General features: G+C 38.4%; 4 protein-coding genes and 2 long non-coding RNA genes across 10 annotated transcripts; 3 read left to right on the top strand and 3 right to left on the bottom strand.

Annotated features, from left to right (window-relative positions):
• Window positions 1–372: 372 nt before the first annotated feature.
• On the bottom strand, window positions 373–3575 carry LOC118969904 (uncharacterized). Its single transcript, XR_012128297.1, has 2 exons — window positions 2478–3575; window positions 373–1961 (listed from the first exon to the last, which is right to left on the bottom strand). It is a non-coding gene; the product is annotated as an uncharacterized lncRNA (long non-coding RNA).
• Window positions 2014–30538, top strand: E2F5 (E2F transcription factor 5). Of its 2 annotated transcripts, none has more exons than XM_036998104.2 (8): window positions 2014–2535; window positions 21735–21844; window positions 22706–22867; window positions 24143–24186; window positions 25416–25480; window positions 26531–26795; window positions 28736–28783; window positions 29771–30538. In XM_036998104.2, exons 1-8 carry the CDS (start codon window positions 2299–2301, stop codon window positions 29878–29880), a joined length of 1041 nt encoding a protein of 346 aa, XP_036853999.1. In that variant the 5' UTR covers window positions 2014–2298; the 3' UTR covers window positions 29881–30538. The 2 variants fall into 2 exon arrangements, with proteins under 2 accessions (XP_036853999.1, XP_036854000.1); XM_036998105.2 differs by having other exon boundaries at window positions 2015–2535; window positions 28739–28783.
• Window positions 27993–35646, bottom strand: RBIS (ribosomal biogenesis factor). Of its 3 annotated transcripts, none has more exons than XM_036998108.2 (4): window positions 35537–35646; window positions 33192–33308; window positions 30935–31051; window positions 27993–30650 (listed from the first exon to the last, which is right to left on the bottom strand). In XM_036998108.2, the coding sequence occupies exons 2-4, from the start codon at window positions 33303–33305 to the stop codon at window positions 30579–30581; spliced, it is 303 nt and encodes a 100-aa protein (XP_036854003.1). In that variant the 5' UTR covers window positions 33306–33308; window positions 35537–35646; the 3' UTR covers window positions 27993–30578. The 3 variants fall into 3 exon arrangements, with proteins under 3 accessions (XP_036854003.1, XP_036854001.1, XP_036854004.1); XM_036998106.2 differs by having other exon boundaries at window positions 35532–35646; XM_036998109.2 differs by having other exon boundaries at window positions 35468–35569.
• A 12819-nt stretch (window positions 35647–48465) lies between these two features.
• Window positions 48466–76649, top strand: LOC108401868 (carbonic anhydrase 13). Of its 2 annotated transcripts, XM_036998225.2 has the most exons (7): window positions 48466–48871; window positions 52262–52459; window positions 57738–57856; window positions 63297–63392; window positions 64630–64692; window positions 65213–65368; window positions 73384–76643. In XM_036998225.2, exons 1-7 carry the CDS (start codon window positions 48835–48837, stop codon window positions 73501–73503), a joined length of 789 nt encoding a protein of 262 aa, XP_036854120.1. In that variant the 5' UTR covers window positions 48466–48834; the 3' UTR covers window positions 73504–76643. The 2 variants fall into 2 exon arrangements, with proteins under 2 accessions (XP_036854120.1, XP_073085881.1); XM_073229780.1 differs by lacking the exons at window positions 48466–48871; window positions 57738–57856 and having other exon boundaries at window positions 52343–52459; window positions 73384–76649.
• A 10705-nt stretch (window positions 76650–87354) lies between these two features.
• On the top strand, window positions 87355–100576 carry LOC140845363 (uncharacterized). The gene is made up of 3 exons (XR_012124159.1): window positions 87355–87681; window positions 97092–97190; window positions 97910–100576. It is a non-coding gene; the product is annotated as an uncharacterized lncRNA (long non-coding RNA).
• A 2202-nt stretch (window positions 100577–102778) lies between these two features.
• On the bottom strand, window positions 102779–110026 carry LOC108401865 (carbonic anhydrase 1-like). The gene is given in 6 exon segments (XM_017668064.2): window positions 102779–102895; window positions 105215–105310; window positions 107667–107746; window positions 107749–107784; window positions 109131–109328; window positions 109846–110026. Coding segments are annotated over 6 exon segments (708 nt in total).
• Window positions 110027–144179: the final 34153 nt, after the last annotated feature.

Consider the following 144179-nt stretch of genomic DNA (forward strand, 5'->3'; position numbering starts at 1 on the left):
CTGAAAAAAACAGATTCCCAAGTCAAATTCTCACATCAACTGCTGATTTGATCTCCGAGGCTTTGGACCAAAGAATCTGCATTTTTAACAAACAGCAGAGATGATTTTTCTCATTAAAATTTGGCGACCACAGATGTGACTTTTAGATTCTCCAACAGACGTAAGATTTTGAAGATTAACTTGAAATACCTGCTAATTGGATTTCTAGTTTTACCTCAGCTAATTTTTTTAAAATGAAAAATGTATTGTGAAAAACATAACAGTGCAAAATAAATTTCAAGTGCCCTATTAACATCTTTAATAATGTAGTAGTTGCATTTTAGAAAACCTTTAAAAACTAAAATAAAAAAAAGATTTTCATAACTACCAAAATAATTTTTACCAAGTATATTATGGAATGAATTGTGTTTCTCCCAAATTCTCATGTTAAAGGCTTACACCACACACAGTGTGATGGTATTTAGAGATGGAGGCTTGCGAGGTTTTAGGTTTAGATGAGGTCTTGAGAGTGGGACCTCGGAATGGAATTAGTGTGCTTGAAGAAGAGACACCAGAGAGCTTCCTTGCTCTCTCTCCACCCTGTGCGGACAGAGAGAAAGCAGCCACCTGCAAGCCAGGCACAGGGCTTGCAGAGAACCCGACCAATGCTGGCAGCCTGACGCTGGAATTCCCAGCCTCCACAACTGTGAGAAATCCATTTCTGTTGTTGAAGCCACCCAATCTATGATGTTTTTGTTACGGCAGCCCTAGCTGACTAAGACACAATATAAATGTAAGTTTAAAAAAGATAACATTAATTTTATCAATCCTGTTCCTTCGCCTATAGTAGAATGTTCCCTCTTCAAATTAAAACCATTTTAAGAAATCATCATTGTTTATTAATTTTATTAATTTGTCAATAAAATTCATTAGCAAAATTTTCCTAATGCCAAATCACATAGGAAAAAACATTTCCAGCTAAATTGAGTGGTTTTATTAACTGAAATGTTCATGTTTTACCTCAGATTTTTAATTCCAAGTTTTGTTTATAGAGTCCTTTGATTAAAATAAAGTCTATCTGGCTATTAATAAAGTTCTGTGCCTATGAATAAGAAATAAATTTGTTGCTATAAATGGTGTGTACAGTTTTACTAGTTAATGCTGTATTTCACAATGACCTTTTCTTGCTAGTTTAATATTTTAAAGTAAGCAAAATCTTTCATGAAACTTGAATTACTGTCTTATGGAATTTCCACTCACTTAATACTTATTGAGCATCTACTATATTCAGAGTGTTTTGTGTGACACCAACTCATTTAAAATCTAGCCTGATTGTTAAGCGTGTGTAATGGAATGAGAAAAACCTTTCTCAGATCTGTGTGCGATCCCATTTACCACAAATGGCTGGGGGTATTACTGAAGCGCAAACAACTGTGAGTGCCTACTATTCCAGATAATATGATTTGTTTCCAGAACGGTATTAAGAGCACTGTTCTAAATGCAGAACCTCTGGAGTCTAGCGACGAGTCCTTGGGCAATTCCTCACCTCTCCCTCAACACCTCATTTTCTCTATCTACAAAATAAAGGGTGAGAATGACTGCTTATGTGGACAGAACCCTAAATCCCCATGATTCTGCTTTTCCTGTATTCCGGATCCAAAAGGATGACCCACGGAATAAAATCCTGCACTCGGTCCAAGCCGCTGAAATGTTTGCAAAGGATTCTGAAGCTCGAGTAGGGCAGACAGCAGAAACCGACCAAGGACCAGTGACCGGAGGCTACTGCCCCTCTGCGACCGAAGGGCCCAACCAGCTTCTCAGGAACTGACAGCCACTGGAGATAGTGAGTTTCGGCCCCAGAGAAGTCCTTTCTCCTCCGCGCGTAGCTGCAGGGCTCGCCCTTCCCGCGGGCAGCTGGCCAACAGCAGGGCGTCCCCGCGACCCGCACAGGCTCCGCGCACGCCTCCTCCCGGCTCCTCCTCCTACAGAAAAATGCGTTTCCCGGCAACGCGGGCCGCGGCGTCACTTCCTGCCATTTAAACTCGGGTCCCCACCCCTCGCTGCCCCTTCTCCTCGCTTCCACTCCCCCTCCCCTCGGTCGTGGGCTGCATTCACGCTTCCCCGGGCTCGGGGAGGGGGCGGAGGCCCGCGCGCCCGGCGGCCGCGAGTCCGGTGCGCTCCCGCACCTGTTGTTTGCAGGAGCTCGGGACCCTTGGTCGCGCCTCGGCCGGCGGCGGGGCGGCCGCGGCGGAGCCGACCCGGCAGGTGGCCGCGGGCGGGGGCGGCGGGCGCGGGGCCGACCGCGCGCGTGGGGTCGCGATGGCGGCGGCGGAGCCCGCGAGCTCGGCCCAGCCGGCGCCGCAGGGGCAGGGGCAGGGGCAGCGGCCGCCGGCGCAGCCGCCCCAGGCGCAGCCCCCGCAGCAGCCGCCGCCGCCGCCGCAGTTCGGGGTCGGTGGGGGCGGCAGCAGCAGGCACGAGAAGAGCCTCGGGCTGCTCACCACCAAGTTCGTGTCGCTGCTGCAAGAGGCCAAGGACGGCGTCCTGGATCTCAAAGCGGTGAGCGCGAGAGGCGACCATGGGGGTGGCTTGGAGAAGCCCACCGGGCGCCGCGTGGGTCGGGCAGCGTGGCTACCCGGGAGCTGGGGCCATGTGGCCGGCGCCCGGGCCCTGGACGGCGGGCTGGGGGAGGGACGAGGGACGGGATGGCCCCGACAGGCCGCGTAACCAATGGGGCCCGGCGCTGCGCGGGGCTCTCGACAAAGAGCCCGGGACTGGAGCGCGCCCGCGTGGCCTCCGTGTTCGGACCCGAGGGCGGCCAAGGGCCCTTGCTGCCCCGCACCTGTGGCAGAGGCGTCGGGGCCCCCCCGGCGCTTTGCTCGGAGACACCTGGGGATTGATTTTACTGTTGGGGATTGATGGTTTTAATGGACAATTCAAGTTGAGACTTTGTTACTGTTGGCGAAAATGAACAAAACCTGATTTTGCCACGTCTAGCAAATCAAGGAAAAAAGTGACTCTCTACATCTCTTCCCGATAAAATAATAATTGTAATTTAAAAAACCTCTCCCTCTACACTTATTTTCATTATCCTGAGGGTTAGGAGGGGACCTTTGATTTCTGATTTAATTTGGCATCTGAGATTTCTAAAAGTAAGATTTGCCATTAGTCGAAAAGGAAAATAAATGTCTTACAACTTTCACCCAAAGGGGTGGAAGTGCTCAGTAAACTGTTTCATGAGAATGTGTGCTTCGTCTTTTACTACGGTTCAGATTTTTCGAACAACAACGTGCATCAAAAACTTTTCTGTTAAAGTGTTTAAACCGTCCAAACAGGATTTGGAAGGATTCCACAGCGCTGAGGAAAAAGAGAATTGTGATCGCTTAAATTAAAATTCAACCAGTGCACCAAGTTTAAGAACCAAAGCTTTGAAAATAAACAAAAATTACCAATGAGTCAGTAATCACTGCAGACCCCTCCTAGGCATTACCCTAAATCTGGTCTTATGCTAAGGAATGGTCCCTGCACCCAGGGGACCACCTACCCAGCTTGAGGAGGTGACTGAGATACCGTGGCTGAGTCTGGAGCCAGGCAAGCAGCCTCTCAGCCGCAGAGCATCCCAGTACTCTCTGAAAGTAGGGACAGAAGACTCGGGGGATAAACATGTCTTTTGCTAGGGGCCCTTCTGCCAGTAGAGCCCAGGGGCTGAGGTATGTCTTCGGATCCCCTCTCCTGACCCTGGGTGTAGTAAGTATTCAGTAAGTGGTTGTTGAATTGAATTATCTGGATTATTCTACTTTATACAAATGAAGCATGATGCACGTATTTTACATTTGGGGAATTATTTTCTACTAGCTTCTTTTTGAAGTGGTATTCCTGGAATTTTCCCTGACCTTTGAAAATACCTGTTGTCTTTTTTCCCCTGCAGTCCCTCCTCCTCCTCTCCCTCAAAGTACTTTATGGCATGTATAGTAGTTAAATTATGAACTAAATGGATTCAGTTTGAATAATTTATAGGAAGTTGTCAAATCATAAGCAAAATTCAGGAATGTTACAAAACATAGCTCACAAACTGCTATTCAGAAACCAGAAATTCAGGGAATCAGGGAAGTTTGGGGGTTTCCAGGTAACACTGAAGTCTGAGGGCTGTATTTTCAGGTCTTTTCTCTCACTTTGCCTCCAAATACTGCCTTGCTTGCCTTTAAATTCTTTGACTTCCTCCTATTTCATCTGTGGCCATACAATTGCTCTCCAGAAGTCACAGAGGCAGTGAGTAGGAAGTGGAGTTTAGTATTTCATAACATTGTTTCATTTATCCTGGAACTTTCTTTAAAGTTCAAAGGTTTCTGCAGTAATGTTATATCTCACTATGTTAAGGACTTTTTAATTCTAGAGGACAGTTCGAGTATCTTTTTCACATACATATGAAGAAAACATACATATTTCATTTATTTACCTATATTTTTTCATTAATTTATATATATGTATAAAATCTCATGTAAAATTTTACATTGAAATCTTTCCAATGATGTTTCTTTTTATGCATTGTATAGTAAAAAATAGTAAGACATTCTGATAATACCTTTTGAAGATGGACTGACACTGACAATTATATATTACCTCCAATTTGAAAGTTTAAAATCACATTTTTTCTTATATTCTTACATTGTGGGCTTGTATTCAGCATGCGTAAGTTACTGATACTTTTGAATTATACACTTATATTTTTAAGAATCAGTTAATAAAACATCTTTTTTTGTGAATATCATGAATAAAACAATTTTAGCAACCTTCCCATCCAAATATCTTGGATCTCCATAAAATACCCAAAATGACATAGATGCTATTTCTTTTTTAACTGATGACATATACTACTGAAGAATAAGAACATAATGCTGTGTCTGAGTGATGCATTTCTTCTCTATAATATAGCTAATTGAAGACATAGCTTAACAAAGCAAATAAATTCTAATAAAGCTTTCTAGTATAATTTAACAGGAGGGAATGGAAGCAACTTGGAAGTGTTTTGAGAAACTTTTACTCAATATCCCCCACCCACACTCCCACCATATAGCCTCATTAACAACACTAGTGGTAGTGGTTATTACTTTTTGTTCCAGTGAGGTGACAAGTTATATCACAGTCCTTCAAGCTATGTGGTTTGCTAATTTATGCTGCTAATAGCTAACATTTATTTAGAGTGTACTATGGAACAGGCGTTTTACATATATTAACTAATTTTATCCTCTTATCAACAGTGGATATTTGGGCCTAACATCCCCATTTCACAGATGAGAAACATTTGAAACTAGACTATTTTTTCTTGTTCTTTATGCTATACTGTCTTTCAGTATTATTAAAAAAAAGTAAACCACACATAAAAAAACAAGGTTTTCATGAGTGTAAAGGCATGGAATCTTCTAAAGAAAAATGATTATTTTTACCCCTCAACTGATAGAAGAGAGAGGTATTGAGCTCCTGCTTTGAAATTGAGGGTTTTGATGGCAAATCCAGATTATTTCATAAATTAAATTAGGGTTCCGTTTTGCCAGAACTAAGAATTTAAAGAACTGTTAGGATAGTCATGACGGTCTATATGTTGTTTTGAAAATGTCTGTTAAATATAATTTCAAACTGAGTTTCTATATTTTATTTGACATATTGGTGCCACCTTGAATTTTTTAACGTGTGATCAAGATTGCTTATCTCTCATTGTAATTGTTTAAGTTACAGATTGCTGGAATGATACCTGGCTTAATATAAAGTATTTATGGTGTTTCTTATCACACAGGTCCCTGATTCATACCCACTTATGACTAACCAATTAATACCCTGGAAGAAATACTTAATCTAAAGCTGTAGTTTGTGACATCAAGCAAAGATTTGGTATCACAGAATAAAGGAAGAATTAGCCTAAAGAAAGATATATGGATAGGACAGCTCAAACTTTAGTGCATAGTTAAAAATTCTCAGAACAGTTTCATTTTCTGAGTATATATCCCCCAAAATTGAAAATAGGGTCTTGAACAGACATTTGTATACCCATGTTCATAGCAGTGTTATTCACAGTAGTCAAAAAATGGAAGCAGTACAACTGTCCATCAACAGATGAATGGATAAGCAAAATGTGGTATGTTCATACAATGGAAGATTATTCCACCTAAAAAGGAAGGAAATTTGTCTCACATACTACAACATAGATGGCCTTTAAAGACATGCTAGTCACAAACAAACCCTATTTGATTCTACTTACATGAATTAACTCAAGTAGGAGAAACAGAAACAAGAGTGACTGCCAGGGGTTGGCACAGGGAGAGAATGGAAAGTTGCTGTTTTAATGGGTGTTATGGGCTGAATTGTGTCCCCTCAGAATTCCTGTGTTGAAGCCCTTACCCCCCAGTAACTCAGAAGGTGACTGTTTGGAGATGGAGCTTTTAGGGAGGTCACTAAGTTAAAATGAAATCATAAGGGTAGGCACTAATCCAATCTGACTGGTGTCCTTATAAGAAGGGAAATTTAGACACACGGTCACCAGGGATGCAGGTGCACAGCGGAAAGCCCCTGTGAGGACACAGTGAGAGGGTGGCCGTCTGCAAGCCAAGGAGAGGGGCTTCAAAGAAACCAAACTCGCTGACACCTTGATCTTCCAGCCTCCAAAACCATGAGCAAATAACTTTTTGTTGCTTAAGCCACCCACGTTGTGGTATTTTGTTATGGCAGGCCTAGGAAACGAATGCTATAGAGTTTCAGTTTGCAATATGAGAAGCATTCTGGAGCTTACTTATACAGTAGTGTGAATGTACTTAAAACTACTGAACTGTAAGTTTAAAAATGGTTAAGATGGAACATTTTAAGTTAGTGCATTTTAGCACAATTTAAAAAATGTATAAAACAACAGTGTTGATTGCACTGCATACCTATTAGAATGGCAAAAATCCAAAAAACTACCAACTCCTAATGCTGGTAAGAATGTGGAGCAACAGGAACTCTCATTCACTGCCTGTGGGAATGCAAAATGGTGCAGGCACTTTAGAAGATAGTTTGGCAGTTTCTGTAAAACTAACCCTATCTTTACCATATGATCCAGCTATCACACGACTTGGTATTTACCTAAATGAGCTGAAAACTTATGTCCACACAAAATCCTGCACACACATGCTTATTGGCAGCTTTACTTATAATTGCCAAAACTTAGAAGCAACCAAGGTATCCTTTAGTAGGTGAATGGATAAATAAACCCTGGTGTAGCCAGACTATGGAATACTATTCAGCGTTAAAAGAAGAGAGCTATCAAGCTATGAAAAATCATGAAGGAGCTTTAAATAGAGAAACTAATCTGAAAAGGCTACATACTGTGTAATTCCAACTGTGTAACATTCTGGAAAGGTAAAACTACGGAGACCTGGAGTGGGAGGGTGGAGGGAAAGATAAACAGGCAGAGCATAAAGGATTAAAAATAACTTTTATAAAGGATTATAAAAAGTTTATATTATTTTTAATGCAATAAAATTATTCTGTGTAATACTGTAATGATGGTTACATTTGTCATTATACATTTGTTAAAACCCATAGAATGTGCACCACCACGAGTGAACCCAATTGTAAGCTATGGACTTTGAGTAATAATTACATGTCTATATAAGTTCATCCATTTTAACAAGTGTACCACTCCGCTGAGGAATATCGATAGTGGCGGAGGCTATGCATGTGTGGAGGCAAGGAACTCTGTACTTTTTGCTCAATTTGTTGTGAACCTAAAACTGCTTTTAAAAATAAAATCTATTAAAAATGCATACATAAACCTGATCTGGATACATCCATTCCAGGGTCCAATGATTAAACATCTATTAACTACAAGATGCGTGGCTAAATGGAAAAAGAAAATTTCCAGGAGACTAAAGCTCTACAACACTAATACAAATCATTACCAATAGCTAAGACTAAATGAGTGGCAAAATCCCAGAAGCTTTATAACAAAACTATAAAGGAGATACTATATCTCCATTTTGCTGATTAGGAAATTGAGACATAACAAGGCTAAGTGACAGCCAATATCCACTGTAAATGAGTTATGAACCCAAGTAGCCTGATGCCAGAATTGGTGCCCTGAATCACCAGGCTGAGCAAAAGGTACCTGTCTTCAAGATTTTGGTATAATTTGAGAAACAACTTTATTATAGAACAACAAGTCAGACATAACATTTTACCTGTGTGCACAGTATAAACAGGCTCATACTTAAGACAGTAGCTATGAGTTCTTGGTTCTCATTCTGCCACTTCCTGGCAGTATCCTTGAGCAAGCCTCACATCCTGTGTATCTCACCATTACCATGGGATGTGCAAATTTAATATAAGGAGGAAGAAGGGATGAGCCACTCAAACTGGTAGCAGTGCTTTGTGAACTGACAAGTGCCAGGCAAGTTTTATTTTTGTGTTAAGCTGTACAGTCCTTTCACCCTCAGGTTTCAAGAAAGGTAGTGGCCTGAAAGGTATTATAACAATATTTCTCAGTGTGTAGACCAAAGATCAAATGCACCAGAACCTCCCAGATCTTAATGAAAACACAAATTCTGATGTCAGACCTCAGAACTCTGGTTCTGTAGACTAGGGAAGGTGCCTAGGAATTTGCATTTTTAAACAGATACTCCAGATAATTGTGATGCCTGCTGAACATAATGGAATTTTGAGAACCATGGAATGAGTTTGGCCTTTTCTTTTCCAGTCTTAATATTCATGAATCAGAAATAACTTCTGGTAGTAGAAGGAGTTGATATCAAGCAGAGTTGACTGAGCTGCTCCAGGAAAATACTGGAGGTTAGGGATCGAATAAATCTCCCTTTTATATGCTCTGGAATCATCTCTGCACATGTCTTTGAAATGCAGCTTATTACAGCTTTTAAATTCTACATTACTAAGTAAGGGACCTAATTTTGAGTGAAAATGAATCAGCTTTGAGAGTTGTCTCTGTAACGGAAAAAATTAAAATTCACTTTCATAGTAAAAGTCTATTTTATTCTACTTCTGGGGAGAGTAGAAAAATCACAAAATTTTGAAAGTTCAGATTTAATTATTAAAAAGAGCAAAATCAGTGCAAGTTTTGCTGAGCCTTCAACATGTTTGTGTTCCAGGGGACAGAGCAGTGAATGAGATGTTGCTCAAAATGATGTTAAGAGCCTCAGTCATTGGGGAAAAGTTCTTTCCTTAAATAAGGGTTTACATAGGCAGGAATGTAGATATTTCAGGAAGATTCTCAGCACAGGGATAAGGAGTTTCTAGTTAAAATCCTCAGTTAACTGAGAGTTTATATAAGCGGGGTGTCCAGGTATTTTGGTTAAGCTCTTGTTGATTTTATACATCATTTTATTTTTATAAATAATCTTTTTATAAATAATTAAATTTTTATAAAAAATTAAAACTTTAGTAATAATAGGGTGTTAACACCCTAGAGATACACTTTGCATTGCTATCTCACTTAAAGGGGAAAAATTGCACAGAAAGTTTAACAAATCCATAAAATGGAATAAAAGGTAGCAACATGAAAGCATAATACACTGAAAACATCAAATAAGTAATTACTGAAACTTGTTATTTCACATGAATACAGTCCATGTGAATCTATTCAGTTCTTCATTAGTAAAGTTATTTCAGTGAAAAAGTATTCAGTCATCTGTTTACAAGAAACACCCAACGAAAGAAAGGACTCAAAAAGTTTAAATTAATATATACTAGGTGAAGGGAAAGAGCAGAAATCAGGAGTAGTACTTAAACTCAGATCAAGTCTACCTTAACATCAGGGCACTAAATGGTATTAGCTGAAGTTTTTAAGAAAAAAATAATCCAAGGATGAATTATAAAAGTCAAATGCTTTTGTTAGCTGATCAAAACAATGAAATGTTTGAATATGGGTCCCTGTCAATGTGGACCACATGTATATTTGCCTGGAGATGTGTATCATACTGTGACATTTCTTTACTAGGGTAAGTATTGGTATGGTGAAAATTCTTACATTGTTTTTCAGATTTTCCCCATTAAAACTGACTTTACCTAATTATCAGTCCATGAGTCTCCTTTTGTGTCTCAAATTTAATATGTTCATGAAAGGGAGGATTTTTTTTCTAATTTACCTTTTTAAACTTAAAACAGAATTGTTGAAGTAACATATAAATAATAGCTTGGAAAAGATTTAGTCTAGAATAAAAATTACCCAGTCTGCCACCACCCAAAAAGGACCAGTGTTTCCTATTTTCAATATTCCTTGAATTTGTTACACCTTTTCCTAGTTGAGGTCAAACTTGTATTTTCTAAAATCATAAACATCATTTGTGATGGCCTCACAATTCAGATCAGTCATATTGATCATTCTTGTAGGTAAGTACAAGTTTCTAGGCTTTTTTCCACTTCATTCAACAGAGATGAGCTAACCACTGTGTGCCCTAGTCCTTTCCTTCAGTGGGAGAACATCAGGGAAATTGGAAATTACACACTTTTTGCACCATAAGGGGATATATGGAAGCACCTACTTAACCTCAGGGATTGGTGATGTGAGAGCCGTTGAAGGCTTCAGGGAGCAGGTAGGAGCTGAGCTGGGAATTTAGGGACTCAGTCAGATGACGCTGATACGGTAAAATCCAAGAATTACAGTCATGTTGCTCCTCTGCTTAGAACAACAGCTGAACACTTCGTCTGGCTCTCCCTCCTCCTCTACCTTTTCTAAAGGCCTTGCCCCTTACCTGTCCTGTGCCACTGGCCTCCAGTACCCTCACATGCCCTCCCCTCCATCTGAGGGTGCTGCTCAGGCCTGTCCTGCCTGGAGCACATCTCTACATACAGTCATTTGGCCGTTTATCTACCCTCCGGTCTCAGGTTAAATGTTTCCTCTTAGATGCTGAGGTAGGTGGAATAACGATCTCCCACCTGCAAGATGTCCACATCCTAATGTTCAGGACTGTGAGTGTGGCAGAGATGTTCGTGGATTATCCAGATTAGTCCATTGTACTACAAAGTTCCTTAAAAGTGGAAGAGAAGCAAAAGACAGAACCAGAGAGACGGCAGCAGCATGAAAAGGCCTCGGCTAGACTGTTGCTCAAGGAAGGGAGCCACTAGCCAAGGAGTGCAGCCAACTGGAAGCTAGAAAAGACAAATAGATTCTTCCCTAGAGCCTCCAGGAGGGACACAGCCTTACCAATACCTTGATTTTAGCTCAGCGAGACCTAATTTGAGCTGCTGAGTTACAGACAATAAGATAATAAATGTGTGTTGTTTTAAGCCACCACATTTGTGGTAATTTGCGACAGCAGCAATAGAAAACATACAGGTGCATTTCCTGACTTCCCCTTAATCTTACGGGGCGAAAGTTGGTTCCATTTTATTCTCTTTATCAGCAACCTCTTCTTTTCCTTAATACCCTGTATCACTGTGGGTTTCTTTTTCTTTGTTCATTTGTTTGTCCGTGTTTCCCTCTAGACCAAGTGCTGTGTGCAGTGAGAGACTCTGTCTTGTGTTAGCAGTGCTGACCCAGCCGGTCTGTCACCAGCGTTCAACAAGTAGTTGAGTGAATGGATTTCACTTAGGTGACAGGGCATTTGCAGCAAGGCAGCGTGTGCCAGAGCTGGGAGGCCAGGGAAAGGGGCACATTTGAGAAGCTATAAATCAGATGACTGTTAGAGTAAGAGAATATGGTTGAATTGCAGGCAGGAGTTCAGGCCGGACTAGGGTAGAGGCAGTGGAAGTGTAAATAAGTGGAGAGATTCAGATGATGTTTATACTGCAGCGCTTGGAAGCTGACTGTAGGAACAGGAATAATCCTGGATGAAATGCCAAGTCACTGGCTCAGTCAATTAAATGGATCGTGGTGATTTTCATTTAGAAGTTCTAAAGAAGGAGATTTGGGGAAAGGTAAGTTCAGTTCTGGACAGGTGTGAGATACCCATAGGTCATCCTTGAGTAGACTGATTGGTAGCTTGTGGGAATTTTGAATCTGGTGACAAGGAAAAAAACCTGGGCATACAGTTTAAACCTTCTCCAGGCAGTAGGATGGGCCTGTGCAGCATGAAATGGTTCAGAATGGAAAGAAGACCAAGAATGGGACTCAGGCAACACTAATGGTTCAGGAGCAGCAGAAAAAAAGGAAGCTGAGGAAGAACAACAGACACTTAGAAAAACTCTGGGGGGTCATGGTGGCATCAAGGCCAGGCCAGTGTTGTGGGATGGAGGGAATAACCAACCAGTGTCAAGTGCTGCAGAAGATACAAGACTTTGTGGTATCCATTGGATTCAGCAACCAAGGTCTAGAAAACATTTTTGGTACTTAGACATTTTGAATTATTTCTATTTATAATAATCTATGCTAAAGGATTACTAGATCAAAGGATGATAAACATTTTTAGGGCTAATTGCTTTACACAAGATGCTATTAATATACACTCCACAAACAGCATTGATCATGACCAACCACCTCATTACATCAGAAGTAGCGTAGTATAGTGGTTTAAAGCATGCACCCTGGATTTATGACCTGATTTTACTACATTCAGTGGTGTTGGGCAAGTTATGGAGCCTCAGTTGACCCTTTTGCAAACATGGCAGCAATAATAGTATCTATCTCATATGGTTATTATAGGAATTGCTAAAGTGAGTTTTTACCAGTTACACAGTGCCTGGCACACAGTAAGGGCTGTTCCCAAGTGTCTGTTATATAAATGGTAGATAGATATGTAGATAGGAAGAATCAATATTAGGTATTTGGATGCTTTCATATTTTACAAATTTGAAAAGTGGTGAATGATAGTATCAGTGTTTTATAGTTGACTTTATACAGGCATAATTTGCACACACTAACACGCTCCCATTTTAAGCACATAGTTCAATGGTTCCAACAAGTGCTTATATCCATAACCGCCACAACTAGATGGAAATCATCACCCAGAGCAGTTCTTTCGTCTCCTCCCAGCCAATTCCCTGCCTCACCCTCAGTCCCAAGCAGCCATCGTTCTATTCTCTTTCCCATGAATTAAAATGACCTTTTCTAGAGTTTCATGCCAATGCACTGGTACAGTATGTACTCTCTTTTTAACTTCTCTCACTCCGCATGATGATCCACCTATGTTGTTGCATATACCAGTAGTTTATTCCTTATATCCAAGCGGTATTTTATTTTACGAGTACCTTGGACTTTCCTTATCCATTCATTTGGGGCTGTTACAATTATTTAGGTACAAGCCTTTGTGTAGACAAAGATTTTGATGGCATTAATTTGCATTCTTTTAGTGATTATTCCTTTCTCACCTCATTAAAAGTTTGAAAACTTTTCAAGAACATTAGCAATTTTTTTGGTGTGAATTCCATCTTTTGTCAACATTTTAATTTATGGTCTTCAGGCTTTTTTTTATATGAGTTTTAAATGTTGAGATAATGGAATCTTTATCTTTTCATTTTTATTTCTCTTACAGATTCAACATTTAGAACTTCCTAGTGAAGAATACTTTTGATATTTTGATGTACATACATGTGTGCAAGTGTGTGTGTATTTGAGGAAGAGATGCCCCAGTAATTTGGAGGGATTTTAATCAGTTTTCAGGATAGACTGTTGGCCACAGTTATGAAGGAGACTATCAGGAAAGTTGAGTTTAACTAGGTTAGTCATAGTTCATACTCACCATAATCTCTTTGAGATCTTTAGATTTATTTGAAAATCCATACCAGACTAGTATATTCTTCTTGAATATGACAAGTCCAGGTATCTTGAAACCATTGTTTATCCTTTAGATAATGAGCTTTTGTCCATAGCTGAGTTTTCTGATTATGTCAGTAACATTATTTCTTATTAAAAACATTTATTGTTTTGGCTGAAAATTTTCCAAAATGTGTTACACATATCTGTCTTCTTAAAACTGCAAAAGACAGTAAGTTTTTGGTAATTCAAGATAGTCACAGTGAATATTGTTGTTTGTATTCTTTGGAGATGATACCCTTAAAGCTTTTCTAAGAACACTGGACTGCTGCCATGTCCAATGGCCTCAGTTTTGTCTGCATGGTGAGTTTTTTTCCCTTCCATGGTTTCTTTCTTGTCCTTTGACTGCTGCTGGGATGCCTCCCTAGGGACCCAGATGGTACTTCCAGTTCTGTGGACATAGTAATTAAATAGCCAACTATTATGAATCATATAAAAGGAGGGCTAAGCAGGATTCAAATGAGGTAAACTCTTAATGCAGCAAAATACAGCTTTTTCTACATTTTCCCTTTTCAGAAGCCCTTTTCCCTTCTTCATTGTGCTTGACTGTGTTCTAAAGTGTTAACGTGAGTTATACCAGATACATAGGCATATTCTATTGTGTTTCATGGTAAACCTTTCAAAGAACAGTATTTCCTTATTACTTTAGGTGAGAAATTGAATCAATAATAGTAATCATAGCTAACACAAATGTAATGCATATCATGTGCCAGACACTCTTAAGTGTTTCAAATATACAAATTTAATCCATAAAAATGTCTTACCAATCGTCTTACAGATGAGGCAGAAAGAAGCTAAGTAACTTCCCCAGGACCCTAGAGCTAGGACGTGGAGCCTATCCCACAAGCCATGGAGCTCACTTCTATGCCTGTCACCAACAGGATGACACAGAATGTGCAGATGCACATCCCAGTGGTAGAATAGTAGATGTATGCTTAATTTTTCTCCTCTGGTAAGAAGGTGATACTTATGAGAAGAAAATTTCCAAATGCAGTGCGGTTGAAGACTTAGGCAGTCTCTAGAGTTTGCAATTTATAGATTTCAGAGTTTCAGCCAGCTTTTCCTACTTAAATAGATACTTTATCAAATACCTTCTTTTTTCTTTTGAGTAATGTTCAGTAACTTGAGCAAGACAATAAAAATAAAGTTTCTTTTTAAAAGCTTATGCAGCGTTTATTAGAAGGTACAAATTTCCAATTATAAAATAAGTAAGATATGGGGGTACCATGTATGTACAACTTCCACTTACAAAATAAATAAGACATGGGGAGGATACAGTGCATAGCATAGAGAAATAGTCAATAATATGTAACAATTTTGTATGGTGACAGATGGTAGCTAGATTTACTGTGGGTCACTTCATGATGAAATATTGAATCACAGAGTTATACACCCAAAACTAATGTAATGTATGTAAACTACATTTCAATTTAAAATATTAGAACAAATTTAAAGCTTAAGCATTTCTCTCTATATATGCACATATATATAGCTTCAATATATAAATGTATTACATATAAAATATATTACATATATATATAATATACACTAAATTACATATATTGCATATACTAAATTACATATAATAGTATTATGTATAATATATACCAAATATGTATAGTATGTTATATTAGTATATATATTTATTAACTTTAAAATAGGAGCAAATACTGCCCTTGTCTAGCTTGGATTAATACTTAGTCCATAGGCACACACCTGATCATCTACATTTGCCCTCTTACAGCACTAAACTATGTTTTCTACCTTTATCTTGCATCTACCTACCACTTCAGCATTTTATTAAAAATAAAAATAATAATAATAATAAAGGGAGAAATGTGGGATCAACATATAAATCAAGTATAAAAATCAAATGAATATTCATATTTGACCTGATTGTTTATAGTTCATAATGCGGGTTCAAAACCGAAAGTTTCTGTGATGAATGCCCTTGTACTGTTTACCATGTAAGAATTTATTCACTATGTAAAAATTTGTTCACCATGTAAGAACTTGTTCGTTATGCTTCAGAAGATTGGAGACTGACGAGAATTAGGCTTGAGATGGATTAATGATTGTGCATTGAGCATTGACCCCCCCTATACAGAATTTTATTGTTAACAACCATTTGATCAATAAATGTGAGAGATGCCCTCTCAAAAAAAAAATAGGATCAAATATATACATAGCAAATATAGCAGTTAGTTTGGGGTAGCAAAAACACTGGAGTTTTTTTTAGGAGATACCCCTTTCAGGCATGGTGCTGACTGGGAATTGAAACACGTGCTTAGTGCTGTGTCTGGAGGGAGCCCTTTGTATTGTTCAAGTAAGTTATTTTTTAATATTTAATTTCCTTCTTGATTTAATGTTCCCTACAGACCCATTGAAAGCACACAGCTACCTCCTCCAGGAACTTCCTTTTTTGCCCCCACCTTAAGTAATCTCTCTTTTTTCAATCTCTTAATAACACTTCATCACTACTTTACTTTATCTCTATGTTTTTTAAGCCTCATTCTCTAACACAGGATGTTAGCCATAATCCCAAAGCCTTAGATATATACACAGTTTTGTTACTATTTACTATTTTTGAATAAATAAATAAGTGAAAATGAAGGTCTTACTGTTTTTTTGGATTATTTTATACGCTCTAGAGGAAACCACCTATAACCCTGTGGTGCTTGAATCACTTATTCAGTGCCATGGCATAGCTTGGAAATTTTGATGGTGTACCACATTTGTTACTGTCTTTTGAAAGACAGAAGCCCATTTGAAAATGTTTTGTCATGAATTCATGCCAGATTTCACCTGATTATTCATTAGCTTTCTTTTTTCTATGAAATGGGCAGAATGATACCTACTTTATAAAGAAGCAACTGTGAGCATTAATTTAGATAACATCTGAGAAAGATCCCATTACAAATTACCCCACCACTGGCTCACAAATGGTTCTTTGCTGTGGGTTGAAATTAAACAGTCTACATGTTAATTATCTTTAACAGTGTTTGAAATTAGCTGATCATCCAAAAGATCAGAAAATACTACGTGGCACAGCTCAACCTGAGTTCAGTTTTTTTAAAGTTTTCATTAAAATATTTTATTGGTGCCTCACTGAGGTTCCTTCCACCTTATTTCCAGCATCCCACTCTTGTGCGTGTGTATATAACGAATTGATTTTATGTAGTGTTTCCATCACACTTTTTTTTCATTATTGGATTCTGGTCCTCACTGCCATGTCGTTTCTGAAGCACAGTGGCTAAGACATTGAGTGCACACCTACCCGCATCTGTGGTCCCGGAAGAGAGTTAAATTACCCGCTTTGCAGATGGAGAACCTGAAAGACGGGCTGTTTACCGTAGTTATTTTTTTCATGTTAGCCCTTTTGAATGCAACATCATGCTTCATCAGGAGAACATCCCTGGACAAATGAGCCGCAACTAACCTTAACTCAAATAAAGCTACCACATAATCTCTCTCCCTCCCAAAGTTAACCCTGGGTCTTAGTGGACTCATTTGTTAAAGTGAAAGGGTGGAGCCAGGAAATTTTTAAAGCCCTTTTTAGCACCTGTATGTGATCTCTCAACTCCTGGTTTACTTGTCTCGCTCACCCCTTGAAAGCATCAAAAGCTTTAATTTTGTTGTTTATAGACATAACTTTGTTCACCACTGGTCATTTTTAGGAAAGGATTTCCCATCTGAGGGAGATCTGATTCTTTCAGAGGGTTATGTTTGTTTATTTTTCCCGAAAAATTAGTGTAGTACAATTAGATGATTCCTCTGTGGCTTTATAGGTCAAGTCTTACAATAGCAAATGTAACGTTTGAGTAAATTTGATGCATGCACACGTGCATTTATGCAGCAGCTATAGTGACAGCATGGGGTGAGGCTGAAGCCACTTTGCCATCTGCCTGCCCCTTATTGGTGCCCAGGCTATTTTCCAGGGCTGGGGAAAAATGCAAAATGGTGCTGACGGTGCTCACTTTAAACTCATGACCACTAACTTCAAAAGAACGAATAATGGGGTCCAGCATTCCTTCTGCTCTGCTTACCCTCTTGCTCTCCTAGATCCGTATTTCACCCTTTGTTCTATCCAAAAGTTAACGGCCTCTTCCTCCCTTGATTCCCCTCACCACCACCACCACTGATGAGAAAATAAAAAGCAATTGGAAGGAAATCCTCCTGCCTTGTCCACTGTCGTACCTCCATCTGCACCTGGGCACCCTGCTGGCCTTCCGTCATTAATATGCTCTGTTATTATCTGAGACCAAACCCTCGGCTCGTCTGATTCACACTCCCCTGGGCCTATGTACATCTATTTATTTAGCGGTTGTCCCTCGTCTCCCCTGCCTCGTTAATTATCCCTCTTCCTCTATTACCAGACTATTCTTATTATGTTGAATTATTTCCCATCTTTAAATGGAGGGAGGAAGAAAAAAACTTCCCGGAGAGACCCCATGCTTCCGTACAGCTACTGCCCCATTTCTCTTCCTCTTTGCAGCAAAATTCTTCAAAAGAGTTGTCCACTCTAGCTTTCCACTCTCTTGAAACCGCTCCATTGAGGCTTTTGATTCCATTACTCTGCCAAACAGCTCTGACCAAGATCACCAGGGATCTTCACCAAGTCAGAGGCGCTGCTCAGGCCTCAGTGCCCGTCTCACTCATCCTGATGGCAGCACTCGACGTGGTCACTTGTTCTCAGGCTCTTCCTTGGCTTCCAAGACCCCCCTCTCGCTACTTCTTTGGCCCCAGTGGCAGGTTGCACCTCGTTTTGCAGACTTTAAGCACTAGAGTACCCCAAGATCACTCTTGAGTATGCTCGCCTTGTAGGTGAATCCAGTGGGTCCTAAAACGCATGTTTACAATGAATACCAAATTTGTATATCTAACGTGGACCTCCCAGCCCACACATTCTCATGTCCATGGTCTCCCGGATTTCTCTCTTGGATGTCAGGATGTCCAAAGCCACGTTCCTGGTTTCCAGTGCCCCACGCCTGTTCCCCCTGCAGTCTTACTCTCTCCAGTTGCTCATATCAAAACTTGGGACACCCTTGACTCCTCTTTCAGGGTCTGCTGCTGGCTGTACCTTCAAAATACATCTTGAATCTCAGCATTTTTCACAACCTCCACGGTACCCCTTCATCCAAGCCACTACCATCTCTCGAATTATAATCATTGCCATTGCCTTTCTTCTGCCCAGAGCAGCCAAAGAGAAACTTTTAAAATGTGGAGTCAAATCACCATGTACTAAAAGCCTTGCAGTGATTTTCCATTTCACTGAGAGTAAAAGCTGAAGTCTTTACAACGGCCTGCAACCCTCAGGGATGGGGCCTCTGCTATCTTTCTTGAGGACATTATCATCTTTGTCTCCCTGTCTGTCTGCCTCTTCCCCTCCATGTCTGGCTTCTCCCCTCATTCCATCCCTCCCTATCCTCCCCCTGTCCTCAGTCTCCCTATTCCGGCCGCTTTGCTTGCCTGCCTTTCTTTGAAAGAGCTGAGCATGTCCCACTTCAGGGCCTTTGCACTTGGCTGCTTCTACCAGATAGATGTTCACAGTGGTCACTTCTTCCATTCATTTCAAATGTCACCTCATCAAAGAGCTCTTCTTTGAAAACCGTATTAAATATAGCACCTCCCTACATGCATTCCTCTTAACATGATTTGTGCTATTGGATATTATTAACTCTTCTCCCCTCTTTGCAAGCAGGGACTTTGCTCTGTCGCTACTGTATCCTTAAGACTCAGAGTAAGCTTGGCACATTGTTGGTGCTGAATGAATGGTGATAGTGATTCATTGTATGATTCTAGTAAGTATGAATGCCTTAAATTACTTAATAAAACTTTTGAAGAATTGAAAATGTATTTTTTCAAAACATAACAAAATATGATAAGTTCATGTACACACATCTCTAAATCTTATAATCTGTTTCAACTTGTGTGTGATAATAAGGCTTTTACTTACCAATGTTTAAGTATTACTTTTGCAGCAGGCATTCTGTTAAGATTATCCAGTTTAACTCCCACAGTTCATCATATGGTATTCCATTTTACAAAAAAAATGGTAATGAGGCTTATTAAGTTTGATACCAGCTGAAGATAGGAAGTGGCCAGGCTGGGATTCGATCTCCAGGTGCCTAACTCCAGAAGCTAACATCCAAAGCAGGATGTGACTGCCAAAATAAAAGCCTCCTGGAGAATCCTTTTTAAATGATATGCTGCTCTGTACATGCTCGTCATGTCTATGTTTATAGACTTGAATAGAAATGTATTTAAGAGCTAATGTTCAGTTTTGGAAGTCAAAGATTAATATTTGTAATTGTTTAACTAATAAGTATAAAGTAGATAATTTTTAAAACTTTAAGCTGAAAGCGAGCTCTCCTGGGCTTCTGTGGTCTGGTTCATACAAACATATTCTGAGGTCCTGACCGGTGAGCTGTTGCTATGGTTGTGAATGCTTTTGTGCGTGAGTACATAGATACGGGCAACACAGAGCCAGCTTGGAGGGCTCTGGGCTCCTTCTCAAGCGGGCCTCTCCAGAGGGAAGTGTGTGCTGAACCCACAACTTCAGATTTTTAGTTAACTTTGTAGTAGAGTATTGCTCTTTAGCAAATCAGCCATAAACTGAAGAACAGAAACTTTATGAAGGGGTTGCTAAGTGCAAGGGAAGAGAATATCAGTGAAACCATGGCTAGTCCCACTTTAATTTTGTGGTTCTCTAGAAGAGATGGAGCTGGGGGACTCAAAGAGCCTCACTTTCTGGTTCTTCCTTCTCTCTGCTGCATCCTACTTCTCTCCTGGTCCCCTGTCTGAGGTGTGACCCCTTTCCTGAAGACCCGAGTGACTGGACAATAGTGACCTACATTTTTGGCAGCAGAGCAAGTGGATTGATAGAATGGACATTTTGCTCAAGGGTTTAGCTGCCCGTGAAATGAGCAGTAGCTGTCAGTCACATTGCTCTCCGTGGAAGGAAGGTCCAGGTAGCAAAAAATATGCTTTCCTGGAGTTTTGTAGGAGCTACTTTTTTTTTTTAATAGAATTAAGAAAGTAATGATGCTCTGGGAGAGCTGGCAACCAGTTATAGGAAGCTACATCCTGTTCATTAATTAGGTAATGTGCTGAATATTGTAAGACAGAAGTGTGTTTTTCATTATTACCATTAATCTTATCATATGACTCCATATTCAAGACAGGCTATTGTTGAATTCACTCTGAAAAAGCTGTCATTTTTCTTTGAGGTTCTGTTTGTTCTATTGGGGAACAGATGTCAGAAACTTGAGTGCGAATCAACCAGAGGACTAACTGTACAGCAATCCTGAGTTCATTTATAACATGATAGCATGAAGTATTTTTGTTGCTCTTACCTAATGTGAGTGAAATTAACAAACTTTTGTATATTTGCTGGTACCACGACTTTTTGCTGAAAACTTTGATTTCTTATTGATTTTTACACTTTGGGTTGGGATGGCATGATTCATTCCTCCATTTTCACTTGAGTTTTAAAAATGCAGGTAATGTAGTTCGAGTTATTACAAGTGTGTGTATGTAATTTAGGATTCTTTCCCCCCCCCCCACCGCCATGTGTCTTAATTAAAAATTGCTAAGATATAATTTTTCAATCTTTCAATATATAATTAAGGCTGTTTTTAGATGAGATTGTTTATGAACAGAGAAATAAGATAGGAAGTGACATGGGTAGACAATTAATAGCTCCTCCTCAGGATTAGTCCATAAGGTGACACAAAGTATTCTCATTGTGTTCTTCTATTTTTGTGGGCTTTGTGTCATGACCTCTCCATTTTTTTCTCCATTCCAACATCTGCTGGCTTGTAAGTGAAATAGTTTCTGTGGTATTTGAAATGTTTTAGAGATGCTTTAAACATACCCAGCTATTGTTCCCAAGCAACTGACCAGGTCATATTTGGAATTGGGCTCTCATACTGTGAACTTAATAATTAACGCTTTTTGGCTTTAAAATATGAATTGTCCTTAATTTTATTGTTCTTTGTCCCTCCCCCCTTCCCCCTTTTTTAAACAGGCTGCAGATACTTTGGCTGTGAGGCAAAAAAGAAGAATTTATGATATCACCAATGTCTTGGAAGGAATCGACCTGATTGAAAAAAAGTCAAAAAACAGTATCCAGTGGAAGTAAGTTACAAGCCAGTACCCTCGGAACCCTCTTCTAAACCCTTTTCTTCCTAATGCTCTGTAAAATCTGACCTTCCTACCATCTGTCTCTCAAATTCTCTACTTCAGCCTTCCACTCTTGTCACACCAGGCCCTTCATTTTTCCCTGGTCACTCCTGTGTTGGTATGGTCCCTTGCTCTTGCTGTTGTTTTATTTATAGTCTTAACATTCTAATCTTTTTCTCCCTAAAGTTACTCATTTGGCACACACTGTATTGCTTTGTATTATTAATCTGTCTTTGCCTGAGTGTTTATCTGCTCAATTAATATAATCTCCATGAGAACAGGAACTATGTCTTCTACATAGGAATATAAACCTTATAAATAATAGTTGATTGAAATGCATGTTATCATTTGTTAACTGTTGTATAGTTAGTTGTATGTTTGAATGTGAAAAATACTTTGTTCTGCATATATGTCCCCTTTGGCTTTAGTTTTCTGTTTTGTTTGGTTTTTAAGGCAAAATCCCACCAAAATACTAAAAGGTTGCAACCTATTTTACCAGTATCTGTCTGTTGTGAGGCTTCCAGCTGTGACCGTGAGGTTCTGACATCCTTCTGTCTCCTCAGTCACCAGCCTGGCTTTTAGAGGACATTCTAGAATATATTGAAAATTTTCATAATTTGATTGTTCTTGGCAATAAATTTTCTAAGCAAAAATGTTCAGAGGTATGCTGTTTAAATTTTGTAAGGACTTTAATGCCTGATTTTCAGGAAAGTGTAAAGATTTTTGTCTTGAATATATTACTAATTAAGTCAGCTTTATTACTACAGAAATTAACCTGGGCCTGATTCTGGGGCTATTAATTCTCATGTTTTTAAGAGGTGTAGGTGCTGGCTGCAATACTAAAGAAGTCATAGATAGATTAAGGTATCTTAAGGCTGAAATTGAAGATCTAGAACTGAAGGAAAGAGAACTTGATCAGCAGAAGTTGTGGCTACAGCAGAGCATCAAAAATGTGATGGACGACTCCATTAATAATAGATATCCTTTTAATGCCTTATACATACAGCTGTGGAATATGTATTCATGCAGTACGTTCTTCCAGTCTGAAGATCAGTTACTTTATTCTAATGTTGTAGAGTTCAGTTTTGTAAGTGAATGTTTTAATTTTATAATAGTTTTCTAATAATTTTTACTAATATTTATTTTTTTTACATTTTAAACTTACATAGTACATCTATTAACTATTCCTGTGTTGCATGAAGAAAAAGTATTCATCTACTTTTGGTCTACTCGTTGACGGAATGTAATGTGCCAACTAAAGTGTGCTTAGGGGGTCTTTGAATATTAGAAATCATTGTTAAGTGCATAGATGTATTTAAATAATTATGTTCACTGTTCTGAAGTGGTGAAAACTCAGCAACTCTCAAAGTTGCAAAAAATAAATTTTGGTTTGAAAATGAAATATCATGGGCCTTCACTCAGTCCAGGATACTTTCTGCCTAATATTTACCCAAAGACAGTACCTACTGGAGAAGGTACTGGAGACAGTACCTATCGTATTATGTTGGAGGAAAAATTAGTGATAGACTTCATGTTTCTTAAAAATCATTGTTCTCTTAGATTCCTGTGATTCTATTGATTTGTGAACTTACCTGTACTTGTATAAAACTTTTCAACTACATTTCTCTTCTACCAATCTCTCATAAATTTTTGATGAACATAGTTTATTTTTTATGTTGCGTTTGTTGAAAAAGTCAATGATCTCATTTTTTATTTCCTTTCTGTGGATTAAAGCTCTTTAAAAGTTTGATAACAATGGGTTTTTTCAAGATGTGCTTTGTGGAGTCCCCAGATTAAAAAACCATTGAACTAGTTGATCTTGGACTTTGCTGCACTGCTTTGCAAGATTCTGGCCACTCCTAATTCCCCAAACCATGATACAAAAAGATTCTTGATGTAGAGGCTTTTATGGTCACTTTCTACTCCCACCAATAGCATCCTTATCCCCATGGATATCTTCCCCCAGAAGCCCTGTCTCCGTGAGGAATATGCACTGTTTTTCATCTTTCCCGCAAAGGTCCTCAGATGTCATGAATCAAAAGTGGCTTCTTCCCAGAGCAGAAGATGGGCAGTCCTCTTATGGATGATTCATTGTCTCTGCCCTTTCAGACTTCAGACTTTTTTATGTGGTCTTGTTTGGCTGCACCTTCACCCATTTGGTCATTTTGTTTATTTTGGCCTTCAGACATATTATCTTAATTTAAATGCTTAGACCTTGATATAAATGTTGCTCCTTAACTCTTATGACAGTACATTTTCCTATGTAACTCATGAAGACATCTGTAATTGCTTTAATGGTAAGTGCTATTAATAAATTTGTTCCTTGCCCTTTTTTTCTGATCAACCTATTTAGTGCAGAGTAACTCAAAATTACCCACACACCACCCTAAGTCATTATTTTTAGCAGCTGTGGACATTTTGACTCACTGTACAGTGCTGTATATTGACAGGCTGCTTTCATCCTGTTACCATGACAATAACTGTTTTTCACGTTTTCACTTCATTGCCTGCACTGGTAGGTATAAACTGTGTGTGGAGGGGCAGCCAAGTCAAAGAGGGAATAAGCAACAGTCTCCATGTCACAGAATCAGAGTCAGTAACCAAACTTGAACTAGAACACAGTTCTCATTGGCACTGTTTATGAAACCATATGCAGCAAATGCACTGTTCACAAATGAACCCAAAGAAAGTATGAGGACAGAGGTAGGTGAATCCGTTTTATAAACAGAAAAATGATTCCTAACCCAGTTCCATCTCCTGCCTCCATGTATTCCCCTTGAAATGCCAATATAATGTATTGGTAACTAAAATGGGTGAGGGAAACATGTATTCCCGTAATTATAACACAAGTATAATGAAATTTTGTGTACATTTTATAATTAATTATGCATGGCCTATTAAAAAGGACAGTCTTGTGTATTATGCACGTACAAAAAACAAATCTGCCAAGCACCTTTCCGATGGAATCTGACTTTCCATCAAAGACTGTTGGAAATATGCATGGCCTTATTGCTCTACTTTGCCATGTCTTATCAGCTTTCTAAGAAAGCTTGGGGAAAGTATTTTTAATCTTCAACTCAACAGAGTTTGCTGTAGAGTTTGGCTTTAAAAGTTTACTTTAACTAAAAATGTCACTAAATCATACCCAATCTCTACTGTCCCATCATTTCAGTTTAAAAATCTCAATTGAACTGTGTTATTTAATTGAGGCTAAAGGTTTCAAGAATCTTGGATTTTACATGAGACTCAATGGAAACAAAATTAAGAAGCTGAATTTGTGAATGAGAATAGAGCTAACACTGAGTATTTACCCTATACTAAGATCTAATACATTACCTCATTTAATTCTCAAAGCAAACCTATGTAGTAAGTTACATTTTCCCCATCTTACAGAATTAGGAACCAAAGCCCAGTCGCCTAGCTTGAATTCAGACCTTAGCATTCTGACCCCAGAGCCAGCACACCTTCACTGTATTCCAGAATGAATAGTATTTTCTAAAATTTAAAAATATTTATTTTTGATCAGGTGATACACTTTTGGCCATTCAAGCACCTTCTGGTACACAGCTAGAAGTTCCTATTCCAGAAATGGTACGTAGAATAACTTGTTAAGATGGATCCAGTGTCTCAAGAGGGATGAATGTATTTTCTTTATCTGAACATGAGTTAATTGTGTGTTAACATTTTCAAGTTACTGCTTTCAAGTTTTCTATTTTAAAGTATAAATATCTGAATTTGGATGTCTTCAGTACTTAGTAAAATTACAGAAGTGACTGAATCATTTAACATTTTGATTTTCTTTTAACTTGATTTTGAACTAGAAGATATCAAATGACTAGTGATGGTCAATAATCTACAAAATCAGTTTAAATGATTATAAGTGATATGACAATCCTGAGAAAAAAATTCAATATCAACAATAACACTGCTTTAAGTTAGGTCTTTTAAAAAATGTTTTCTAGCTTATTGAGTAAAAGACATTGACTATACTATATATGTTTCATGATGCTAGTTTTTAGATTCAGATTACCTAAATCAAACTGACTTAACAGCCATTAACAAGTAAAAGAGGGAGTAGAGAAAAAGACTACTATTAGTATCCGTCCTCTCCTCCTAGCTATTGTAGAACTTTGTAATTAAGCATTTTTATTACTGGATTATGGAGCCTCATGATTCAAATTACCTTTTTGAAATGGAGGAACTTTACATTTATATCTGTGTAGGAAAACCAATTGTCTTTGTGCTTGCTGTATGGAAAAACATTTTGTGAAACAGTTGCTGTTTAAGACAGCATGTTGGGATGACATCTGTGGTGGATGCCAGGGGATGGAGTCCACAGTACAGAGAATGAATGCACTGTGGAGCTCCAACATGATAGTTACAGTAAAAGTGCCTGTTGCCAAAATTCTACAGCTGAGAGTTTTTGATTTGAGAAAAGCTTCCTTTCAGGGAAAAGTAAACTAGTTTAGAGCCCTCAATATCTTGTTACACTCTTGGTCTCTACTATTGTGCTTTGACTTAATGACTTTTTATTTTGTTGTGTGGATTTAGTTAGTCCTTAATAACTTTACCCTATTAATATTCCAAGGTAGCTAGAAATGTTAACATTTATTCATTTGTTTATATCCAATGACTTCAAAGGGTCAGAATGGACAGAAGAAATACCAGATCAATTTAAAGAGTCACTCAGGACCTATCCACGTGCTGCTCATAAATAAAGAGTCCAGTTCATCTAAGCCTGTGGTTTTTCCTGTTCCCCCACCTGATGACCTCACACAGCCCTCCTCCCAGCCCTCCACTCCAGTGATGCCACAGAAATCCAACACAGCAACTCAGAATCTGCCTGAGCAACATGTTTCTGAAAGAAGCCAGAATCTTCAGACACCAGCCACAGATCTATCTTCAGGTGGGTCCAGAGCCTTTGTTTTACGAAGCAGAGAAAGGAAAATATATGACTACTACATTAAACAAGTTGGGAGAACTTTTCTGAATGTGTCAGTTATGATGTTACTCTGTTAGCAAATATAGGTGGCAAAATAATATTAATTTAATTAATAAGTATTAATTTAGTAGCTCCTGTGTGCCCAGCACTAGGGTAGGTGGTATGAGGAAAATTTTTAAACTGATTCTATCTTGAATCATATCACTACAGATTTGTTTCTTAGGAGATACTGACATACAGATGGACTGTATATTCAGAAACATACAATTAGGTACGATATAATGTAAGATTGCATATAAAATGAATACTGAGCAAGGGAAAGATATTAGCCTAAGTGTGTTTTCCTTAGGATTCCATTTTAAGAATCAAGCCAAATTTGTTCCTTTTCCTCCTTTTACCATTTACATTCATCAGCTTTTAATCAGAGGTTTACTTTGCAAGGTTCATCTCTTAATAACTCTAGGATAAATTGCTGAACTGTGTTCTAACCACCTTTAAGAAAAATCAAACTAGTGTAGAATATAGTGTCTTATGCCTCCTTCTCCGTATCCTTTATTGTTATACTTTTTATTTGGAAAGCTCATTATAGAGTTAGTAAATGGTCTCCACTCCAATTTAGGAAATCTTGCCTTCCTAAATTGTTCATCCACGAAATGAAACTAGCTAAAACTCTTAAAAAAACTGGTCATTAGGAATAGGGACCACATCTCCCAAAGGTGTGAAAATTTCCTTGGCACCCAGTCTTTTTCCCTGGTTACTTGGCTGGGTATTTAGCAGCCCCTTACTGATTCCAAATAAAGGGCCCCTGGTAATTATTCTCTCACTGGTTGATGAACGGACTGTCATGCCAAACTAGGTGTAGTATCGCAGATCATTAAAAACTATATTGTACACAACCCAATTTGTTTGCTTTAACCTTTGGGGTGTGTATCATTGGAATGTGGCATGAACCTACTGCTCTGGGAGTTCACAGTAAGTAGAGTAAGGCTATAAAGGTCTAACAGACATGGAGTATTTTTTAGCTTCCTGTTGCAAATAATCTTACCTTCTTTCCTTTCCGTGTATTTCTATATTATAGGCCAGGGGGATGCACAACAGAAAATGCTGTCCTTAAAAAGCTTAAAATCTAATTATAATCTACTGGGGGATGAATAAAGCAGGCAAGTTTTATATGGTTTTACTTAGACACAATTAGTACATCACATTCCACAAAGCATTAAACATTGTTGAGCAGTTACTTTCCATAATGGTTTTATATTTGGAAATAATAAGTAAAGTAATTGGGGGCCAGGTTAGAGGGGGCCTTGAATATCAGACTGAGTTAGGACCTCAGGCGATAAGCCAGTGATGTGTGGCCAGAGAAGTGTTATATTTGGAACTATACACTGGTGAGCACAAGAGTAATGTCATTAGGAAAGAAGAGGCTTTCAGTCTGGGAAGCAGATTAGAGGCAGTAGAGACTGAAGATTTAGAAGTTTGCAGTTATGCAATTGTAGGAGAATATTAAGGCTAAAACAGGGTGATGACAATGGGATAGGAAAGAGAATAGACTGGGAAATATTGTTTAGGCAAAATAACAGTAGGTCTGTGAGATCTGGAGATAAAGTTAACAGGGGGGATGGAAAGTGGTGTTGAAGTTTTAAGGTTGGATGACTGGGAGAATTATACTTTTGTGTGTGTAAAACCAAGAAATCAGTATTGAGCGAATGACAGTCTTTTTGTCTACATCTTGAGTCTGGAAGTTCAAAGAAGTAGAGTAGGTGCTCATGAAAATGATCTCTTTCCATAAAGTTCTAATATTTTAACTTTGTACTGTTAATCGCTACTGTTTAAATATAACTGCCTTTTACTGTTAAAATGTATAAAAAGAAATGTAATAGAACTTTTATCAAATTTGTTTCCAGCAGGATCTATTAGTGGAGATATCATTGATGAGTTAATGTCTTCTGATGGTAAGTAGTTTAAAATTTTACTACCTACCTTATACATCATTACTTTTCTAGAGTTTATGAGTAGCATGTGACTGAAAAGAAATGAAGAACTTGTATTTGTTAACTGACTGCTTAATGTACTATAATGATTAATGAAAATTCTCCATTAAAAAGACTTTCTAGTAAATCATAGGCATCTTTCAGAATTTGTTTCCCTCTAATTTGAGAGAGAAAATTAATGAGGGGATACTTATCACCTTCACTGAATAAACTTCTAAACTGCTGGCACACTAGCCATTTTCACTCCTGAAAATTTGGCCAAGAGTAAGATAATTTATCTAAGTCAGCAGGTCATCTGAAATCCCAGTTTTGTGAATAATGCCACCATGGCGAATTTCAAGCTGCCAATGTGCAGTTATGGAACGATTGCTAACATTAGCCATGTTACCATCTGAAATAATTCCTAAAAATTCTTTGGTTGCAATGCTATAATTAATTTAATAGTTCTCTTGGCTTTACCTTTCTATAAGTTCTTGGATTCAAAGTACTGTTTCCTAACAAATACAGCTGAGACCTAGGAAGCGGCAGCTGTTATATTAGCAATGGTACCACTTAAGAGATTTATTAAACATTTCTGTAGGAGCAGAGAATATCAGCAAATTTATTAAGTCTAGTTCTTGTTTTCAAACAGCTTATTTAACAGATTAAATACTTTGACCAGTGTTTGAATCCAATTTTAGCATCAAATTCAACAAATGAAAATTTTCACCTCTATTTCTCAAGCTAATCTACAATCAATGCATAAACTATCTTTAAACAAGAATCTTTCAAAAGATACAGTAGATACAAATCATTAATTTGATCCTTTTCCTGTTACATACTTTAAAATTCTTGTATAACATAGGAAACAATTTAGTTTGGGTTGATATATTTAGGAGTATTTTATGTTAAACATCATGACTTATGTAAAAACAATCTTTTAACACTGAATTTGTGTTTTGCTTGCAGTGTTTCCTCTCTTACGGCTTTCTCCTACCCCAGCCGATGACTACAACTTTAATTTAGATGATAATGAAGGAGTTTGTGATCTGTTTGATGTCCAGATACTAAATTATTAGAGTCCACAGAAACTTGGGACTGTTATCTACCTCTAACTTTGTAACATTTTAGACTTCTTAACCTAAGTATTTAAAATAATGAATGTAACACCTTTTTAGTTCACTGATTCTTAAGTGTTCTTCCCTAATACTTTCTTTTTTTACTTCACAAAACTTCAACTATAAAACAAAGGGCTCTGTTTCAAGGGAAAAAGTGATTTAATATCCACCAACCCCACCCACCTTGAATAATTACATTCTGAATTTTAAACTTTCTTCCATTCTGAATCCTTCTGGTTTTTCCTCTTACAGGAGGGAAGTTAAAGTAGACTTAAGGTCATCAAAAACAAAAATGTTGCCCAAGGGCTTATCATTTGTTTGTCTTGTATTTTTACTGCCACAAAACTGTCCATATTTCTGTGTGTCCTCCAATCCAAATGGACATTCACTGCCACTTATAAAGTGAAGGATGTAAACTAGGATATATTACTGTTTCAGTGAACAGATTTTGTGAAGTGCCTTCTGTTTTAGCACTTTAAGTTTATCACATTTTGTTGACTTCTGACATTCCACTTTCCTAGATTATAGGAAAGATCTGTTTATGTAGTTTGTTTTTTAAATGTGCCAATGCCTGTACATTAACAAGATTTTTAAAAATAAAACTGTATAAAACATTTAATTTGTTGGTCTTTTTGGGGAATTTGATGCATCACCGTGTATTATAACTGAGCCATTAATCTTGTAGCTTCATCAACATTAACTGGTTCATTTTCTGGACACTGCTGAGAAATCTGAAGGGAGAAAAATATTTTATTTAAAAATGTAGATAACAATTGTGAACAAAAATGCCATATATACTCTATTATCCAATTTAGTTTCTTCTATAGTTATACATTTGGAGTAGAACAAAAGGTAAAATTCTTATATTCAGACTCAATGTTTCAGAGTCTGAATGACTGAATATGCTATATACACTACAGAGTCAAGCACTAAAAAGTGAATTCAACTTACCAGCTTTGAAAATCTGGAGTTTAACTTACTAGCTATATAGCAAAGGGAAATTATTTCTACTTACCACCTGCTTCTGCACAGGTTCAAGAGAAAGGCCTTTTGAGAAATGTGCGAGTTCCTTTTGTATGTCTATAAAAGCTTTATTCATTCTGTGAACTTTTTCAGCATTCACAATGTTTATCTTTGAAAAAGAAAAAGAGCATTAATCTATAATTTTATAACCATTAAAGATAAAATATATCCAACCTTAATTTAATCTTGTTAAACCTAAAAATCTAAACTCTTATCAACCTTACCAATTTGTGGGGAAAATGCACATGAAAGTTTTTATAGTATTATTGGACATTTTAGATAAAAGGTTCTTGTTTTTTAAAAGAAAGAATTATGTGGGTATACCTCATACCTAGACTTTGTTGGTATAAGCAGGCCAAAATATATGACCACAATCTTTCTAGGCAATTATCTCTTCATCTGTAAAATGAGGAGCTGGGATCACATACTCTTGGCATCTTTCGACAGTAGTGTCTGAATCCTTCCTCAACCTTCTTGCCTTAGTGGAAGTCCCCCGCAGTCTCCTGAGGACAGCTTTCCCTGAAGCTCTCTCCTTTTGAATCCAACAGGTTGGGGAGAGCAGGTGGTATTCTTGCTCTTCACTACTACTCTCAAACTAGGTCACTTTCAAAACTCTCAGCTCCTTTGCACCTTACCTTCAGGACATTCTGACACTACTTTCCTCATTACTGTCAGCTACTAACACCACAAATACTCCTTCATAAAAGACCTCAAGCCTTGACTCACTGACCTCTCTCTTGCCTGGCATTGCTGTTGAGTGGCTTCAACAAAATTCTTCTTCTGTGGCTTCTTAATCTCTTCAGGTCCTCATCTCCAGGGATCTTTTCCACTGCCTACCTCAGCCACCCACTCCTGTGGATTACCTTCAGCTGTACTGTTAACCTGTAACTGTACTGCCTCCTGTCCTTCTGGTTTATTAACAATTCTTAAATATTACTGAGACCTTTCCCACCAATTTAGTTATTTTTCACACTTTCATATCCTCAGATTTTCCTTTAGCCAGCACTGATTCCATGATCATATTTAATCAATCACTTTACACACTCTTTAACTTTCCTTCTTGTCTCTTCCTTAATCAAACTTGATTGGCAACCTAGTTAAATTCAACTAAGTCTTTTTCCAAGCCTAAAATTGAAGCTGTAGAAAATTATGACTGACTGGCTGGTTTCACTTTTAATTCATGACCACAAACTTCAACTTACCATTTATATAGTGCCTGGCAATCTTAAGACCTGCCACTAGTTAGTTAGGCCACTTTCTTCAAAAACTATTTGATACTTTTTCCAACCAAGCTACCTACCCACAGCTGTCCCTCCCTTAGATCTTTTCTATTAGCATATATATAATTTAAAGCTTCTAGTACTTCCTATTCAGACGAAATGATCTTCCTCAAATATCCCAAGCTTATCCCTAGCTTGGGGCCACTGTACTTGCTATTCTCTCTGCCTAGAATATGCCGCTCCCAACACTTCCCAGAGCTTTCCATACTTCTGCTTATCATTTGGGTCTTGGCTTCAATATCAGCTTTGAAGACAATCCTGTGTAAAACTGTCACCTTCCTACCCATCATAAAACCCAGCTTTCAGTTCCTTTATAGCATTTACAAAGTCAGAAAACTCAATCAAAAAGCTCAACTCAGGTAGCTCATGAAAGTGTTATATTTCTACGGATTATTATGACAATTACTGACCTGGATAGCTGACTCCACCTACTACTTAAACTTGAAAACATTTTCTTGAAGTTTTCTCAAAGAATCTACTTACTTTTGATTAAGAAATTCCCCACATACTTTGAAATAAAAGCAAAGATGATAAACTTTTTTCTCAAATTTTGCATTTTAAAAGAGAAAGTATTTTATTTTCATTTTACAGGTTTTTGAGTTCTAGGTATTGTCAGAAATAAGAACTACTGACGAAAAAAAATACGGGTGCTAACATTCCATGTCCTGGCTCTGTTAAAAGGTTCTTGAATATATCTGAGTTCAGAAATAAGAACCTTGGTTTTTAGTAATTTCTACACTGTCATAAAGCTATTAAGCTGTTATTTGGATCCTCATGCATATGTAAATGTCTCTCGTCATCTGGAGTCAAGAAAGGGAGGTAATTTTTCTTAATTTTTTGAAAAACATGTTTAAATTGTGCCTTTGTGGGAAAGGCTAAGAATCTATTTTAAATAACAGCATTCAGCTATTTCAGTAGCTTTACAACTATGCTTTCCTTATAAACAAGGAGTGCTTAACTAATACTCACCTTCTTAAGATTAGTGGTAACTGGTTTTGCTTTGTTTTTAGTCTTAAAGGTTTTCTGGCTGGCTATGTGAAATACATTCCTTGACTTCTGACCTCTTAGTTTGCTCCTGGCCATTGTCTAGGAAAGAAAAAAAAAGGAGTTTAATTAAGCTGCTCACATTTATGAACTAGAAATCAATTTAAAGTAAAGGTACCAATTAAGTCTCATCTTAATCCTGATTATTTTAAAAGTCACTGCATGTATGAAACTATTTCCATCTTTTGCCCTGACTAGATTTTCTGCTGTTTGAGTGCAGGGTGTGTATCCAGTTCTTTTCTGCGTATCCAGTAGCTGGCCTATAGGAGGCACCACACTAATTTCGGTTGGTTGGATTCATTAATACTATCAACACAAAACAACTGTTCTTTCAGCTTTCTGTGGCATCCAACAATGTTAATCACCATCCATTCTTCTGGCTGGTTTACATACTATATCATCCTGGTTCCTACTGCACTTCAGGACTGACTGCTGTCTCCTTCCTCCTTTTCCCTTCCTTTTTATTTGCCCAACTTTCTCTCTGTGTGTATTCCTTAAAATCAGTCCTTAATTCTCCACTTCCCACCTCTCCCTCTCCCTTGAATTACTTTAACCTTTCCCATATCACCGCTATGTGAATTGCTTTTGTACTGAAACTTTGTTTGCTTTATAGCCAAACATGCACTAAGCCTGTAAATTCTATCTTAGAATCTGTCTCTAACAGTGCATGTGGGGAACAATTTTATAAACATGAATAGTTAAGATTTATTGAGCTCTTATGATATGTACAAGCCCTATGCTATCATTTTTTAACTGAAATATCATTGATACACAATTTTATATTGGTTTCAAGTATACAACCCAGTGGTTCAACAGTTACCCATGTTATTAAATCCTCACCCCCGTTAGTGCGGTTACTATCTGTCAACATAGGAAGATGTTACAGAATTATTGCCTATATTCTCCAATCTATGTTAACATTTATGTACTTTTAATTTACTCCTCAGAACACTTTGTGGGAGGTACTCATACCACTATTTTATAGATAAAACTGATGACCCTTGTCACACTGCTAGTCATGACAGAATGAAACAATTCAAAGCCAGGCAGACTACCTTGGGAGCTCACATGTGATATGGCCTCTCATGTACAAATAAAAAAGCAACAGAAAAACATGACATAGTACTGCCTAGCTCAGGACATGGTTACTGCTACAGTCCCTTGGTCCATTTGGTTAGACCACGGGCTGACAAACTATGTCCATAAGACCAAATCAGGTTAGGCACCTATTTTCTTAAAGTTTTATTAGAACACTTCTATATGTACTTGGTCACTACTATCTATATGGCTACTTTCCTGCTATGGGTATACGGCCTGCAAAGCCTAAAATATTTACTATCTGACTTTTTATGGAAAGATTGCCACCCCCTGGCTTAAGCCATCTGAATTCAAGTCTATCCTGCAGGGTGCTAGGGGATAAACCTTCCAAATATTAAAAACCTTCCATGGCTCTTCTACAGTGTAAAGGACAACATGCTTTCTCCTGGTACGTTGCTGGCACCCGGAATATAGCATAAAGTTGTCAAACGTAACTCCTACGACCTCACTGTACACACCCGGCCTACTCGCGGCCTACTCTACTAATTGTTCTCTGAAGACACCTTGCACACTCTTCTTTTGTTTCCTTTGCACAAATTTCTCATCTTAAATTTATATCCTTCAATGTCTAGCCTCAGCAAACGGGCAGTAATGCTTTTGAACGCCAATAATACTCATTCTGCTTAAAAAAAAAAGACAGCAGAAAATGCATGATTATTAAGGGAGTAGAAAATACACATAAATCGTCTCCCCTAACAATTTAAATAATCTAAAATCCTTCCAAGAGTAACGAACAGCCAATCACTTATGTGGTATTCATTAATCACTTTAACGCAAGACGTGTGTGGTACGTTGACATACAAATATGTACGCGAAACATACGGACAGACACATCCCAGGGGGTAGTGGGTCGCCAGCATACAGGTGCGGACTCAAGAGGGAGTGGCCCGCTAGCGCTGGGGACCTGGGGTAAGTTCGCGGAAAAAGTAAAACCCTAGTGGGGAGGGCGCGGGAAAATCCTCTGAAACCTCGTGGAAGAAAGGCTGCCAAGGGCTTAAAGGCCCCATAGACACGGGGTAGGCCAGCCGGCCCGCTGCCGTACGGCTGCCAGAAGCAGCGAGCGACGGAACCGAGCCCCCGGGCCCTGGCAGCAGGAGGCCCACCAGTCCTGCCCCAGCCCCCAGAAACGTCACGCCCGTCAGCCGGAACGCTTCATCCGCCTCTCACCAGACCTCCGATACCCTCCAGCGGCTGTTCCAACTTCTGGGGACGCCGCCGGCTCGCAAAGGATTCAGGAAGTTCCGGGGTGAGGAGCCAGTCAAAATTCCTTACAGGTCGTGGTCCCGCCCACCGAACAAAGCCCCGCCCGCAAGACGAAGTCCTATCCGCGGAGTTCGGCCTCAGAGGCAAAGCCCTGCCCACCAACCAGAGTCCCACCCACAGGCGCCGCCCGAGAGCAGAGAGAAGCCCCGCCCACTGAGGGTAGTTCCTCCCCCGAGCAGCATCCTCTGCAAACCCAGCGAACCCCGTGGAAGCCCCGCCCACTGAAGGTAGTTCCTCCCCCGAGCAGCATCCTCTGCAAACCCAGCGAACCCCCACGCGTGGAGCGAAGCTCCATTCACCGTGGAAAGTCCCGCCCCTGGAGCATCCTCTGCTTAAGGTGGGGCTTCGGCCACGTACTCCGCTCGGCGAGCTAGCAGTGCCGGGGACGCCGCCAGTCTGGGCCTCCCGGGATGGGTAGGTGTCAGTCCCAAGTGGTAGGCCCTCCCGTTGACTCCTGGCTGGCTCTCCTCACGCTTCCAGGAGGTGGCGCTGAGCGCGTCGGCCTGACGTCCGGGGCTCGGTAGGCCGTGGGAAGACCCATGTGACTAAAGCGCTCTGGAGCTATTCTCTCCCAAGGGAACACTTCTAATAAGCTAGCAGTTAAGGTGCTTTTCTTCATGGTAATTTCCTTGTTTCGAAAGGGAGTATCCGACAGCTCCATAGAGGCACAAGAGAATATAAAAAGAAAACAAGCATCAGGGAACTTCGAAACACATAGATGAAACATTTTTGCCTTCCGGTTGTGTGTGTATCTGTGTGTACATTTCTCAATTAGGACGTTCTGGATTTTCTGAAAATTGACTCAATTCTCCCAAGAGGATCTTTCCACTAAAGTAACAGTTTTCACGTGTTTCTCTACTTTGTTGAGATCATAAGAAAAGCCAGATTTTAAACAAGTGTGGACGAACTGATATTTATATATCATTTTGTAACTTACAAGAATTTAGTCTTCATTCTGCTCTAAGTATCAAAATAAGGGTCCTAATACCACTCCCCTTTGCAAGTGAGGATACTACTAAGGCTCAGTGTTTAGGCCATTTGCAGGCATCCACAAAACTAGTAATTAACAAAGCCAAACTAAGACAGACTTGGACTGGACCTCAGTCAAGCCCTCTTTCTGCCAAATCAGCCAGTTGCCTGGTTATAGGAAGTTGAGCCACGTTTACAGTAAATTGTCTTATTTTGTTTATGTCCATCACCCAAAAAATAGGGAATATGTTAAAGCAGAATAATTACCTGTCAATGTATGTTTATATAAATTTTGTATTCTTTGTAAAGAGAAACTTTTTGAAAACACTTTAAAATCCTGGTACAAGATGCCCATAATGTGTGGAGGCACAACCAAAACAAAACCAAAGCTACAGAAAACCAACAGATTCTTTTACACGGCCAGAGTTATCCACGAATACTGAAGCAAATGAGGCAGGTATAATTATGGCTCCTTAGATGTGAACTTATTGATGTACTTAAGGAAGGTAAAGAAATAGATGTGATGGAATGATGTGACAGTGTTTATGAAAACTGATGGGCCTAGTTTTTATTCTTTAATGGTGAGCTAGAGATTCATACCAAAGAAATACCGCGGTTATACAGGCAAGAGCAGGTGTATCATATGAGGTATGAGTGAGGAGGCATGGATTTCTGTTTCACCTTTCTCACCAACCAACAGTGTGCTCATGGAAAAGTTCTCTGTGCTTCCTTTCCCATATGTAGATGGTCATTCAGAGAATATACCCACTTTAGAGAGCATTCATTATCTGCTTAGCATCCCTTTCTGGGAAACTGCTCTTCTCCCATTAAGTGGTCCTAGTAGAGCTGATAATTACAGTACTTCTGTAAAGATCTGCCAACCACAGCTGGTGAAGAATGCTAGTGTTGCATTTAGTGTCTTGTGCTGGATGATGTGAACTTTAGGCTGCTGTTATTTCCTTTAGCAATTTGCAGGAAGCCTGTCTGCAATGGGGCAGAATAGGGCAACACACAAAAGAAAACAGCTGAACAGTAAAACATAGGACCCAGATGTTATCATTTGAAACCTTGAATTTGGCCATAGAAGAAAGATCCATTCCTGGACTTCTCACTTACTTGAATGGAAACATTTTTTGGGGGGGAGGGGGGACTAAATTTTCTTGGGTAATTATTTTTTAAATCACTTGCACCTGGAAGAGTTTTAAGTACTGTCCGACCTATTTCACAGGATTATTGTGTAGAGCTAATGAAATACAAAACACGAAAGCATAAGGTATTACTGAGACAAAAGACAGGAGTGTGTTAATTTTCCAAAATCCATTTACCTATGAACCAAATATATAGAAAGAAAGAAAAAAAGCTCAAGTTTTCTAATCATTAAGAACACTTGCAAATATCACATGTTCAGTTTTTCTAGCAACCTTAAGGATGAATAAAATCATAAATGGTAAAAACATTTTTTGGAAACCTTAGGTTTCCTATTGAGAACTCAGTAGTGCAGAGTTATTTATACAGATCTGGTCTTCAAAGAACTGTGTTGGAGGCAATTCAACAAATAAAGATAATGAAGGAGAAGAAGAAAATGATAGCACACATAAATAATTACAAACCACTTATAACAAATCTCATAGCACTTCGCCGGAACAAAGGCTGCCCTGTATAGATGATATTTGATGACAAACTTGTTTCGTCTATTCAACCTTATTCTCTCCAGCACTCAATGTCATTTGATCAAAATAGTTTGAACACCTGGGCTCTGTGGGCACTCAAAGGAAGTATGTGACCATTTCTTTCTCTTAAAGGCGCAGAGTCATCTGGGAGAATCAGATGTATGCACTCAGAATAGTCATTTTTGATAGTATGTGGTAAGGACTATGACAAATGCACAAAAAATGTGCTATTTATGGAAAGAAGTTATTCTGAATTCTGGCAACAATCATGTTAAAGTTCTCATCTGATTGTCTTAAACAGAAATCAGCAACTACAGCTCAAAGGCCAGATCTGGCCCACTACTTATTTTTGAATAGCCCATGAACTAAGAATGGTTTTACATTTTAAAATGGGGAAAAATCAAAATTAGAACAATATGTTGTAACACATGAACATTACATTAAATTCATATTGCAGTGTCCTTAAGTGCATTAAGTTGGAACACAGCCAGTTTGTTTACATATCATCTATGTAACTGCCTTTGTGCTACAATAGGAGAGTTTAATAGTTGCAGCAGAAACCACATAACCTGCAAAGCCGGAAATATTTCTTATCTTGCCCTTTACCACCTTTCTAAAAACCTTTACTAACCCATCTTAGAGCATGGCAGCAGGGTGGTATAATTGACTGAAATATTAGTGTGTTCTACTCAAAGCAATAGAGAGCTTAAAAGAGTGAAAGGCACTTTTCCTCCCAAGCATTCTAAGGTGGCTAAACCTTTACAAAGTGACTTTGAGTTTTCTTGTCTCTAATGATTATCAATGATTTTCATGTTTCTGGACTGAAAGTGGAACTTCCCAGATGTGTTTAAGACATTCCCATCTGGGTCTTTCGGGAATGGAATAGAGAAATGGCTTAATTCTAGGGGAGCTTCCTAAAACTGAAAATGTTTGGGGAGAGGGTGGCTACGGTTTTCCAGTGAGTGCTTGACATTTACGTCCCTATGGCACATAGCACTATGGCCTGATGAGTAGTAGCAGTAGTGTGAGATCCCAAGACCAAAAAGTATAACAGAAGGGATGGGCTTCCTGCTTGCAAATGAAATCTGGTCTTTGATACTGAATGGGGCAGCCATTGTGATGGACTGAAGACTAGAGAAAGTTTCCATTTTCTGGGTACTGGGTAAGCCACTCGCTTCCCATGTATTTGAGATGGAGATAGAATTTTTATACTAAATTAAAGTTTGGAGCCAGGTTTGATTTGATTTAAAAGTTTAAGTTTTATGATGTATATGATATGCTTACACTGAAGCATTTAAGCACTTTGATATTTCTTATACTGAAACTTTTAACCAGGCAAATGGAGCTGTAAGATCTTCTAGGAATAGAGCATAGCTTCTCTCCATTTCTGCTTTATAGAAGTGGGAGCAATTAAATATGGCTGGAGAGGTGGGAATGTGGGAAAGTGAGGTCTGGGTAAGATGAGCTAATGAAGGCCTTGACAACTAGAAAGGTTTTATTTTATTTTTATTTTGAAATTGCTTCAAACCTACAGAAAAAGCACAAAAATAATACAAGCTTTTTGTTCTCTGAACAATTTGAGATTACGTTACCAAACATAATTTACCCTTATGCCTAAATACTTTAGTGTGTATTTCCTATAAAAAAAAGATATTCTCCCATCAAAAATAAGGAAATGAACACTGATACATTACTACTATTTAATCCACAGTCACCACTCAAACTCCATCAATTATGCCTATAATGCCTTTTATAGTCAAAGGATCCTATTCAGGACAAAGTTTTAATTTAGCTGTCATGTCTTTTTGTCAACTCTTACCGGGAACAGCGTCTCAGTCTGGCCTTGGCTTTCCTGGCTTAACACTTTTGAAAATAACAGTCCAGTTATTTTGTAGAATGTTCTGTATTTCTGTTGTTTCCTCATAATTAGACTCAGGATATGTTCTGGTGGAGGGGCAGGCCAAAATGCCACAGGAGTGACGCTGGGAGCCAGTGGTCTGGGAAGTAAGTGATGAGGCCAAATGAGGAGATGGTGAGCCTGGAATGACAGGTTGCCTGGTAAGTCTCCTCTGAGTATCCAGTGCATGCCGAACAGTCAATAAAAATGACATGCATTCTGCACTTCTCTGTAGCTGTTTTGTGGCCCAAATAAGTAGTAAGTTACCCTCCAAGGAAATCTGAATTTCTTGTGAGGAGCCAATTAGAACATGCAGTTTTCCATGATTCATTATGGAAATGAAGAGGCCTTTTTTCCTTTAACCTCTTGGTGACAGATGCATTTTTAGGCTAAGAACAAACACCTATATCATATTCTGTATAATAAAGCAGAGCAGAACAGATAGAACCCTCCACATTTCTTTCTAGGTCAGATTCCTGGAAATAACTAGAGGGTAAAAAGAACCAGTAAATAAAAAGAGATGGTTAACTTTTTGTAGTGGCGGAAAAATGACACACTTCTGCAGGTTATTATAAAACTGCAGGAGGTAAGTCACAGGCCTTAGCTGTTCACTATATATGTTCTATAATTCAAGTATCATATTACTTACATGTCTGCCTGTTTCTCAACTAATTGATGTACTTGTCAGGAGCTGGGACCATTACTCAATCACCTATGCATTCCCATCCAGGATCCTGTATCTCCAGTGCACGGGAGATACAGCATAAATATTTGCTGAATGAAATAAAATTCCCTGAAGTATAAAAAGCAGGCAAGAGATTGTAGCCAATACACTAAAAATGGCTTTAAAGCTTTAACATCACTAGCATGACTAAAAAATATGCATAACACTTCTATCTGCTTGTAGCACTGTGTCTTGGAAGTCATAAGTGCTCAACAAATATGCTTTTGATTTAATCAAGCTGATTTTACCCAGAGTCATCTCCTGGCCAAATGCCTAGAAATCCTGAACCTGAACTAACTGCAGTCACCAAGGAGGATTGCATATGAAATATTTGAAGGTCAAAACAGTCAAATACATATCACAAAAGCAATAAAAACATTCAAAGGGTACATGAAGTTCTGTCACATTTTTTATGATGCTTGGTTAAATGCAAGTAATGGTGAAGAATTACAAGAATTGTGAAATATTCACCAGGTGCATGTTTAAAACTCACAACATTGGCGAAGGCAAGAAAAGGCAGCATACTATTTAAATTACAATTGGATGCTTCCAACTTCAGCAGTGTTTAAAAGCCAAAAGTGAAGTGAAATAAAATGCTGTGCTTTGTAATTATCAAGTTGAATGTAAACACTCAAGCTGTCTGAAGCCCAACAATGATTTTGTTTTTCAGTTGAACTTGTTATTCAGAGGTTACACTAAAGTCAATAGTTTTTGACTCTCTTCTTTGTGTTGTTTTATAGCAACCCTCATGTGCTGAAGCCCTGCTAAGAATTACATGGGCATCTATATCTATGATAAATACAACAAAAAACACCGAGGACTATAAGTCCTCACAAACATTTGACACCTCAAAATTTTTTTCTTCTTGGATTTGAAAAGTCATTGTAGAAATTTGAAAAATTCAGAAAAATATAAAGAAGAAAATGAACAACCAGCAATTATTGCATTCTATGCTAACCCATCACAATCTTTCTTTCATGTAGATTATTATAATACCTTTCTAATTGGTTCTCCTGCTTTAGTCTCTGCCCAGTCGAGCAGCCAGAGGAATTCTGCTAAAGTGTTAATCAGATCATGTTATTTCTCTCTTCAAAACCTCCAATTCCCCATGTCACCCAGAATAAAAGCCTAAGTACTTAAAATGGGGCCTTCCAAGCCCCATGTGAGCTCTTCCCCAGACCTTTGCCCCCACTGATTTCTTGTTCTTTAATCACGCCCCTCTTTCTCCACCCTGTACCTGGAGAACTCTCCCCCTAAATATCTGCAGGGCTTTCCCCTCACCTCTCTCAGGTCCTCTTTCCAATGCCTTCTTTCAGTAAGGGCTTCCATGAGTACCTCTGTAAAACTGCAAGTCCTCCTACATCCCTGAACCCCTTCTTTGTGATCCCATTATCACCATATAGTGTACCATGTATTTATTTCATTTACCACTTGTGTCTTCCTGCTATAATGTAAGCTCTGTAGAGGTTGGAGAAGTTGTGGTTGTAGCCACTAGATGAGAGAGAAGTTCACAGGATAGCCCAGGCCAGAGCTGGTCTACAGTTGCCAAGCAAGCAGGAAACATTCCTCCAGGGTACAATAGGCTAAGTCTGGCATGCAGGTGTGCAGAGGGACTCAGAGCAGTGGAACCCAACTCTCTGGCAGGATGATGCACAGCCTGGTGTACAGTCCATCAGGAGTGCCATGGGAAAGCCCACCTGTGCTGCAGGCTGCCAAGGCTTGTGGGCAGGTGTACAGAGGGAGTTTGGGGCATCTGCTTGCCAGAAGAGTGGCATGAGAGCTGGGGTGTGTGGTGTCTGCTTCAGGAGGTTCAATGAGACGGTCACTGTACTGGGCTGGGGCTGGGGCTATGACCTTGCTGAGGGACTGCACCCTGTTGGTGTGAGGTTGGGCTGGAATGCTCCAGCATGTCCTGTACATGTCCCTGCTGCAGCCCAGCAGGAGCAAGAAAAAAACGAAAAAGTACAGCATATCAGACGCAGGAAACCAAGGGTTAACATTGCACTTGCTGCAAAGAAAATATTCTTAAGACTCCAGAGAACAGGTAATGCACGATGAATTTGTAGTTGAGAAATAAATCCATAACTGACACACTCATTATTTACATCAATTGCTGATGAAATGGTAATATTTTGGATATTTTGAGTTTAAAAGATATTAAAACAAACTTCACTGTCTTTTTACTTGTTTTTAATGTAACTAGTTGACAATCTGAAGTTACATATATGGCTTGCATTTGTCACTCACATTATGTTTCTCTTGGATAGTGCTGACATCGTTGTCTAAGCTAGGTAGATTATGTTCATAGAAACTGATGAAGGAATAGAGTGTAGAGAGAAAAGACATCCTAGTAGGAAGTCTCAAGCTCCCAGAATTTAAAGGTTGGTGTGATAACGTTGTGTCAAATTGACGAGAGGATGCCTAGATATTCAGTCATACATTATCCCGGATATTTCTGTAAGGATGATTTTGAATGCAATTAGCATTTAAATCAGTAGACTGAGTAAAGCAGATTGCCCTCCTCCCAGTGTGGGTGGGCCTCGTTCAAGTTTGTTGAAAGCCTGAACAGAATGAAAAGGCTGACTCTCTCCTGAGTAAGACAGAATTTCTCCTGCCTGGCTGCCTGCAGACTGGGACTCCGGGTTTTTTTCCTGCCCTCAGCCTCAAACTGAAACATTGGCCCTTCCTTGATCTTGAGCCGGCTGGCCTTCAGACTGGCACTACACCACTGCCAACTCATCCTGCCGATCCTGAGACTTGTCAGTTTCCCTAATTGCCTTAGGCAATTCCTTATAATAGATTACGCATACACGCATACATACACTGCATAGTTCTGTTTCTCTGGAGAGCACAGGGATATGGAAACAAGACCCCGAGGAATACCAGAAAGAATGGCTGGGTAGCAAATGGGAGCTTTGTGTATGTTCACAGAGAGATTTTCCCTCTAAAAAGAGGAAATTCTAGAACATGTTAGTATGCTAGTTGCAATGATGAAGAGGGAATGGAGGTAGTGACATAGGTTATAACTAATATAATGGTTTGGTGGGAGTGGGAAGTCTTGCTAGGTGTGCAGGGCAAGTGCACCAGGTCTTCAGTGGTGAAATGGTGGTACCCAGATAGGGAACTTCTTGGAGCGGGTGTATATCTAGACTTGCTTAGAGGTGAGATGATGGAAGAGGAGTAAATAAACCTTAAAAGTGCTGATAACTTAGTGTCTATTAGCAACCTGATTCTGTCATATTTCAGAGTAGACAGCAGTAGAGTAAAACTGGCTTATTCATTCCAAGCCAATGAATAGTTAGTTAAATTCTTTGATAGCTGAATTATTTTGCCCTGAATTATCTGGCTTTTCAAAACTAATCGGTGTCTATACAACTTCATTTCCTTTTAAATAATCTTAGCTCCTTTTCTCTTTCATGCTTTATCTACTTTATTATATGCTCAAGTAAGATATGAAACACTATAAAATAGGGTGTGGATAGATATCTGTTAAAAAGCTACGAGATTAAACAAAAGAATAAAAATGTAGAAGGTAGGGTTTTAGTAATGTAGGTTCTTCTTTGACCATACACAATGAAATGTTTGGCTCTAGTTTCTGGGAGTTATAATCTGATAAGTGATTTAAGAGGTGATTCATTGAAGGTACCCTTTCAGTTCTGGCCTGAGAATTCTCATCCTGGCAGGACACCTAGATGACTTGAGCCAAGTCCCTTAGTCCCCTTCGGCTTTCTCAATGCAATTTCCTTGGGAAACTGGGTTATGCAATCCTAACTTTATAGGATAAATTTAGGAATGGGAAATGAAAGAAACCAAAACCCCATATTGTAGCAGATCCATAAAATCATCACTCTCCACAAGACATCAAATGATAAGGCATTCCTGTGGTTAATAAGTCCCAGCTGAGTAAATCACAGCTTTGATGAGTGAAGGAAATGGGCAGAAACAGAGGAGCTCCTTGGACTTGGGACTCTGCAGACTGGCGCTATGTCCACAGTGGTGTGGTTTTCCTCTCAAGATAACTGAGGAACGTTGGTTGCTCATCTCAGTTTCTGGCTCAGTAAAATATCAGATGATAATAGCACTTGGATTCACACCCAGAGTTTCTAAGAAAAAACCTTGAAAAAATATGCATCTCAGAGAAAATTCTGTGTATATGCTCTAATAAAAAATTAATTCATACTTTGATATTTCCTTTATATATTATTATGCTTAAGTATTTTTGTGACTAGAATTTTTATAACCTGCAAGTGCTGCTAGTAACATACATCTGATTTATTAAAGAGGAGGGCTGGCTTAAGCATACTTTGTTGCAAAGGGAGTTGAACTGGATCTATCCGGCTCAGGAGTGAAGAGGAGATGATGAGCATATCCTCTGTCAGGATTCTCAGGTCAGAGTTAGCCTTCCTTTACTTGTTTATACTTGATGGTTAGGAACCCAGATGGTTATACTTGATGGTTAGGAACCCAGAACAGAGGCTCTTTGTTAAGGAGAGAACCCACACATAGTTATAAAAGGTTATTTAGCAAAGGTTATCAGTGGGTTCATTGATTTGAGGGAATAGATTTTTGTACCCCCCCAATTTTTTTTGAAAATATTAAAAACCTACAATAAAATGGTAAAAATAGTATCATGAGCACCCAAACGTCTTTCAGCTTGATTCATCAATTTTTGCCTGAGACATCTGAGAGTCAGTTACCAACATGAAGGTACTTGACCCCTATGGCTTTAGCATTTATCTCCCAAAGTATTCCCAATACCATCATCACATCTACGAAAAGTAACATCTATACACTGTCCATGTTTACATTTCTGCAATTCAACTATTACACTTCTCCAAAGCATCTATTAGAGCTTTCCCCCCCCAAATCTAGGATCTAATTGAAGATCACACATTACATTTGGTTCTGTATCTTTTGACTCTTGATTCTATACTGTGTGAATATCCTATTCCCCAATGGCAACTATGAAAATGTTTTAGCACCCATTATTGATCTTTTCCTGAACCAAATATAACATTGGCCATGCAAAAATGGTTGTTTAAAAATTCTATCATTTCATCTGAATTTAGTAGCTGCATTCTTCCATGAAGAATTCTTTCTCTCTGTGTCAGTATGGACTCATGTATATTTTGGGGGGAGGAATTATAATCTATCATTATTCATTTTGATGGCCAAATTGTCCCAAATTTGGCAGTGAGACTTCTTACAAGCTAACTCCTGTGTGTGTGGTGTGTGTGTGTATGATATTTTACATGACCCCATTGGATTTTTGTGTTTGCTTATTTATTTTTAAGACTATTTTTAGAATGATTTTAGGTTCACAACAACAAGAAGGTACAGAGAGTTCCCATACAGAGTCAACCCCACAGGCATAACCATTATCAACATCTACCACCAGAGGGTCCATTTGTTACAAATGATGAACCTACCCTGACACATCTTAATCATCCCAAGTCCACAGTTTACCTGAGGTTTCATTCTTAGTGTTTTACATTCTAGGGGTTTGGACAAATGTATAATGACACATATTTATCATTACAGTACCATACAGAGTATTGTAGTTTTATTGCCCTGAAAATCCTGTGTTCTGCCTGTTCAGCTTCCCCTGCCGCCTCACAATCTTATGTCAACTACTGATCTCTTTAATGTCTCCACAGTTTTGCTATTTCCGGAAATGTCATGTAGTTGGAATCATACAATATGTAGTCATTTCAAACTGTCTTCTTTCAGTTACCAATATGCATTTATATTACCACCATATCTTTTCATGGCACGATAGCTCATTTTTATTAATACTAAACGATATTCAGTTGTCTGGATGTGCCGCAGTTTATCCACTCACCTACTGAAGAACATCTTGGTTGCTTACAAGTTTTGGCAGTTATAAATAAAGCTGTTATAAACATCCATGTGCAGATTTTTGTGTGGACATAAGTTTTCAACTCATTTGGGTAAAGTAGTGTGATAGCTAGCTCATATGGTAAGAATATGTTTAGTTTTATAAGAAACTGCCAAACTGTCTTCTAAAGTGGCTGTACCATTTTGCATTCCCACCAGCAATGAAGAGAGTTCTATTGCTCCACAGCCTTTGTTGTTTATTGGTCTGGAATTTTGCCAATTCTAATAGTTGTGTAGTGGTTCCTCATTGTTGCTTTAATTTGCATTTCCTGATGACCCATGATGGGGAGCATCTTTTATACGCTTATTTGCAATCTGTATTTCCTCTTTGGTGAGCTTTCTGTTAGGGTCTTTGGTCCATTTTCTAATTAGATTATTTTCTTATTGTTGAGTTTTAAAAATTAAAAAAATATTTTAGATAACAGTCCTTTATTATATGTGTGATATAATATATAAATATAAATATAGACATATGTGTAGCATCTTCCATGATGAAAGTGAATATAGATCAGAACTTATTCTTAAAAATTTGGCCCCTATTATATTGGCAAAAATGAACCCAGTCGTGACAGAGAATACGGAAGAGAAATCCCAGAATTTCCCCTAGATGCAAAAGAAGCATACAATTTTTTGTATTTTATGCTGTATGAAAAGTTTTTTCTTCTCTTGCATTCTAACTTCATTAAGAACTACAGAAGCAGGAGTTTTAGGGTACACTATGGGGTATTTAGGTCATGTCTAAAGATGAATAATTCAAAGTGATCTTTATTTAGCGGTTCCTAAACAAAGGTTACCAAAAGAGATACCTCCTGGAACTTGGAATTACCACATTATGTGCTGCTGTGTGGATACAAGAGAAATGATAGTTCAGCCACCTTTCCATATTTATGGAAGGTTCATACCTATTAAGAACCTCTTGGCATGAGTTTGTCTATAAATAACAACGCACAGTACATTGAAATTTCAAATTGACCCAACTCACACTGTTTCTTTATTTTTCACTAGGAGCCCAGAACACACACTATTCCAGGACAGGAATTCAAGAATCTGCAGTTAGTTCACCTTCCAGTCTTAGGGCAGCAAGCTGATCATGCATTCAGGAAAAGATGGCCCGAAAACTTTCCTCCCTGAGGAGTCAAAAGGTCAGCAAAATTTCAGTACAAAGTACCAATAACCAGGTTTTGTTCCCTCACGCCCCAAGCCACAGCGGGCAGAGGGTTAGAGTCAGAGGAAGGGAACCAGATGAATGGGCAGTGCGCCAGCCCTGCTCTGGGAGCTCGGGTTCCTCTTCAAGAGGGACATCCCAGGGCCCCTATTAGTTGTGTGACCTAAGGCGGGTCACTTAGCTTTTCTTAAGCCTCATTTCCTCTTCTCCCCACTCTGGGGCACTTACACTATCTTCCTCAAAGGAGTGTTGTTTGAGGATCTAATGCAAAAAATACGGGTAAACATTTTAGCTACGATCCTGGCGGATGGTAAGCCCTTAATAAATAGCAGCTAAATTATTTTTATAGCTATTGCCATTATCGTCATTGTTTTGTACCTAAAATCACCACCGTCACTACCATCAACGGCCCCTTCATTTCCACTCGGAGCGCCACCTCCTAGCCTGGCAGCTCCAGGCCGGGTGACTCACTTCTCCCCAGGACAGCCCTCTAGGCAACTTTCCTCCCCGGGGTGACTCCTGCGAAGGCAGGAAATCCCCCTAGGAGCCCCTTTTCTCCTTTCCCGCCTCCCTCCCGGCCTCTCCTTCAAGCCTCATCAGCTTCCCGGGTTCAAACGCGCAGTGCGCAGGACCCGCCGCCCCAGCCCCAGCGCAGCCCCGGTCCGCGACCCGGTCCCCGTCCCACGCGCGGGCGTCCTCCCCGCACGCCGCTGCCGCCTGGCGGACGAGGCCGAGCGCGCCCGGGCCGCGGGGTTCACGGGCTCCCACCTCTGCCCGCTGCGCCCCGCGGTCCCCGCCCTGGGCCACCCGCCGGCGGCCCGCCCCGCTCCCTCCCTCCTCCGGCCGCCCCGCCGCGACCTCTCCTGCCTTGCACCCGAGGGACCATGGCCAGGCGCAGCTGGGGCTACGGCGAGCACAACGGTGAGCGCCTCCGGCTGAGGGGGTGGTGGGGGCTGTGCGCGGGGGGCGGCCCACGCCCCGGAGGCCCCAGACCGCACACTGCTGAAATTTTTCGGTTCCTCTTTAAGATGAGCACTGCTCCCCCGAGCCAAACGCGGGAGGCGAAGGGAAGGCTCAGTCCTGTGTGGTCAGGGACAGCGTCATTTGGAAAGTGTTAAAAGTTGGGGTGAGAGCTGGGGTGTGTTAGCACTGAAAAGATTCCCCAGACCCGGAAATCTTTCTGCGCCCATTCACTTTCCTTTGAAAAGCTGAGGACTTTTCCTAGGAATAACTATTGGCAGTTAAAGGCAAGGAAATTACGAGTACAGACTTTAATGAACTGAAGACAAGTTCACTTCCAGTCTTTTAAGCTCATTATTGACTTAGGGGGAACAAATCACGGAAAATATTTGAAAATATACATACATTTTAATAAGTTGAATTGCAACACTGAGGATTTACGTTAGAACCAAAATACTGCAAATGTCTTAATAGCTGTTGCTATAAAATTCCAAGAGCAATTTTCAGTTGGTTCATTGGTACTGCTGGCTTTCGTAAGACTTTAGGTTCATTTTGGAAAGTGAAGTTATATTTTGGGTTACTTCTTCACTCTTTCTCCCTTTCCTTTCACAGTCATCCTTGCAGAGACTGAGGACTAGCATTTTTTTCTTGTCTTTTCAAACTGAACTGATTATTTCAAATGGTTACTTGAATAATTGCAAAGTGACACTATAAGATAGACTTATAGTGAATCACTGTCAAAATTAGTTCTGTGAATAATAATAGTAGTAGTAATAATAATAATACTTTCTTTGGATTAACATAAATGTTATTGAACAAGGTATAATTTAGGTGGATTTCTCTTTGACTGAGACTATAATTACTATCTCACACTTTGCTAATTTACAATTAATGTCTGGGAAAAAAATTTCTTTTAATTTCCCTCTCTGCTGAAATTTTTTTCATTGTTATCTAATAGTTACTGGGTATCAACAGTATCCGCACTGTCGTTAGGAAGAAGGGTATTTTCAATCAATGAGTGTAGATTACTCCTTAATACGTTAGAAAATACTGGCCCTAAAGAAGCTCATATTCAGAAATTTTAAAAATCCGCCTTTGAAAAGCCACTAATAAGGAGTAATTTAGTATTCCTGCTAAAAATCGTATTCCCTGCCATTGGATCCTGTAGATTTCTGAGGACCTCATCTTTAAGTAGATCAACTTTGGCAAAGTCTTTTGGAAATGTGCTGTGTGCCTGACTGAGCACGTTGTGTTGTCTGTTTTCTCTTTAGACTAGCGAAAGCAGTGAATGAGCAGATAAAAGAAAACTTAAGCTGGGAAGAGTAGCAATGATAATGTGAAACATCAAGAAGGGAGACTCTCGAAGGGGGTACCACCTTCACACAAAAATCTTATGACTTCTTCCATTTACCTTTGATCATTTTATTGGTTTAGTTAGGGAATGTGACAATCACTGAAAAGCACATATCTCTATGGATATTCAAAACTTCCCAAATTAATCGAAGAAACACCATGTATCTCTACTTAAGAGCTGTGTTTAAATGGGTTTAAAGTTTGATGTTTTGGTGAAATTTTGTAAACGGGTCCTCTTTAAGAGGCAGGGAAATGAACCTACCACAATAGTTAATAGACAATATTGAGTAATTGATATAAAATGGTATTCATTTTATTTTATTTTGGTTTGCCTCTGCTTTTAAACGTACTTCTGGTTAAAAGGACTGGAAATAGGAGAGTAAAAGAATTAGGAGGAGAAAGAAACTTTTCCTGTTGGAAAAAAACCAACCACATGTTGTCACACATACATTGCATATTTGAAATCCAGTTGTTATTAGGTTAACTCATACTTGGCTGGCAATGAAATTGAAAACTTTATTCATATAAAAAAGGACAAGATTATATACAGAAAGAGTACTAGAGAGGTAAATGAGAGTATCTAATAAGTAAGGAAATGTAATAAGTTGTAAGCAAGGACTTTTGATGTTCAAGGTGCTTTGAAGTCAGATTCATGAGAAAACAACTTTTTAAGTTATGTGTGTAGTTATGTATTCATCCTATGACTTTTTGTACCTGAAGCATACATGAAGGAAGGAGTTTTTACTTTGCTAAAATGAAGGTTAATAAGGAGCATCAGATTTAGAGATTGAAGCTGTTGATAATTGTGATATATTTGTATTTCTTGAAATTTCTTTCTGAATCTTATCTTTTAAGAACATTTGTTAGTAACAAATGTTTAATTAGTTGTCATGTTGTGTCATTTTAATAAGTACTTGAGTTTTAGAGAAGTCCACATAATTGGTTAAAGAAGTAGAGAAAGGCTTCCTCAGCAGCCCTGTGCTCTGTTGACCTTGTACAGGTAGCTGTGTAAATTGCAGGCATGGTGAAGGAAGTACAAGGACCTCCAATTTATAATGTGACTTAACATCTGTAGAAAGACTTGGAACTTACCTGAAGCTGCAAGCTTACTGTTGATTTTGAGACACAGAACTTGAATCAAGTCTCCCAGAAAAATGAATAGACTAGACCAGAGAATTGCCAGCTTATTGGTTCACATTGTATGATCACATGTGTCTGATTTGGGAACTTGACACAGTTTTGACTTTTTTGAATAAAGGATCAGATTGATGATTGTCCCTGGTGTTAGAATTCAGTGTAGCATTTGCAAAATAGCCACAGCAGGACTTTATGAAATGTAGAAATAGAAATCAACTGTTACCTAATTATTCTGCAGATAACCAACAATATTACATTTCCTGATTGTGGGGCAGCCATTTTATTTGTATTATCCTATTTGAAAATTTTACATATTTCCTTAGTATGCCTGTTGCATATCATAGGTAATTGGGTTGAGGCCTGGGTGGCACCTGAAGATACAGGTGAGTGACAGAAGGAAGAAGTAGGGTTGTATTTTAAAGATCTACACCCTTTTTCTGCTACCCAGTCTTCTTAGCTCCATTAATTCTTTCAGGCCATACGCTTGTTGACCTCTGGACCTACCACAACTCACTTTTGGAGCTGAGGCTGAATCTCATTGTTTTCAATGATGAATTGTGCTGTTGTTTTTGGTTTGATAGGAGGGTACCTTTGGAAAGTACTTTTCAAAACTCCATGCTCTTTTGTCTACAAAGGTTAGTTTAATTCTGAAAATGAATTAAGGAAAACCCAGGGGTTTCCATCCTTGGAATAAAAGCAACTACTCTTATAAAAAAACATAATTAGATGCTGAGAATGAAGATCTTATTTTATCTATCTTTGGTTTTTTCCCAGTCTTAAGCACAGTCCATTGCATTCAACAGATACTTGCTGAATGAAATAACTAATTTAATCCTTTTATTTTGGTCTTATATATTTAAGGTCCTATTCACTGGAATAAATTTTTCCCTATTGCTGATGGGGATCAGCAATCTCCAATTGAGATTAAAACCAAAGAAGTGATACATGACTCTTCCCTACAACCTCTTAGTATCAAGTATGACGCAAGCTCGGCTAAAATCATCAGTAATAGTGGCCATTCCTTCAGCGTTGACTTTGACGACACGGAGGACAAATCAGGTTGGGTTTTTTTTTTTTTTTTGCTTGGGGAGAAGGAGCTTGGATGTTTGGACTGTACTTTCTTATGTTTCATATTTGTAATACTGTGCACTGTATGTTCCTTATTAACACTTTGCTAGAACTTGCAATAAGAGTTTTGTTTGATTAGTTCATGGGATGTTTTTTACACTGTGAATTAATAATGAACCAACAAAATAAAACTTTAGTTTATTTGTTAAGTTAATAACTAAAGGAAGTGGAAAACAGCATTTCCTTAAAATGAACATTTAATCCTTCAAGCATACCTACTGCCTAAAGAATAGATGGTATCATGTTTAAACATAAGATGAGAGAGAAGATAAAGAGAATCATTTTGGAACACTTTTTCAGGTTTCTGACAAATTATTTTTATTTGTAATCTAATAATAGGATGATGCTGTATTTGCTGTATTAATGAAAAATATAGTTAAATTTTTAAAAAGTCCAAAATTGGGAGAATGTTTTCACTTATTCATGAAGCTCAGGTTTAGTTTAATAATAATATTCTGTGTTTATGTAGTACTATATTGTTAGCAAAAATTGTAAGCCACCAGATTTCTTCCTCATATTCTTCAAATTTATAAAAGTGATACATTTTCATCAGAGCATTGTTTAAAAAAATGCATAAAAATTAACACATGATGTTTTCAACTTTTCTGGGGAAAAGGACATTGCTTTTTAAATGTACTCTATGTATTCAATTGTCTTTCCTTCAAGTTCTCAGTTTTGTGAATCTGTATTAATAGGTATGGCTGATGTAATGGGTATATTTAACAGTAATCCAAGACTTCTAAGTATAAAGTTTATACCACCCATAACCATAGTTTGATATTATTATTACCTCAAACATAAAAAAAATGAGGACATATGCTCCTAGTTTTAAATAGGAAATATTTGGATGTACTTCATCTAAAACTTTACATTTTTTCTTTATAAATTTAGGCACCCTTAGTCATAAAACTTTCCTATGTTAATTTGCTCCATGATGACCCAGGTCTGTCTACTCTCCCTCCCGCTCCCCTTACCCCTCCTCCAGTCCCCCTGCCTCTCTCTCTTTTTCTCTTCCTGTCATTTGCATGCTGCCTGTTGATTTTGTTAATCAGTGATGTCAGTTTGTCTGTGTTTCCAGGTTGAACACTGTCTGTGATCAAGTAGTGTGTGCCCTCTCCTATAAGTAGAGGTCTTGTTCCTATGTGGATCACAATGAAATTACCACAATTAATTGAAAATGTCCACAAAACATTTTGTACCCCTCTGAGACAGAAACTACATAAATATGGGTCACCATTCTCATTCTTTCTTCTGAGGGTAAACGAAAAGAGAATGCTTCATGGAAGCACTTTAATTAAAATGAATAAACCACTATAGTTAAACAAAATAAGCTGTTAGTTTTTCTTTTTTTTGGTAAACTATAATAAAAACACTAAAATACTTTCTGTAGCAAACCACTTCAATTCCAATAAAACGGTTGCCACTCTCAACCGAAATTAACAGTGAATCTCCGCAGTCAAGAACCACAGGTATGAACCCTTCCTCCTCGTCCTTGGAGGAGGGCTCCTTTGGCTGGCCAGCTGCATGCCCCAAGGAGCCAACCTTCACGACTGGAATAGTTCTTCAAAAAGGAGCATGTGGATATGATTCTTTAGGAAGAATTCCTTTTGGCTATAGTAGAGGGGAAATTGTAATATGATGAGGAGAGACAAGGGTGTTTTCACTCTAACTACTGGTCTGTTCAGATTCAGGATCTCACCTCTCTGAGAACCTCACCTCGTTAGTCCCACCACGCCTGTAGCATCCCAGGCTAGTCCTAGCACAGAGCTTCCTAAATTGCATGGTAACTGCCAGTTCATTGACTTTCCACTCAGCTATAAAGGCTCCCTGTGGGCAATAGCTATGTGTTACTCATCTACCCAGCATGGTGCCTAGCACACAGTAGATACTCAATAAATGTGTGTTTAAGTTAAAAACATTTTTTTGGGTATGTTTCTTGGAGTATATGGAAAATATCATGATGTGGCATTATGGTACAGAGTGTATTAGCATACACAGGTGAAGTCCCAATAAAATTACAAACCACCAGAAATCAGTTAATATTTACCATATGACACCTAAATAGTTTAAACATTGGTAGATTTTTCATTGTTTGAACAATTAGTTTTTAAAGGCTGTAATACTAATTTTACAATTTTAATAAATGAGAGTTCCTGTCATATAGTAAGTGTTCAATAAATTAATAACTACTAATAATAAAACATAACAAATAATATTCTGGCTCCATAAAGTATTCAGGCCTCAGTGACTGGGAACATCCATGTCTTTGGTCTCTCTCATAGTATAATCCTGGCAAATGTGTACTCAAATAGGCTCCAGCAATTTTCAGGTCACTTCAGCAGCAAACCTACAAACTGAAGTTTATGGAGGAGTGCTTCTACAGGTGAGGTCTCTTTTTTACCTTATATTAGTAATATTTATTGATCCAGGCCCTGCCTGAGGCACTGGGGATACAAGGAACCAAGACAGATTCTGTCTTAAAGGAGTTTGTATCTTAGTGGAATAGACAGTAAACGCATGAACAGGCAAGTCTGTTGATTTTGAGTTAATTTTTTTCTCATTTTGTTGCCACTCTTGCTTATATTCAAGGCACCTGACTATGGTGTAGTTTTGGCAAGTGAGTAGGATTATCAAATTACTAACAATGGTCAAATTCAATAGAGAAACACATACATTTCTAGTTTCACAATGTTGTTGGTCTTTGCAGCATAGGACAAATGATAAGGATCTTTGTATTAAGATACTTAAGTTTTCTCAAGCTTTAATGGCATTCAACTCTCATTTTTTAATCTTCTTAGACCTCTCAGAGGAGTGCTTTATTTGGAACAGATCTTTTAAAAAATTCTGACTAGAAGGATAAATGGACCATATATGAATGCCAACTGTGAATTTGAAGAAATGATTATTACTCCGTTTCAGATGTAAAATGGAAACAGTATTATTTATTTACTCAGCTGGGTTGGAGAGTATGATGAATAATTTGATGCTTGAAAACACTAAGTCATTCTCATTAAAGATAATTTTTGTTGCCATTATTCATTTCATACTATGGCTGTTTTATTACAGACTACCTCAAAGTCAGAGATAAGTAAACCTTGGTATTTTGACTTACTTTCGCCCATCCTGTTTTCAGAAGAGGTCTGTTCCAAGAGAAGGTTGACTTCTCAAGACACTTGCTGATTATAGTCCCAGTTTGGATACTTTAGTTACAACACTCACATGTGGAGTCCAGATATGCAGTCCAGATATGGAGAGTGTAAGGCAATCTTTGATGCTTAACTAAGCAGAGCTATGCTAATCTTGCTCTAAACCCTGGATTCAGAGCAGGCTTTCCAGAGCTGAACCATTATTCTTGGATGTTTCCCTAACAGTGTGTGTTCTTTTGTTATCACTTTCTTTCTCCTGAGCCAGCTTTTTGCATCCTCTCCTGAAGTTAATTCCACATTGATTACTCAAGCTCACTAATGTTCTCTATTTGTGAAGGAATGATGACTTAATGGTTCAGCTCAGGTCTCAGTATGCTACAGCAAGAAAAAAATTGGGCAACAGAGTTATTAACCTCTTTTTGATTTGGAATGCTGTTCCATCCATGCCATATGGAGTCACAGGGAAGTGTGCTTTTTAAGTTAATTTATCTGTGAATCATCTTTGAAACTGTTTAAAGACAAATCAAATATTTTCTTCATTTGTTCATTAAATATTTATCATGCATGTCCTCATAGTTAGGTACTAAGTGCATCTTCCAGTCCAAACTCCTAATTTAAAACAGATAGACAGACAGACAAATATAGCCAAGAAAGCTGGAGCCCATAGTAGCTTAAGTGAGTTTTGAAAGCTCATATAATTTAGTAGCTGAGCTGGGGCCATTCCCAGTCTGTTGATTCCAACCACTATACCAGCTCCTAACCACTGACACCCAGTTTCAGCCGAGTCAGACTGAGTAAGGGAGGGAGAGATGAGGTCATTTGTTCTGGTGATACAGAGGGCAGTCTCTGTCTCTTCTCCCATGGCAGAGCTCGAGGAGGGGTGTGCCATAGGCAAATGTATTATCTTCTGCCTTTTTTTTCCCATTTGTCAAAAACTCCATGTGATACCTCCTAACATCTTTTGCTTCTTATATAAGGTGGATCATTCCTGACAAATTTTGAGACATATATATATATATAGAGAGAGAGAGAGAGACATATATACACGCATGTAAAATCTCTGAAGAGGCGAATAAATTAAATCAAAGTATTGTTAAGGCTGCGCCTCACCAATCTAACACTTAATCCTATTGAATGTTGATGAGAGATGAGTAATATGCATGGTATATTCAACACCCAAAGCTTCCTTATCCTCCCATATCCTTTAAACTTGCCAAATAAAGATTAATTAGGAGACAGTTTAGGACTATGCTTTCTATTAAGAAGCTTTTTTATGTACTTACGATATGATTCTATTGTCAGTTTTAGAGATCATATATGTTGAAGCAAAGTGCTAAAATACACTGCCAAACTGACAAAGATACAATGGATTTTTTTTTAAAGTTAATTTTGTCCCATGTTCCAGGTTTCTCCAAGGAGACAGAATTCAAATACTGAAGAGGTGTGTACTTTGCCAATTTTTGTAGTAATAATAACGACGATAAAATGGTCATAATAGCTAAAGTGCCCAGCATACTGACTGTGTGCTTTGGGTTCACTTTTTCTTCTATTTTCACAACAGCTTTAGGAGGAGGTAACACTGCTGTCTTGTGGTCATAGACGTGATAGCTGACACTTGGAATTTAGAGTTTGTGCAAGATTACACAGGAAAGACAGCATGAGCCTAGGTCTTGGAAATGCTGAAGCCTATTCTCTAACCATCTGCTAGACTGCTCCGCCAAGTTCACAATGGACCTCGCATCCTTACTCGGAGAGGCTGATATCTGTTGAACAGAGCAACTCTTTACCTTTAAAAATTCCCAATTGCTTCTACTTTCTAACCAGTTTGTCTGTTTGTGATTTCTTAGATGTTCCATAAAACCTCTACTGTGGATTCCTCCTAGTATGCTTGTTCTCACTTCTCATATACATGAAAGTTATATTCCTGCCAGCAAACTGAATGACATTTGTAAAACATTCCTGGGAGGATGTGGACATGTTGAATAACTCTGAGTGATGTGGATTGGGGCAGCATGTGTAAATATTTCTTTCTTGCTGACAACTTAAAGTGTATTGGTGTTTAGTTCTGCGTGGAGGTCCTCTCACTGGAAGCTACAGGTTGCGACAGTTTCACCTTCACTGGGGGTCTGCTGATGATGACGGCTCTGAACATGTGGTAGACGGGGTGAGATTTGCAGCAGAGGTAAGCCAGCAGACACAGATTCATGATTCGGTTTTTCCTGTGGGGTGGGATTTAAGGGATACAGAGGACAACTCTTTTGACCCCAAATAGAACCTAAGCCAACTGGGGATCTCAGTGTCTGGTATTGCTTTAGTCTGTCAATAGGAGAGCTACAAATGCAGCCCTGCTGAGCCTTACACCAGCTCTGAGAGTTTAGGATTACTGTGCCCATTTTAGAAATGTGTAAACTTGCAGACTTGGAGAGATTAAGTGATTTATCAGCTAGAAAGCAGTGAAAATGTGTTTAAACACAGGTTGGCCTGATACAAAATTACAAACTCTTTCTACAATATCTGTTGTATTTCCTGAAAGCAGAAGAGAGAGAAGCTTTTGATTTAGACCCAACTATGTATATATTTGGTCCAGACACAGATAGATACTAATGTCATGTAAAGTCCATTTTGGAAGAGGTGATAGTAAAAGGCAAATTTCCTCTTAGGGAAAAAAACAAAGATGTAAACTCTCCTAAACTCTCCGTTGCCTCTCTATGTACAGGTAAAAATGGAATCTCTGTTAATTATTTAGGTCATTGGTAAAGCATAACATAACACAATAAAGCATTCATTGCTTTTTTTTCCCCCATTAAGAAGTTGCTCCTTTTCTTTATAATTATATTCATTAAGAGTACTCTGCTTTTTCTAATCTTCTGGGACAGAGAACAATGTATTTCAAGTTTTAATACTATTAAGTATTGCTCACACCCTACTTACCTCTGAGATGAAAGTAAATTGTTGTCTGACTCAACTAAAGCTATTGAAGTAAGAGTAACTTGGCTTGTGAGTCATCTGAGCAAGACAAAACAGTGTTACCAGGCTAGTGTGGGTTTCTTCATTTTCTTGTGGTTATTACTGAACTGTGGAGTTTAGATGTTCCTTTACAGTCCTGGTGTTCAGAGAAGCCCAGCAAATGGAACTGCCTTCCACTTTATTCTTGCATTAACACGTACACCTGCTCTTTGAACCTATCAACCAAAATAACCCATTTTGCCTATAAAAACACTTTTGTGGAGGCCAAGTGCTTACGGTATGGGAACTACTCTGTCCTCAGGATGGAGGGATAAAATGTGTATCCACAGTGTTCCATGGTGGCAGACAGAAGATGCCAAGAATGTAGAAAGTGGGACTCCTGAATCTGTCTGTTGCTCATGTTTTCATGTTTGCTTTCTAAAGTTTTGTGTTCTAAATTTAGTGTGTTATTTTACATCTCAAAGGCTTTGCGGGGATTGATGTGGCTTCGGGTCACTGCTTTGTAGTTTTTCCTAAGCAACGAAGGGAAATTAGTCATTGCTTCATGCTTATACCTTCTAGCTTCATAAACTTGGAAGTACACTCTCAGAGGTTTTCTCTGGGTCGGCAAGGCATTTGCTGCAAAGGGCCCTCATATCTTGATAATCCCAGAAGCTCAGAGTTCTAGTTGGCAGAGCAAGGGGTATCTTTGTAGACCTTCTTTCTTGAAGTGGAGAAAGCTTTGACTGGCATTTCATGCCTTTCTTTGATGTGTATTTAAAGTTATTTCGTGTTTCATTTGTTCATGCATTCATTCATTCACTCTAAGAATTCACTGAGATCTGACACGTTCCCAGTCCTTGCCCAGATCATCCTGAAGGGAGCACTGGGGAGAAGCAGGGATGGCCAGGGAATGCTTCTCTGTGATGAGGGCTTTACCCCAAGACTGGAGAAAGAGCAGGAATGTGCCAGGCACAGGGAAGCGACAGCAGTGGTCCTGCACGAACCGTGTGTGAAGACACGGGGTGGGGAAAGGGCATTACAAATATGAGAAGCGGAATGTCCAGTGTGGTTAGAGTATGGAGAACAAAGGGGCAAGTTGTCAGAGGTAAAGCTGGAGAGCCTGGGAGGGGCCTAATCTTCCTTTAACTCCTGGTGAGGAGTGTGAACTTTCTTCCAAGTGCAATGGGAAGCCGCTGACTGGCTCTGAATTGGCAAGTGATCGCTTTTACATTTTAAAAATATCATTTAGGGTACAGTTTGAGACTAGATTGGGTTGAAGCAAGAGCTGGTAACAGGAATCAGGAGGCTTTTAGGGAAGTTCCAGGTAATAGAGGATAGTACGGTTGGAGGGTTGGCTGGAAGGGCAACTTCATTGGGATTTGTGGACTGCCTGGGTTTGAGGATGAGGGAAGCGAGGACTCGTTGTTCCTGGTTTGTGATAGGAATGATGATGGAGAATGAAGACATCTGGGTCAGGCCTCAGGGTGGTAGGGTGTTAGACTAGACAATAAACACATAAATAAAATAGAAACCATACCATGGGATCTGGTAGAATGACTGAGTAGTTAGGAAAAGCTTCTGAGATGATATGTGACTTGAGACTGAATGACCAGAGAAAGTCACTATGAGAAAATCTGGAGAGAGCTTCCCAGCAGGTGGAAACACTAAATACAGATGCTCTCAGGCAGGAGTGAGGTTGTCATGTTCAAGAATATAAAGAAAGATGTTGGCTTCTAGCATTGGAATTAACTAGAAAGGAGCAGTTACAGGCCATGTCCTAGAGAGGCAGGCAAGGGACACACCACACCAAGCTTTGTGGGGTATGGTGAGCAGTTAGGAGTTTATCCTTCATGTATTGAGACAAAGACAATGGGAGGTTTTGAGTAGGGGAATGCCATGTTCTGATTTGCATTTTATAAAATATCATTAGCTGCTTTGTGGAGAGGTTGGGCAAACATTGAAACAGGAAGACAAATTAGCAAGTTATGGAAGTAGTTCAAATGAACAATGATGGTAATTTGGGCAAGACGGGTCATGGAGGTGAAGGAGATAGGTCTGTGATGTTTGGGAAGTAAAATCAATGAGACTGGCCAATGAAAAGGACATCAAGACTGAAGGAAGGAAAAAGGAGTCTAGAAACACACCTAAGATTTTGGCTTGAGCAACCATGAGATCCGTTCTGCCACTTACTGAGATGGGGAAGTACAGAGAGGAACAGGTGAAATTAACTTCCTGTTTTAGACATGTTAAGTTCGAGATGCCAATTAGATATTCTAGGCTCATGTTCAAGCAGGTCTTTGGAAACAAACCTGGGCCTCAAAGAAGAGGTCAGGGCTTGACATAGCAGTATTTGGGAATCACTTGAGTTTGGTTTCTGGTTCAAAAGAATCTCTTTTCTTGGCTGTAGAAATGATTCTGAAGTGTTAATTAGTTTTTCCTGCCACTTTTGCACCTTACCTCATGATTATCATCAGTTGTATCCTCTTAAAAAATGAAAAGAAGAAGAAAAGACATGAAAGGGAAAACAAACATTTAAAGCTATAATGTAAAAACTTAATATTGGGCCTAATATGATAATTTGTGACACTACACAGAGAGACTAAAGTGGTTTTCTAAGATTGTCTAAACCATGAACAACTTTATTCCAAGAGTTATGCATCTACAAAAAGTAGGCTAATTGTCCACTCCATAAGTGGAACTTTATCTGATTTCAATTTATGCAGAAGACATAATCACATTAAGTATGTAGTTGATAGTGAAAAACTACGTTTTCAGCATTAATGGTGAGTTTTGGCATTCTGAGCATATTTGCGTATCAATAATCTGCAATTTCAAAATTTTATCTATCAATAATCTGCAATTTAAAAATACTAAAATTGAATTATTTTGAAATTATTTTCCATCAGGGAAGAATCTGATCATTTCCACTTTTTTCAATGGCTACAATGACTTCTTGTTATTCAGCTTAAATCACTGCAGCTGTCATTGTTAGGAAATGTGAGTTTGCTATTTGTTTGAGTTTTAATTCAAATACAAACGCTCATAAAAGTGTTATCAGTTCCTCTGAAGGTATTGCTGCCAGTTAAGCAAAGCATGTGGGAGAGAGAACTTGTTTAAAAAAAAGATTTTTCTTCTCTTGTTTCCATAATATTTCAAATAGTTGTTTTTAACCAGCAGAAGGGCATATAGATTCATCTCTCTTTAGTGACGTATTTGTTTTCTAATCAGTTGTGAATCTGAAGAAGTCATTTCACATCTTTCTATCTCTTTGATATCATCTCTTACTAAGTCAACTAATTCACTGGCATGGAGCCATTGAAAACAACTTGAATGTTCTTTTCAGCCCCTCCCTAATGGTGGGGTATAGTCTCTCCCATGTGAGCCAAAGCTAAATTTGTTTCATCATCCAGTGTTTCCAGGCTCTGTACCTCCCACACCTATCTCACACCAGCTTAGAAGAACATGGCAACCACTTCTGTATTTTCTGTCCGGATATCCCACCATCTTCCGTGGTTGTTTGTGATTGGTGCACTATTTTATAGTTTTACAGTTCACTGTTGGTAATAATTCTTATTTATCCCCAAATCCCTCCATATTAATTACCTGGAAAATGTGAAGTTGTATTTAAAGGATGGGATAAAAACAGGTGTTTGCGTAGTAAATTATCTGTGTAACAGCCGGCTAAAAAGGTGATTTGTGCGTGAAGCCCTTTGTAAGAGTTCCCTCCCTGGCATGCCAAAGGCTTCATTTAAAAGAGATCTTATCTGAAGTCAGTTCCACATATAGTGTTCTTGCATAACATGACCTCATTTGTGTGTCACGTGGCTGTGGCTTCTATCTCAGTCTGTCCTTCCCTTAATCAGTCATGAAGACCCTCCTGGAGTGGTTTTCTGCCTCATTCTACAATCTTTCACTCTGGTTGGTGTGTTTGGGACACTGTAATCATGATGGCAGGCCAATCAGGACGTCTTTGGATCTGGCCGAGGGCCGGGCTTGTGAAGTGGGCGAACCTGTTTGTAAGAGCCCCCTGTCCTCCCATGTCGCCCCTCATTCCTTCTTTCCTTCTTCCCTTCTCAGTAGCACGGCTGCCTCTCATTTTCTGCCTCAGATGACTCTGGTTCCTAGACCCTCGCCTGCTTGTCCCCATTAAAACCTGGTCTCAGCAAAAGATCTGAACATATTTATAGAAGGTCGTAAATGTGCGAATACTGCTTAAAATAGTTACTATAAGGATAATTTGCATTTTCAAGCCGTGAAAAGTCTAAACTACAGTGATGAACATCTGGCTGGACAGTTTCAGGAAGTGGCGACGCCTCCCGCAGAGCCTTTTGCGTAGGTAGGCGGCTGCTCCGCCCACCTGCGAGCCGAAGGTGTTCAGGGGCCTCTGCTGCCCGCTGGGGTCTGCCCGAGGCTGCCCGGTTGAAATCCCGTCTGTGGAAGACGAAGGAGCCCAGGATGCTTGGGAGCAGTGGGTAGAGGTGGGGCCAGAGAGGCTTGGCAGGATTCTAAACGGGGGTGCAGACCTTAATGTAGTACAACACAGACTAGCTAAGCACCCGTGGTCCTTAACTCCCTTCCCTGTACTTTCGTTTGTAGACAAAAGTCAATAGGAGGATTCTGTCTAAAGTCCTTTTGAAGAATACATTATACATGTGAGTGCACTTCCCTTTCAGCTCCATGTTGTTCACTGGAATTCAGACAAATACCCCAGCTTTGTTGAGGCAGCTCATGAGCCAGATGGACTAGCTGTCTTGGGAATATTTTTACAGGTGAGAATCGACTGATTTCATTTTAAATAATTATCAGCCATGTTAGATAAAGAGTTTTGGTCAGGGAAGAAACAGTCTACCGTTTTTTCATAGTAAGGTAATTCTAGGTTTAATATTTTCCTTTTGAAATGAATAAGTTTGTATGTTAGTTTATGATTCATCTAAAAGCCCAGAACTACCCTAGGAATTGTCTTCTGAGTCCTTTATTGCAATAATAATAGCAGAAGTAATGACTGAGATGCTGAGAAGAATCTTTATCCTAGACTCCTCCTAATTACACAATATTTAGAGATACAAGATAAAACTTGAAGTTCCTAATTGTTGAAGCACTAGTTTTACCACAATGCTTTGTTGTCCCAAACACCCTGACCAATTAAAAAAAATCTTTTTGTTGTATTTTCTTTTTTCTGATGGTCATGTGTGGTCAGTCGAGGGTCATTGTTACAATACCCGTGCGTGGGTTAGGCAGCTCTGCTCCCACTGTGACCACATTCCCGCAGGGCATCCACTTTTGTTATGCTGCCAGCTGTATGTGTGAGGTTGTTGCTCACTGGAGCTGGGATGGGTAGAAGCGTGGAGCAGAGTGGGGAATGGCATGATGACAGCGGGCCCTTTCCTTTGGCCACCAAGTCTGGTGGTGGCAGTGGGACCCAAGGAGGGCAGGAGATGATACTTTAATCATGTAGGATTTAAAACCTTTAGGTAGATTCAGGGCACCCCTAATAACTAAAAGAGGTGCATATATTTTTCTGATGAATTCTGTACATGGTAATGTATCACACTACTCTGGGACCTCACATCATTTTAGGCTGAAAGTGGGAGGTATTTCCTTTAATGCTTTGATGTCACACAATAGTAAGTTTGATATAGGGCCTGAAAGTCACACTGGTTTAATAGTGCAGGTATTATGAAAAAGCTTATTCTTAAGCAAGATTTATCTCAAGTTAATCTGTATCTTAAACATATATAAAGCAAAAAAAATATAGGAAGCTACTACTATCAGTTTTAGAATCAGACTTACAGTTCAGCCAAGGAGCCCTGTAATATTATCTTGTTATGATTCTTCTGGCATGATAAAGCCAGCAAGTAAAAGAGAACTTCATTACAGAACAATCACTGTTTGCTCTGGGCTGGCTTAGGTTTTTCAAAAAAAGAATTTAAAAATAGTGATCGAAAAGGAATAATTCAGACCTGATATCCTTCAGTAATCATTTCTTTTAAAATTTCATGTTTTCAGATTGGTGAACGCAATTCCCAGCTGCAAAAGATCACTGATATTTTGGATTCTATTAAAGAAAAGGTAAAATGAATTACTATCTGCTAATGACTAATATATTTCTTGTTTTCTCCTGAATTCTCTTATCTCCTTTTAGGAACTTAGACCTTAGATAGAACATGTGCTATCTGCTTTGAAGTAGGTTTGGAACATACTTGACTAATGGAGCAGAAGCAACCTATTACCACTTATCTTTTGAAAATTATGAAGGGGTCATAAATTATCTAAAATCATCACTAACAAATCTATTTATACATAATTAGTTTCTGGTATTGGAGTTTTGCATAATAAGCTTTTAGTTGCAACACATTTTCAAGACCACATGTTAAAACAAATCTTATGCTTGTTAAATAAATCTAGGTGATGCTCTATTTCATCTATAATTTTTAGACTAAGGCAAATACATTTTTTTTTAATATACAAAAGGCAGATACTAAATAATTCCATGAATTAAATAAACATTATTTCACTGGATGTATGCTATTTTTAGGTCTGTGTAAAGCTCTCCCATTGTAACTTGTGGGAATTCTCTTTTTTCTACCAGGGTAAACAAACTCGATTCACGAATTTTGACCCATTGTCTCTGCTTCCTCCGTCCTGGGACTACTGGACTTACCCTGGTTCCCTTACAGTCCCTCCTCTTCTGGAGAGTGTCACTTGGATTGTTTTAAAACAACCTGTAAATATTAGCTCTCAGCAGGTAAGTCACTTCTTCCATGTTGATCCTGATTTGCTAGAGGAAACTAGGCTGAATCTTTTTTTTTTAAACCTTTGCCTTTTAATTTCTGCTGCATTGTGAAGTCTGTGTTTTCCCGTTGTTAATTAGATGTGTAGTTGGACCAGATGAAATTTATGTCCCTTTCTAATCTGACCTTCAATGATTAGATTATTTCTTTCTCAGTTCTTAGAAATGTAAAGTGCATGCAGGCACTGATGAAAGTGGAGTGCCACTTGGAGGGCTATCCTTGTTTGCTTTTGTTTCCTTTTGTTTGTTCCTGATAGAAACAGGCTGGGGTACAAATGGGAAAATCAGGAGAGAGGCTTCTCTTAAGATGACGTTCTCCTTTTTGACCTCAGCCCCTAGTCTGGCTTCTCCTACAGTGTTCACATGCAGAAACTGAACAGTGAGAACCGCGGGAGGGTGTGTAGCGCCCTGGGAAAAGCATGTGCGTAAGTTTAAGAAGTCTATCTGATCTTTTGGCTTTTGTTGCCAAAACTTTTGTAGGGCTGCCTGAGTGGCTTTAAGCATTTACTAAGATGCTGTCAGGTGCCTGCCTGTGCTGTTTTGTTGACGACATTTCCTCATTGTTTTTCTGATAAATGCTCATTGAGCCCCAACAGTAGCCAAGCAGGGTGTCTTTGATGCCCAGAAACCCAGCTCCAATCTTTGAACCATGTAACTGACCAATCTGATAGGAGGATGCTGTGTGTTCTGGGAGGCTGTGCTTAGTGGGTTCGTTTGCTTTTTTTATTTTCTTTTTTAAATTACTTTCTGCAAAATCTTAGCAAGAACACGGGTTAGTAATTATTGTGCTAAGCACTTCTGCTCCAGGGTAGCCTATCTGGCTAGCTGTTTATTTTTTTCTTCTAATCAAAGGCTAGAGCTGGTTCACCTTTATCAAGGTCCTGTCAGGCAACATTCCCCTTTGAGGTATTGAACGCATCCAATTCCTTTTGACCTTGTCTTTAGTATTAAAGCCAAATAATAATCTGGAACATACCTATTAAGACATTTTATAAAAGTCTGGAGAGAAACTCAGAACTTGACTGGCACAGAAATTCCTGTGAATTTTTTCCATGATAAATAAGGTACATTGTGTCTTGAGAAAAATGACCTGTCACTGATTCCGTGGCCTTATTAATGGAGTTCATTTCTCTCTCCTTCAAGTCCTAAACTGTTTGCTTTTACATTCCATTGTTAAATTTGAACAGGTTAATAGTTAAGAGTCAATAAATTGTAATATCAGTGTAGTAATAATTAGGGGATTATGTTTTTCCTCATATTTCAAGTTTATCTTTTTCCTAAAGCCACTTGGAAACTAACTTTTCAAAAACTCAATGGTGAATTGTAAGAGAATATACCAAAATATATAATTTAGTCCCTTAAAATATATAAAGTTAACTCAATCAAAAGTAAGTCCCTGTAAATTAGAAATTATGACTGCCTAGCTATAGATTCACTACTGTATCTTAATTAAGGCTTAAATTACTATTGTGGTTTTTTACACAGTAGAGTATGTAAAATAATAGCTTGCTTTTTTTTTAGAGCTTTAGTGCGATTGGTAGTTAACTTTGAAGCATTGACTTTAATCTACTGTAGCAGGAACATTTGCACACATTTTCGTTTTTAACCAGATTGAAATAATTATACAAGTAGTGATGCCAGTCACTATAATATAATGTTATGGTGATCTTAAGAGTTAAAAAATGAAGCCAAAGGTATTTTAAAAGCCCAATTCCAATCTAACCATGAGAAAAACATCCGAGAAAGCCCAACTGAGGGACTTCTATAAAATAGCTGATTGGCACTCTTAAAAACTGTCAAGGTCATCAAAAACAAGACAAGTCTGAGAAATTGTCATGATCAAGAAATGGTCAAGGAGACATACATGACTACTAAGTATAATGCCAATTCCTGGTGGGATCCAAGAGCAGACAAAGACATTAAAAAATCTGAATAAAAACAACAGAATTCCAAATAAAGAATGGACTTCAGTTAATGACAACAACATATTAATATTGATTCATTAACTAAGAGAGATGCACCATTCTAATGTAGGATGTTAATATAGGAAACTGAGTGTGGGGTATATGAGAACTATTTTTACTTCTTTCATAATAATTCTGTAGATCCGATGTTTCTGAAATAGAAAATTTATTTTAAAAAATCCAAAGCATGAGAAGGCTGATAAAATTAAGTTGCTTCACTCTTTAATAAAAAGTAAATGGAAAATGTCTTTTGTGTGCACCACTGTTAAGAGTTACTTTCCAAAGACAAGTTTTCATTTCCATTTAAGCAGCTCATTAATTTTGAAGTCACTGGGAAACATTGTTTTTATTTATTTTCCAATTCCATATATAATGTCACTAGCTTTGAAGGTTAAATCCTCCTTTTAGTAAGTTGGTGCCAATTTTTTTCTAAGTTTTCTACTGCTGTTTCTTGCCAAGTCACTGTTTGACTTAAAGGGCAAATCAGATGGTTTTCATTTTCTTTTTCTTGATTCAAGTCCATTTTATCCTCCAGAATCACTTACTGAAATGCTTAGTTTAACTGCCAGGCCAGTAAACAGATATACTGTTTTTTGATACTTTTGGTAACAGATCTGTCATTTTCTGTGGAAAGCTGGCTTTTCTTGCCAAGTCTCTTTCGGTTATCCTAGATTATCTAAATTGGCTTACTCATCTGCTGGATTTGATGTGCAGAACACTTGGCTTTAATTCTGTGATGCGTTTTCAATTTTTTTTTCTCTTTTTCATTGGTTGCAATTTTTGCACACAATGAAATTCATTAATTTTAGTGTGAAGTTGATGATTTTGGTTATTGTATATCACCATGAAACAACCACTACAATCAAGGGTAGAATAGATCCCTTGGCTGAAAAAAGTTTCCTTGTGCCCTTTTGCACCCTGTCCTCTTCCCCACCCATGGCTGCAGGCAACCACTGAGATACTGTCACTAGAATTTTCTTTTCTAGAATTTTCTTTAAACATAATCATACAGTTCCTAAACTTTTTTGTTTGACTTCTTTTCTTAGCATGATGTGCTTGGATTCACTGATTTTATTTTTGTTATTGAATGAAATACTGTAATTTTTTAATTATTGACCAATTGATGTACATTTGTGTTACTTCCAGTTTCAGGCTATTATAAATGATAACTATACATATTTGGATGTTAGGAATAATTAGCATACACAATTTTGTGTGGACACATATTTTCGTGTTTGTGGCAATACTTGGCACTGGATTTACTAGGTCATATGGTAAATTCATATTTAATTTTATAAGGTACTGGCATATGATTTTCTTTTTTTTAATTAATGTATCATTAATATACAATCTTATGAAGGTTTCACATGAGCAACATTGTGGTTACTGCATTCACCCATATTATCAAGTCCCCCCACACCCTATTGCAGTCACTGCCTATCAGCATAGTAAGATGCTATAGAGTCAGTACTTGTCTTCCCTGTGCTATACTGCCTGTCCCATGACCCCCTTACATTATGTGTGTTAATCATAATGGCATATTATTTTCTAATGTTGCTGTTCTGTCTTCCATTCTTACCAGCAATGTATGAGATTTCTAGTTGTTTCACATCCTTGTCAGCCCTTGGTGTTGTCAGTGTTTTTAACTTAAGCCATTCTAGGGGGTAAGTGTGTTTTTAAATTGGCTTTTATCTGATGACTAGTGATACTGAATCTTTTTTCATATGCTTATTGACTGTTTAATCAATCCAGTGAATTTTTTGTTTAAGAAATTTTAGTTCTAAAATTTCTAATTGGTTCTCCTTTATGATTTCTATCCTCTGCTTATACTTCCTATTACTCTGATGAGATTTCTCATGCATTAAAAAGGTACATTAACTTTGTATAACCCTCAGATAGTTAAAGTAGCCACTTTGAAATCTTTGTAAATTCCAAATTTGGTTCATCTTGGGTCTGACTCTGTTGATTTTTCTTTCTTTGAGAATGTGTTCCATTTTTTTTATTCTTTGTATGTTGGATAATTTTTAAAATTATATTCTAGATGTTGTGAATATTAAGTTTCTGGAGATTCTGGATTCTGTTATTTTTCTCTGATAAGCCTTATTTCCTTTGTATTAGCAGGTAATTTTCCTGGCTGGGCTTGAACTGTCGATTTTCTTGTGTAGTAGTTCTGGTTTCCATAAAGCCATGTGTGGTTCTTGGGTATGTGGTTTGGGGATCCTGTCTCTGGCCCTTTCCTTGCAAAACAGGTAGGCCCCATTGCAGCTGTGTGCACCTTGCAGACTCTGCTCAGCTCCAGGTGAAGAACAGTAGCTCACTTGCAGAGCTTCCATCTCTCCCTTAAGTGAGCATGAACTCCCCACCTGAGTCCCTCTGCTTTTGTTCACTCTCTAGTACTTGCAACTAGTTTTCATATTATGTCTGGTTTTAGGGTTGTTTTCTACAGGGAGGTTGTCTGGAGGGTCTTAGTTTAAGAAGCAAAACTAATGTCCTTTTTTAATTGTAATATTTTATATGTTGTAATTAATGATAGTGGTCTAAGGATATTTTCCTTAGGTTCTGCATCTTTAGACTATGTGTGAAATGAAGAAAGAATTCATGTGCTTGAATATTAATTTTGACTTAAGGTATAAAACTCCATATAATTAGCTTTGAAATTAAAGTTCTAAATTGTATGAGATAGTACAAGTCAATTCTAGAATTGTTTAATAATTACTAATTCTTATAAGACATGATGGAAGAGATTCAAAGAAGTGTTAAAAATGGCCCTTTTCCTCAAGAAATTTGCAATCTAACAGGGATAAAATAAATGCATAAAAACCTGTAACACATTGACTGTGGTTTGTACTGTAGGAGAATATAAGGTGTAAGAGAAGTTTAAAGAGAGGAACTCTTTCATTGGAGAGGTCAGGAAATGATTTTGTGAAATTGCTGACATTTGGACACTTAAAAGGTAGCAACTGGTGGGGGCAATAAAAGAAAGTAATTTCAAGAAGGTACAGCCTAAATAAAGGCAAGAAATAGAAGTGCAGAAAATATATGGAGGAAACAATATTGGCTAAGTGTTGATGGTTGTTGAAGCAAAGTGACGGGTTCATGGTGGTTTATTATGCTGCTCTTTCTACCTTGTGTATGTTTGAAAGTTTCTCATAATAAAACATAAATAAAAAGAGATTGGGGGAAGTGGCTAAAAAAAAAGTGGCAAAAAAAAAGAAAGAAAAGTTAGAAATGCAATATAATCCTGTGGTTAGTGCAGGGCTTACTAGCCAGATGGCTTATTTATTGAAACTTCCTAGCTGAGTTCCTCATCTTTAAAATGGGGATAATGGTACATCATGTATAAGGCTGTTGGGGGATTAAATGAGATGATGTAATGCAAAGCACTTAGATCAGTACCTGGCCCATGATGTTGCATAGGAGAGCTTCTTTTTATTATTACTCAACTTGGACAGGCAGTGGAGTGCTATTAAAGACATTTGATCACTAGAGTGACACAATCAAAGCTGTTTATAAAACATTAGAAAACAGTATTTCCTCTCACTGTAGTCACTAAACAAGGTAATGAACATTTCACTGTTAGAGCCAAAGAAAACAACAGAACTGGCCATACCCACCTCGGCCCTCCTCACTGGGGACTCCTGCTGGTCACTGTGTAGAAGCTGAGTCGGCCATAGTGACAGAGGGGCGGAGTGTCTGTTTGAATGAAGCCAGGGGCTCGCTGAAGGGATGAGATTGGGAAGGTCAGCCAGGAGTGTGCATTTTGAGGCCGGTGCTATGGTGGACACCAGAACTAGATAGAGAAGCAAGTTTGAGTGGGGGCTGGCAGAGGCAGGGTCTGCCGAGCTCGGCTAAGTCATTAGGAGGGAGATCCAGAGCCAAAGGGGAAAGGGTGTAGTGGGACAGCAGCACAGGCTTAGGGCGTGCTACCGAAAGGAGCAGGCAGGTCAGGGAAATTCCGCTTCTAGACCCCTGAGGTGAAGGTGTTGCTGAGGTAGGGGGCCATGCCCACCTTGCAGAGGAGGCCAAGGCGGGCAGGAGGGATAAACAAAGCCAAAGTCTTGAGAGCAAGCAGCAGTTTAACGGGGAGGCCTGTTCGCTTGGTGAGGTGGCTGAGTCAGTGCCCTGATACAGCCACCTGGAGCGGCCATGGTAGATCACTGTGATCTGCGGGAGGCTGGTGTCTTCCCCGAGGCTCTGGAGGTTAGACTTTATTAGCCTGTGCTGCTTGGCACCAGAGAATCTCTTAAGTCTCATTTGGCTTTACCTGTAATGATCTGGTGTAATGAAGCATGTGAAATAGCACGTTGAAAATACTTGTCTTATCTTTCCCATATCTATAGCTTTTTAAAAGACACCTCAAAATACCATTTGTGGAAATACTTGGCTGCTTGTATGTTATTCAGGTAACTTTCTGTCTTGCCAGTGGGTTTCAGCCCTGGGCAAGTTCACTATGGATTCAATGTGATCAAAGAAATGACAGTAAAACGTTCTTGGGGTGAAAGGATTATGCCCAACTTTATTTCCACAGTGGCAGGTCAGTCACTAAAATCCCAATCACTCAGAGCAAATCTGCATGCAGCAAGCTGGTCTCTGCCTCTGGGCCTCTCTGCCTGCACAGTTGTCCTCTGGGCCTCTGTCCTTGGCACTGCCACCACTCCAGCCTCTGTTCTGCTCTCCTGCAGCTTTGCAGCCCTGCCACCCTGTCGCCCAGAGCGACTGGGCAGAGCTCTTTATATAGAGTCAATAGCAACATATTGCCCACACGTGTGCAGTGAGCTAGCCAACCAGGGCCAGGTGAGAATCCTGGCCACAGGAACTTTCATTTTATCCACACTTATCCAGTCTTCATTTTACTGCTCTAGACCTATGCTAAATTGTAATAAATAATATTAAGTCACCAGGGAATTATTAAGTAAGTTATAAAACATGCTCATAATAGACAACTTTTCAGCAATTAAAAATAGTGAAATAGATTTATATTTACTGAGATGCAAAAATGTCTAGGACATAAAGTAAAAAAAAATAGGTTTCACTAGAGTGTCTATAGTAGAGCTCATTTTTGTAATAAAACATGTCATGGCACACGTATGTGTGTGTGTGTGTTTATACATTGAAAAACATCTGGAAGGATGTACTCCATAATGCTAATAGTTGTTATGTCTTGTGATGTGATTACTAGTAATTTTGATTTTCTTCTGGATACTTTTGTATTGTATGAGGTTTGTCAGGTAAGTAAACATTGTTCTGTAATAAGAAAAGTTAAGCTCTTTTGGTGAGAAATGTATCTATGCTACTTAAATTGTATTTAAACATCATCAGAGATTGAAGGGGCCTAGGTTTTTTTCATGGGTAGTTGTGTAGAAGGCACAAGTATGGTGAAAGCAAATTATTGTTTAAGGTAAACAGTACTTAAAAGATCAAAATTTTATAGGATGAACACCACAGGGTTCCCATGGAAATAGCGACCCTATTACATTGGAGTGCTTGTAAGTGCTTTAGTGTCATTCCCAGAACTGGAAGACACCTGCTGAGGTGATCTAATCTAATGCTTCCCTTTATAGATGAGGAAATGAAGACCAGAGACGATGAGCAGCTTGCCTGAGGTCACACGGCTGGTTGGTAGAAGAATCAGGACTGGGGCCTTGGTCGAAAAGCCAGCCAAGGGCCCTTTCCACTGTCATCTTCTGCCTTTGTAGATGACATTCTCTAATTTCTAGAAATTTTTAAGTCACATACTAAATGTTGTTGCCTCTTTTATCACTTGATCTTCAAGTAAAGAATGGTTATATACTTAATTTCTGAGCCCTTAGATATTTGTAGGGTCATGAGAATTTCACTGAAGAGTTGCTTTATTATGTATGAGCCATAACTTCGAAAATTTTCATGGCCAAATTTTTAGTTTCTAGTGGAAGAAAAATGATATGTTTCTCAACTTTCTGTGCAGGGCAGTTCATTAACATTGGTGTGACTTGCTATGCTGAAATGCTCTTCCCTTTTCTTCAACAGCTGGCCATATTCCGCACCCTTCTGTGTACAGAGGAGGGCGAAGCAGCGGCTTCTTTGCTGAGCAATCACCGCCCGCCACAGCCTCTGAGGGGCCGCAAAGTGAGAGCTTCTTTCCAGTAGCAGTTGTCCCCAGGGGACCACACTAGCTACAGCTGTGGAGGGAAAACACAACCGAACACAAAAGTACTTCCTAAGAGTTCCTTCCTAGAATTCTCACTTATGGTACTACTTTGCTATCCACTTTAGCACCACAAAGAAAATCAGATCTCTTTAATCAAACTAACTCATCTGTTTCCGATTTGCACTCATGGGTGTTGAAGCAGCAAACATTATTTGAAGCTTGTGTAAATCCATGAGATACATCTGTTCACCTGCATGAAAACCTGGGGGGCATTGCAAACCTCAGAAGGTATGAAAAACTTTCCCTTGCTGTAGAGACTGAATCAGTCACATCTCCCAGTGATATGTGGTGACAAATTTATATTCATTTCCAGAATGATAGGATTGTGATACCTTTTTCTGAATGAGTGATTCTGCTTAATGTCTTGATATCTTTCCAGTTCATGAAAAATAGGTAGTATTTCTTTTGAAGTAGATTTGTCATTATATTGCTGATTCTCATGGCAGGGTGCCTTTAATAAAATGAACAATATGAGACATATGGTTGGTAGGTTATAGCTGCTTATTGCATCTACTCCACAGCTCAAAAATAACCCATACAATTTTTGTGAGAAATTCCTCAGGATATAAACAGCTATTCAGACCTTAATGAGTTATGCCATATATCACAGTCACTCGGTGGTGTTCATGATAAAGTGGCAAAAACTGATCAGATGCAATGCTTGCTAGTTTGTGGCACTGAACATAGTTTGAAACTAGCAGATTACAAGTGCAGGCAGAGCAGCCCAGTGGTTGCCTGTTTTTGTTGTGTTTTGGCAACACAGCAGGGAGCAATCCCATGCAGGCTGCTGATCTGTCCACTGGTGTGGAAAAAATTACTCAACTTTAATATAAATACAGTCAGCCCACAGACCTGTCAACCCGTTTCCACGGCAAAGCTCACCTCCCCTTTACACATGTCCCTCAGTCTCTTAAGGAATCTTATGAATTGGTTCTTAATAACTCATCTTAACCTTTTATCTCTTGTACATTTTTGGTGAACAAGAATGAGGGATGTCCTTTTGCTCTTTTTGGTACAAATGGAGTGACCCTAAGCAATACCTTAACCACATTTAGGCTTGAACACACTACACTTGTTATCTTCTGAGAGCAGTTTAACTGAGTTTCCTTGTTTTTGATGATTTGTTTCAAACACCTCTCTTCCTCTGGAGGTAGATTTTAATAATGGAAATTATTCTGTAATGCTCTTCTTGATAGAATCATTGAGAATCAGTGACTTGTGTAACAATGAGGTATGGCATTGCTGAAGATGAGCTCCTGAAGGCTAGCTGCCGTGGTCCTATTTATTGTCCCTCCTGGTATCTAGCTTGAGGACTTGCAGGACATTGACAGATGATATTGAATGAGTTGAATATTTTAACAATTTTTATTTGACATCTTTGGTAATTATCTTGCTGCTTGTGATCAAATGCACTGTAAGTTAATGTGACAAGTAAATTATAAGTTATCTCATGCAAGTTATTTCTTCTTAAACAAATACTTATAAAATCGACCTGTGTAAACCAGAAGTTCTAATGGTTTGGAAAATACCAATGTTGAAGGGGAAGGCATTTCTTCAGTTTGAAAAGACATATTGCTAAGTATCCTAGTCACAGAAGGAAGTCTGTTTTCTCAGAGTAAATTAAGTTGCTATATCTGGAGGGGCATGTAGGATGAGGATTCTAATTGCTGTGTATGAGGATTACCACTTTGTAATTTATGGTTTGTGCTACAGTATTGCATTTTTTTTTTTTACCACAATTTGGACTTTAGTAGACTAAAAATCTACACAGCACTAATTTCCTTGAAGATAGATCATGTATTTATCTCTTAGAGGCAAAAGGTCTAAGTATGTGTTAAAGTTGTTAACTTCTGATAAGATTAAAGAGTTATAAATAGTGTAAATCTCTTGTTTCCAACATGTATTGGATTTATGTTTGTTAAAACATTGTATTTTATTTTAAATTGGATTCAACCATAATAAAAAAAATGAAACAAACTTTGAACTGTACCAGAGACTTGCATATGCAAGACAAAGAATGAGATTACATTTTTGTACTTTTTATTTGGAAAATAATCTTAAACTCATAGAAAAATTGCAAACAGTGCAAAAGCCGTTTTCCCCCCTGAATTATTTGAGAGTAAGTTGCCAACCTGCTACTGTATCATCAAACATTAGCATGTGTATTTACATATACACAAACTTCTGTGTATATTTCCTATAAGTTAGGGTGTTGTCCTGCATAACCACAATATAGCTAAAACAACCACGAGGTTAACATTGCTTTATCATTACCACCTAATCCATTTAAGAATAACTTGTTCATTTAATTATCATGTTTCTCTCAATTGGGAACAGATTCTCAGTCTTTCCTTGGTTTTCATGATCTTGACACTTTTGAACATTATAGATTAGTTATTTTATAGAATGTTCCTCAGTTTGGGTTGTTTAATTTTCCTAATAATTAGATTCAGATGATGTCTCACTGGCAGGAATGTCACAAAAGCAATGCTGGATGTTGTGTTCTTGTCCTTACATCCTCTTGGGCAACTGACTTTGTTACCTTCTTACAGAGAATATTCACTTTCATCACTTGATTAAAAGATTGTTTGTAGACTCCTCCATTGCAAAGTTGCTCTTTTATCCTTTGCAATTAGCAAATATTAGTGTGGAGATGTGCTTTGAGACCTGTAAGTATCCTGTTTCTCATTAAACCTCTAATTTGTTCATTTATTTCTATTGTGGATTTAACAATTCATATTTTATTCAGGGGGCTATATCTGTTATTATCATTATTGCTGTTATAGCTAATATTGTCTCATGCACAAATTTTTCTTGATTTGGCCAGTAGGAGCACCTTGAAGATAGCTTCTGTGTCCTTCTGACCTGCCATCTCCTCCTTACTGTCTGACCGCAGTGTGATTCCTGCTGCATCGTTTTCCCTTCCTTAGCCCTGGAACCTACCTTTCTCCAAAAACCCTGTTTTCTTTAGTGAAGAATAGTAGTGAGAAAAACCAAGGTCTGGGTACTAGATAACCTCATTTCTATTGCAGGGTGGCTACTCCTAAGTTCATTCCATGGATGAAAGTCAGGTATGCATACACATACATGTGCATACAACATAATGTGTGTACACATATTCAACATCTATATTTCTATATTTATTTCTAATAAAATCCTTATTTCAAATTCATATCTCTACTTCCAATCTATTGCTTCAGGGTTCATTCTAGTTGCCCATTTCCATATTTGTAATTCCCTTCTCCAACAGTGAGAAGCTGGGCTCCCATTATCCTCAACACATTTACTTATTTGGCCGGTTCTTCTGTGTGTAATGAGTAACCCATTACCACCCCGAGCTTCTCATCCCCACATTGAATGGATGCTCTGCGCTGGGCTGCCTTGTTCTGCCAAAGGAAGGGAAGAGAAAGAGCAAGATTACATTTTGAAATACTCATGGGACTATTGATAGGGAAGTCCTTTATTTCTAGTACAAGGTTTTTGAACATGTATGTAGCTCTATACACATTTTATCAGAAATGGCAACTGAGTGGAATATTTGGCAAAAGTCTTTGAGTACCTTCTGGATGGGGCTGCAGAAAATGTAGGCCAGAGAATAGTGGTGTCATTTCGGAGTCTGGGAAGGCATCCTGGTCCTTGGATAACCATCTCAAATTGCTCCTTTCAAATTGTACTGAAAAGGATTACGTTTTTGATGTAAAGGTTTCAATCTCCACTGAAATGCAAACTCCCCTCAGAAGATAATTTTTTAAGTCCCCACCAGTCATTTACACTTTAATATAACTAATCTTTATGTGACAAGTTTTGGTGGGAATAAAGACGATGACAGAAAGAAGGTTATCATGATACCAGAGTCAATGATCTGAGTGCTAGGATAACCAAGGTGAACTTGAACTCCTTCACAGTTTTGCCTACATGCCTCATTCTTACCTGTATGGTAAAACCTTGCACCATGACTGATGTGTATCAAATACTCAGTGTTAGTGAATAGAATGTATCAGTTCATATAAACAGGCATCTCTATGAATTAGAGGGATGAAAACCATGTTCAATTAGTAATGGGGAAACTAGTGACGAAACTTTGTTAGCAAATGCTACAGAAGTCTGCAAGAAGTTTATGGAACATGACCTTGATGAATTAAGATTCAGTGTGATTGCTTTTTGTGCAGCAGAGTTAGTCAATAATGGAAAAAATGTATTATTTGCAGCAAAAATTAAATCTATGTTGCCATACACTAAAAAAAATTGGTATTTCCATTAACTCGATTGATTAGACTTTATATGAACTAAACTTTGGCTTAAAAATAGTTCATTGAGTTTAATTAATCTTGGAGATTTTTCTGGAGTGGCTAGAATTTTCTTCTTGTCTAGAGAGGAATTATAACAAGCAGAGATCCTGCCCCACAATGTCATTGTCATGGGCTGAGAAAAGTCTCTGCCTGAAGCTCTCCAACATGTCCTGCCTCACCACTCCTGCCCATAAAAGTTACCCAGGGGAAGAACGTGGGTACTTCAAAATTCCTTCTTTCACATTGAGTTTGCTTTAAATATAAGTTCCTCTGGTGGAGAGAGTGGTTGGTTTATCTTAGATTTGCTCCAGTAAGAGTTACAGAATCTCTGGATTTTTGTCTCTATGAGAATGTGAATTGTAACTCAGCCTCAAGTTCCTTTTGGAAGGTATGGCCTAGAAAAAAAAAATTATGCAAAACCCTTGTATATTAACAGGAACTTCTGGAAACAACTACTCTTATGGAGGTTATTCTAGATCTAGGGTCAGCTGGTACTAGAGGGAGTTGAGTGTATAAGGGAACCTCTCTGAGGGCCACAGATGCAAACACATAATTAAATGTTACTGGCATTTAAAGAAATATAGCACAGTTATCAATCAGGTTCCAGTGGGAAAACAGAAAGTACTTAGTTTTAAACAGAGGGCATTAAATGCTTAGAATTGATTATGTAAGTGCTGAAAGATGTTGAAAAGCCAAACAGGACAGTGAAGCAACCAAGAGATTAGCAAAAGCAGGAAGTTCTCTCTTCCTTAGGAAGAGGATATATTTCTGGAGCCCAGGAGCCATGGCCACCAGATGAAGCTGAAACTTCGCTAGTAGCACCTGGTTATTTTCAATAACACAGCCTCAACCTGAGACCTGGCTCGAGGCAGAGAGAGTGGGAGAAATACTCTGGGTTCTCCCTTTGTTCAGTTCTTCAAGCTCCCACTGGTACCCATTAATGGAAGAAGATCATATGGACCCATGGGAAGTTAGTTATTCCCTCTGTTATACAGAATGGTTCTGTGGAATGGATCTGAGGAAAAGTGGGCTTAAAACCAGCCAAGGCACCAACGTTCCAGCCAAGGACCTCCCATTAGGGCAGGTCAAGCAAATGACTGTGATGCTGGGCTGGATGTCTCTTCAAATGGGAAGCCACTGCTAACCTTCTCTCTCACTCTGGACATTTACTTTGACCACAGTTTATCAGGCATCCTATATGTGCTAAATGTTGTGTTAGGCCCTAAAGACATGAAGATGATTAAAACATGGTTCCTTCTCTTAAACAGCTCAAAATCTAAGGCGAGTATAAAAACAATTGCACCATACAAAATATTTAATAAAGCATTTTAATTTGAGGTGTCTATAAAATGCTAAGGGAACCTGGAGAAGATGGAGAGAGGAATTCTGGAGAAATTAACCAAGTTATGAAGACTTGCAAGTGTGATATATTTGGAAATTGGGTACTCTGGTTCTCTATGTACTTTTGAACCTGGTTCTTGGGAGTAGGGAGATGTTATCAGTGAGGACTCCCTTGTTTGAGAAGAATAACTCTGACACAAAATGGCTAAAGCAGATAATGGGAGGAACTGATTTACATAATCAAAGAATCCAGTCATAAATAATTAAAGAGAACAGGGGTAAACTTGGCTTTCATCATTGTGAACCCAGGGGCTGAGATCAGGCCTCTCAGTACCCTGAGGTCGTCGACTGCCTCCACCTCTCAGGGCTCCACTGACAGTCAGACTCTCCCCTCACATTGGGAGGATGGAAGCCCTCACCTCTCCACCTAAACTGCCGCCAGGAAGCCCTACCAGTAGTGGAGAGCTTCTTTCTCCAAAATCGTCAAACGGTTTCTGGCTTGCCCTCTTATTTGCCTAGATTGAGCCTCATGCCCACTCTCAATCAAGTCAGCATGGCCAGCGGATAGAACACTGGCTCAGGGAGGCAGGTGGAGTCAGCCCCTTCCAGAACTGCAGAGACCAAGAGTAGAGGAGTGGTGGCAATGGTAAAGGAGAACTGGGGGGTGGTACCTGAAGAAGGGAGAAAGCATTCTGGATGGCAAGAACAACGGCTGTGTACTCGGGACTGAGAGTGGCTGAAGATAGGCCTGAAAAAATAAACTCATGAAATAATTCAGACCTTCCAGGAAATAACCATCACCACCTAAAGAGAATAAGTTTCTGAAGCCAAGTGCAGGATTAACATTTCAGTAAGGACACAAGATTAAAAATTTTTTTTTCTGCTGAGGCTTTGGTAAAGTTATAAATTAATGTTTCCCACAAGAATGAGGAAGGACAGGGATCGTCAGAAAGAGGAACCCACATCTTAAAATCCATTCTTCTTCAGTGACGCAAGGGCCCATAGGTTATTCACCTAAAACCCCAAGCAATCTGGTCCCTAAGGAAATGTTTATCCACTGTGAAATGAATCCTAGATTAATGGGGCAAGTGAAGAGTACTGCATTTTGACCCAGTGGGTCCACCCTCTCCCATCATTTGGACGGCTGGGACATTTTCCACAGCCTGCTCCACGGAGTGGCGTTTCTTAAAGTGTTGGTTCAGACCTCCAGTCCCTGAGACACTTTTCAGGGGATCGTTGAACTCAAAACTATTTTATAATAGTACCAAGCTGTTATTTGCCTTTTCACTGTGTTGACATTTGCACTGAAGGTGCAAAAAAGATGATGGATATGTTTGCGGGATCTTTAGCACAAGTAAAGGCTGTGGGAGTAAGCGGTACTAGAAGTCATTTTTTTCTTCCCCACCATGCAATCATTGTTTTACAATGCCAATTTCTCTTATGAATAATGCCTTACTCTTAAGTAAAAAAACGAATTTAATTCATATTATTAAAATTAATTTGAGATTAATAATCTTAACTCCTGAGCACACAGTATTTTCATATTTGGGGGTGACAAAATGGAAAGTGCATGAAGACCTGCTCTGTATCAAAATATGATAGTTTTCTTTAGGAAAAATACTTACACGGTGGTTTGAATTGCAAGTGAATTAGCCACTTTCTTCATGGAGCATCATTTTGACTTGAAAGATCAACCGACAAACTATGGAAATTCATACTTGGGAAACTGACAAATATTTTCTTTAAAATGAACAAAGTGAACTTGTCACTTCAAGAAAAACAACTAAAAGTATTTATTGACAATGACAGAATTAGAACTTTCAAGATAAAATTAGGATTTTGGAAAACTTGTATCTGCCTCTGTGAGCAGGCCAACTTCTCAATGCTTAAAGACATTTCTGATGAGACCAGTGGTAATTTTACCATTTTTTTTACCAATTTTTTGATATTGTATAATGAATTGTGTCAACATTTTGAAGATATGCATAATTCAGTGAACCATATTTTCAAAACAGTGCATGATGCTGCAAAATCATCCATACATAAAATACCTATTCAAAATGCAAGAGAGACTAATAGATTATAATGAAACAGAGAACAAAAAGTTTATTATATGGTTTATGCATATGCAACTTTTAAGAAACTATCAGTTGTTGAATTTGGGTGTAGTAATGAAGAAGAATATCCACAATTATCTGAAAAGCCTATTAAATAGACTCCTTCATTTTCTGGCCGCATATCTGTGTGAAGCTGGATATCCTTCAAATAATTCGAACAAAAAGAGCCTATCAAAATACAATGGATGCAGAAACAGATATAAGAATCCAGCTGTCTTCTATTTAGCCAGATATTAAAGGGATTTATAAAAATGTAAGTTCTACTTTTCCTATTACATTTTTTTGTTTTATAAAATATTATTTTTATGAAATCTTCTATGTGAATTTATTATTTATTATATGAATCTATTATCTTTAAGTGAATTAAGAAATAAATACTTTAAAATACTTTTCAGTTTTAATTTCTAATATAGTAAATATCAAAGATATAGCCCACATAATCTTCCTGGTCTTCAGTGATTTATAAGAGTGAAAAGGGTCCTGAGACCAGACGGACTAAGAACCAGTCCCACAGACCAGGCCATGATTCAGGTCTCTCTGCTTGTTCTTCTTATCCCTCTCCTCTGCTCTGAAAGAGTTACAACCAGTTCTAGTAAACAGACTGGCTTATGCTGTAATAAAATCATTTACATATGTATATGTACATATTACCCTGATATAAAAAGGTAACTTGTCTTACATAAACATAGTCTCACATTATTTGACATAAGATTAATCACTCTATTCCAGGTACTTCACATTTATTCTATATATCCTGCATCAAGTGTTAAGGCCAAGCAATTTGCATTAATTCCTGTTTAGGTGCTAAAGGACAATACAATTGTCTCTAAGTTTAGGTTAACTCCTTGAATTCAAGTCCAAACTACTTACTATAGTCACTTAGGTCCTGGCATAGCAATTCCCTACATTCTGCCAAAAGATATTGCCCACCCTATTTTTAGTTCCTAGCAAATTACTGCTCCTCTTCAAATGTTCTAAGCACTCAGCTTTGAAAAGTTTCTTCCCAGCCCTTTCTCTTTATCTTACTACGTATTCTAAATGGTTCTGACCATGCTATATCCTTTCCCAATCTTGCCTTTTACATTTATTGACCTTCTCTTTCTCTTCATCCTTTCTCTTCCGCTATTAAGGAATTACCCCTCCAGAGCGCTACCTTCTAGTTGTGTTTCTCTTGGAGAGGGCACTAATCTATCTCTGCTGATTAGTTACAGTTCAGCTTTCTTGCTATGTCATAGCAATGCAAAATATATATGTGGCTAGGTGTAGGTCAGATGGATACCTTCCTAAGAAGTTTCACCAGTTGATATGCCTTGATGAAGTTCTCCAGGTCTAGAGTCAAGCCTTCAGCTCTGTGAGGTCAGAAAACTAATTGTCACTGTAATGAATTCCTTTCACAGGTGCAGACTCACCATAAGTGAGTCCACAAGTCTGATAAATGAAACCAAAAAGTCAAGTTATTAATTTATAAAAAATAGCATGAGTCTTCCATTATCTGAGATACTCAAATCATCACAACCATTCATTCAAGGAGTATTTGTTGAATTGCATTAGGAAGGCCACTATACACATGAAACCAAACCAGAAGTTTTTCTGGTGAGTGTGGAACTCAAAGCAATGAAGATAACAGAAGAAGTAAATGTTTTATACTTCTAGAGCTGGAGTAGTATGAAACATCCAGCTCTCTAAAAGCATGATTTTCAAAGTGAGACCATAACAATAGAATTATGTTGGCTGTATCTCTGAGCTTTATCTCCGAAATACAGATCATTTTGACCAGAAGGGTTAGAATACTTAGTCTGTTGGCAAATGTTTTCTCAACATTAGATCATATTTTGATAAACTCTATTAATATGTACTTCTGTGGTTCTCAGTTTTCTGTATTGTGACAAATCAACTTTTTCCCTAGTTGGCACATTCTCTCTTTGGACCTGTCAACACATTAACTCACACAGCAAAAAAATTTGAAATCTGAAGGCCACTTGGCCCTTTAAGTAAAGTTTTCAGATGTTTGCTCTTACCATAATGCACAGATTACAAAACCCAACTCTTAAAAGCTATTGTGGTGCAGACTTTTAAACTTATTTTTCTTATTCTCAAGTTTTTTTGGGGGTGTCAGTAAAGCTCCCAAGGACTGACAATGGCATTGTCTAAATCTGCTTACTGAATGGATAAAAGAAAAAACAAAATGAAATAGCATGCCTAAAATAATTCAGTATAACCTGTTTTTAAATTTAAAGACATTTATTTTCATGGGAATTTTCTTCCAGGGAAACTTAACTTTTGAGATGGGTAGGAGTGTTTTCTCAGCCAGATGGGATGAGAAGCCAAAGAATAAAATCAAGGATACAGATGGGAGGCATTAAATGTGATAAGTATGAGTCAGACTAATTAAATTCCGTGACTAAGTAGAGGTTTTACAGGTACAAAGACTTCTGAAGACAATATTCAGGGTTATTATATAACAAATATCTGGGATTCATGAAACTCCTGCAACCCTAATCTCATGGGGTCTCCCAAGTATCATTTACCTAATAGTACCCTTTCTCTTGGCATAGGGACTATACTGTGTAGGGTTTCTCCAGCTGTCATTGGAACATCCTGAGATCAAGCAGTGAAACAATTCCTAAACCCACGTCTATTTTCTCCTTTTATTTACTGTGTAGTCAATATACTTTCTGTGTTTTTCCCTTTAGAAATTGGAGCCTATCACCAAGGCATATCAACTGGTGGACAAACACAAGTTTGAAATGCTCTCTCCTTAAACAATGGAAGGTTCTGTTGTGCTTTGTAGCTACCCAGAAGCATGCTTCTGGCTGAGTTTGCTGACTCATCACAAGAGATGGAAGTTTGAGTCTCAATTGTTCTTTTATTTAAGGGATTCTATTAAGAAAAAGCAAAGTCAATATTAAGAGAAGAAGCAGAGGCTCTAGTTATTTTCTTTATTACCAGGATACACTTCATTCCTATCCTAAAACTACTTGTCATATTTAATGAAAATGTATCCTTTTTAAAAATTAGTAAGATTGAAAAGGTTATGAAGATATATTCCATTTTAGTATTTTCATAAAAAATACCTCAGATATGTCTATTAATTGTTAATGTTCAGTTATAGATTATTTCTTGAGTTAGTCCCTATAAAACTGATTAATGTTTATTATAAATGTGTTGCTTTATCGTCAGGTCTTTCAAATGACTTGATAAAAAATAATCACATGTAGTTGTTCTGTAGTAGTTTCATATAGGTAAGCTTATATGTGAATATTCTGCAACTAAGTCATAAACCAAAGCTAAAAATTGGCCATGCTCCTTCTTCCCCAGCTTCTTATTCCCCTTTAGTCTTGGCACAGAATCAGAAAAAAAAAAGCAGTATGGAGGTTCCTCAAAAAACTAAAAATAGAAATTTTATATGACCCCATAATTCCACTTATGGGAATTTACCCAAAGAAAATAAAATCCCTGATTCAAAAAGATACATGCATCCTTATGTTTATCGCCACACTATTTGCAATAGCCATGATATGGAAGCAACCTAAGTGTTCATTAATAGATGAATGGCTAAAGAAGATATGGTACATATACATAATGGAATATTATTCACCCATAAAAAGAAAATAATTCCTCTCAGTTGCAATAACATGGATGCACCTAGAGGGTATTATGCTAAGTGAAATAAGCCAGGTGGAGGAAGACAACTACCATATGATTTCACTCATGTGCGAAATTTAAAAACAAAACCAAACAAAATGAACAAAACAGTAACAGACTCAGACACTGAGAAGTGACTGGTGGTTACCATGAGGGAGGGTGGTTGGGGTGGGTAGTTGAAGAGAGTGAAGGGGATGAAGGCACACAAAAATTCACAGTTCTAATGTAAGTTGGTCACGGGGATGGTAGTCCAGCATGGAGAATATAGACAATAATTCTGTAACATCTTCCTATGTTGACTGATAGTAACTGCACTAGTCAGGGTGAGGATTTAAAAATGTGGGTAACTGTTGAACCACTGTGTTGTGTATTTGATACCAATATAAGATTGTATATCAGCTATATTTGAGTTAAAAAAAAAAGGTAAAAAGTTTATGTGGGCATAATCTCCCTGAAGGTTGAACAAGGAAGCTGTTAGACATCAGGGTGTTGTTCCTCCTAGTAGCCACCAGGTGGGTCTATTGGAAAAGAAACGCTGATTAGCTGTCCGGGAGTGGGCTGGGGAGTGCTAGGGCACACCATGAGCCGGTGACACGTCATGCTTTACGCCTATCTGCTAGCTCTGAATTCCAGTCCCTTCCGAAGGATCCCTCTCCTCCTTTACTTCTAAGTTTTCCTAGGGAGTGTCTATTTGTGCTCATGAGTAAGTCAAGTCTGCTCACATACTTGGTATCCTGCAATTTCTTCTTTTTTTGTTATTACCTCCCCTTCTTATTCCTCAAGGATATAAATTTCCTGGAGTCAAAGCAGTTTTAAGACTGAGTTGCTCTTCACTTGTACTTTTATAAATATGTCATCTTTTCTTACATTTTCTACAGAATGCATAGCATCTCATCTATGAGTATTGTTCTTCTGTGCAAATGGGGTAGACTGTCTCAGAGGTCTTCAAACAATGCGTAGGATCTATCAGCAGACAGCAAAGACTTACTAAAATCTTTCTTAACAGAGACTTACTTGCAAAGCTCTGTGCATTTCATTTATACCACAAAGTTTTCATTTGTACCACCCTGTGCTTCTCTTTGGCATGTTCCATTCTTGTTGAGATTCATGGTGCGGTTAGGAGGCCAGTTAATATTATTTCTTCACTCTTCATTCAACTCCAGTTTTTGTGTTGGGTCAAGAAGAGATCACTGCTTTCAAGGCTCAGACATTTTATTAAGGGCAATATGCTGCTTGATCAGTCTAGTTTTCTTCCCTCTAACCTCCACCCCACAGCCCCTACCTCCATCCACCATACACATACCCCACCCCTCAGAGGCCATTTCTACAATTTGAGAAATAAAAACCAAATTTTGTTCCCCAAAAAGTTCTGGTAGCATGAATAGGATGGATTTTTCTAGCCTTAGGATTCTAGAGGAATCAGGTTACTTGTTTTCTCATATTAGAGAATAGTGATTATTTTCCTTGTCTTTTCTCAAATAAAGGCTTTTTTTGTAGAAGCCTTTGGGGATTCTGGCCCTGCCCTCCTGTGACTGTATCACTCGAGGCCAAATCTGAGCACTTTTTTTCTGCGTACTTTTAGATTTGAAGTTAAGGCCTTTGGCCAGAAAGAAGTACTGATTCTAAACAGGAGGATGAAGGCAATGACTTTGATTAAAAACCTTTCTAGAAGTAAATGCTTCTAAAGGTAAATGTTTCTAAAGGTAAATGTTTCTAGAGGTAAATGCTTTTAAAGGTAAATATTTCTAGAGGTAAATGTTTCTAAAACAAACTTGTAAGACCAACTATGTTTATCTCCCCGCCATCTCTCCAGTCTTCTTGATACACATTTTATACAGTGGTGTGTTGAGGTGCATGAGTTCCCCTCTTCCCGCTGATATCGCTTATGAGCATTGTCTCATAACCATTTCGTTTCTGCGGCTATGCACTTGCTTTCAGTGACAGCAGAACAGTGCTGCAGCAGGCTGCACACTGTGCTCCACGGCGCCCTGAGAATTCCCGCGGGGTGGTTTGAGGCTGCAGCAGGCGGGCCTTGGTTCCCGCCCCTCCCCACTGCCTCCCTGAGAGCAATTGCTCTTTAAAATAAAATATTTTAAATCAAGTCACATATTTAGCCTGTGTATCAAGTTTCATTGAAGACAGGATCCCCTGCCAAAGTTTAAATATCACTAATTATGTCACAATATATAATTCCTTATTGTTGAACATTTAGGTTAGTTCCATATTTTGTTGCTATAATATTGATATCTTAGTACATATACTACATTTTTCCTTTTTATTGTCTCCTTAACTTTAAATTTCCTGGAGCTGATTTAGACCCACAGGGCTTGGACATTTATAAGCCCTTCAGGCAGCCATTGCCAGCTCCCTGTCTAAGGCAATTTACAGTGCCAAGGGCAATGTGAGCATGCTCACTGTTTTGTCTACAGCCCAAAAGTAACAGCTCTGAGAAATAAAACAAACACCCACACAACAAAAAAACAGCCACATAAACTAGTGTATTTAAATCAACTCAATTTAAAAGGCAGGCTGTATACTGTGCCTTAAACCTGAAGTTAACTGTGGCTGAGCCAGATTGGTGGTGTCGGATTTCAGCTCCCTGAGAAGCTGTGGAGGTGGCTGGAAGAGTTGGTGAGAAAACACTGTTATTCTGAATTGGAAGTCTGTGGAAGTAGAAGAATGTCAGAAGCCATTTACAAAGGGCTATTCAAGGACCACAGACAAGGTGAGAGTCCCTGGTGCTCCTGGAATCTTGAGGCACCAAATTAGGGAATCACTGACTTGGGTAACTAGCTACCTGGAAGGTATCTTGCCTCGGAAAGTCACATGGGGCAAAATTTAATTGGAGCTGCTCACTCACAAAGCTCTTGTGGGAAAATGTCATGTGTGTATTGAAGTTTAGTCGATATACAATATATATTAGTTTCAAGTATATAGCACAGTGGATTAGCAGTTACCCATATTAAATGCTCACCCCCACTAGTTCAGTTACTATCTGTCGACATAGGAAGATATTACAGAATTATTGTCTATATTCTCCATGCTGTACTACCATCCCCATGCCCAAATTATATTATGATTGAGAATTTTTATGTGCCTTTATCCCTCTCACCCTCCCCATATACCTACTCCAACCCCTCCCCCATGGTAAACACCAGTCACTTCTCAGTGTCTGAGTCAATTGCTGTTTTGTTCACTTTGTTTTGTTTTGTTTTTAGATTCCATACATAAGTGAAATCATATGGTAGTTGTCTTCCTCCACCTGGCTTATTTCACTTAGTGTAATACCCTCTAGGTCCATTCATGTTGTTGCAACTGTAAGGATTTCTTTTCTTTTCATGGCTGAATGATATTTCATCGTGTATATGTACCATGTCTTCTTTAGCCATTCATCTATTGCTGAACACTTAGGTTGCTTCCATATCATGGCTATTGCAAATAGTGTGGTGATAAACATAAGGATGCATATATCTTTTGAATAAGAGATTTTGTTTTCTTTGGGTAAATTCCTAGAAGTGGAATTACTGGGTCATATGGAATTTCTATTTTTAGTTTTTTGAGGAACCTCCATACTGCTTTCCACAATGCTGCCCCAATTGACATTCCCAACAAGAGTGTAGGAGGGTCCCTTTTCTCCACATCCTTGCAACATTTGTTATATCTTATCTTTTAGATGGTGGCCATTCTGAGTGGTGTGAGGTTTTACTCATTGTGGTTTTGATTTGCATTTCCCTGATGATTAGTGATGTGGAGCATCTTTTCATGTGCCTGTTGGCTATTTGTATTTCTACTTTGGAAAAATGTTCAGATTCTCTGCCCATTTTTTAATTGGGTTATTTTTGGTGTTCATGCATATAAGTTCTTTATGTATTTTGGATGTTAACCCCTTATCTGATAAATCACTTATAAATATAGTCTCCCATACTATAGGTTGCTTTTTTGTTCTGTTGATGGTGTCCTTTGCTCTATAGAAGCTTTTTAGTTTGACCAGTGGATTTAAAATACCACTTAATAAAGACAAGAAGGAAAAAGAAAAGAGGAAAGATACCACTCATATTCTCACTCCCACCCCAAAAACAACTCTGAGCTCTTTGCCTTTTAAGGATTAAAAAAATGAATCTGTAATGCATTGATTGCTCTTATAAAGTTTTGATAATTTATTTTACTTTTTGTAAATTGAATGATGCAGTGGAAAATTGAAGAAATCATATAAACTTAGTGTAACTGTGTGTTGGTAAATCCCAGGTTTGTTGTAAATGACAATATATTGTAAAATATGTAGGGTAAAAGCTTCTGTCTTTCCAAAGCATGAGTTTACTTTCCTCAGTTAAACCCTCAAACTGGCACTTCTGCCTACAAACTCAGCAGAGAGGACAAGGAGCAATTATATCATTTTCTCACCTCCTGACATCAGCCATGGCAGGCTGGTGGCAGATGGTCGAAGAATGTCACACACTGCCCTGAGGTGCTAATCTCTCTTCTCATAAAACAGAGACATTCAGTCTATGGTGTCACACAGATGCTAACATTAAGGTTGGGACAAACAAGGAAAGAATATGTTTTTCTTTACAGTATAGGTGTTCAAACTGATGCTGGGATCTTAACTGTAGAAAGTCCTATGTTTGCCTTTTTACACAGAAAAGTTTACCCTAAGTCTGGCTCTGTGGGAGGCAGTTAGGGACTGGACTAATGAGGCCGCAGGATACCTCTCACATTCACACTCAGATCCGTGAATCTGGGAATTGTGTGTGCAATATGAGGGTCCTTTGGAAGCAGGAACTCTTCCCTGTGCCTATTGCCCTGGTTCAGGCCGTCGCCTACCAGCTCTCTTGACTCCAGTCCAGCTGCCTCACCCGGGTACCAATCATCTCTCTAAGATACAGAGCTGGTGGTCTTCTTCCTGGACACACCTTTGATGAGAGTTAAGCTTCCAACAAAGCAGATTCCAAACACTCAGGAGTTCCTGCCTTCAAGAGCTTGTACTCGTGCTCCGGCCCTGCCATGTTCTGGTCTCTCCAGCCAGCCTTGCTGTGCTCCTGGCAAGCCCTCTTCTTATCTACCTTAGCTCTTGTCCATGATTTCTTCTTTTCCATTGAATTTCCTTTTTCTATTTCTTTGTCCTTTAACAACTAGCGCAAACGTAACCTCTTTTCTGAGTCTTTCTTTGACCTTCTCTTTCCACTGGGCAGAGTTAAGAGCTTTTCTATTCTGCTCTGATGTGTTTTGCTCACAGCACTTACTTTATTACAATAAACTAAGTAAATGAATTGTTTTGGTTTCCCAGTGCATAGAAAAGCTGTTTACACTAAGGCCTGTTAAGTGTGCAATAACTTTATGCTTAAAAAAACCTCAATGTACATACCTTAATTAAAAATAATACTTCATTGCTAAAAATGCAGTTCCTTGTATTCGGCTCTCCCACTCCAGTCAGACTGCAGCTATGTGGGGCTGGCGTGTGTCTAGTCCATGTTTTTATCCCCAGAACTAACACAGCATCTGGTACATGGTAGGTGCTTGTTTAATCTTCTCTAAACAAATTCATTTATTTATAAATAGGTCACTGGTGAATTAATAAAGATTAAGTAATGGTTGTTGTCAATATTTGTTATTTACTTATTCAACCATCATTTACTGAGTCCCTATTATGTGCCAGGCATTGGGATGAGCACTGGTATCATTGAAGAAGACATTGTTCCTGACCTGAAGGGGTCCCCAGTGTTGTGAGGGAGATAGTTACACAAGCATGAATTATATTCACTTATTTTGTAAAATAAAAAACGTTCTTAAATTTGGACATTTTTTCTTCCATGCAATTAGAGTTAGAATGAATACTGGCATTTTAAGAGTGTAAGTAGCAAAAATATATAAATTGCATCTAATCTATTGTGTGGGCTATTCAGAAAAATAACTTTTATAAGTACAGGCATACCTTGGAAATATTGCAACTTTAGTTCCAGACCATTGCAATAACATGAATATTACAATAAAGTAAGTAAATGATTTTTTTTGGTTTCCCAGTGCATAGAAAAGCTGTTTACACTAAGGCCTGTTAAGTGAGCAATAACTTTATGCCTAAAAATAACTCAATGTACATACCTTAATTAAAAATAATATTTCATTGGTAAAAAATGCTAATCATTATCTAAACTTTCAGTGGGTTGTAATCACTGATCACAGATCACCATAAAAATAACATAATGACAAAGTTTGAAATATTGTGAGAATTTCTAACATATGACACAGATGTGAAGTGAGCAAATGCTGTTGGAAAATGGCACCGATTGTCTCGCTCAATACAGGCTTGCTACCAACCCTCAATTGATAAAAAACACAATATCTGTGAAGCATGAAAAAGTGCAGCACGATAAAAGGAGGTATGCCTGTGATTCCTCTTCCCTTTGGCAGCAGGGCACAGTCCTGGGGTTCTGCTGGAGGTACTGGGGATTTAGAGTCTCCCTTTTCCCCCACAGCCACCCCAACAGAGAACTGCACTGCTAGCAAGAAAAGCTAGAAACAGAGAGGCTGCCTCCCTCACTGCCAGAAGTCCAGGGAGACTCTCTGTGTTCCAGGACTCTGGAGTACTAGCAGCATCTCCACAGGGGTACCTCCCCAAACATCCTCAGCCACCTTCTGGTCAAGTGAGAAGACAGAGCACAATTTAACAAGAGAGCTAGAGGAGAGTTGCCTCAGACTTATTTCAGGATAGGCCAGGAGTGAGGGTTTACTATAGCTTTCCTCTAGTCTGGCCAAGAGAGATCGGAGTCCCAGTTATTAATGAATCATGACATATAAAGGGACAACCTGAGACAGTCAACTGGCATTTTGTAAAGGTCAGGGGTTACTACAAAAGGATGTGTGCAGAGGCAACGATCATTGTTCCATTATACCAGGAGGCAAGGCCAGAGGTGTGGGATCATAAGACTACAGGGACATCAAGAGGTGAAAGAGTTCACCCTTGCCTCCAAGCAGGAGGACCTTCAATCATTCAAAAAAACCAAGAGAAAATAGAATGAATCCAATGAGCCAGGTCTGATTTGGGGAGCCAGAGGTTTTCCCAGCAAATGGCTCAATTGACACCTGCATAGTATATGAGCTGATATTCTAGAATAGCTTGGAGCCCTTAAGACCTTTTACAATTTCTTACCTGTATTGTTAGTTTTCTTTGCTCATCTCCTGGGAGCGAGCTTTGTTAAGATCATGAAAGGTTGTACAGTGTTGGCGTTATCATTCCATGATGTACCCTGTAAGGTGTGTGCTCCCAAAGACACTGTAAAACCAAATGTTAGCCCTGCTGAAGGACGGGGCGTGCTGCTTGTCTCCTCTGGGTGTGGGAGCCAGTCCTGGCTCCAGTGGTGGAAAAGCAAAGCTGCTAGACAGCAGGTATCCTGGACAGTCAGAAGAGTTCAGTAAGATTTTTAGCAAAGCAACGATAAGTTCTTCATAGTGTAAGTAATATTATTTATCAATAACCAATGCTTCTGTATCATTTTAAACTATTTTAATGTATTATCTTCTCTCCCTTGTTGGCTTCCTCTGAGTTTAATAGAGCTTCTAAAACAATCTGATACCTTTTGCCGCCATTTTCCAGAGAACAGTAACAGGTATATTGGAAATTTAGTCTGTCAATATGTGATACAGGATATGTAAACATCGACCTGGGTAATGACAGTAAAGGTAAGTTTTGGCTTGATAATGAAAGACTTACTCTAGGGCCTATGTGGGCTAGGCATTGCATTGGAAACTGGAAAGCTATACAGGATGGGTGTAGGGAGAAGCCTAGAGTGGGCATTACGTGGAGATGTTTATCCCCATTTTTATGAAAAATCTTTGAACTGTTAGAAATTGTGGTAGGTAGAATAATGGCCCTTAAGGTGCCCAATACCTAGTCCTCAGAAGCTGTATGTTACTTTACATGGCAACAGGGACTTTACAGATGTGAATAAAGTTATAAATTTTGGGATATGAAATTATCCCCGGTTTATTCAGGTGGGTTCAATCTAATCGCATATATCCTTAAAAGCGGACAATCATTCCTGGCTGTGGTTAGAGAAAGAGAGGTGATAAAAGAAGCTGGGTCAGAGAGATGGTCCATCATGTGCTTAAAGTTTTTAATTAAAATTTCTTTTTTTTACTATTTTCCCCAGCTTTATTGAGGTATGATAGACAAACAAAAATTATATATATTTAAGTTGTACAACATGATGACTTAATATATGTATACATTGTGAAATGATCACCACAATCAAGTTAACTAACACATCCATTACATAGTGTGTATTCTTTGACCAACAGCTCTCCGTTTATCCATCCCTCAGCCCCTAGAAGACACCACTCTACTCTCTGCTTCTGTGAGTTAGACTTTTTTAGATTCTACTATAAGTGAGATCATACAGTATTTGTCTTTCAGTGTACAAATATTTCTGTACGTGTTGTGCAAGATGATCACCATGAAGTTGACTGTTAGAAGTATTGATGTCAGTCAAAAGTCTAATTGTAGGGGTTTTGTGAAATAAGTGATGGCTCACCCATTTACTAAAATACTACTTTGTCATTCAAGATTACCTTGGAGAATGTGTTACTTGACATAGAAAAATATCCATAAATTACTGGCCATTGAAACAAACAAATCACAAAAGAATAAGGTCTCAGTTTGTAGTCTTTCTCTCTCTCTCTAGGTTTATACAGCTGGAAGGGTTTTACATAACAATCCCACATACTCCACTCAACCCATCCTAGAAGCTGCCAGATGGTGGCAACTTCTCAGTTCTGTTCACGAAGGGGGCTACGTCCTGCCCATCTAAGCATCATACCCCCAAACCTCGACCTGTTCACAAGAGTAACATGACATTTTGTGTCTCTTTTTAGAAAAAGTTCTAAATTCTCCTTAAAGAAGAGCCAACCAGCAAGATACAATTCTAGAAGGCAGCACATGCCGACGGGGAGAGAAGGGAAGATGCTTCGGCAATGACGCATCTCCTGGTTTGCTCACAGAAAGGCTGAGTGTTGCCAGTTCCCGGTGTCAGGATGCCTTCTTTTTTTTAGCTCAGGGATTATCAGGGCAGGGTTTCCAAGCCAGGGCATTCTCTGCACTTGCCCACCCAAATTCAGAGCTCAGTGGGATCATTACCAGCTTTTAAAAACTGTGCTAGATAAGAATTTAGCTCTTGCCAACAGAATCCATTCTTATGGATGACTTATTTGTTCAAGAAGTAGGCAAACAATGCTTTAGTGACTTTTATGCACTATGAAGGCATTTGCTCAGGGTTAATTTCAGCAGAGTATAATCTTCCAGTTGCTTTGTTAATAAAACATCCAAATTGTCTTTTCCACACTGACGCTTTACACATTTGGCTCTCAGAGTCTATAGGCGTCATGGAGACTCACAGGACCAGATGATCTAATTACCATTTATGCCGTCCAAAATGAACAACGATAAGGACTGAGCTTAATAGCCCTTCGTTCATCTGAATATTCATTTTTAAGATCTAAATAAAATACTAAAACTGAATTTTCAAAATGTTAAGCCACACAGTGAAATATGAAATTTTATTAATTAAATGATTAATTAAAAATTTAAATTAGCTAGTGCTGAAATTTCTAATTCAACAGTTTTGAAACTGAATTTAGTTGTATTAATTATTTTTATAAAAATAAAATGACTTCCAATTCTAGTAACCAACATCCATGTAGTTGTTAATTGGATTAATGAGTCACATGTTACATCTATTTATACACAGATTTCAGAGAAATGTGAATTGTTTGAACTTGCAAAACGTTCCTCAGCTGCCATGTGCAACTGTTGTGCATACTTGCTAATTTGTGAGTAGCTCTGGAACCATAAATTTAAGCACATGGATAAACAAGAAAATGGGTCCTTAGCTCTACAGGGAATAGCTGCTTGTTTTGCAAGGATCTATTGCACATATGCAGTCTGAAAGGATGATTACTGTGGCCTCTCCCTTGCCTAAGCACAATTACTGCTCCAGTTATTCCCATATTCTGCAGCAAAGTCCATCTCCATCACTGGCAGTGGTGCAACCCACAAGCCTTTGTGCTGTTCAGCCACAGTTACTTTTTGTCTCAGGGAAAGGCTAGAGATGTGGAGTGGTATTTCCTTGGAGCATAAATCATGTTAGTCATGAGAGCAGATGTTTAGGGTTGTCAGTCTGGCTGGGCCAGAGCTGAGTACCAGATCCTAAGAGAAAGAGGTATCCATGTGTTCCTTTATAAACCGATGTTTGTTTGTTTATGATATACCAGCCCTCCAATGGGCAGGGCCTTCCTTGCTTGGGTCTGACGGTGATAACGTGTAACTACTACCTGCAGAACCAAGAGATTTTTTTTTTTTCTTTTAGTATTTTAATTCTTTTTTTTAAGGTATTATAGATGTACACTGTTATGAAGGTTTCACATGAAAAACAATGTGGTTACTAGATTCACACTTATTATCGAGTCCCCCCCTCCCCATTCCCCACTGCAGTCACTTAGGACCAAGGGATTTTTTTAGATGAGGTGGATATTTGGTTTTATTTTGAAGGAAACAGAGCACCATGGGGCATATGCAAAGGAACTAAGGTATTTAGCAGTGTTGCCTGTTCAGGAAACTGCAGACGTGTGTATGGCTAGAACACAGGAGGCTAAAGGGGAGTGGTGGGAGGTGAACCAGGAGAGATAATTTGGGACACATCACAGAGGTCTTAAGAGCCATTTGGAGTTTTTCCTGAAATAAGGAAGAACTTTAAGAAAATAAGGAGGAGGGTTTTTAGCAGAGGAAGAATTGTTTAAATTGAACTCTGATATAGAGCAGAGTTGGAGAGGAGCAATAACAGATGCAGAGGCACTTAATTGGGGTGGCATTTATCTCAGGGAGAAACAATGATGACCTTAACAGAGTTGTAGTGGAAATGGAAATGAGAAGTTGAGGGGTTTGGGATATGGTGAGAGAATGAATCTAGCACATTGTAGTTCTTTAATAACTGTCAGTTGAAGTGAATTGTGCTCCTGTTTCCAGTGCCTCCAGAATTTTCACTACACTATCACATGTTTTTTTTAACCATGAATTAATTTGAATATATTGTTTTAATACTTTGAATTGCAAAGTGGGTACATTCTTACTCAGGAAAGATTGATACCAAAGGGAGTCATACCAAGAAGTTTTCAGTGAAATAGGTCTGACACTGTTACACAATTGAGTTCATTCCCAGCATGAGCAATTTCTTGGCTGCTGTCTCCTTGCATCAAAGAAGTTCATCTGTGGGTCCATCAGGTCATAGAGAATTGGGTTATAATGTATACTGCTCATCAACACATTTCTGTACAGATTACATTGCCCTTCAGTTACCTTTGGTAAGATTTTTTTTTTGTCTACTTTGCTCAGTGGGGAACATTTGGAATCCTTCAGTTTTCTGAATAGACTGTAATTTTACAGAATGCTCCCTTTGTTCTGTGAAGAACTGAATCATTTGTTTCTAAATCAAGTTTAACTTAAAATGTCTTTCTTCTTATTTGGGGGCTTTATTAGACTTGTAATTTTTCAAAACTGACTGGGGTAGATTTATAGCAAAGGTAGTTTGAAAATTTGGAAATTTGACAGTTGGAGGCAATGGGAATCATGCTGTTTATCTCTCTCTCTCTCCTTTAAAGTCTCTTCTTATTCATGCTTGTTACATTGCTTCACATCATAGTTGAGTTAATTGGACCTTGATGCAAATTCAGTCCCACTTGCCTCTAAAATTTATCCTAACCTTAAATCGAGGGATATGAGAAGTCCAGCCTTAACCTGGGACCCCACACCTTGCCAACTCTGCTCCTTCTATTGACCACTTCCATTCCAATAACAGCTGCTTCTGCCCAGACTCTGCAGGTCTAAATCCAGGCATTGATGAATCAGTGTCCCTATGATATGGATAATAATTTGCCTTTACCCATTTTCTTTATTCCACCAGGAATTGAGGACTTGTTCCTCAACCTCAGTGTTGGGACTATGGCTCTTGATTTTGTGATCACATTCTAGATTATCCAACCTGTACTGGATTTCTCCAGGGCATGCCGTTACCTTGTGCTTGATCTCTTGGTATAGGTCCACCACTTTGTTGCATATTTTACTTTTCATGTCAAAATGTCCTTTTTTTCCAGTTCACTGAGTTGAGATGATTTTCCTAGCATATTCCTCCTCCCAGGAGACAAGGCTGACAATCAATTCCAAACCTTCAGATTGTACTCTAACTCATTGAGGTAGGTTGATTGTGTCCCAAAAAATATGCAAATTTGTGGCTCATATACTGGTAGAAAAATCTTGTTGGATAAATAGTAGTAGCAAGTTAAATCATTATTCCTCTGCCTTCCTATAGCATTTGGTTGTATGTATAGTAATTATATATATTTAAGTTTAATTTGACATACAGTTTTTAACATGGATGTCTCCCCCAACAGACTGTAAACTCCTCTGTGACAGGGTCTATTTTATTTATTTCTGTATTTGTTCTGTATACCCAGCAGCATTAGCATAGTGCTTTCCAAGTGGTAAACATATAGTAAGTAGATGAAGAAATAAGAAACATAAAAGTAGAGTTTGTAGGATGCTTATTAATAGGGCTAGAGTTTTATTTATTTCTTTATTGCCCACAACATTAGCATAATGCTATCCACATAGTAAAATACTAGTAAATATTTTTAAAAATAAGGAAGAATAGAGTATCATTTTTCAAGTGTCTGGGTTAATAATTTACTGTTTGAGATTTTTCCTGCACAGAAATCAGAAACTGCTGTCAGATTGGTTGTTTGTGTTTAAATTTCATAGACAATACATTGTTCCTTTTTATGGCCAGAATAACCACATCTATGTTAAGTCAGATATATTAAGACCTCTTTATGTGTTCTTTTTGATTTCTTTGGGAGATACAAAATGAGTGATAAGATGAATCATTACCTTCCTGCTTTTGTTCTTTTTGCAGTGTTTACAGTCTAAAAGAAGAGACAAGTGAAGTGTACAGGAAATGTGAAACAAGACCAAAAAAAAAGAAGTCAGAGAGATGCTTATGGAAAGTTCTGTTGGAGAGGCTTTCATCCAGCTGTGGGAACTTAGGGGGCTTTCTAGAGGGGTGACATTTGAAATCAATCTGAAAGTCTGGGTAGACTTAAACAGCAGAAGTCACTAAACTACTGGAAAAAGGAAGAGCATGAGCACAGGCACGGGAGCGAGGTGTGTCCTGAGACTGTCAAGTTTATCAGACTGAAACGTAATGTACAAAGAGCAAGTAAGAGAGAGCTATGTCTTGTGAGGCCAAGGTAGACTGGGGACATATGAGCTTTAGGAACTTGCAAGTATTTTGGAAGAAAATAGGGAGCCATAATCCAGCCAGCTGGCTTGCTAGCTAGCTAGATACTGCTTCACAACCATTGCATGTGATCATAGTCACTTGGGGGGTCTTGGAGAAAAATATTGAATCACCCCAGATCTATAGTGAGAATATCAGGTGACTTGGAAATTTATACTTGAAAACAAAACAAAACCTCCACAGATGCTTAATATTCTCTAGGTCTGGGAGTCACTTTGTAGATTATAGATTACTGCCCAGGAAGTCTTATTTTCATTTATCAGAAGTCAATTGAGTACTCAATTATCAGACATTGTGCTAATTACTGGAAATGTGGAGAGGAAGCCAACAGACACTGTCACCGATCTCTTAGTTTACAGCCTAGCAAGGTAACCAACACTAGATAAATAATTATGTAAATTGTAACTCTACTGAGTACTGTCAAGAAGTACAGGGTGTCATAAGAGCCTACAATGGGGGGACTGCCAACTCTGGTTAGGGGAGACCACCTTGCAGAAGTGAAATGTTAGCCAAGACCTCAGGGCTTAAGCAGGGGAAAGGTTTGAAAACCATGTCAGTAAATCACTGTAAAATAATTAAAGACCTGAAATAGGGACTAGAGTTCAGGAGGAGATGAATGTGTTTCTGTTTCTGTTTGCTTGCACAGTGAAACAAAGGGAAAAAATACTACAAGAAAAAAAGCATGAGATGTACAGCAAAAAAATGAAGAAACAGAGCCAACTTATTGGTGGAACTATCGCTTTGCCAGATTTTTAATGACAATTGATACCATTGTCTGAGCACTTAAGGCGTGACTTGGCTGTGGTGTTTGGAATTGAGTCCTCACTAACCTCTACTTCAGTGTAGTCCTATTGGAATGAAGAATTTAAAGTTTATACACCATTCTTGCACTTCCAGGTGTACAAAAATACAACAAAAAGAATACATTGTTTTTCCAGTTTTAGAAAGGGGAAAAAGTACTTAAGAGACTCCTGGGTTCTGAAATCTCTCCAGATATCTTTTCTCTCTTTGGCTTTCGTTGAGTCTTGGCATCTAAGAAAGTGATAAATGTCACCAGGGACTTCAATTCCTTTTCCTTTTCCTGTTATTTAAGCTGCAGAACTTTCTGGGTTCCTAATTTCCATGAAACTAATGAAATGTCCCTGTTTAATCAATGTTCCACTTGAGAACTTAGATTTCCCTTTGAATTAGTTTTCTGAAAAGCATAACCACTTAGTTTTTTCTGGACTTGGCTTAATGATTAGCTCTAGTACTTAACAAAATAAAAATCATTTCTTGAGCTGCTATTCAATTCATACCGCGTATAGAAGGAAGTTGTTATTTGTGTTGCCTAATTGATATGTTAGGGTTCTGCCATTACGTATTTTAGGGAATATTCAGATTCAGAGTGGGAGATAATGTTCTCAAACAAGGCCAGTTCTAAACTTTACAGAGATTCACTGACTTTACTACCTGTCCAAATTTTTTGTTCATTTATTCCTCCTGCCTTGAAGAAAATGGTATCTCACTTTGGGGTTTCCTTTTGACTCACAATGACCCTCTGAACTGCATCTGCTCCCAGAGCCAGTCTGTCCCTGAATTAAATGGGATCCCCACCAGTGCCCAGCCAGAGTTCATAGAACCATGGCTGGGCTCCATCCATGCTGGGCAAACTGGAGTCCTTTTTGTAGGAATCTGGAACTGGGACTAGAAAAGCATGTTTCTTTACATGGCAAGTATCACCATTTCTGTAAAAGAAATATGCAGAAAGTAGCTACTAAACGGGAAGTTGAGTTTGGTCTGAGGACACTTTGCTTTTGGTGACAAAGAGGGTTGCAGTAATAATGGGAAGGTTATATTTTAAAAATTAGAACCAAAAGAGTCACATCAAGCTCCGTCATGGCATCAGGCAGACAGGGCCATGTGTTAGCAGCTCCATCCTGCTAGGCAGCCCTTGGCCTACAAGCAGCCTCTCCTGCCTTGGTATCTGTGTGCGTGCTGGGGCTGTGGGAGCCGGGATTGGAAGGGTGTCAAGAGCTGTGCTTTGAATAGTTTGGGATGTTCTTGTAATATCTCAGCAGAGACATTGAACAGGCAATTGGTTGAGGGTTTTCGAAACTTGATCTCAGGTTAAAATATAACTTTGGAGATCATAAATGTAAATAAATAGAATTAAAACAGCTTTTGGAACCGGGGTAATAGATGTTAGTCACATTATAGCAAGTCTAAAATTCTACCACTTAACTCTTCTCTCCAGCCCTGAAACCTATAGTTTTCATTACATGATATTTGATAATAAGACTTGTTCTGGAACACCACTTCTATACTATGTGTGAACAGACTGTGGAACTTTGTGTTTTCTCCAGTAATGTGCTGTGACAGATATTTCTTTTTGTCATTGGCAACACTGTGTATTCTTTTAAAAATATTTACTAATTTAATATGTGAAGGATCTACCCTTGAGCCTATGCAGGGCCCCTTGGTTGGCATTGCCATTCTGCCTGGTTAGAAGCCCAGTAGATTTGTCATAAAGAGGATCAACTGCCAAACATCACGGAAAAACCAGGGAATCCTTGCAGGATGTTCAAATCCTCTACCTAAGTTGGCAAGGGAAGAGAGCACACAGCAGGAGGGCGAATCAAAGAAACATACGAGTTGCATTTGCAGATGATCCACTGCCTTGTCCACGTGTCTTTTCTCAGCAGCTGCTTTTATCGGCTACTTCAGAGAAATGTGGAAAGCACCCATAATGCACCTTGTGAGTTCTGCCAAATAAGTGAAATTCTGGCAGAAGCAATAAGAGGAAACATGCTCCCTAGTTGGCATTCAGCTTAGGGATAAAGGTTGATAGTCATCATATATCTTCTGTCTCTTCTTTGTCCTTTCCATACTAAGACTTATAGACTTATATTTAAGTCCTAGAATCCATTAAACCTTCTTGAGAATATGTGGGTCATCAAGTTAAATATTTTTCTGGTCCTTGCTATAAAATTTAGTTTTTAAATTGCTCAATTTCTTTTCAGAAAATATTTTCAAATATTGAGGGTTCTGAGCATCTTTTGCAGACGTATTTCTCAAATTAAACTCACACCCTTCTTTCTTTGGCTCTCATGATGACCTTTGATAACTTTAGAATTAAAATCCTATCAATGTGACTCATGTGAAATAAGAGGATCATAGAACAGGTGTAACTATTTCAGGCTTTCTCAATATCTGGCAAATATACAGTAATATACACGGATTACTTTTGCAAAGAAAGTATTTTGTATTTATAGAATGCTTATGAGAACAGAGAGCTAAAGTGTTATTTGGGTCCATTAAATTTTAATAAAGAGAATTCCTTAAATTCTGGGCCCCAAATCAAAAATTTCAAAAGAAGTCACTTAGTATGATTTTAGGTACAACACAAACACAGCCTTCATACAAAGGAGCCATGAAGAATCTGCTTGGTCTGTCCTTTTTAACCCCAGTTATTTAGAGGTTTTGGTTGATTCTGTGACATTACACAAGACTAAAACTTTGGAATGGGCGTGGGTTTTGGTCTCTAATACGATTTCTCAGAAAAGAGAACAAAAGTAAATCACAACACTAAACACTAGACACAGATTTGTAGAATTGTGGATGTAGAGATGGCTTTAGAAAGAACTGGCTTCAGAAAGAAGTGACTTCAGGTCAAGTGTACATCTGACTAAAAGGTTATATGATGTTTCTATGTGATTCTAAGTCAAATAACTCTTAAGATATTTTTATAAACCATTCACCGGTGACTTTTGCATCAATTTTGGATTACAGATTCTCCATTTAAACTAACTAGTTACAATAATGGGAAAAGAAAACCCTAACATAAGCTTTGCTTTTGGAAGGAGGAAGTGGAAGCAATAACTGGAGCATCATCCTCCTATATAAAAATATATCATTTTTATCACAGGGAATATATATAATGGCAATATTGGTACAATATAAGACTATTCAATACAGTTGTCATCTACTTGTATATTTGTCTTCAACATAAGCAAATGAATTTCTCAATATTTCATCACAAGCTGCTCTTAGGTTATTACACTTGAGGCAAAATAATATTGCAAATAAGGGATTTAAGATTTTTCAATGTAGGTAGGGGTAGAAACCCAGTGTTCTTTTTAAAAATAGAAGACATAATACAGGCAAGAAGGAAGGGATAAAATTATTTTATTGGTTCAGCTAAACAGAATGACGTAAGAAGAGATTCAAATCACTACGAAATTTATTCAGTGCATTTTAATTGTAATGATAAAAAGTTCCACAAGATAAACTTGAATTTAAGCACAAATTTTGTGAGCTTACAGATGGCTAGTTGGGCTAAGTATGAAGAATGAAAATTAAAGTTTTTTGGTTTCACAGATTACATTTTGCAGGTGTACAATCTTGTTAGTATTGAAATAAATTTGTTTCTTAAAATTTGTTTCTCTGGATTATGTCAGAAGCAGGGCTGTGTTCCTTGGGGGGATAAATTCCTTCCTGAGCCTGTCAGAATGGAGCTGTCACTGTTCTGCCCTTCAGAGGCTGGGGTGATTGGCTGGTGCCCTGAATGGGCACAGCTATATCACCTTCAACATTCGACAGAAGACTGCGGAACTGTGCCAGCTGTGAGGAAGGAGGAAATACTTAAAGAACCAAAGGCTATTCAGATTACACAATTTTATTTCCAGTAAAATTAAGGTACTGATATTTAGAAAAGTATGTTGTGGATTACAATGGTTTCACCAATGGGAAGAGAGAAAGACAAAAATTCCTTCTCATTTCTTTGAACTAGGAATTTGGCTTAAAGGATGGATGGATGACTGGATTAGCATACCAACTTTCTCACTTGCCAACAGGGGTGCTTTGGGTGAGTGACTTTTCTGTTTGGTGCCTCAATTTCCATACAGTATCTACGTCATTGGGAGGTTTTGAAGGTTAAATGGGTGAATACATCTAAAGTTTTTAGAACTATGTTGGCATATAGCATATGCTCAGTTAAGTGTCAGTTACCAGTAGGCTCCATAGTTGGTTCTGTTGGCTCATTGTCAGAATTGGCTGACAAAACATGCAAAGCACCTAATAAAGTAGTTGCTCAATCAATGGTAGTTATTATAATTAGAAACAATAATTAAAGAGATATTTTATTGATTATTTAAGAGCCTAAGTTTCAAAAAAGGACAAAATTCCTTTGTTGACTATCAAGGTATGTTGGCTGAGAGCTCACTTCTCTCCCAGCACCTCCAGGTGTTCACAAAGCCAGAAGCAGGGCTGGATCTGTGCTTCACTGAGTGCTTAGGTGAAGTGGTCACCAGGCAAAAGTTTGCTTTTTTCAGTTTTCTCAAACAGGTTTTTCTCGTTCTTGCTGACTTCTTGAAATGTTGGCAGTTTGGCCCAGTTCAAAGGTTCAGAAAGCAGGACGTGCACGGCAGTTCCTCTGAAATGGTGGCTCAAGTTCCATCTTAAAATGGCTCTACTTATGTCATTTTTCCTGCCACAGATCAAGTGGCAGACAAAAAGTTGGTTTCAATTTAATGTGGGCAAGATGCTCAAACAGATACAAGTCAAACTCCAGGAATTTAGCAAAACCGGATACAAAAAGCAACCTCTGACTTTTGGTCTACTTTACTAGTTATAAATACTACAGTGCATGACATGTTATAAGTGTTCAGTGAAGGTTAACTAGAATTATTATAATTTTAAAAGTTAGCCACCCAAGTGTGACACTGTAATTTACAATAAGAAATATATTATTTGGTCTTCATCCCTGTTTCTGGCACAGAGCTTCTTAGTCCTTGGAATTTCCTATGTGGTGAGAGCAATAAAGGTGTCTTTTGTTATGTTAATGTAGTGACTTTTGGGCCAAATTTCAGGATGAGGCTGGTTGCCAGGAGAGCCAACCATGATTAGAGGCCCCAAACCTCCTGGGAGGGGAGAGGGGCTGGAGTTTGAATCCATTGCCAATAGCCAATTATTTAATCAATCATGCCTGCGTAAGTGAACCTCCATAAAAACCCAAAAAGACTGGATTTGGAGAGTTTTTGGTTTTGTAAACACTTGGAGGTGCTGGGAGAGTAGTGATCCAGGGCGGGGCATGGATCCTTGCCCACTGCCCATGTCTTTCCCTTCTGGCTGTTCCTAAATTATTTTCTTTTATAGTCAAGCAGTGATCTAGTAAAATGGCTCTAGCAATTTATGGAACCCAAGGACAAGGTTGTGGGAACTTCTGATTTATAGTCATTTGATCAGAAGCCCAAGTAATAACCTGGCTTGCAACTGGCATCTGACATTAAGGGGAGGGGACTTGTAATCTTGCAAGACTGACCCCATAACCTGTGGAACATGATGCCGTGTCTGGTAGATAGCGTCAGAATTGAGTTGAATTCCCGGACACCTTGTGAGTGTCTAGAAATTGCTTGTTGGATGTGTTGGGCACCCTGCCCAAAAGAATTTGGTGGGCAGAACACAAAAGACCCAGGTTTACCCAGTGTAATAATGACTTCCCTATAGAACCTTTTAGGGATTCTCCTATAGAGAATTTAAGCAACATCTGTATTTTAAACATCAATTGAACTTTCTTTATGTGATAAAAATCCTGTCACTGTTGTTTTTTTTCCTGATGAAATATTAAATTGATTAATTCCTTAATCTCTGAGGTAGGAAGTTTAGCAGAAAGGGAATTTGGAAAAGCTGGAAAATAGAGATTCCTTCCCTGCTGACACCACCTTCTCATTCCATCCTTCCCTGAAATTTCTTTCTTTCTTCAAAAGGGAAAAGCCAAGAGAAAACAAAGCAAGAAAGTGCTAGAGAATTGTTCATTCACATGTAGCCATTAGTAGAATGGAAATTTCCCAGAAAGAAAGAGGAAAATACCTTTTTACTTGTTTTCATCTTATTTTGAGCTCTGACTGGTGAGAATAGTGGTGGCAGAGCTCTGTAAGTCACCTTCATCAAAACACCAATAATCACCAAACCATCAGGCTGTGAGGCAGCTTTAGTCTGGCTGGAGTACTTTGCAGAATTCCAATGAACTATGTGAAGCTAAAAATGATAATGTGGTTAATCAGTTATTTATACCATTGTGAGGATAGGAAGGAAGTTCTAAGTTAACTTGTTAATATATGAAGATGTGTCTTGCCTTAGACAGATAAAACTGATGCAAACATTTATCCAGTGGGCAAGAAGGGTTATGTTCTCACTCTTAAGGGTTATCTGTTTTGAAAGGGCAAGTTTCAAATCCTGGAACCAGTAAGTAAAATTTCTTGTCCCACATGATTACAACTACTCAACACGATTTCTTTCTTTCCTTTTTTTTTTTAAATCTCTCTTCACTTAGAAAAGATCAGGACTTTTGACTAACTAGTTTTAGGACAAAGACTGAAATAATTTCCATGCATGAGGTACATCTTAGTAACTTTATGAGAAGGGGTTCCTGGAATGTCTGGGAGTCTTGGACAAGGACAGATTCAACTGAGCTCATCTAGGTACCCCTTAAATCATTATCTCCAGCCTAACCACTCTGTGGAACTCTAGTCTTATATATCCAAGTGTATATGTATGTCTTCTTGATATCTTCCACATGGTTGTCTAATAGGTGCCTCAAATTTAACACAGCAAAAATAGAACTCTTGATTTCCTCCTTGCCAAACATGTTTTATTTTCCCTTCTTAAGAAAAGGTATCACCACCCACCTAATTGCTCAATAAAAAAGTACAGCAGTTATCATTAATTTCTTACTTTCCCCCACTTACCAACATTCATTTATCAGCATGTGTTACAGATCATACCTCCTCACTGGGTTTACAACTTTGTTTTGGGTCTTTGCATTGGCTTCTGATTTTCTCTGGAATGTCCTTCTTCCCCATAATCTTTCAGTGGCAGTCTTTTATTTTGAATTAGTGCTGAACTCAAATTTCACTCCTGAATGAATTTTTTTCTGACTACCCAGTGTAAAGCGATCATCTAGTCAATCATGTTACTTCAAGTCAAATTAACACTCTCCATGCTGCTTATCTCATCTCTCCTTCTCCCTTCCTTCCTCTCTCCTTTCCTCTGTCCTATGTTGAACTTTAGGGCTAAATGTCTGTCATCTCTAGCCTGGATTGTTTTTATTTTTCTCAAATTAGATGAGAGGATCACTAATTTAGATTTCTCAGATACAACCAAATATACCTCTAAAAAGATAATAACAATTTGGCCTCATAACCCATTTTCCTTTTGGTTTACCTTCTATTTTATGAAACAGGAAAAAAAAACATTTAATGGATTTCTGCACCATTTAAAGTAATTAGCCAAGCTTTGCAATGTAACATAAAGCAAGTGATATTTTTATACAAGTTTGAAATCCTCTATCAAAGTTAAAGACACATGCTCTTTAACCTAGCTATCCCTCATAAAAATCTGTCCTACATAATTGTTTTCATTAGGGTGTAAAACGCATATAGAGATATATTTGTTGCAGCATTTTTTTGGTAAAAGCAACCAATGAAACAAAAAGCAAAAGTCATTGTAATCATCAGCAGGGGCCAGTTAAATTCTGATACATGCATACATTGAAATACTATAGAGTCATTAAAAGAATAAAGTAGAATTAAATTACTGACTTGGAAAAATGACTATGATAAATTGGTAAGTAGGAAAAAAAACAGATTGCAAAACTATATGCATTACAAATTCATTTTATAGAAGTAAAATAAAAAGTCAAAGTATATAGGTACATATATATTATACATTCATACACATAAAGAGCAAAAGTTCTTCCCTTCCAGTCTCCCAGACCATCTTTCAACAGTTTGATGCATATATTCTCAATTTTTTTCTATGGATATACAGACAAAATCTCTCAAAATGGATCACAAGCTTCCATGTTAGGGCAACTCAAGAGACCAGAGGGTGGTGGGCTGCAGGCCGGCAATGTGAGACCCTCATATAGACGTATGCTGCTCTGTGAGCAGGCTGATTATGATTTGATGTTCACTCTCAGGGGAGTCTTACTGAAGTGCTCCGGCCTGGGCACACCTATGCTGCTGGTATGTCCAGACTTGAACTTTTAAATAAGAAGGAAATGATCCATTTGGGGTCAGAGCTTCGAAGGAGAACAGCACGTCCCCTTGAGGCTAGCCTGATTTCAAGGTAACATTTTTTGAGGCATTCTGAAGAGAAAGATGATTCTTGACTCAAGAGTCCAGCTCCAAGTTCAGCCACCTCTTTCATTTGAAAAATTTCCTTCAGTTATCAAACATGGTCTGTCTGTGTTTGATGTTAATGGAGCCTGGGACTTCCTTATAGGGACCAGAATTCTCATTTCTTTGGAGCCATTCTAATGGTCGTATGCAATAAGGGAGCTGATTCTGGGAGTACTGTCAGAGCAATGATCTCTCTCACTGAGTTATATTACCTCTCCGGAATATTTGACTCCATCCACTGTGTGCTCAGGACCATAGTCATTTGTGCTGCCCCAGTGAAAATGGAACTGACCAAGGCATAGCTTTCAGGGAGAGGACCGCCCTTCAGCACTAGAACAGAAAGGGAACAACTCTTAGCCTTTTGACCATAAGCTCCAGCTTACCTTTGCATTTAATACAAAGCAACACTAAATTGGGTTGAGTAGAAATGAAAACAAATACTAATGCCAGAGTTCCCATTTCAGATTCCCCCACATCCGTGATGATGGCTTTCATACATATGGAGTACCCCTGACTGTGGCATTGGGTCATATACAATTTTCAGCCACAAACTGTAATTTTACCTTGTTCTGCAGCTAAGAAAACATATTGAAAGGCAGAGGAATTGTAAGATTACAGGTCTTTCCTTGAACCTTCTTCAATTTGCAGATTTATTCATTTGTTCTTTCACCAAAGACTGTATAAGGCCTTATGCATCAAGATCTTTAGTAACTTATTCTGAGTAGCAAATTTCTTATCATATACTTTGTAACTGATCAAGACACACAACAGTGTATCTTCACATATTTGTGGAGAATCACTGGCCAGGCACCAAGAGAAAGTGCCAGAGGGGCAGTGGGGTCACTTAAAAATTTTTACATTGAATATCTATGTCATTTTAGAGAATCTACCCAATCACATGATTAAACACACATAATACCAAACCTAATCTAATATCAACAATAGATAGAGCCTAAAGTTGCAGCTCAGAACTTTGTAGGAAAGTGCTAAAGCAAGTTTTGCCTTTCATTAATAAAGCTGTCTTACAGAATTGTCTTTTAATAAATTATTTAATAAACATTTATGATAATCTTACTATGTAGCAGGAATGTGCCAGATTCTGGGGTATGAAGATGATTCAGTCTCTACAGTTTAGTAGGGACAGGTAAGATAGACAAGTGTCCTTATGCACAGAATTATTCCATGTCCAATTTACGCAAGACATGCTTTTACAGGTACCCAAGCACCTCACAATTATTGAACAATTTTCTGGGCACCGAAAATGAACATGTTCTTCAACCTGTTACTCTTCCCTCCTGTGCCCCTTCATCCTCATCCCAATTAGAAAATATTTGCCTTTTCAGTTTTTATATTCACTTTGATGGTTCCTTAGATCTTTTTGGAAAAATACTGTTTATTCAGAGCACGTGAAGCAAGTGTAAAGATACTAGAGACCAAAAGAGGTAAAAATGGTATCACTGAGAAGAAGGACTGAAAAAATAAGAGCTGGGAATTCCAAAAATCATCTTTACCAATGGGGAGTTTTCCAGAAGTCCAAGATGCCTCACCAGATTACAGCAATATTACACATGAGCACAACAGACTGCAGATGGGCATTTGTGTTTCTTAAAGCCCTGCTGTTTTGATTACCCAGTAGAGTCAAATTAAAAAAAAATGAGAAGAGTCTTTTGGCTCACCTGATTAGTTATCATTGTCCTTGAAGATTATATGGAAGGAATGTCCCATGTTGATAATCTCTTTGGCTGTGGCTGGGTTGTGGGTGACACTGATAAGTTTAAGAGAGGTATCATGTTTGGTATTACTGGTTTTAATGTCGATAGGAGATTGGTTATTTCCATCTGCAATGGGGTACAGCTTGTCCCAGTGTTTAGGACCTACCAGGACAAACATAGGCATGCAATCAAAACTTTATTGAATGATTCCAAGATTTAGGAGTATATTCATCTGCTTATTAGATTAGGGTTTATTCTGGTATCTTAAATGATATTCCAACTTAATGGAAATTCAGTGTTTGAGAAAGTCCCTTTTTTATAGTATACTATAAAATTGAATATTAGCATGAGTAATATACTCATAGTCTATGAGATCAGACTATAAATATTTTACTACTAAGACTAGATTCCTAACATATATATGTGTGTGTGTGTGTGTAGAGGGAGAGGTTGAAAGAGAGGATGAATATTTTTTGTAGACAACCATGCTCTGAAATATAATGGCTAAGAATATATGAAAAACTACTATAATTATTCAAGTCAGGCAATTCAAACCATTAACCTACTATTGCACAATTATTTTAAATGCTCATATAGTTATTTTAAGTGCTGAATACCTCTCTTACTGAAAAAGGCAATGACCTATTACTTTGATCTGCACAAACAGAAGAACTCTTACAATATTTGCCATCATGCCCCCAGTCATAACTTGCCAGGATCTTCTGCTTAGTTTTCTTTTTCTGAAAGCAAAAATAATACCTGGAATAGCTGGTTGCAGTTGAGTATGCAGAGGGCAACTGAGGCCACCCCTCGGGTTTTGTAGGAACTTCCCTTCCCTTCATAGGCCACCATTTCACCATCTCTGCCTGTCAGGAAGTATATATATGTAAAAAAAAAGGTATTGTAAAAAAATACCCACAAGGTCAATTCCAAATGTTTTATTGTCATACATTGTAAAAGCAAAGTATCAAATCTTAGCTTTTATAAAACCAAGTCCTGTTTCTCCTATGTTAAGAGAAGATACAGCTGAATATTATCATATATGATTCTTTGGATTTCCTAAATGACCTTGTGCACTTGAGATTTCCAATTTTACTCTTGATGGATACATAAGTGGTACTAGCAACAATAATTTGTTTAGGAGAGTAATTTTCATGCTTACAGGCTGATTGGAACTAGTATCATGATGTTAGTTTAAAATCAGATAATGAAATTACTCATCACTTGTAATACATATAATCTACAAAAACACATTTCATAGACATGCAGGACGAGAACAAATTGCTTCATTTTAGAGCAATAGTGGAATTCATAAATGGAGAATATTTTATTAATATTGGAATTAAATATGGCCCACTATTTAATTTACATGTCCAATACAGATCTATGGGAATGGAAACCTTTCTTTTGTACTGTTCTATACAATTTAAAGAGCAATTTCATACTATTTCATTATATGTAATGTAAGAATTACATTATATATTTCATTATAAAGAATTGTCATTTGTAGTTGAGAGACATTGAGTGACTTCACCACAGCTAGCAAGAAGCCAAGAAGACAAGTCTTCAGCCTTCAAGTCCAGTTGTTTCTTCACAATTTTACCAAATGCCACCCCAGCGAATAATGTGGTGGATGATCCCCCAAATCTCCTCCTGTGTCCACAGCCCTCTTAAGCCCAACTGAAGCCTGGACCAAGGTGAGATTTGCCACCTGTTGGGTGTTGAGAAGATCGACAGAACTTTTCAAGAAGGCAGAGAAAACTAACTAGGATGTCTCAGACCTCGGCCAGGGCTACATTTCCAACGTTCTAACCATGATCAAAGGAAATACAACCGGAAAAACAAGCTTCCACAGCACTGCCTTGTCATGCCTCGGTGGTCATTCCTCCTTGCACGTTCTGGAAGGTCTGAGCTGCTTGGGATCCCTGAACAGAGAGGGAGGTCAGGTGCAATTTTTAGCTGGGCTGACTAGAGACCCATTGTTTGTCCCTCTTTGGCTAATGATGGCCACGGGCCTTGGATGCAGAGCAGACATGGCTTATAGTCAGAGAGGAAGGAGCCCAAGCTTTGATTCCACACTTTAGTAGGCAGAAGGAACTATTTACTTAACAGGGAACATTTTTAAGGTACCATTTATTAAGGGCCCAGTATGTCTCAAATGCTATGCTAAAATCTATATGCATTAATTCTCACAATAACCAAATTAGACATTAAGATCTGTGTTCTGCCTAAGAAATTGAGGCTTCACAAGGTGAAGACACTTCCTCAGGGTTACAAAGCATGGTTACATTCCATAAGCCTAGGTTTTAAACCTAGGTCTCACTCCAAGGCTTAGACCCTTATCAACAAATGCCCACTGACCTCCATTGATTCCATTTTCTGGAGGATTGAATTAGTTTGATCTGGTCTGTCTCAAAATGACCAGTAGTCAGGCTGGATCCCCAGGCCTACTCCATTCCAGACTTAATAGTCTCAGGTTGGCCAGAAGCTCACGGAGTGAGAGTAGCAGATACTTTTTGCCAGATAATTTGTCTCCTAAAATATGATACTTTCTTAAAAAGTAACTTTGAATCAAGCTACTGTATTAACTAACATATTTGAAAAATAAAAAAACAACCCCCTTTCATTACATGAAAACATGATGTTTTATCATTCCTGTGGGAAGGTAGTTCATTTTATGTTTCTAGACACAAAATTACTTTGAACCCTAACTATTATGACCCTTTATTCCATTATATACATTGGGTGTGCTTGTATACTTCCATAAGCAGAAAACTATACAGAGAGAGGATGTAAAATTTATCAGCACCTTTGGTTGTGTCCTAACACCCCACCCATTTACTTTTTCCTTCTTTTTCTGTTTACAAACTTTGCCTCTTTGAGCTTAATATCTATACTAAATCCAAGATGACTCATTTTGTACTCACTTCACTTTGACCTATAGTGTTCACCCCATATACTTTTTCAGGATTGTAATCTTTGGACTACTTTTGCATACCAATGAGTTTTCAATCCATACAGTTTGTTGTTCTAAATAAATAGTTATAAACCAACAGTTCATTTCTTAAGGCCAGAAAATATGTCAGCACATGGAAGAAGGCTTTTTGTTTTTTCTGATAGAATATTCTAAATAAATCCATATATACTTGAAACTGAATCAGGAAAAATGAGGCTGATGGAAAAAAATCTTAATGCAAAAGTACATAAATAATTTTTTTTTAAATTTCAAAAAAATGAAATATTTTATTATTAACATAAAACAGTTCTCGTAGAAGTATAGAAAACTGGAATGTTGCTATGAACATAGCTAAGAAAATTTGATTATAAGCAAGACATTTCTGGCAAAAATAAAAGACACTATTGATAAAAACAAGAATATACATACAACAGTGAGCCACAGACTCTTTGCTTTTTAATTAGCAGAAGCAGGAAATACAGATATTTATCTCATGGTATTTACAAAAGCATTTTGCAGCATTACTGTCTAACTGAAAAGGGAGAACTGAGCTAATTACTATTCTGATTGTTGTAGGAGATTTCAGTGGGCATATTCTACATAGAAAATAGGCCTAAAGAAAGAGTAATAACAAAATACATAAGGATTTCTAGGCCATTTCAAAATAATTACTCTCTTAGTAATTGATGTCCATATAGCTATTATTTTCAGCTCAGAAATTCCAGCAGAACCACTGTCCAATGGAGCCATGGTGGGAATTTTCACTGTAATATTTGTAATTTATTTCTGTTGGACCTGGATATTCAGCCCATTAACTATATGGCTATCTGATATATCAGGTTTCTCCACATTGTGATTCAGTAAACTTCCCTCTTCAGAATTCTTTGATGTGTATTGTTTTTTCAAGTCCTTCTCTGAAATTTTTATATATTGACAAATGGCAGTTTTTAGGATTAAGTTTCAACATTAACCTAAACTAAGGTGTTTAGGAGCTGTACGACATGCTAGAATGTTCACATTACAACGAATGTGGTATTAGAAGCAAATCTAATTTTTTTTTTTTGAGAGGGCATCTCTCATATTTATTGATCAAATGGTTGTTAACAACAATAAAATTCTGTATAGGGGAGTCAGTCCTCAATGCACAATCATTAATCCATCTCAAGCCTAATTCTCGTCAGTCTCCAATCTTCTAAAGCACAACAAACAAGTTCTTACATGGTGAACAAATTCTTACATAGTGAATAAGTTCTTACATGGTGAACAGTACAAGGGCAGTCATCACAGAAACTTTCGGTTTTGATCACGCATTATGAACTATAAACAATCAGGTCAAATCTGAATATTCGTTTGATTTTTATACTTGATTTATATGTGGATCCCACATTTCTCCCTTTATTATTATTATTATTTTTATTTTTAATAAAATGCTGAAGTGGTAGGTAGATGCAAGATAAAGGTAGAAAACATAGTTTAGTGTTGTAAGAGAGCAATTGTAGATGATCAGGTGTGTGCCTGTAGACTATGTGTTAATTCAAGCTAGACATGGGCATTAAAACATCCACGGATGCAGAAGATTTCTCTCAAAACTGGGGGTGAGGTTCTAAGCCTCAACTCTGTTGATCCCCAATTTCTCACCTGATGGCCCCCCTGCAACTGTGCCTGTCTTAGGTTGTTCCTCCTTTGAGGAATCTTACCCGTCTCTGGCTAACCAGTCATCTTCCGGGGCCGTACAGGGAGACGTAAAGTTGGTAAGTGAGAGAGAAGCCATATTGTTTGAAAAGGTTAGCTTTTTACTTCTTTGCAGATTTCTGCCCTGTGGTTTCTATGCCCAGCATTTGTCTTGAGGTATCTTCACCACTTGGAGGAATTATGATACTCAGTAAATTCGATATGAGGCACGAATTCTATTTAAGGTTGTAATTAGGAAGGAAGAAGAAAAGCTATAGAGGTAGCAGACGGAAGAAAACATGGGAGGATTGATTATTTCTTTGACATATCTTCTTGTAGAGTAACAAGCATGTATAGGTTTTAAACTACTAATTAAATTACACATACACATTAACATAATAGGAATACAGTTACATAACCAAAGCAGATCTATAATTACCAGCCATCTCCAGTGAAGCCAAGAAAACCAGTTAGGCACCCTAGGCATTTGTGAAAATTTGTCTATGATATGATGGATATTGTCCAACTGTACTTGAACAGTCTGAGAGAAATCAGACAAATTAAAACAACCCATTCCTGGGAACTGTTCACATCCCATATCTTCTTTTAACAGTAGATAGTCTGTAGTCGTAAGATTTTGGAGCGCTACAACTTGCACTTCTCCTAATTCTTGGTTGAGTTCCAACAGTATAGATCCAGTCAAATTTGTTGTTTTAATGAAAGCACAGGCCAGCTTAGATATCTCCTTCTTCATTCCGATGGCAAGTCCAGGATTCGGTGGGATGGATGCAGCTACAACTGCAGCAACGCCTGGATCTTTGTTGAGGTTTTTTGATGATCATCTTCTGGTATGACTCTTCAGAGAGTGCTGATGTTGGAAGTTCTTCTTCATATCGTATCTTAGTTCATTTACTGGGTAGCCAAATTAGGCTTTGATCCTCTGTATAAACACACACGGACCCTTTGCCCTCACTTTGATATGCCCTTTCTACCATTGTGTAGAACTCATTGGAGGTCAGCACACAGGAACTGCTCTGTTAGTCCATTTTTGGGTTCTGTAATTCCGCTGCTGTTTTGTTCCTTCAGTTTTTCCTTTGTTCTTATACTCCACAGATGAGTGAAATAATTTGGTATTTCTCTTTCTCCACTTGGCTTATTTCACTGAGCATAATACCCTCTAGCACCATCCATGTTGCTGTAAATGGTAGGATTTTCCCTCTTCTTATGGCTGAGTAGTATTCCATTGTGTATATGTACCACATCTTCTTTATCCATTCATCTACAGATGGACATTTAGGTTGCTTCCAATTCCTGGCTATTGTAAATAGTGCTGCGATAAACATAGGGGTGCATTTGTCTTTCTCAAACTTGATTGCTGTGTTCTTAGGGTAAATTCCTAGGAGTGGAATTCCTGGGTCAAATGGTAGGTCTTTTTTGAGCATTTTGATGAACCTCCATACTGCTTTCCACAATGGTTGAACTAATTTACATTCCCACCAGCAGTGTAGGAGGGTTCCCCTTTCTCCACAGCCTTGCCAACATTTGTTGTTGTTTGTCTTTTGGATGGCAGACATCCTTACTGGTGTGAGGTGATATCTCATTGTAGTTTTAATTTGCATTTCTCTGATAATTAGCGATGTGGAGCATCTTTTCATGTGTGTGTTGGCCATCTGTATTTCTTTTTTGGAGAACTGTCTGTTCAGTTCCTCTGCCCATTTTTTAATGGGATTATTTGTTTTTTGTTTGTTGAGGTGTTTGAGCTCTTTATATATTTTGGATGTCAAGCCTTTATCGGATCTGTCATTTTCAAATATATTCTCCCATAATGTAGGGTTCTTTTTTGTTCTATTGCTGATGTCTTTTGCTGTACAGAAGCTTTTCAACTTAATATAGTCCCACTTGTTCATTTTTGCTGTTGTTTTCCTTGCTCGGGGAGATATGTTCAAGAAGAGGTCACTCATGTTTATATTAAGAGGTTTTTGCCTATGTTTTTTCTAAGAGTTTTATGGTTTCATGACTTACATTCAGGTCTTTGATCCATTTAGAATTTACTTTTGTGTATGGGGTTAGGCAATGGTCCAGTTTCATTCTCCTATATATAGCTGTCCAGTTTTGCCAGCACCATCTGTTGAAGAGACTGTCATTTCGCCATTGTATGTCCATGGCTCCTTTATCAAATATTAATTGATCATATATGTTTGGGTTAATTTCTGGAGTCTCTAATCTGTTCCACTAGTCTGTGGCTCTGTTCTTGTGCCAGTACCAAATTGTCTTGATTACTATGGCTTTGTAGTAGAGCTTGAAGTTGGGGAGTGAGATCCCCCCTACTTTATTCTTCTTTTTCAGGATTGCTTTGGCTATTCGGGGTCTTTGGTGTTTCCATATGAATTTTTGAATTATTTGCTCCAGTTCATTGAAGAATGTTGCTGGTAGTTTCATAGGGATTGCATCAAATCTGTATATTGCTTTGGGCAGATGGCCATATTGACTATATTAATTCTTCCTAGCCATGAGCATGGGATGAGTTTCCATTTATTAGTGTCCCCTTTAATTTCTCTTAAGAGTGACTTGTAGTTTTCAGGGTATAGGTCTTTCACTTCTTTGGTTAGGTTTATTCCTAGGTATTTTATTCTTTTTGATGCAATTGTGAGTGGAATGGATTTCCTGATTTCTCTTTCTATTGTTTCATTGTTAGTGTATAGGAAAGCCACAGATTTCTGTGTGTTAATTTTGTATCCTGCAATTTTGCTGTATTCCGATATCAGTTCTAGTAGTTTTGGGGTGGAGTCTTTAGGGTTTTTTATGTACAGTATCATATCATCTGCAAATAGTGACAGTTTAACTTCTTCTTTACCAATCTGGATTCCTTGTATTTCTTTGTTTTGTCTGATTGCTGTGGTTAGAACCTCTAGTACTATGTTAAATAACAATGGGGAGAGTGGGCATCCCTGTCTAGTTCCCGATCTCAGAGGAAATGCTTTCAGCTTCTTGCTGTTCAGTGTGATGTTGGCTGTGGGTTTATCATATATGGCCTTTATTATGTTGAGGTACTTGCCCTCTATTCTCATTTTGCTGAGAGTTTTTATCATGAATGGATGTTGAATTTTGTCAAATGCTTTTTCAGCATCTATGGAGATGATCATGTGGTTTTTGTCTTTCTTTTTGTTGATGTGGTGGATGATGTTGATGGATTTTCAAATGTTGTATCATCCTTGCATCCCTGGGATGAATCCCACTTGGTCATGGTGTATGATCGTTTTGATATACTGTTGAATTCTGTTTGCTAATATTTTATTGAGTATATTTGCATCTACATTCATCAGGGATATTGGTCTGTAATTTTCTTTTTTGGTGGGGTCTTTGCCTGGTTTTGGTATTAGGGTGATATTGGCTTCATAGAATGAGTTTGTGAGTATTCCCTCCTCTTCTATTTTTTGGAACACTTTAAGGAGAATGGGTATTATGTCTTCTCTGTGTGTCTGATAAAATTCCGAGGTAAATCCATCTGACCTGGGGGTTTTGTTCTTGGGTAGTTTTTTCATTACTGTTTCAATTTCTTTGCTCGTAATTGGTTTGTTTAACTTTTGAATTTCTTTCTTGGTCAGTCTTGGGAGGTTGTATTTTTCTAGGAAGTTGTCCATTTCTTCTAGGTTTTCCAGCTTGTTGGCATATAGCTTTTCATAGTAGTCTTTAATAATTCTTTGTATTTCTGTGAAGTCTGTTGTGATTTTTCCATTCTCATTTCTGACTTTGTTGATTTGTGTTGATTCTCTTTTTCTCTTAATAAGTTTGGCTAGAGGCTTATCTATTTTGTTTATTTTTTCAAAGAACCAGCTCTTGGTTTTGTTGATTTTTGCTATTGTTCTATTCTTCTCAATTTTGTTTATTTCTTCTCTGATCTTTATTATGTCCCTCCTTCTGCTGACTTTAGTCCTCATTTGTTCTTCTTTTTCCAGTTTTGATAATTGTGATGTTAGACTATTCATTTGGGATTGTTCTTCTTTCTTCAACTGTGCCTGGATCGCTATATACTTTCCTCTTAAGACTGCTTTCGCTGCGTCCCACAGAAGTTGGGGCTTAGTGTTGTTGTTGTCATTTGTTTCTATGTATTCTTTGATCTCTATTTTGATTTGTTCATTGATCCATTGATTATTTAGTAGCATGTTGTTAAGCCTCCATGTGTTTGTGAGCCTTTTTGTTTTCTTTGTAGAATTTATTTCTAGTTTTATACCTTTGTGGTCTGAAAAATTGGTTGGTAGAATTTCAGTATTTTGGAATTTACTGAGGCTCTTTTTGTGGCCTAGTATGTAGTCTATTCTGGAGAATGTTCCATGTGCACTTGAGAAGAATGTGTATCCTGTTGCTTTTGGATGTAGAGTTCTATAGATGTCTATTATGTCCATCTGTTCTAGTGTGTTGTTCAGTGCCTGTGTGTCCTTACTTATTTTCTGCCAAGTGGATCTATCCTTTGGGGTGAGTGGTGTGTTGAAGTCTCCTAAAATGAATGCATTGCAGTCTATTTCCCCTTTAGTTCTGTTAGTATTTGTTTCACATATGCTGGTGGTCCTGTGTTGGGTACATATATACTTAGAATGCTTATATCCTCTTGTTGGACAGAGCCGTTTATCATTATGTAGTGTCCTTCTTTATCTCTTGTTACTTTCTGTTTTGAAGTCAATTTTGTCTGATATTAGTACTGCAACCCCTGCTTTCTTCTTGCTGTTTTTTGCCTGAAATATGTTTTTCCATCCCTTTGACTTTTAGTCTGTGCATGTCTTTGGGTTTGAGGTGAGTTTCTTGTAAGCAGCATATAGATGGGTCTTGCTTTTTTATCCATTCTATTACTCTGTGTCTTTTGATTGGTGCATTAAGTCCATTTACATTTAGGTTGACTATTGAGAGATATGTACTTATTGTCATTGCAGGCTTCAGATTCGTGGTTACCAAAGGTTCAAGGTTAGCCTCTTTAGTATCTTACTGCCTAACTTAGTTCGCTTATTGAGCTGTTATATACACTGTCTGGAGATTCTTTTCTTCTCTCCCTTCTTATTCTTCCTCCTCCCTTCTTCATATGTTGTGTGTTTTGTTCTGTGCTCTTTTTAGGAATGCTCCCATCTAGAGCAGTCCCTGTAAGATGCCCTGTAGAAGTGGTTTGTGGGAAGCAAATTCCCTCAGCTTTTGCTTGTCTGGGAATTGTTTAATCCTGCCATCATATTTAAATGATAGTCGTGCTGGATACAGTATCCTTGGTTCAAGGCCCTTCTGTTTCATTGCATTAAGTGTATCATGCCATTCTCTTCTGGCCTGTAGGGTTTCTGTCGAGAAGTCTGATGTTAGCCTGATGGGTTTTCCTTTATAGGTGACCTTTTTCTCTCTAGCTGCCTTTAAAACTCTTTCCTTGTCCTTGATCCTTGCCATTTTAATTATTATGTGTCTTGGTGTTCTCTTCCTTGTATCCTTTCTGTTGGGGGTTCTGTGTATTTCCGTTCAATTATTTCCTCCCCCAGTTTGGGGAAGTTTTCAGCAATTATTTCTTCAAAGAGACTTTCTATCCCTTTTCCTCTTTCTTCTTCTTCTGGTAACCCTATAATATGAATATTATTCCTTTTGGATTGGTCACATTGTTTTCTTTGTAGAATTTATTTCTAGTTTTATACCTTTGTGGTCTGAAAAATTGGTTGGTAGAATTTCAGTATTTTGGAATTTACTGAGGCTCTTTTTGTGGCCTAGTGTTGTTTCGTTCCTGGAGATCTTTTTATCTCTCTCGATGTCAGCTTCTATACGTTCCTGTTCTCTGATTTCTATTCCTTCAATGGCCTCTTGCATCTTATCCATTCTGCTTATAAATCCTTCCAGGGTTTGTTTCACTTCTGTGATCTCCTTCCTGACATCTGTGATCTCCCTCCGGACTTCATCCCATTGCTTTTGCATTTTTCTCTGCATCTCATCCCATTGCTCTTGCATTTTTCTCTGCATCTCTGTCAGCATGTTCATGATTTTTATTTTGAATTCTTTTTCAGGAAGACTGGTTAGGTGCGTCTCCTTCTCAGGTGTTGTCTCTGTGATCTTTGTCTGCCTGTAGTTTTGCCTTTTCATGGTGATAGTGATAGTTTGCAGAGTGACAGCTGGAAGAGCTTTCCTTCTTGTTGGTTTGTGGCCTTCCTCTCCTGGGAGAATAGCGACCTCTAGTGGCTTGTGCTGGGCAGCTGTGCGCAGACAGGGCTTCTGCTTCCTGCCTGGCTGTTATGGAGTTTATCTCCTCTGTTGCTGTGGGCGTGGCCTGGCTCCAGCTGCTACTCCAAAATGGTGGAGCCCCATTGGAGGGGGAGCGGCCAGTAGGCTATTTATCTCCATAAGGGGTCTCTGTGCTCCCTGTTGCCCAGGGAGTTAGAGTGCCCAGAGATCCCCAGATTCCCTACCTCTGGACTAAGTGTCCTGCCCTGCCCCTTTAAGACTTCCAAAAAGCACTCTCCAAACCAAAACAACAACAGCAAGAACAAAAGAAAAAAAAAAAAAGAAAAACGCATGATTTTCTTTGTCCTCAGGTGCCGGTCTCAGGCACCCGCTCACTGGTCTTGCTTCCCTGTTTACCTAGTATTAGTGTCCCTGTCCCTTTAAGACTTCCAAAAAACACTCACCAAAAAAAAAAAGGCTACTCCCGTTTCTTTGTTCTCCGGTGTCAGGCACCTGCTCACCGGTCCTGCTACCCTGTTTCCCTAGTATCCAGGACCCCAAGCATGCACTGTGTCTGCGCTCTGGTCTGGATGGCTGGGGCTGGGTGTTCAGCAGTCCTGGGCTTCTTCTCCCTCCCTGCTGACTCCTCTCCACCCACCGGTAGCTGGGGGCAGGGCGCTCAGGTTCCGCCGGGCCGGGGCTTGTATCTTACCCCCTTCATGAGGCGCTGGGTTCTTGCGGGTGTGGATGTGGTCTGGATGTTGTCCTGTGTCCTCTGGTCTCTCTTTTAGGAAGAGTTGTCTTTGTTATATTTTCATAGATAAATGTGATTTTGGGAGGAGATTTCTGCTGCTCTACTCACTCCGCCATCTTGGCTCTGCCTCTCTACATACATAATTTTATGTAACATTAAGATGTACTAAGTTATATGTCAATTATATCTTAATAAGACTGGGAAAAATAAAAATGAAAAAAATGTTAACATTTCAAATAGAGATTTTTAAATGTTGAAAGAATGATGTACAGAAGGTTTAATTTTAATAATTACATTGGTTTAATATGCCAATTTGATGAAAATATCCTAATGGGCTTAAAGGAAAAAAAAGAAAGACTTCTTCTTTTACCTTATGAAATGAATTTCAGAGGCCAATTATTAACAGAACAAGTTTTAAAGATAAAATGTTGATTTTATCCTAAGGAGATCCCCTCTTAAACTATATGACACAATTTTATCTCTTGACCTTCACAATAAGTAAAATTCTTGCAACAAAGAAGCATAAAGAAATATCAAGTGTACTGAAAGATTTACTATTTTTATTGAGGAAAAGTATTTCACAGTACACTTAGGCTAGTGGGTGGTGGAGTAGGCTAGAAAAGACTTGTTTGAATACTTTCCATCTTTTCAGGTTTTTAAAATAATGACCCAATTCAATCCTCACACCAGACCTGGGGCTTAGGGTAGTCTCACTCCACTTTTAAGAAGGAGTAACTAAGGCTCAGAAATTTAAGGAAAAGTGCCAGGATTTGACTCTCTTTTCTGGTTACCCCCAAATCCCATAATTCTCTATTCTACGGCACTACCACCTTTTTTTAAAAAAATTTTTTATTAAGGTACAATTGATATACACTCTTATGAAGGTTTCACATGAAAAAACAATGTGGTTACTACATTTACCCTTATTATCAAGTCCCCACCCATACCGCAATGCAATTACTGTCCATCAGTGCAGCACCATCTTTTAACAGGCTCTTTATAACTTGTTTGCTTTAAAGTTAGTTAATAGTTTATTACATTTATTTATTAACAACAATTAACCTTGCTGAAGATTTTTTAGTGCCTTAAGCTGTTTCTCAAAAAAATAGCAACATTTCCTTGTAAACAAAACTTAAAAACCATCTTTAGCCAATTTTAAATTATATTTAAAAACCTTAGCATTTCCTATTTGAACTTTTTCTTCTGTTTCTTAAATGAATATTTTCCTCTCATTCCTACTTTAATATTTTAAAATTTAAAACATGAACTCTTAGGCAAATAAATTATGAGTTTCAAATTTAAATTTGTAATTAAAAAATAATTCTTTCGTGTAGAAGGCAGTATAAGTGTGAATGAGGGCTGTGCCTACTAATGGTAGAGATCTGTGAAATGACTCTGAAAAGAAATTCCAAAAGGAAACAGTTGTTCTACAATGCTCAGAGTTCCACCAAGAGAAGTGGTTTCTCTGGGATCTGTATTTTTCCTAAAATCAGGAAATAACTTAGTGAAAATCATCATTTTTAACTATTAAATTTGGCCTGACTCTCACACTACTCCCGGATTTCCCCATCCCTCCAGAAGTGGTAGAGTTTGGTATGGCAAGATAAATCTTATTTCTAGTGGAGAAGTGGGTCATGGAAAATGGTGATACTAACTTGGACATTTCTGGGGTAGACAAATGGAAACTCTGATGACCAATTTAAATGGCAGAATATGGCTTATCGGGATTTTGTTGCTATCATTTCCTCAAATTGGTTTTTCTCCTCACTTGTAACAAGATGTCTTAGCAACTTTATTCTTCCCAGTGGCTGTCTTTGTCTTCATCCATACCTACCTTGTTCCCATTTTAGAACTTTTGCTGGCCCCTCTGTCTGGATTACTTTGTATCCAGATCTCTGCATAGGCGCAAATATCACCTCCTCAGAGAAGACTTTCCTGTCCTCTAAATCTAACACATCTCTCTTTCCAGTCACCAATTATATCATTCTAATTTCTTTCATAGCATTTGTTGCATCCTGAAATCATTTGTCTGCATTCTTAAAGTAATCTGTTTAATTTCTGTAACAGTGTCTATAAAGACACCTTCATATGATAGGTCACTTTAATTTTTTAAATCACTGTGGTCAGTTTACTTATAGCATGCCTGGCAAACAGTGGTAATCAATCAATACTTCAGAAAGAGTGATTAAGTGGTCATTTTTAACTTTACTGTATTTATATAAAAGCTTAAAAGTACAGATTGCTCAGCAGGGACTATGAAACAATATCAACAACAGGGGTGTGTGCCACGCTGATGTCTGGGTATGTGAATGAGTTTTGCTGGAGGAGAACTCACTGTCATATTGGGAACTAAGGAAAATAGCTTTTCTTCTCTCAGCTCTGTTGACAGGAGGAATGAATCGACCCGTCTGTGTCTGTCAGTCATAGCTAGAAGAGTGATAACACTGGTCCTTGTAAGTGTCAAATTTTTTGACACTTTATAAGTGTCAAAACTTAACTCTTCAAATGTGGTTTGAACTTTTGGGATATAAATTTCTAAAACTTGTAACATTTAATGGCTTTTATTACTGAAGTTAAAGAAAAATTTTCAACCTTACATTTCCTGTCTTGGAACATTTTGTTTTTGTCTTTGAATGCAATTTATTAATCCACTAATGAATATTTTTTACTAACAACTAACTCAATTCTACATAGGTAACCATTTTAAACCACATGTAGAGGCATTACCGGTTTCTTATAGTTTCATGCTTTTGAAAACATTAAATTTTAAATGTATCTAGTTGACTGTCATGCTTAATGAAATTACTGGCTGGGAAGATATACTGTGTCATGGAGAATAAGGGCTTGCATGCTTTTAATCTAATGTTAGAAATCTCTTCTATGGGTTGAATGGATATTCTGAGAAGGTTAGTTGTACCATTCTTATATTTATTTTTAAAACTGACAAAATATCATTTGTATCTTACCTGCTGTTAACTGTTTGGAGGAATTGATGAGCCCTTGTATAACAGATAACTTTACTAAGCAATTATTTTTCATATAAAAAGAAAGTAAATGCATAGTGCTTTGTAAATCATAAAACACTGAACAAGATGTAAATAATGAACTTCAACCTCAAAAAAAATGTTTGCTATTAACTCTCAGGTAAATACATGATTAAGTAAAATAAAATAGTTCAAATGATAGCATGTGGCCTGGAATTCAAACAATTGCATAACAGAAATCTGCTTGCCACAGATTAAACTAAATCCCATATGTAAATATGAAAGGAGATAACTTCTCATGGGTAAACATTAAGGGAGTTGAAGGTCTGTCATATCAGTTACCTTGTCAGTGCATCTTGCATGCAGCCTTTGTTGGGGTCCATCTACCTAAAAGTTATTCTAAGATTTAAAAAAATTTCTCTACTGACTCCCCTGATAATTTCGTTAGCTCTCAAACTCTTGGCAAAAACTAGATTTATGAAACACATTTGCAACTGAATGCATCATTTCTCAATCCAGTGTTTCTTAATATATAGTCTGTAGAAACAGGCCTCAGACTTACATGTGTGTGAATTAAAATACATGTGTGTGTGTCTTATCAAATCCCTTACTTTTGCGAAGTGACCTAAACTGATTTGGATGACGAATGAAGAGCAAGCTCTTTTGGGCTGTATTGCTAGGCATTTTAGATGTATCTGGGGTTGTATGAATCTACCTCCATAATCTAATGACCAAAAGATATGTTTCAATGAAAGCAGTTCTCTCACCAAACTTCCCAACTGTTCATTCGTTATTAACAAACAGGCACAAAATAGCCATGTCACTGGTGTGTTTCAGGAAGGCCATTGCCAGTGAGGCTCCCCCACGAGCATGCTGCACGAAGGTCTTCCTCCCAGCAGCCCAAGAAGCTATCAAGATAGGTGGGCTCTGTGGTTGGGTCAGGCGCTGCATCCCCTGGGCCACGTGGGGCCCAGGGACTCTACTCATCCACTCACATCTCTTGTTCATGCCAGAGCTATGGACCCTTAGTAACCCACTACTCTTGATTTATAGTATCATAGATAGAAAATTATTTCTAACCTCTTTTATGGTAATTAACAAGTCTTTCAGTGTTGATTTAGCTGCAAATATGCTAAGTAGTTACCTCTGAAGATACTACGTCCTGATTAAAATGCTGTCAAGCATTTCTTATTGAGCAGTAGCTTATATGAACAAATACACTATTTATACTGAAATATACATATAACACCTATTGAATCAAAATTTCTGTGTGTGAGGCTTGGAAAACTTTATTTTTAACAGGTGATTGTTTTAAAACATATTTGGAAAATTTTACAAACATTTTTTAAAAAACCCTGAATGTCATTTTCCTGACGTGCCTTTCTCCTTTAAAAAGAATACTATTAGGAGCCACTTCAAAAAATACTATTTTACTTAATTAGTCATTTCCACTCTCCCTATTTCTTCAATATTTTAATGCTTTACTAGTACCTAACTCCAGGGAAGAAATTCTTGTTTTAATCCATTTTTTTTACACATTTTGTCCATTGGGTCAATATGCAAAATACAGGTGGTGACATGCTTTACAGGGTTTTCTGAATCAAATGCTCAACTGAGATCCACGATTAAATAAAGACAGATGCAATAACCAAATGCCCCTTAGTAGTGTAAATATCCATTGCTGCACACAAGAGTTTGTCATTTTAATTCACCTTAACTTGTCCTTGTCCTAATACGTCTATGCAATAAAAGTGGCAAGAGTGAACCAGTGGTTTGCAGAATGACTGAGTTCAAGGGCAGAGTGCACAGAAGGACAGCACAGAGATCCTTTTTATTGATCACAGTAGCATGAACAAAGACACCTAATGGGGATGAAGTAATGTCTGCAATGCCCTTACAGTCTCTAAAAACTTCCTTTTACTTCACAGCTATTTTCAGGTGTTAGCATTACTGTAAAATAGTCTATGCTGTCTACTCTAATTTCATTGAGTGATACTATTTCTTTATTGTGAACTGGGTTAATAATAATACCTTAATAATTTTTTTTCCTGTGAGGATTAGAGATAAAAACCAGATAGTAGATGCACAGTAAGAGGTAGCCTTTTTTTAACTGAAGTGTCATTGATATACAGTCATATTGGTTTCAAATACACAACACAGTGGTTTCACAGTTAACCATATTACTAAATCTTCACCCTTTCTAGTGTGGTTACTATCTGTTAACATAAGAAGATGTTCCCAAATCACTGACTATATTCACACTGCACTAACCATCCCTGTGACACACATATTATGACTGAGAATTTTTGTGCCCATTTATCCCCCTCACCCTCCATACCCACCCACCTCAAGCCCTCCCCATGAAACCACTGGTCACTTCTCAGTGCCTATAAGTCTATTGCTATTTTGTTCATTCTATTTTGCTTTGTCTTTATATTTCACAAATAGGTGAAATCATATGGTATTTGTCTTTCTCCACCTGGCTTATTTCATTGAGCATAATACCCTCTAGGTCCATCCATGTTATTGCAAATGACAGGATATCTTTCTTTCTTTATGACTGAATAATATTACACTGTATATATGTACTACATCTTCTTTATCCATTCATCTATTGATGGACACTTAGGTTGCTTCCATATCTTGGCTAAATAATGTGGCAATAAACATAGGAGTGCATATATGTTTTTGAATCAGGGATTTTGTTTTCTTTAGGCAAATTCCTAGAAGTGGAATTACTGGGTTGAATAGTATTTCTATTTTTAGTATTTTGAGGAACTTCCATGCAACTTTCCACAGTTACTGCACCAATTTACAAGCCAACCAACAGTGTAGGAGGGTTCTCTTTCCTGTACATCATTTCCAACAGTTATTTCTTGTCTTTTGAATGGTGGCCATTCTGAGGTGATATCTCTCAGCGTGGCTTTGATCTGTATTTCCCTGATGATTAGTGACATGGGACATCTTTTCATGTGCCTATTGGATAGCTTTTTCTTTTCCCCAGAGTTTACTGCTAATAGTGGAAAACTGCATAGGCTGTGGTGAAATAGGGTGGGAGGGTAAAATACTGCTAAAAGTTGAGGACACAGGGTTACCAGAGCTTCCAAGACTTTGGTTGATGAAATATATTGACTAATCAGCCTTGAAACTATGGAACATAATCCTCCTTAGGGTTTTCTCTAGGAAATGGCTAAGGGATAAATGCAATGCTTACAGGTGCTTTTCCAGGAAGAAATTCCTTATAAAATAGCTCCCTAAAAGGGGGGCTTTTAGTCACTGTACTTTTACTTACATGATATGATCTTATTTATATATTCTATGAAGTCTGTGAGCTGAGCAGAGCAAATACCAGTATCCCCATTTGAAAATGAAGAGGGGGCTTTTACACAGGGGAAAGTTAAGCCAGGTCTCTACAGTCAGATGTAAGTGGTTAAAATCAGAACATCAAGTCTTCAAACTCTGTCAAGCATTCTTTCCATTGCAATAAATTATAAAATCAAATGAACAATGGCTTTTCTTCCATCCCTTTTTACTTCATTATTACAAGAGTTCTGTGGCATGGTGAGCTCCGATCACTGCAGTTGTTTTTTATAGACAGGGCTTGGTTTTACCCCAGGAGGTCCAGGGTTTGACACGGTCCATCATCTCTCCTGAATAAATGGATGCTGTGGTTTTTGCTTCTCCACAGTGTCTGGCCCATGGAGCTCTCGCCCACATGCCTCCTCAGGCTCCAGAGCCCAGAGCCCACCTTTCCTACACTTCTGTGGAGAAACCAAGCTACACGATTTAAATTCCCTGGTTCCAGTGTTGCTGGTGAATGCCTATTTCAACATTTCCATAAAAATCTGCTTTATTTCTCCCACTTGTAGGGGATGAAGGATCAGAGCACAGCAGAGGACATAATAGACCCTCCTCCTTTCTATTTTTAGGGCTGGAATTTTGTTAAAAGGTACATTTATATTAGGCTCCCCACAGTAAGATTTCAGAAAAGATTCCTGTCCTTTTAGCTAAAGGTAAAACAGCATGATTTTAATGAAAGTCCTCCCCGATCCTGTCTCCCTTATACCAAAGATCATATGATTGGGCAGTGATTTTGCTGGTAGAGGCCATCTGTCTTATTCTGAGTTTATTTTTCTCCAAAAAGTTTTTTCAAGTTGCTCCAGGCAAGTGAAAGCTGCCTAAATATACAACTGCCACTGAACTGATCTGTGAGATGGGTTTCGCTATAAGGAAATGAAAAAGTTTAAGGACTTTTAAAAATCCTGACCGAGCGCAGCCCCTTCTGCAATGACTCCAACAGGAAGAGTGCCCAGAGCTGTCTCCTATGGCCTCTTAGGGCTCTTGTAACTTCTGGGACCAGAAAAGTCTGGAGAGGCTGTTAGAGCAACGGTTCTCAACTAGGCCTCAAAATCCCAGGGTCATGAGTGGACAGGCATTAGCGGGAGCCCCTGCTTGCATTCCCTCGCACCTAGTTTATCTGGCCTTGTGGTGGAGTTCCTTAATATGCAGTACTTGGACATTGCAGGAATAGTTCTAAATCCTTTAAGACTTTCCGGACTCTGCCTTTCACCAGTTGGTAAAGTTCCACATAATCTTTGTGCAACAGTCTGAGCATTACAAAACAGGAGGATGACATGCTGGCAAGGACCTTAGTTTTCCATCATCACCCAGGAGGCAGCCGGAACCAGCCTGGTGAGAAAGAACTCCAGGAAAAACACCTCCCTAGGTGCATATCGCTAATGCTTTTAAAATGGAGACCCATGGAATCCGAAAGAGTCCTTAAGGGCCCTAGTGTCTCGGGCTCCAGTTAGAATGAGGCTTGTGAATCTGGACTTCCTAGGACAAACAGGGCTGATTTTATGCAGTGATTTGATCTGGGGAAGATGAATTCCTGGCAATGTGGTCAGTTCCTCCTGTTGGTAATTCCGGGGATGCTAGCTAGCCGGTTTACATTTAATATTCTTGCAATGTGGTCTTTTGCTGCTCTTGTTCCAGGCTCCATGAGTTCTCAGAGAACCCCCTGCAGAGCTGGGCAGGATTCTATTGTGTGTTTGCTTCAAGCTGGCACCAGCTGTTGCTACACTTCGCTCTCCTAGTTTTGCTTTTTGATCATGATTGTGTTTCCACTCCCCCTCCACTTGCCTAGCTCTGATATCACACATATAGTGCCAAATTGTTTGCTGGTAAACATGATATTTATTAGTAAAGTGCAGGGGCTTCTTGTAATGGAGCACTGACTATTAACATAAAGTCACTTCTGGGTGTGGGGCTGACTGTGCTATTTATTTTGGTTACTATAATGTTTTTAAAATAATCATTTTAATTTAAATAAGAGGTGGCAAATGAAACTTTGCCTAAGGAATGAAGAAACCATCTTTTAGCAGAAGCTAGACATAAAAAAGTTTGAAGGAAAGAAAAATAGGGTATCTTTTATTAGATCAAATATTAGCAGCAGTGTTCTGGCATGATGAACATACTTTCTGTATGAGATGAGCATGACATCCACTCAAAAAACAGCCCAGAGGGGAGAGAAATGCCAACGATAATAGATATGACCTTTCAGTGCCTTGGCCATTGGCATTGTGTGAGGGTAATCCTAGATCACCCATTTTTCCATTTGGGTGTAGCTGAGATGGACAGGGCAGGTGTCCTGCCTAAACCAACCTGATTTATGATTTGCTTTTAGTCTCCTTCCTACTTGCCTCTTCAAAAGTGAACTTGAAATCCAGTCCTTTTCACTACCTCTGCAGAGAACCTAGAGGTGAGGACCTCATACATGATTTGTTACTTGTAAGTCTGCTGTTCTACCAGTGCAAAGATTGATGATAAATGGATGCAGCTGAGAGAGTTTAGTACTGCTGTTAAATTCAGTAGGACTGAAACGCAGCGACTGACAGAGGACTTGAATTGTAATGTCTAGTGAAGCTAAATCAAGCACAACTTAATCCCTTCCTCATAATATGAACAAGGAACAAAACAAATGGTGCCATGGCAGTTGGGCACCGGTTGTTGAAATTAGCTATGGATTGCTTTGTAACTCAGTTACTCATATGCTGCCATTGATGTCACCAACCTGCCTCATTAAACATCAGGGCTTCCTCCGACATCATTCAACCCAACTCCAGGGATAGATGGGGAAAGTTTGTAGTGATTTCATTGACCTATGACTTCTTAGGGGATAACATTTGAGCCAGAGAGCCTGAATGTTCAGAGAGAATCACATTCAGCCTTACTACATGTTACAAAGTGGCACTCACAGAATCCTGCCTGTCTTTTTTATTTGTCCTTAGCAGGAAAAGTGCTTAAAGCCAATCTAGCAGAATGCCAGAGTGGACATGTGTGAGCCTGTCTTTTCTAAAAGCTGAACTCTGTATCTAGTGCCCACTTGAATGTCACACCTACACCCGTATGTCTGGCTTCAGTTCTGTGTGGGCTCATCCGAGCAGCCCCAGTGCTTCCCACCTGGACTCTGACCTTGCCTGTGACTTGGGGCTGGCCTTCCATCACGGACACTGGCTGCTGCCCTCCTCAGGGCCCATGCTCTGCTCGGCCCGTCCCTGCTCTCAGCTCAGCCCAGCTTCTAGTCCAGGGCCCCCTTATCTACACTGCTCCACGACCTGCTACAGAACATTGGTTGAGGCTCAGATGACTGCTTGGACCACAGGTTGAGAGTTTCGGCTCAGGGAAAAATACTGTCCAGGAGCCCAAGCAAGAGGAGGTGAAGGCTGCTGGAGTGAGCCGGGCACAAAGCCCGCATGTGTCCTCCAGGGGCCCGACGTGTGGGGGGCATCTGGTCTAAATGTGAAAAAAGTGAAAGTCAGAAGAACGTGAGCCATTCATTATGTGCTACGCTAATAACTAACGAGGCTCTGCACTTGGAACTCAGTGGTCTTGGATAGCATTTACATTTTGAGGTTTTCCACATTGTGAAAAACCACTTGTGGGTATTTTTATTTATAAATTTAGTTTTTTGAATAGGTAATATATTTATGTTTTTAAATACAATGTTATAAAAGGGTATAAAGTAAAAATATCTCCTTCCTGTCCTCTGTCCCAGAAAGAACCAAAGTAATCAATGTCTCTCATGTTCTTCTAGAGAGATTTTGATGTATATACATGGAAATAACTGCATATTGTTTTCTCTTTTTAAAAATGTATGATACACACCCTTTTGACCCCTTTTCCTCTTAACATGTTAGAATTTGGCCATCTCACTATATAAAGGGTTTTTTTGGACTTTATAATATTCTATTGTATCGCTTGTCATTGTTTATTTAGTCATTCCCAGTTGATGGACATTTAGATTACTTCTAGTCATTATAAACAATGTTGACATTAATGGCATATTTCATTGGACACTAAGAGAAGCACTACTGGATATAAATGAAAAAGAGTCTGGTATAAACACCTGATAAATGTATAGGTATTTGTTTCTTTTAATGGCCTTTCACATACATTATACAAAGATTCAAGTAAAACCTTAGATGGAGGCAAATGTGACATATACATTTTTTTTGAAGGGGAAAAATGCACATAGGAGAGGTGATGATGGCAGCTTACTTTTTTCTCTTTTTCAAACAATAGAGGTGAGGTTGATATACAATATTATATAGGTTTCAGGTGTACAACATAGTGATTCAACAGTTATGTACATTATGAAATGCTCCCCACAGTAAGTTACACCAGTAAGTGTAACGAAGATGTTACAGTATTATTGAGTATATTCCCTGTGCTGAACTTTTATCCCTGTGACTTGTTTCTTTGGTAACTGGAAGTTTGTACCCACTTATCCCCTTCATCTATTTCATCCATTCCCCCCCATGGCAACCAGTTTGTTCTTTATATTGTTTCTGTTTAGTTAGTTAATTTGTTTTATTTTTTTAGATTCCAGCTTTTTAACGAGGAGATTGTAAACAAGAAAGTTATCTTTCTGATACACCCAGAATAGCACGTTGAAGTGAAGTCCATTCTTAACTTCCACTAAATATGTTGAGACAAAAATCTTGTTGAGACAATCTTCTGTTTTTAGGTCTCTTTTAAAAGTATATGTTTCCTTACATATACACAAAGTAAAAGTTAGCAAATAGCTTATAGGACAAGGCATGCTTGTATGATATCAAATGCAGTGTCCAGCTAGAGTCACCCGTGGGAGTCACTGAGATGACAGAGAGGAGAGATTTTCTAAGGTGGTGAACACCTTCTGACTTGCTGGCAGTGGGGATGGGGGAGAGACAAGAGAACTCTCAGTGCACTGATGAGTAGCTCTCCAAAGCCCCTTTTCTGTTTGACATGGAGAGAGGTTTGCTCTGAGAATAGGTTTGAGAGCAAGAAATGCAACAGATCAGCTAGATAACTGGTTGCTAAATACAGAAAGCTCATAGCTGCAAATGAAGGGTTAGTAGCCTTCATGTCACTCCGGTGCTGTTTTTCTTTAATGTAAGATTAAGGGTAAATATATTTAAATTAAAAAAAACCTTTGAAGTTTAATGAGAAGGTTACCAAATGCATTTACCTTAAGCACTCATTTCTTTTTAAAGGTTGTTTACATTTTTTTAACCTTTAAATATATATGTACATTTTAGTTATTTGATTAGAAAACATAAAACTAAACTTACTGTGGGAGTAAGTCACATTTATATGGTATATGCAGGTCAAATCTTTTTGCCTCTATTATTGGAAGATCAAGGCCCTCTGCACACCATGACTTGCGTGGCTTCCTTCCCTGGCATTGACTCCTTCTGTTAACTGGTGTAATTCCCATGACAACATGTGGACTTCATTTCATAAATAGTTTGTCACTTGCCTGAAGTCATACTCTGAAGTTTGATATTTTATCCTACATCTTGTGCCTCCAGCTAAAGGTGTCTTTCTATCACATTCAGGAGCGTTAAGATTAAAAATACATTGAATTTTATTGTATAATGTTAATAAGAATAGACTATCAGAAAGAATATGTCTTCTACATGACTGACTCCACTGAAGTTTTTCCTTAGGGTATGGTGGCCTCAGAAGACGTTGTTGTGATGTGCCATGGAGGGCCTGGCCCCCCATTTACTCATGCTAACCCTCTGTTTGTACAATTGGAAACAGATATTTTAGCTCATTGAACCTCAATTTCCTTACCTGAAAAATAGAAATAATATTTACATTAGAGTTGTGAGAATCAGCAATGATGTGTATAATAATGAAGTGCCTGATGGAAGAAAAGCCCTCAGTAAATGATAATTCTCTTATAATAATAATTATTATTATATATGAGAACAGGAGATGAATATGGTTTATTAAATGTTAATTGATGTATAAACACAAGACACTCTTATAATTATATTCTTATATTTCCCAATATTTAATCACAATTTTAGAATATACTTTTAGTAGTTGATTCATTTAGTATATTCACTTTAATGTTAAGTTCTTCTAAGCCATTATTTAAAGAAATTAAAACTTAAAAGATATCTGAAAAATATTGATGCTTAAAAGTGTTTTCCTCTTTTGCATTTTATTTAATTTTAAAATTAAATGTCTTTTTGCAAGAACAAATAATCCAAAACTTCTGTTTGGATCAAATATAGTTAATACTGTGAAATCATGGAATGAAGGTGCTTTATAGAAGGTAAGAAAATAAAGCACATTTAAAATAATCCCCTAAATTCCTCTTTGTACTTGAGAGACAAAGAAAAAAATTCCTTGAGCTTTTAAAACGCTTTTGAACTGTAAAGTCATTCACACCTTTAACTTATTACAGATTCCCAGTTGATTATTTCAAACCCCTGGTGCCACATGTGCTTCAGAATTTAGAATTTTTCAGATCTTAAAAGAGCAACACAATGTATAATTATAGAAGTAATATCCTTAGCGGGGCCTGGAGGAGCATCCTGTAATTTAACACATTATTATTTTTTTGTAGCAAAATGTATGAATAGTCATAGTGAGTGGAATAAATAAGGACTGTAAGTCCTTTCAGTCCAGTTCAGGTTAACTACTGCTCACAAATAAGTTCAGGTCATGTTTGTTTTTGCAGAAAAACTTGTGGATTTCAGAAATTTTGGGGTTTCAGGGCTGGAAGAAAGGCAAACTGGACTTGTATTTCCTTCCCATACGTTGAGTGGGTCAACACAATGGCAATGTGGGTGGTAGGAAGACCATCAGATTTAGACTTTGAGAGTCTGAACACCTGCTCTACCATTTACTCCTTGGATGACATCGTGGAAGTTGCTTGTGCCTCTGTAAACCTGTGGTTTTTTTCCTCATCTGAAAAACTGGGAAAGAGTTCCTACCTTGCAAGATTGTAGTGAAGGTTAATGATAGTATGTTTCACATGTCTGGTACCTGATAACTACACTGCAATTGACAGGTGCTATCATTGTTCAAGGGAGGTGCTGTCTAAATGAAATAGAGTTAAATATTTTCTTCTTTCATGAAGAATTTGAAGGTAGTAGGAGAAAGAGGTAGGAATTTTGTTAGAATCCCAAGAGAGTTCTTTAAGGAAAAAGGGGCACACCTCAAACCTTTCTCTCTGGGATTTAAATTTATTGAAACCTGTTCAGTGAGACAGGGCAGAGCTGAACTAAACTCAGAGTCAGGAAAATGCCAATGAGCCTCTGAAAATGAACCCCCAAAAAGAACCTGCACAATGGACTTGCTCCAAATCCAGCCTGGAGAGAGAAAGGCAAAAGCAGCCTGGACCACCAGGAACCGGACACCAGAAGCTTCCCACTTCAGGCATCTTGTGGCCACAGTTTCAGCCTGTGGACTATGTCAATTCATTTATCAATGATTTCCGAATGTTGAGTAATCATACTTCTATGAAAATATTCAAGAAGCCTATAGACATGGTCCTATTTTCATGGGTATTATAATATATTGGGGACTTACAATAAATAAGCAAACAAGTAAATCACTAAGATCTGTAAATTCTAATGGAGTAAACTTGGTGGGGTATGGTAAGGGCAGGCAAACTGGGAAAGCCCACTGAAAGCAGTGATCTGCAAGCTGAGAAGAGTGGGCATAGCCATACGGAGAGGAAATGGCAGGGAGGACACATGGCAGTGTGGCCATGTGTGAGCTGCTGCTTCTCTCTGGAACACTTCTTGCTATAATGCCACATGCCTGGCTCCTTCTCGTCCTTTGGGTTTCAGATCCAGTGCCACCCCCTCAGCAGGTCATCCTGCCCTGCTAAACCTAGCTTCTCCACTTCCTACCCTCTACCCTGATTTATTTCTTCAGACTTCTGATTACCGTCTAAAATTATGTCATTGACTTTTATACCTGCTTATTGTGTGCTTCCTCCCCTTTAGAAGGAAAGCTTCATGTGAGCCCTGAGCATTTTGTCTGATATCTGTGGGTGTCTAAATATTTGTTGAATGAGTAAAGGAATAAACTATGCAAAGACCTTAAGGTAGAAAAGAATGTGGTACATTCCAAGGAATAAAACCAGGCCTTCTGGTCTTGTCACACTAATGGCCCCCAGTGAATTCTGCCTCTTGTATCCACGTCCTTCTGTGGCCACATGACTTTTTTGGCTGATGGGACATCAGAAAACAACACAAGCACAGGCTTGATAAGCATTTGTTTAGAACACAGATGAGTCATGACAGAAAGCTCTGATGGGTCTTGCCTCCTTCAACTGGAAATACCACATGGAGAGCAAAGCCTGGTCATCCCAGCTGAATGTATCTTCCTGCCAACCCTCCAGTTAAATACAGCTGCATTAGTGAATCCAGGCAAAACCAGTAGAACAATCCTCCTATGCCCCACCACACCCGCTCCACTGAACTGTGGGAACTAATAGTTATTTTAAACCATGGAATTTTGGGGTAGTCTGTTAACATGCAAAACGACTAAAACGGAGCTGAAACATAGTGAGCAAGGGTCTGAGATGAGTTTAGAGAAGTAGACAGGAAACAATCATTCAGAGTTTTACATGTATAAAGATATTTTATTAAATGCAATGGGAAACAAGTAACAGGTTTGAAGGAAGGAAACCGTGTATGACTGAAATCAGTTAGGAGTTATCTGAGGCTGCTTTGTCTAGCAGGATGTGGCAGAAAAGACTGCACCAGTTTCCAGGCTGAGGCCCTAAGACCGACAATTTTTACTTCCTATCTCTAGGAACACTCTCTTGGAGGCCTGACCCTGATTTTCAAAAGTTGATTGCACTGCTGGAGAAATGTAGAGAGACCCTGAGATTCAGCAGGAGGGGACACTGCATCTCTCTATGGGAAAAGCCCAGCCGCAGATATTATCTCTCACTCCTCACAATAACACTATGAAGTTATTAATATCATTTTAATTTTTATGGATGAGAAAAATGAAGTTTATATAAGTTATACAACTTTGTTCAAGCTTTCAAAGAAGTAGATGCAGTATTTTAACTCAAATCTGCCTAATTCCAAAAGCAGGCTTTTCCACTGTCAGAGATTGGAGGGGTTTGGGATTGGGCAGTACATGAGAATATTGGTGGCAGAAAGAGAGGATGCAAAAAGTTGCTAGAGTTTGGGAAAAGATAAGAAGAAAGGAATGAATATTCCAGGAAAGTAATTCTTCTTACTACTCTTCTCCCAAACTCTACCCCACCCCAATACTATGCCCTTCAGTGACAACTGTAACTGTGGTCTCTGAAGAACACCTCCTTATTCTAAGATTTTCACATTTACAATTGCTTCAAATTACTTTAAAAAGAAAAAACAATTATTGAAGCATTCTTTACAGTAGTTAATAGCAAAAAAAAACACCTTAATATCAACCAACAGGAGAATGGAAAAATGCACTGTGACATTGCTAATACAGTGGGAGTATGAACAGAACTATATAACTCAACACAGATACATCTCAGAAAACATAAACAAAAAAAGTTAAATTGGAGAACAATGCATATAGTCTAATACCAATTAAAAAGTTTAAAATATGTATAGCAATGAAACATATAATTTATGAATCTATAGCATGAAGTTGTAGCAGAGAAAAGTAACCACCATTTCTAGTGATTTTGGTGGCCTCTAAGAAGCAAAAAAGGGAAAGAGAATGGAAGGTGCAGATTAAAGGTTTTAACTGTACCAGTAAGTTCATACTGTCTTAAAAAAAATAAAAAAGCAAATATGGCAGATAGAAACCAAGGATGTTTCTTCAAGATGGATTTTCTGAGATCAGAGGCCAGAGCAAAGTTGTTTGAGGACCCAGCTGACAAATTGCAACAATTTAGGGGACATTTAGCCTTTAAGTTTACAAACCACCACATAACACCTGAGACACAGAACTGGAGAACTGAAGTGTCACTTGATACCTTAGGAATCAACCTACAGATTGTACACCAGTCAGAGAAGAAGCATTCTCATTGAGGTTAGCAGCAGCCAAGGGAGTGGGGGCAGCAACTCTTTTGAATTACTTTGGAGGTAAGGCCAAAACAGGAAGGCCAGACAGAAGAACATAAACGGACTTATTTCTGAACATACGAAACACCTTGAAGGACTTCACAGATGAGCTGAGATGAGGTTTTGATTGGGGTGGAGTGTAGTGAATATACCAGGTCAGATCAAGGAATAAGTGATTTAATTTGTCCTTATAGGTTGATGGATCAGACCTGGGGAAATTCAAGTGACACTTAAAAATAGAAACAGCCTGAATAGCTAACATATAAATAAAAATGAGGTTCAACCAGATGTAAATGACGAACATCAGAACCTTTCTTATTTTAATTCGTGGAGAGGGTTTGAAAGGAGGAAGACGCTGCAACCTCAATCTAAAGAAAGGCTGACATGGAGACAGAAGTGAGGCAGAAAAGGGAGCTGGAAAAACAGAAGACCAGTTTTGTGAGGCGTTATTTTCTGTTTCTCTTCATCTTTGCGAGAACCAGTGGAAGCTGCTTGCAGTGGTAGTTTGCCTCATGTTGACTACTTAGTGGGGATTATAACAAAGCTCATTCTACCAGGGACCAAGATAAGGGCACATGTGCTACCTCTGAGCAACGGCCTCCTGTAGATATGCTGGAACATTGAGATCCTCTGAGAATCAAGTCCTAAGATAAACACAACTGGTTCAAATTACCCTATTGGTATTGTATACAATAATACACCAAAGAAGGGACCAAATTCCTTGGAGGAAAGAGGAGAACATGTGCTGATACTCCACACCGATTAGGTTTCCTACCTGTAGCATTTGGTTAAAAAGAAGAAATTAAAAAACAAGACAAGAGCTAAAGGTACAGAAAGAACAATTTATAATCCATTAAATCTTTGACAGCCAGTCTTTGGGACAAATCTCATAGCCCTTCTCCCATAAATCCTTCGATAGGTCTGGGGAAAGGAAATCCCAGGGAAAAATATCTCTAAAACCAAAATCAAAGGGAGAAATAAATTTAAAACCCATTTATTGCTTACAAATTGCAGTCCAGGGCCTTATCTTTCTCCTACTGCGGCAGAAGCAAGCCAGGACCTCCCCCTAACCTCTCAGGTTCAGATAAGCCCTTGGTTGCCCAGGTAATTACCCACTGAAGTGGAGATGAACTTCTCTCCACCCCTGAGAAACAGCTGTTGAGATGCAGATGTACTAAATCCAGGCAAGATATTCTGGAAATATTACAATTTTATCCACACCTTCCAAAAAGTTAAAAACTATGAGATAACCATGAGAATTGCTGTCATTAAAAAAAATTTTTAGTAAGGTATTATTGATATACACTCTTATGAAGGTTTCACATGAAAAAACCGTGTGGTTACTGCATTTACCCATATTATCAAGTCCCCACCCATACCCAAATTCAGTCACTGTCAGTGTAGTAAGATGCTACACATTCACTGTTTGCCTTTTCTGTGCTACACTGTTTTCCTGTGATGTCCCACACCATGTGTACTAAACATAATACCCCTCAATCTGTTTCTCCCTCCCACACTCCTCCCCTTTGGTAACGACTAGGTCCTTCTTGGAGTCTGTGAGTCTGCTGCTGTTTTGTTCCTTCAGTTTTGCTTCTTTGTTATACCTCTCTAATGATGGAAATCATTTGGTGCTTGTCTTTCTCCACCTGGCTTATTTCACTGAGCATAATATCCTCCAGCTCCACCCATGTTGTTGTAAATGGTAGGATTTTTTTCTTTCTTATGGCTGAATAGTATTCCATTGTGTATATTGTGTATATGTACCACCTCTTCTTTATCCATTCATCTACTGATGGACACTTAGGTTGCCTCCATTTCTTGGCTATTGTAAATAGTGCTGTGATAAACATAGGGGTGCGTAAGTCCTTTTGAATCTGAGAAGTTGTATTCTTTGGGTAAATCCAAGGAGTGGGATTCCCGGGTCAAATGGTATTTCTATTTTTAGTTTCTTGAGGAACCTCCATACTGCTTTCCACAATGGTTGAACTAGCTTACATTCCCACCAGAGGTGTAGGAGGGTTCCCTTTTCTCTGCATCCTTGCCAGCGTTTTTTGTTCTTAGTCTTTTCAATGCTGGCCATCCTTACTGATGTGAGGTGATATATCATTGTGGTTTTAATTTGCATTTCCCTGATGATTAGTGATGTGGAGTATCTTTTCATGTGTCTGTTGACCATCTGAATTTCTTCTTTGGCGAATTGTCTCTTTATATCCTCTGCCCATTTTTTAAAAGGGTTGTTTGCTTTTTGGGTGTTGAGGCATGTGAGTTCTTTATATATTTTGGATGTTCACCCCTTGTTGGATATGTTGTTTACAAATATATTCTCCCATACTGTAGGATGCCTTTTTGTTCTGTTGATGGTGTCATTTGTCATGCAGAAACTTTTTAGTTTGATGTAGTCCCATGTGTTTATTTTTGCTTTTGTTTCCCTTGCTTGAGGAGATGTGTTCAGGAAGAAGTTGCTCATGCTTATATTCAGAAGATTTTTGCCTATGTTGTCTTCTAAGAGTTTATGGTTTCATGACTTACATTCAGGTCTTTGATCCATTTTGAGTTTACTTTTGAGTATGGTATTAAACAATAATCCAGTTTCATTCTCTTGCATGTAGCTGTCCAGTTTTGTCAACACCAGTTATTGAAGAGGCTGTCATTTCCCCATTGTATGTCCATGGCTCCTTTATCATATATTGATTGACCATATATGGTTGGGTTTATATCTGGGCTCTCTAGTCTGTTCCATTGGTCTATGGTTCTGTTCTTGTGCCAGTACCAAATTGTCTCAATTATGGTGGCTTTGTAGTAGAGCTTGAATTTGGGAAGCATAATCCACCCAACTTTATTCTTCCTTCTCAGGATTGCTTTGGCTATTCAGGGTCTTTTGTGGTTCCATATGAATTTTAGAACTATTTTCTCTAGTTTGTGGAAGAATGCTGTAGGTATTTTGATAGGCTTTGCATTGAATCAGTAGACTACTTTAGGCAGGATGGCCATTTTAACAATATTGAATCTTCCTGTTCATGAGCACAGGATGTGTTTCCATTTATTGGTATCTTCTTTAATTTCTCTCATGAGTGTCTTGTAGTTTTCAGAGTATAGGTCTTTCACTTCCTTTGTTAGGTTTATTCCTAGGTATTTTATTCTTTGTGATGCAACTGTGAATAGAATTGTTTTCCTGATTTCTCTTTCTGCTAGTTCATTGTTAGTATATAGGAATGCTGCAGATTTATGCATATTAATTTTGTATCCTGCAACTTTGCTGAATTCAGATATTAGATCTAATAGTTTTGGAGTGGATTCTTTAGGGTTTTTTATGTACAATATCATGTCATCTGCAAACAGGGACAGTTTAACTTCTTCCTTGCCAATCTGGATGCCTTTTATTTTTTGTGTTGTCTGATTGCCATGGCTAGGACCTCCAGTACTATGTTGAATAGAAGTGGGGAGAGTGAGCATCCTTGTCTTGTTCCCAATCTTAAAGGGAAAGATTTCAGCTTCTTGCTGTTAAATATAATGTTGGCTGCGGGTTTGTCATATATGGCCTTTATTATGTTGAGGTACTTGCCCTCTTTACCAATTTTGTTGAGAGTTTTTATCATAAATTGATGTTGAATTTTGTCAAATGCTTTTTCAGCATCTATGGAGATGACCATGTAGTTTTAGTCCTTCTTTTTGTTGATGTGGTAGATGATGTTGATGGATTTTTGAATGTTGTACCATCCTTACATCCCTGGAATAAATCCTACTTGTTCATGATGGATAATCTTTTTGATGTATTTTGAATTCGGTTTGCTAATATTTTGTAGAGTATTTTTGCATTTATGTTCATCAGGGATATTGGTCTGTAATTTTCTTTTTTGGTGGTGTCTCTGCCTGGTTTTGGTTTTAGAGTGATGCTGACCTTATAGAATGAGTTTAAAAGTATTCCCTCTTCTACTCTTTGGAAAACTTTAAGGAGGATGGGTATTAGGTCTCCACTACATATTTGATAAAGTTCAGCGGTGAATCCATCTGGTCTGGGAGTTTTGTTCTTAGGTAGTTTTTTGATTACCAATTCAATTTCATAGCCGTTAATTGGTGTGTTCAGATTTTCCATTTCTTTCTCGGTCAGCCCTGGAAGTTTGTATTTTTCTAGAAAGTTGTCCATTTCTTCTAGCTTATCCAGTTTGTTAGCATATAAATTTTCATAGTAGTCTCTAATAATTCTTTGTATTTCTGTGGTGTCCATAGTGATTTTTCCCATTTCTGATTCTGTTTATGTGTGAAGACTCTCTTTTTTTCTTCATAAGTCTGGCTAGGGGTTCATCTACTTTGTTTATTTTCTTGAAGAAGCAGTTCTTGCTTTCATTGATTTTTTCTATTGTTTTATTCCTCTTGATTTTATTTGTTTTTGCTCTAATCTTTATTATGTCCCTCCTTCTTCAGACTTTGGGCCTCATTTGTTCTTCTTTTTCTAGTTTCATTATTCATGAGTATAGACTGCTTATATGGAATTGTTCTTTCCTGAGGTAGGCCTGTATTGTAATATACTTTCCTCTTAGCATGGCCTTCGCTGTGTCTCAAAGATTTTGCGGTATTGAATTATTGTTGTCATTTGTCTCCATATATTGCTTGATCTCTGTTTTTATTTGGTAATTGATCCTTTGGGTATTTAAGAGCATGTTGTGAAGCCTCCATGTGTTTGTGTGATTGTTCATTTTCTTTGCATAATTTATTTCTAGTTTCATACCTTTGTGGTGTGAGAAACTGGTTGGTACAATTTTAATCTTGAATTTACTGAGGCTCTTTTTGTGACCTAGTTTATGATCTATTCTTGAAAATGTTCCATGTGTACTTGAAAAGAATGTGTATTCTGCTGTTTTTGAGTCTAGAGTTCTGTAGATGTCTGTTAGGTCCATCTGTTCTAATGTGTTGTTCAGTGCCTCTCTCTCCTTACTTATTTTCTGTCTGGTTGATCTGTCCTTTGGAGTGAGTGGTATGTTGAAGTATCCTAGAATGACTGCATTGCATTCTACTTCCTCTTTTATTTCTGTTAGTATTTGTTTTACATATGTAGGTGCTCCTGTGTTGGGTGCATAGATATTTATAATGGTTATATCTTCTTGTTGGATTGACCCCTTTATCATTATGTAATGCCCTTCTTTGTCTCTTGTCACTTTCTGAAGAGGCTGAAAAGAACCACCTCTTCTTTATCCATTCATCTACTGATGGACACTTAGGTTGCCTCCATTTCTTGGCTATTGTAAATAGTGCTGTGATAAACATAGGGGTGCGTAAGTCTTTTTGAATCTGAGAAGTTGTATTCTTTGGGTAAATCCAAGGAGTGGGATTCCCGGGTCAAATGGTATTTCTATTTTTAGTTTCTTGAGGAACCTCCATACTGCTTTCCACAATGGTTGAACTAGCTTACATTCCCACCAGAGGTGTAGGAGGGTTCCCTTTTCTCCGTTTTGATGTCTATTTTGTCTGATACAAGTACTGCAACTCCTGATTTTTTCTCTCTGTTAGTTGCATGAAATATCTTTTTCCATCCCTTCACTGTATGTCTTTGGGTTTAAAGTGAGTCTCTTGTAGACAGCATATAGATGGGTTTTGTTTTTTATCCATTCAGTGACTCTATGTCTTTTGATTGGTGCATTCAGACCATTTACATTTAGGGTGATTATTGATAGGTATGTACTTATTGCCATTGCAGGCTTTAGATTTGTGGTTACCAAAGTTTCAAGGTTAATTTCCTTACTATCTAAGAGTCTAACTTAAGTCACTTAATATGCTGTTACAAACACAATCTAAATGTTCTTTTCTTTTTCTCCTCCTTTTTCTTCCTCCTCCATTCTTTATATATTAGGTATCATATTCTATATTCTTTGTCTATCCCTTGACTGACTTTGAAGAGAGTTAATTTAATTTTTCGTTTGCTTCATAATTAGCTGGTCTACTTTCTTTACTGTGGTTTTATTACCTCTGGTGACAGCTATTAAACCTTAGGAACACTTCAATCTATAGCAGTCCCTCCAAAGTAAACTGTAGAGACCATTTGTGGGAGATAAATTCTCTCAGCTTTTGCTTATCTGGAAATTGTTCAATCCCTCCTTCAAATTTAAATGATAATCTTGTCAGATAAAGTATTCTTGGTTCGAAGGCTTTCTCCTTCATTGCATTAAATACATCATGCCACTCCCTTCTGGCTTGTAAGGTTTCTGCTAAGAAATCTGATGATAGCCTGATAGGCTTTCTTTTGTATATGATCTTATTTGTGTCTCTGGCTGCTTTCAATAGTCTGTCCTTAGCCTTGTGTTGGCATTGTCTTCCTTGGGTCCCTCTTGTTGGGAGATCTGTGTATCTCCATGGCCTGAGAGACTATCTCCTTCCCCAGATTGGGGAAGTCTTCAGCAATTACCTAATCAAAGACACTTTCTAGCCCTTTTTCTCTCTCTTTTTCTTCTGGTACCCCTATAATGCAAATATTGTTCCATTTGGATTGGTCACACAGTTCTCTCAATATTCTTTCATTCTTAGAGACCCTTTTTTCTCTCTGTGTCTCAGCTTCTTTGTGTTCCTCTTCTCTATTTTCTATTTCATTTATCATCTCTTCCACCTTATCTAATCTGCTTTTAAAACTTATTGTATTTTTCATTTCTGATACTTGGTTCCATAATGATTGACTCTCCAACTGGAATTCATTACTGAGTTCTTGAATATTTGTCTGTATCTCTGTGAGGATGTTAATGATTTTTATTTTGAAATCCATTTCAGGAAGATTCATGAGGTCGATTTCATTTGAATCTTTCTCAGGTGGTGTATTGATAATTTTATTTTGAACCAGCTTCCTTTGGTGTTTCATATTTGTATATGGCACCCTCTAGCGCCCAGAAGCTCTACTCTCTGGAGGCTCAGCCTGTGAAGCAATGTTGGGGGTTTCAGGGGAGTGGTGTTGATTCCTGGGGAGAGGAAAGAGCTGTTTCCTGCTTCCTGGCTGCTATGCCTGTCTCCACTACCAGACCCAGTGGGCTGAGCACACAGGTATAAGCTTCTATGCTTTGCATCTGTAGTTGCTGTAGAAGGGGCTTCCCTCTGGCTGGCCTAATGCCAGGGTAGGGTTTGCTG

Source organism: Manis javanica, chromosome 2 (assembly GCF_040802235.1).
Source record: "Manis javanica isolate MJ-LG chromosome 2, MJ_LKY, whole genome shotgun sequence".
Taxonomy (NCBI): domain Eukaryota; kingdom Metazoa; phylum Chordata; class Mammalia; order Pholidota; family Manidae; genus Manis; species Manis javanica.

Bases quoted from the DNA above. Each gene is read 5' to 3' on its own strand.
- LOC108401868 (XM_036998225.2), top strand. From the start codon at position 48,835: ATGGCCAGGCGCAGCTGGGGCTACGGCGAGCACAACG. The intron at 48,872-52,261 runs GTGAGCGCCTCC...TATATATTTAAG, and splicing joins GGGCTACGGCGAGCACAACG to GTCCTATTCACTGGAATAAA. The intron at 57,857-63,296 runs GTAAGCCAGCAG...CTTCCCTTTCAG, and splicing joins GGGTGAGATTTGCAGCAGAG to CTCCATGTTGTTCACTGGAA.
- E2F5 (XM_036998104.2), top strand. From the start codon at position 2,299: ATGGCGGCGGCGGAGCCCGCGAGCTCGGCCCAGCCGGCGCCGCAGGGG. The intron at 2,536-21,734 runs GTGAGCGCGAGA...TTTTTTAAACAG, and splicing joins GCGTCCTGGATCTCAAAGCG to GCTGCAGATACTTTGGCTGT. The intron at 25,481-26,530 runs GTACGTAGAATA...ATGACTTCAAAG, and splicing joins AAGTTCCTATTCCAGAAATG to GGTCAGAATGGACAGAAGAA.
- RBIS (XM_036998108.2), bottom strand. From the start codon at position 33,305: ATGGCCAGGAGCAAACTAAGAGGTCAGAAGTCAAGGAATGTATTTCAC. The intron at 31,052-33,191 runs GTGAGTATTAGT...TCTTTTTCAAAG, and splicing joins TTACCACTAATCTTAAGAAG to ATAAACATTGTGAATGCTGA. The intron at 30,651-30,934 runs GTAAGTAGAAAT...TTCTCCCTTCAG, and splicing joins AACCTGTGCAGAAGCAGGTG to ATTTCTCAGCAGTGTCCAGA.